The sequence below is a fragment of the Phascolarctos cinereus genome, unplaced genomic scaffold (assembly GCF_003287225.1).
Source record: "Phascolarctos cinereus isolate Bilbo 61053 unplaced genomic scaffold, phaCin_HiC Scaffold_22;HRSCAF=505, whole genome shotgun sequence".
Lineage (NCBI taxonomy): Eukaryota > Metazoa > Chordata > Mammalia > Diprotodontia > Phascolarctidae > Phascolarctos > Phascolarctos cinereus.
Window position 1 is genome coordinate 1 of NW_027555547.1, and position 120,609 is coordinate 120,609.

General features: G+C 37.5%; 4 pseudogenes and 1 gene segment (V, D, J or C); all 5 read left to right on the top strand.

Annotated features, from left to right (window-relative positions):
• The first annotated feature begins 10,899 nt into the window (after window positions 1-10,899).
• Window positions 10,900-11,532, top strand: LOC110203873 (immunoglobulin heavy variable 3-74-like; annotated as a pseudogene). The gene is made up of 2 exons (XR_013484060.1): window positions 10,900-11,032; window positions 11,116-11,532. The product of XR_013484060.1 is annotated as an immunoglobulin heavy variable 3-74-like (transcript).
• On the top strand, window positions 11,508-47,906 carry LOC144455345 (glycogenin-1-like; annotated as a pseudogene).
• An 8,555-nt stretch (window positions 47,907-56,461) lies between these two features.
• Window positions 56,462-57,513, top strand: LOC110203872 (immunoglobulin heavy variable 3-21-like; annotated as a pseudogene). The gene is made up of 2 exons (XR_013484062.1): window positions 56,462-56,590; window positions 56,674-57,513. The product of XR_013484062.1 is annotated as an immunoglobulin heavy variable 3-21-like (transcript).
• A 1,633-nt stretch (window positions 57,514-59,146) lies between these two features.
• Window positions 59,147-95,327, top strand: LOC110203871 (glycogenin-1 pseudogene; annotated as a pseudogene).
• Window positions 69,707-70,341, top strand: LOC110203869 (immunoglobulin heavy variable 3-74-like). The segment is given in 2 exon segments: window positions 69,707-69,830; window positions 69,914-70,341. Coding segments are annotated over 2 exon segments (417 nt in total).
• Window positions 95,328-120,609: the final 25,282 nt, after the last annotated feature.

Here is a 120,609-nt window from a genome sequence, read left to right on the forward strand (position 1 = left end):
GCTGATATAGTGCCTTGCTAAGAGCCCTGCAATCCTTTTTCATATGGCTGGGCTTTCTGCAATTAAAGCATTTTAATTTTCATGGGTCCTTCTGACTGTTAGGAAAGGTAGCCACTAGCACTTCTGCTTGGGCCGCTGCCATAGCTTGTACCTGAAATTGCGTGGTCCCTACATTCTCACATCTCTGAATCATTTCTCTAATATTCGTATTAGGCTTCCCACCTTGTAATGCTTTTTTACAATCAGCATTAGCATTTTCACTGGCCAATTTTTGAAGGAGTATTTTGGCTGCTTTTGAATCATAAATGTGCCTTTGTATGGCTTACATAAGTCAGGCTACAAAATCTGGGAAAGTTTCTTGGGGGCCTTGCTTTATCTGAGTATATGATGCTCACCTATCTTGCTTCCCGGGAACCTTTAACCATGCCGCCCATGCAGCCTTCATACTTTGTTCATATGCTATGAGCGGATAATTTAACTGTTGCTGCAGTGCAGTAAACATTCCTGTCTCTGTGAGCAGTTCGAAAGAAAGAGGGACGATTGTTCTTGTATTATGTCCCACCTGCTCTTCGCATTGCTCAGTAAATTCTGATTTCCATATGAGATAATCTCGGGGCTCCAGACATGTTTTTGCTAGTGAATACCAATCATATGGGGCCATGGTTGAATTAGCTATTGAATCTAATAATATTTGAACATAGGGACTATTTAGCCCATATTGCACTGAAGCTTGTTTTAATTCTTTTAAAACTTTGAATTCAAAAGTCCTATGTTCCCTAATCATCTGTCCTGGATTACTGGGATCCTCTCCTTCATATACTGGGAACATCAGGCCTTTTGGAATAGCTGATTTTAAGTCCATGGGCACTTCTTCCCCTCTGCTTTCTGCCCTTTGTATGGCCTCTTCTAACAAGCCCTTGCATTTTAATTTTCTCCCAGGCTGTTGTTTAACAGAAGGTGAATACACATTTTTCTGTTGTTTAGGAGAATGCACATCTTTCTGTTGCTCAGGGGAATGCACATCTCTTGCATCTTCCTCTTCCTCCTCTACAATGCTCAACTGTTCCTCAAAGACCTTATGGATTTCTTATTCCTCATCTGTTTCTGCCCCCTTGTCTACCCAAATCACTTTCTCAGCTACTAGTACTTTCTCCAGGGGAATAAGACATATTTTTAATACATTACAAATTTCAAAGGTAGCAATCGAGAATGCACCAGGGCCCTCTTCTCTGTAGTATTCACTCATTTGCTTGCCTACAATCTCCCATTTCTCTAAATCAATTGTTCCTTCTTGTGGAAACCATGGGCAGCATTTTTCTACATATTCTAAAAATTCCTGTAGCTGACTGTTTGGAATAACTAAACCTTTCTTTCACTATTTTCTTTAGTAATCTTAGGTAATAATCTCAATCTCTTTTCACACTTTGTACTTGACCCATACTTCTCATTCTAACGGTGCCTCTTCAAACCAAAAGTATGTATGCAGGCCGTTCTAAAGCAGCACTATTTCTTATGCTCTAGCTCCTTTTCCTTATTTTTCTTATGCTCTAATTACAAGCCTGCTTCTAATCTTTTCTTCTAATCTTTTTCTTCTAATTTATTTTTTAATCTCCCACTAAGCCTGGTGGTTTCCCCTTTTAACCTTGAAATGCTACATGAGAATTTGTGATGACCATCACTCCCTTTACTGTAAATCCACAGGGTCCTGCTGCCAAGGACCTTATTCCACAGCTTAATAGCTGCAAAGGGTTTTCTTTTCTCTGGAATACAAGGGAGGCACCTTCCTCGGACTTCCAATGTGGTCACTGTTCTGGGTGCCAAATGTTGCCAGCAAAGAAATAGTACACCAAACGGAGGTGGGAAATAAATGTGAGATGTGGGCCAGGCCGATCAGTAAAGACTGACTCAGTTTATTCATCTGACGGTACAGGATATATAGAGAAAATATAGCCCAGCTACAAAGAGTCATCCCCGTGAGACATTCCTCAAACATCTGCTGATAAGGGACAATACCTATTTTCTCATAATTAGAGTTCCTAGATTGGGATGTAAAACTCCAAGACTTTACCTGATGCCTAGACGCCACCTGCATAGAGGGGTGATATGTAAATATAAGATTCAGAGAATGAGACAGAATGTCTCTGGAACCTCCCTTGCAGGGAGAGATTTGGAGAGCCCTGCTTCCTAATGATTGAGTCCTGTGGGCTAAGCCTAGGCAAAGGTCAAGCTTTTTCTGGATCTTAAACCCAGATAGGACCCTTTAAGCTGGCCCTCTACAGGGAGCCAAGGGTCAGGGACAGAGATACTGAGAAAAAAGTAACCATGAGCAGATTCAGTTCAAAATCAATCAGACATAGAAGGAGATTGACTCAGAAAATATCAGAAACAGAGAAGCTTTATAAGCATTCTTTTGGTATGAAAACAATTGGAGTGACAGGTAATGTCAACCTGGCCAGAGCTGGTCTCTAATATGTGTATGACAGGCATCAAATAAAGCAGTTTAGAGATAGGAGAGTAAGAATCACAGAAGCTAATTTCAAAGTGAGGAAAAACGGCTTGCAACAAGAACACATGTACTGAGCTCCATCCTCTTGTAGGACTCGAGGCAATGTGGGGAGATCTCAATATTTATACCAATGGCTAAGTAGAAGTAACATTGACAAGGAAGGGTAAAAGCAATAATGTGACAAGTTTGATTCAAAGCAGGGCTTCATGACTGCAACATGGGTACTAAAGGTGCTTGTCCATACTCAGAGACCACCTGATGCTGGTGTGTAACAATTCTGGGATTTTGCTATGGCTGAGATCATCCCGAGGGTGAGCAGAAAAGGATTGTTTTCAAAGGAAGTCAGGGCACAGCCTGCTTTCTGGGCCTTAGTTCTGGAAAACAAGTGTCTCCTTGTATCTTGGCAGGAAGGACAACACTGTCTTCTCATCATCAATATTGTATATTATTATTTTCTTTTTTAATTATTATTTCATTTTGAATGATCAACAATCACTTCCACAAGCTTTTGAGTTTTAAATTTTTCTCCCCTTCCTTCCCACCTCTGTCCAAGAGTGCACAAAGTGATATAAGCTAATATTGTATATTCTTAGTGTCATAAAATGTTCTCCAGGGCTTTAAACAGTTCTAGAGGATCTTTCTCTTTGCATTTCAGAGGACAAACCAAGGATGTGGCAGCTGTTCTTTCTCTTGTTGAGGGAGGACAACATGCAGACTTCTTTCTCCCTTGGTATGAAAACCAGCCAGAATCTCAGCTCCAGGAGAGGAACTTCAGTCTTGTGTGGCTTCTCCTTTACCCTGAAGACTGACCCTGTGGAGCCTCCACACTGGGATTTGGGCTGAAATGGATTTTTTTTTGATGACACAGTTGGGGTTAAGTGACTTGCCCAGGGTCATACAGCAAGTTAAATGTCAAGTGTCTGAGGCCGGATTTGAACTGTGCTTTGTCCATTACCGCCTAGCTACCCTTGAATTGGATAAAAAAATTTTATTTTTAATTCATAGAACAAAATAAACATTTCTATAACACAGTACCATAAAAAAGATTATTGGACATGACCCTGCAAAGCTACCATGTACAACTTGCCATTCCTTCCAAATATACAACAATATTATCATGTAAATTTCTTTCCCCCCACCTACCAACCCCTAGAAATGGATGGCTACCATTAGATGCAAATATCTATATAGATGCATATATATAAAATTATTCTATACATACTTCTATTCATCAGTTCCTTCTCTGGATACAGTTAGTGTCTTTCTTCCTATGTCCTTTATTTTTAATTTGTGTATTCATAATAGTCAAAATTACTTAGTTGCTCAAAATTGTTCTTAAAACAATATTGCTTTTACTGTGTACAAACTCTTGGTTCTGCTCACTTTGCTCTTCATTATTTTATGCAAATCTTTCCTTGCCTTTCTGATTTGAAATTTATTCTGATCATTTTCCAAGGTAGAATTTTCGATATAGAGAGACACTGTTGTTTTGGACGTGACATGACTGTTGTATTTAAATGCAATCTCTCTGTCTTTGTAGGTATTCATGTGATGTTCACCTGGTGGTGTTTGGCAGAGATGTGAGAGAGCCAGGGGTGTCTCTTGCTCCTCTCCTGTAAAGCTGTAAAGATTCCTGTAAAGATTCACCCTCAGTGACTCCTGGATGCACTGGGTCTGCTGTGCTTCAGTGAAGGGGCTAGGGTGGTCTCAGTTATTAAGAACGATGGTGGTGAGAAATACTATGCAGTTACCATGCTGTGTTCTTTCATCCCCAAGTATTTCACTCTTGAAGCGTTAATTCAGGAAAATAATTCCACTTAGGCCTTACCAAAAAGTGAACGTCGTTTCTTCTTCTTTTTAAGTTCACCATTTCTCTGGCTGAGATGAGTGCCGGGAGCGCCTGCATCCCTAGCTGTGGTCTGATGCCGGCAGAGTGTGAAGAGAGAAAGAAACATGGGCCAGGTGAGAGCAGTGAAGAACAAACTCTGTTTATTGATCTGAGGGCTCAGGCTTATATAGTACTGGATTAAGCAATAGTAACATTGTTATTCATGAAAAGTACAAATCTAATTAGGTGATTTCCTTACTTCCTTGTACCTTGTCTGTTACATTCTTTCCTGCATCCTGTCCTGTACCCCATCCCTTTCCTCCCTTCCTGCATCCTGTTCTCAAGAGACAGAACATAGGGGCGGTGAGCCAACATCCTGAGTTTCACCACTGTCAGGCTTCGTACAAACTGCAGGTAAGACCCGGGCTGGCCTAAGCCCTCCAACTCCCCAAAGCCGGCCCTCTACAGATGAGAGGTATGTTTCATCTTCAATCCTCTGGATTCATGTTGTATGTATTGTATTGACCTAATTGTAAATTGTTTAAGAATTATTTTTCCATATAGTGGTGCCGTCATTGTATAAATTGTTCTAGTGCTACTCCTCTCTGAGCAGATCATAGATGTTTTCCCAGTTTTCTCTGAACCTTTCTATTTCATCAATTCTTGTGCAAGAAAAATATTCCAGTATATTAATATACCATGATTTATTTACTGAACCGGTCCATACTTTCCTATATAAATGTTAGTTAATGTAATAATAATAATTATAATTACATTATTCTTATATATGTATTATATATACTCCTTACACACATAATTTCTTATTTCATAGCAATATTCTATTATGTTCATGTTCCACAATTTCTTAAGCAATTGTCTAATTAATGGATATCTATTGTATTTCCAATTTTTTCAGTTTTAATCAGATAAGGAGTTTCTTCTTCAATGCTTGACATTTTGTAAATTTTTGGTTCTTTCAAGGTGGTATGATCTAAGGAGAGATGTTTACTACTCTCCTCTGGCCTATGCTTCGATCTGTGAGGGACCATAAGTACTTTTTACGTCCTGGAACTCCACTGTGACTGTAAGCTCTCATGTGCTAGTGCTCCTCCTTGCCCCAGGACTGCCACCCAGGACTGTGACCCTGATCTGAGTATGGGCAAAGCAACAGAGTCCTTCCTCAGGGCTTCCAAAGAGACCCTGTAATCTCCATTTTTTTCTGGCACTATTTCTTGCACCATTAGGAAACATTCTGCTGTGACTCCATACTGTCACTTCCTAAGAGACCTTGGGAATCCATAGAACCTTCTATTTGGTCATGTATAGATTAATTTTTCTTTGTATTGCAGTATTTATTCGTTGTTTGGAATTGTTTAGGTGTTCAAGGGGCTCTTTTCTTAAGTTATTAATATCTTCCTTATCTGTTTATTTAATTATCCTCAAGGTCTCTAACTGAATTTTCTTCTTCTTGAGACCTTTGGAAATGTCAATCTTTTTTCATTATATACACCTGTCCCATCCCTTCTGACTCCTTCCACTTTGATGTTAGATTCCCTGATGTCTGGATCTGAAATCTGTGTTGGCCTCTTTCTGTCATAGGTGGATTCACATTTCAGTGGCTTCAGTCTCTGCCCATGTGATTTTTGAAAGTAAAAAATGGCTTCAGGTGGATTCCAGGACCTTTTCCTTCAGATCTGGTGGAGTTGTACACATTCTGACTCTCCTCTGCAGTTCCTTCTGTTTCTTAGTTTTTCTAGCTAAGACCTGCTGTAGCACAGAATACTGCCGTACTGCCACTACAAGGAAAGCAAAAATCTGATTTTCTATACCTCCATCTCTGCTGCATAGTGTGGATTAGAAAGAATTTAGTTCTCTTGTAAGCCATGGGTGAAGTTGTGCCACCCCTGCAAGGGTTTAGGAGCTGGTATGAGAGGGAATTTTGAAAGAACATGTTAGGGATTAGGTATAATAAGACTTCTCTGCTGTTAATTCATCAGTATGCTGCCTTGTTAGAATTCTTGGTGCTTAGGTGGTGTTGCTAGCTGAAACTGCTTTTTCTTCTCATTCATTTTGGAAATATTTGAGAGGCTGTACAGGGTGCTTATGTTTGGGTGCTTGTACTTGCACCCCGATTTCTCCCTAGGCTCAGAAACATTATCCCTGACAGTTTCTTCCCAGCCCAGGGACACTGTGCCTAGCAATTACTCATGACCGGGTCCCAGCAAGACCCTTATCTCTCTCCTTGGTGCAGTTATAAACATCACCTGAAAGGATTATTAATTTAAAGTGGCTTTGCACTGGGTCATAAAGTCATTCTTACCCACTGGAGTACCTACACTACTGCCCTACCTCATTATCTACATCCTGGGCTCCTCAGTAACTGCATTCTAGACTTAAGCCAAGCATATACTCCCTACATCTCTCTTGTCAAACACGACATTGATTGGTGGCAGAGTGGACAACTCTCAGTTACCGCTGAACTCTAGTTAACTTAGTGAGGTAGCAGGCCTAACACCACAGCTCCATGTGTCCCCCCTTGTATGCTTTTCCTAGTGAACTCTGGGTTAAATGCCTGTACATTAGGTACAAGAAGTGCATGTTCTTTTAAGAACTGACCACTCCTTAACCACTCCCTACTCCCTCCCCGAATCACCTAGTCAACATATTTGGTGCATGTTTTACTGTATTTCATCCTATATAAACTTTAACTGTACTGCTTTAAGATCACAAGATCCTTAGGAATCCTTGCCCGCTGAGAAGCGTGGAATAAATCTTTGCCACCTTGACTTAAATAATGTTTGAGTCTGTGAATTCATTGCAGATGACCCATTGTGTACTCCAGTCTTTGAGGGGTTACAACTTCTCATACCGCAACATTTATGGAACCCAAACGTTGGGCTTGTGTGAAGTCTCAGGCCTTCTCCAAGTCAGGGGAAGCCTCCCCTGTCCTCTCACCCTCTCACCCTCAAGCACCTAGGAAGGCTTGCTGGGGCTGGGTTGAGTATACAACAGGCTGTAGCAGATTTCCCTCTTTGGAAGGGACACCTTGTTGGGAACTTCTGTGGGTTTTTTTTCTCCCTCACCAGGACACTGGTCAAGGAGAGTAGACTATAGGAGCCAGTCCTTCTTCTTTTTTTGTTTTTTAGGCTTACAGGCAAAGAGGATGGGCCAATCTCCCTCTACACCTTGAGATTGGCCCTTAGGTCATCTTTTACAGAACTGGAGAAAGTTGAGTCTCTAAGACTTTAAGGAAAGTTTTGCGTGGTCTCCATAAGATCTGGAGAACCACGATAAAATTGTTTGATTTGTGTAGGGGATTTCTGACAAGTCTCTCTGAGCTTTTGGATCCTCCTTATCATTATTATGTATCTGTTCTGTGTTTGTGTCTGTGTGTAATTTGACACTCTTTGCAACCAGGTAGTAAGAAGAGCATTCCAAGGGCTGCAGCTTGGCTCTGGAATGCCGCTTTCTTTCTCTCCCCCTCTTCCTCCCTGGTAACAGCAGCCTCAGAGGAGCAGGTGGATGAGAGAGAGAAAAATACTTCATTATTTAGGTTATCTGATTGGTGAAAGGCAAGTCGAGAAGGATCCTTTAAGTTTCAGGTCAGAATTAGAAAGAAATGAGATCAAAGTCTATCAGAGGGATAAATAGGTGGAAGGAAGACAAGAAAGTTTTGGGTATGGGTAGAAGTATGGGTAGAAAGAAAAGCATAAGCTATATGCATGAACAGTGTGAACAGGGGGTTTGAGAGTAAAAGGTTTTGAAATTTTTGGAGAACTGTTAGGGAAATAATTCTTTCTCCTTCTCTCTCTTTACATTCCAACTTTGGCCAAGTTGTTGTATGTAGAAGAGAGAAAGATAAGGAGGAAAGAAGGGTAAACCTTTTTCCCTGAGATCAAAGAGAGGCAGATTGAGTAGCACTTAATTTCTTCTACCACATATAAAGGAGAAAAGTTTTTGAGTACTGGAACACAACCAAAAGGTAATTCAATTCATTCTGGTAATATTTCAAATGAAATGTGATGCTCTTAATTGAATGCTTAAGTCAAAATTTATTATACTGTTTGGCACTAAGGTAAATTGGGGTCCAAGTACAAGCACCCAAACATAAACACCCAAGCACCAAATCAGAAAGGATTGGAGAGGAAAGAGATTTCTCCATTTTGTTAATCAGAAGACTAAGAATATATGATCAGATTTTGATACACATTTCTTTATATTCTTATTGAAGGACATTTAAAAAAATTTTCCCCAGGGGGTGTGATTTCTAATGTAGCATTCCCTTCTTGATCTACTCCTCTACATCATGTTTATAGGTTGGAAGATCAAGAGATCAAGTACCCCAGGTATTGGTGAGTCCATACTCAAGGACTCAAACCACTTGGCACAACTAGTTCAAAGCAAAGCAAACCATTAGAGCATTAAACTTTCCACTATAAATATGAGGCACACTTTTCCACAAACATACAAGTAGTCAACGGAAAGAGTGGGCCCATGCATAGTATGCTGGTTAAAAGATACACATAAGGAACACACGTGGCCAAGCCAATGCAACTCTCTGCCACTTCAACACCCTGACTTCCTTTCTCTTATTGTGAAATTTCCATAGTGCTCTTTAAAATGTTTAAAATTTATTTTATTTTTAATTTATGGGTGAAAACAACCATTTCCACAACATAGTATAATAAAAAGTCATTTCATATGAAACTGAAAATATATTATGCACAGCATGCTATTCCCTTTAAATAAGTTTGAATAAACTTTTGAAAAATTATCATTTAAAGATCTTTCTTTATTTCCGCTCACCTAGAGATTGCTAATATGTATATTTGTAAAATCATTCTGTAATCTATTTATTAGTTCTTTCTTTCTATGCAGATAGTGTCTTCTTTTACATGTCCGTTGTAGTTAAACTGGTTATTTATAACAGTAAAATGTTACTTTTTCTGGGAACAGAATCTTTGCCGCCCAGTTCTTAGTGTTGTATTACCTGGGGCTGCTTTTCTCCTTAGCTCAACATCTGAAAGCAGAGCTGATTATCCCTCTATTTAAAATAGAGCTGGTTAGATTGCTTTTTTTATATCATGGCAAGGGTCATGGCTAATTTAGATCTTGCTTGCATGGCATCAGTTGCCTTCGTCATATACCAAGCACCCTAAATACTCTCAGGTTGATCAAAAGTGTTCATGTTAACTAAGGGAATGAAAGATATAAAGCTTTATTTAAATTTGCTTTACAAAGAGTGAATGAGACATTCCCAAGTTTTGCAACCTTTACTATCTGTGAATACGACACATAGGGTGATCATTTTATGTCTGAAATGGGAAAACTTTAAAAATCTAAGACACTTATAACAGCATGTCTGAAAAAATGACTTATGGAGTCAGCACTTGAAGAGTACCAATCTATGCTTTTCTCTTGTATACTCATTGGGCTCTTTTCAGAGCTCTATTGTATTATAAATTATCCTTAATTTGGCAAACAACGGAGTAAGAAGGAGCCACTCAAAATGTAATAACAATAACAGGAGAAAGAAACCAAATAAACATGGCTCAGAGTCCTTGCTTTATGATGAAGACTCCATAGCTATAATGGTGATTAAGAGAGGGATTGTTGGCTTTTTACTTGTTTTTTTTTCCCCCACTGAGTTGAGTCCTTAAGAAAAAAAAAAGATGATATTGGAATGATTCTAGATATAGAACTCTAAAAGGATAAGGCCCCTGACATTATAAATATCCCTTCTTTAAAAAAAGAATGTGGAAGTCAGAATGGAAACATATTTCTGAGTAAACAATAAAATATTCAGCAGGTGGCAGCAGAGCTAGATCTTCTGGGTGATGAAAATGGAACTTGAAATATAAGGATCATCTCATGGAAATCTTATTCATACTTGCTCCATAATCACAAAGGATAACAGTTTCTCTCTCCCATTAAATACGCTTTGTCTGATTGAGGAACAAGGTGTTGTTGGTGGAGACTTGCAAATCTCTTTTTGTGAGCAGTGACTTTCATAACTCAATTTCTCCACCTAGAAGATTTGAAAAAGGTATATGAGGTATTCCTATCAACGCAATGACTGGGTGTAACTTAAAGTGTGGGTAAATAATTTAGGTGAAATGTAATCCTAGGTAAAAGGACATGAAAAGTTGAGGTGGAAGCAACAGAGTGCCAAGGATCAGGAAAAGAGACCCTGAGAAGAAACTGATACTCAGAAAAGATTCAGTCTGTTGGTGGTTGGAAATGGAAGATGTTTGAGGAAGTCTGTCATTCAGAAATGGGCCTAAGATCAATTAGAAATATATTAAGAGCGCAGAAAAGCCTAGAACATGTCATCCAACTGTTTAGAGTTATTTAAGCAATGTGGGGTCATTGACACTGAGTCAAAACCATCAGTTCTGAGAGTCTCAGTGTCAACAACATTCCCCAGTCCTTTGGCACTAGTTCTAAGAGAACTATCCGAAGTTCAGGAAAGGAACTTCTCCCTGGGAGGAAGAAGGTGTTCTTCCTCTTTTTGAATAGAGCAAGACATGCAAATTGGGTCCCTCCCCACTGGGATGAAAAGCAGCCCCAAACCTGTACCTGTACCTCCTGTGGGAGACAAACTCAAGTGCTCTGTGTCCTTCCCCACAGAGGACTAACCTGGAAACTCACCATGAAATTTAGGCTGAACTGGATTTTCCTTCTGACCATTTTCCAAGGTAGTTTTATGGAGAGGAAGGGACAATGTGAAGTGGTGACTTCATGTGACTATTGACTTTAATGTAATGTCTCTGTGTTGCAGGTGTCCAGTGTGATGTGGAGCTGGTGGAGTCTGGGGGAGATGTGATACAGCCTGGGGGATCTCTGAGTCTCTCCTGCAAAGTTCTGGATTTACTTTCAGCAGCTACTGGATGCACTGGGTCCGCCAGGCTTCAGGAAAGGGACTGGAATGGCTTGCAAGCATTGGTAGTAGTAGTACATACTATGCAGACTCTGTGAAAGGCCGATTCACCATCTCCAGAGATAATGGCAACAGCATGTTATATCTACAAATGACTTCCCTTGAGACTGAGGACACAGCTGTGTATTACTGTGCAAGAGACACAGTGAGGAAAAGGAATGTGAGACCTGATAAAAAACTTCCCCTGCCAGGAGGGGAAGTGTCAGTGAGGCAAGAAGTGGACTGAGCTCATGATGCAGAAAGTAAAAGATGCCTATATCCAGGAACAGGTATAGTGAAGTTCTATTTATGGCTTGTGGTGTTTTTCTTCTGTCCCAGGAGAAAGCAACTTTTCCAGTACCTAGCTATCATTCTTAATGCCTCACTCTCAGTCCCACCTCTACCCCATAATCAATTAGTAGTTACGTATTGTCCATTCTACTTTATCAGAATCTACTGTACTTACCTTCTCTCCTGAAGGTACTGCAACCACCCTGAGGTAGGCCTTTACCAACTCATACCTGGACTATTATGCTAGCTTGATATTTGTTCTCCCAGCCTTAGTACTCTCTTCACTCCAGTTCACAGGAAACTCAGCTATTAATATCACCTTCCTAAAATCATAGATATGACAGTTTTTCCCCTAAGTTCTGGTGAATCCAGAATAAAACATAAGTTCTGATTTGGCTTTTAAATCCTTTTGTAGCATGGCTCCTTCCTGTTATTCTACCTTAGTCTTTCCACATGCTCATCAATCCAATGACACTGATCTCCTTGCTGTTCCTTTCACAACAGATTCCATCTCTCTATTGTGTATTTTCACTGGCTGGAATTCTTCTCCTCCTCATCCCTGCCTCCTGGCCCCTTGACCTCCTTAAATCTTACCTAAAATACTCCCCACCTTCTACTTTCCCATCCTCTTTAATTCCACCTTTATGCTGCATATATACATACATCACACACACAGATGTAGATAAATAGACAGTGCATTATTATTTCAGTATTGTGTCTTTAAATAAGAGTGACCTCCTTAAAAAGAGGTACAATTTTTTGCCTTTCTTCATATCCCCAGTACTTAGCGCTGTGCTTGGCACATAGTTTACTATGCTCAATAAATAAATACTTGTTGCTGATTTGACCTTCTGTTCCTTTTTGAATTTGGCTCTCCAAATTGCTGAGCTTTGTTCTATTTCTGATTTCCATGTTATATACATAATGAGTAAATACTTCCACATTTTAACATATCCATATGAGGTATAATAAATTATTGAGTATTGTTATGAATTAAATTTAACAAAAAGGTAAATTAAGGCACCTTTCTCTAAGCAAGCATATATTCTATCATCAAGGTTCGTAACCTGAGAACAAGATGGGTCAAAAGTGCCTCAGTCTACAGACAAAGATCCCAAGCAAAAAACAGCTCTTTGTAAACTGGCTAGTACAGAACAAAGAACAGAACAGGATAGGTGACATCAAGGGCTTGAGGTCAACATGAGTTTTTTACATAGGTGAAGTGTGGGGAACAACATGATTGTTTGGAAATTTGGAGTGGGGCCTAACACCAACCCTCCTTCTTTCCCATTTATGACTAAGAAGTGGTTACTTTGAGTCTACTTTCATGTTAGAAGATAGTGGTCTAGACTTCTTTGGATAGCAAACCAGATATCCCTGGAGGATAGTTTGGTGGTGTAAAGATATTAGGCCCAATTCCCTTATGGCAAACCATATTCCCTCAGGGTTAGCAGAATTCCTTCAGACACAAGAATACACTGATTAGCAAGAGAACTGGATTTCAAACCTTAACCCCTCACAGGTCAGCTGAATTCTGAACTAAGTTCAGAGACATAGAACCGTAACTAAGTACTCAGTTACAAGGCATAATCAATTAATTGTAAATAAAATCAATAAGAAAATCTTAGAAGATCCATTTCAATATTCTCAGTATTCAATACTGAGCAATATCACATGTGTTATGCACAGATTAAAAATGCCTTTACATAGAGACTAAGCAATGTCCCATTCACAACTTGTAATCAAGTATAAAAAAAAGTGTTTATAGCTTTAGCTGATGTAAGTAATTTCATTAATCACCCTCAGAATATTTTTAGGCCTCGAAGTATGAAAGGAACTGAGTATGCATGAGGAAGTTCTAGGGACTGGCTGACCAATACAATCCCAAAAGTATTAATACAAGTGGGTAAACACTGCTAGAATGACTTATTTAACAGGATTTAAATTTATTTTTAAAAGTACGGAAATTCTAGTTACTCTTCTCAGGTGCCCTCTTACCCTGACACCTGAGCTTTTTGCCCTCAACAGCAATTATTCACTGCCTTCTCAGCAATGTTAACTCCACTGGCACCAGAGCGGAAATGTTTAGAAAAGATTTTTGATCCAGTAATCATCTTGGAAAGTGAGGATTCAGCTCATCTAAACTTAATAAAAAGAACTGTGCTTGGTGTCTTGTTTACCAAATTCCATTTCTGGTCACCAAATTAGTATTCAAAATGTCTGTTTATGGATGCAGATATCCTGGAAATGACAAACATTGATGAGCTTTAAAAATTTATTATTATTATTTTTGCACTTAACACTACTTAATTTTTTCCAATTACATGTAAAGATTGTTTTCAACATTCATTTTTATAAGATTGAGTCCCAAATTTTTCTCTCTCCCTCCTTTGTAACATGTGTAATCATGTTAAATATATTTTCACATTAGTCATATTATGAAAGATGAATCACAAAAGGGAAAAACCAGGACAAAGAAAAAATAGCAAATTACAGAAAATAATATGCTTTAATATGCATCCAGACTCCATAGTTCTTTCTCTGGAGTGGGATACTATTATTCATCTTGAGTCTTTTGGAAATATCTTGGATCATTGTGTTGCTGAGAAGAGCTAAGTCCATCATAGTTGATCATCACACAATATTGCTGTTATTGTGTGCAACTTTCTTTTGGTTCTGCTCACTTTGCATCAGTTCAAGTAAGTTTTTCAGGTTTTCTTGAAATCATCTTGCTTATTTCTTATAGCACAATAATATTCCATCATAAATCATATTACAGCTTATTTAGCCATTCCCCAATTCATACCCATCACCTCAACTTCCATTTCTTGGCCACAACATAAGGATACCCTTTAATCCAACAATACCAGTGCTAGGTCTATATCCAGTGAGAATGAAAAAAGGGGAAGGACCTACTTGTAAAATTTAACTATGTTCTATGTAATGTATGGAATTTTTACTTTTTTTCTAAAGATTATCAAGCCACAACTGAAAAATGAAAATACAAGTCCTGCGCCAGTGATGGAAAAAAAAAACATACAAAATTGACATAGTTCAGATTCTATGCATTATACAAGATTTCACAATCCTAATGGCTGATGTGAAAATAATTTGCTTTTTTGGAAAGGTCCTAATGGACCTCAAAACCCCTACGCTTACTTTCCCATCTTTACCCATTCTACCCCATGGAATAAGAGCACTGACCCACCTCCTTTCCTCCTTAGTAGAAAAGAAAAAAGAAAGTAAATAAGAACAGGGAAAGATACTTATTTCCTGAGGACATAGTGATGGCAGACTTGGAAGCTCTGAGTAAGGAGAATGGTGTCTTCATTTGGAAGTTCAGTCCAAAATGCTCTGACAATGTAGAAGATGAACTCATGCCCATAAGGGCATAACGTGTTCAAAGTAAGTTGAGGAGGAGGTTATTATAAACTACAAAGAGAATATAGCAGAAACTCTCTTTCTAAATGCTGTAGAAGAAGTGGGGGAGGTCAGTTTTGGGGTGGCTATGTCACTGTCACACCCTAAATGATGGACCTATATTAGAAACAGCATATACCTAGTGATACAATGGAAGCTTTCTTTCCACCTCCTGTCCATTTCATGTTTCATTTACTCTAGCTGGAAGAGAGATATGAGAGAATATGATTGGCAGTAGAGGTAAATAACAGGTGGATTCCAATTTTAAAAATAAGCAAAGGCACCAGAAGGAAACACAAGAGCCAAGGATAGGGGTAGAGATGTAGAGGGGGAAAGTACCCATGAGCATATTTAATTCAATCAGGAAATTGGAGTGGACTGCCTCAAAAAAATATCGGTGACAGAAAAAAGCCTAATAACATTTTCTTGGTATTGAGAATAATTGGAGTGATGGGGAAGGACAGACCCTGTCTTTTGCATCATCAATGTGCATATTTTAGTGTCATATAATGTTCTCCAGGGTTTTAGAACCAGTTCTGGAGAATCCTTCTCTGCAGATCAAGGAGAGGACTAACCCCAAGGAGGTGGCAGCTGTTTTTTCCTGTATTGAAGGGATGAGGGGGATATCTTTACTCATCCTGATTTATTTCTTGCCACTGGACCCAGGTGGCTCTGGAGAAGAAAGTGAGTCACTGGTGACTTTGGACAGCCCTCCATCACTTTAATCCAATTGACTTGCAAGTCATGACATCACCTTCCTGATGCCATGGTCCTCCTTGAGAATGAAGACAAACAACAAGAATGAAGGGAAGAGGACAAGCAAACTCCTTTCTCCCTTGGTGTGAAAACCAACACAAATCCTCTAGCTAGGACAGGAACTTCAGTCTTGTGTGATTTTTTTTTTATCCTGATGACTGACCATGTAGAGCCTCCTCACTGGTATTTGAGCTGAATTCGTTGTTTTTTAAAAAATATATTTCACATTCAATTCACAGACATAACAAGCATTTCCATAACACAGCACAATAAAAAAGATTTTGAGTTCCAAATTTTTATCTCTCCCTCCTCTGTAACATGTACAATCATGTAAAACATATTTTCACATTAGTCTTATTATCTCTCCTTTCCCCCCTTGCCTAGAGCAATCTATTCTAAAGCTTATTTCTGTTTCTTTAAAATTTATGTTTGTCCACTGATGCTCACATGCTTGTTACAAGCCATGAGGTAATAGCATTAAATGGCTGGTCCAGTTCTGGAGCTGAAAAACACCTCTGGGGGCACCTAGTCTAATCCTCACAAAGAGAAAACTGAAGGTAAGGGAATTTAAATGATTCTTTGTAGATCACAGTGCCAAAGCGTGAAAGGTAGAATTTGAACCCAAGCCATCTGACTCCAGACAGCTAGGTCAATTGGTCTGGATTGTGGTACAACAATAAGGTAAAGTTATGGTGAAGCCAAAAGAGTATTGGTCTAAATTTATTTAATTTGCTCAAAGGATGTTGGGAGGGAGGTTATGATAAACTACAAAAAGAATATAATAGAATCTCTCTTTCTAAATGGTGTGGAAGAAGAAATGGGGGGGTTAGTTTCTAAGAGAGAGCTGGTTTGACAAGAAGCAGAATCCTTTTATGGATAAAAAGTACAATAACTCTCTTAAATTACACCAAAAAAATTAGACTAGAGAAATTTAGACCATCATGAATTCACTGCGCTAAAAATGAATTAATTAGTGGTGTTAAGGGGAATAGAGTTAGCGTGTGGTATGCCTTTCCTTAAAGGGGAGTCTCCTTTCTATTATTTAATTTTGTACTGCATATACCAGGGGCCCATCCAGGCCAGAGGAAAACTCTGGAAAGCCAGACTCACTGGGCTGCCTGAAGGCAAGAAATGGAAAAAAAAAATGTGGTAGGATCACCTAAGACAGAGTAGTCAGCTTTCCTGTTACAGTTAAACCAAACTACTGATTGCTGACTGCTATAATATCTGCACAACTACTTGCTACCTTTCTTGTCTTTCCCCAAAACAAAATAGCTAAGAATTGATTAGCTTTTCTCAATTATTTGGAAGAAAGATGATTATTTTATAGCTGTACCTTTAGAAGTTTTGTGTTACCATAATAGGGTATAGATAGGCTTGAAATTTTTATCGGGACAATGTAAGATTTTCTTTCCCTAGGGAAATTCTACTTTTGCTCAACTTTATATAACTGTATCTTTTAAAAATGCACCAAGAATGTTCCAACTGTCCCCAAATCAACCTTTAATTCCTTCTGTCTTGTCACTCTGTACTACCCCAAGGGAGTGTGTCCTTGTCTCTTCTCTTCTTCTCACTGTTGGGGAGAATGTTATTATTCAAATTCTCATTTATTCAAATTTAGCCTTCCCCCTTAAATGACACAGTTTGGAAAAAATTCCCCTCTGCTCTCTCCTGAAATGACTTGTTGTATGCCATGACGTTGTTAGCTCCACTTCCATGATATCATTCACCTCTCTCCTGTGATAACACTTGTCAGTGGTTTCTTTTAGCATCTCATTTATGGTATCACATAAGAATTTTCCTCCTTTTCCCCCAGCTCATCACACCATGAGACCACTGAGTACTTCACTTTCAAAGGTTTATAAAGGAATTTTCTGGGGGAAAAAAATTCTTACCTGGACCTTGCCAAAAATGCATATCCTTTCTCTTTATTTTAAGTTCATCACTTCCCTGCCTGAGATGAGAGGTATGTTTCATCTTCAGTTCTCTGGATTCATGTGGTATTTACTTGAATTCTAAAATCTTTCAAAATCATTTTTCTTTATACTGGTGTTGTGATAGTATAAATTGTTCTCCCACTGCTACTCCTCTTTGCAGCAGCTCATTGATGTCTTCCCAGTTTTCTCCAAACCTGTCCATTTCATCAATTCTTGTGCAACAATAATATTGTATTATATTAATATCCCATGATTTATTTAGGAGAACAAGTCCTTACTTTCCTATATAAATGTTAGTTTAGATAATAATAATTATAATAACCACTATTATTATTATGTATACTTCTTATAAAAAGTTTCTTATTGTAATATTCTGTTATGGTCATGTACTCCAATTTGATAAGCGTTTGTTCAATTGATAGAAATCTACTCTGTTTACCATTCTTTGCAGTTGTTTTTTTCATTGATCAAATCATGATCTTCTTCTTACATACCTGATATTTTCCCCTCTATCAAATACTGGGTTTTTCCAAACACTAAGTTCCATTTTTTCTGATTCTCCCTTGTGTAGTCTGTTCCAGTATTTTCTCTCTTTTGTCAACAACATAAAGTTATTTGATAACCGTTGCTTTATTTGAGGTGAGGACATGCTATTCTTTCTTCTCTACTTCTTGTAATAATTTCCATTGATATTCTTGATCTTTTGCTTTTCCAAATGAATTTTGTTACTATTTTATCAAGATCTATAATGTATTCTTTTGGTCAGTTGATTGCATCAAAAGGGTATACTAATTTTGATACATTGTCATTTTATTATACTAACAGGGTCTATCCATGAGCATTTAATATTCTTCCATCTATTTACATTGTTTTTATTTCTTTAAGGGACATTTTGTAATTTGAATGTATATGGGTCTTTTGTGCAGTTTGGTAGCTTGATTCCAAGATATTTTATACATTTATAGTTATTTGGAATGCAATTTCTTTTTCCATTATTGCTTAATAGTTTTTGTTTTTATTTTCCCATTAGCCAGTTTTAGAATTTCTATTTTGCATTGAGGAAAAGGGTTTTACTTCAATCAGTTATCTAAGGGGAAAGAAACTTTGGACTATATTGTGTTAACTGAAAAGGAGCTCCAATTTTGCTTATGTTTATTATTTAATTGAAGATAAACACACATGTGGACCATGTCTCAAAGTATAGGCGTTTTATAGATCGCTTATCTCTAATCCTACTTAGGAGGGAATTAGAATTAATTGGAATTGCAGTTGAAAATTAATTGGAGTAAAATTCTTTTTTGAGAAAAGCAACAAGACTAGATAAATATATTGTGTGAAAAGGTTTTCAGAAGCCTACCTTCTATGATTTTTAAAATATGTAGTTTGAAATTCTCAATCGTTTGATTTTTTATTTTAATGTTTTATTCCATTTACATGTAAAAATTTTTTTGCATTCCTTTTTTAAAAATTTGACTTTCAAATTCCCTCTCTCCCTTCATTCACTCTTCAAACAAGAAGGCAAGCAAACATGCAAATCATATTTCCATATTAGAAATGTGAATAAAATAACCCAGATAAAAAACAAAAACCTGGAAGAAAAATAAAGTTTAAAGAAGTATGCTTTGATCTACATTCAGATTCCTTTAGTTCTTTCTTTTAGGTGAATAGCATTTCTCTCCTAAGTGCTTAGGAATTGTCTTGGATCATTGTATTGCTGAGAATAGCTAAGTCATTCATAGTTATCATCTTACAATACTGCAGTGTTGTTGCAGTTCTGCTCATTTCATTTTGCAACAGTTTATGTAAGTCTTCCAAACTGTGCATACCCTTTCATCCAGTTATACTAGTACTAAGTTAGTATCCCAAATAGAGAAAAAACAAAATGAAACCAAAAAAAGGAAATGGTCTTTTATGTACAATAATATTTATATCAGCCCTTTTTGTGGTGGCAAAGAATTGGAAATTGAGGTGATGCTCATCAACTAGCAAATGATTAGACAAGTTGTGGTGTATGACTTCGATGGAATACTATTGTGCAATGAGAAATGGAAAAAAAACCCTGTAACAAATTTCTCTCTAGAATATTTGAATTCATTGAAAACTGTACCAAAATTGCTTCAGTGTGACAATTTTCTCAGATCCCCTACAACATTTTCATTTTCCTTTATTTTTTATAATATTAGCCAATCTGACTGCCTGTTCATATCTTTATCCTTTTACCAATTGGGGAACAATTTGTCTTCTTACAAATGTGATCCAGTTCATTGTTTATTTGAGAAATGATGCCTTGATTACAAAGAGACTTCTTTAAATTTTTCACACTTCTTTCCCTTCATCAAGAATGATAAAGTTCAGAGTAACAAGTATCATTTTCCCATGTTGGAATGTGAACAGTTTAACCTTAATTGAATTCCTTATGATTCTTCTTCCATATTTACCTTTTAAGCTTCTCTCATATCATATTTGAAAATCAATTTTTTAATTCAACTCTGGTCTTTTGACCAGGAATGTTTGAAAGTCCTCTATTTCGTTAAATTCCATTTCCCCCGAAGTTATGCTGGATAGGTGATTCTTCCCTGCAATCCTAACTCATTTGCCCTCTAGAATATCATATCCCAACCCCTTTGAGTCTTCAATGTAGAAGCTGCTAAATCTGATGTGATCCCAACTGAGGCTCCACATTATTTGAATTGCCTTTTTTTCTGGCTGCTTCCAATATTTTCTCTTGACCTGGTACCTCTAGAATTTGGCTATAACAATCTTTGAAATTTTCATTTGTGATATCTTTGAGGAGGTGAATGTGGATTCTTTCAATTTCTATTTTACCTCTGGCTCTCGGATATCAAGGTAATTTTCCTTGATAGGTTCTAGAAATATAATGTCTAGGCTCTTCTTTTAATCATGTCTTTAATGCAGTACAATAAAGCTTAAGTTTTCTTTCCTCTATTTTAAAAGTCAGTTGTTTTTCAGATGAGATATTTCACATTATTTTCCTATTTTTTTATTACCCTGGTTGTGTTTTATTGTTTCTTGATGTTTCATGGTGGTATTACCTTCCACGTGCCCAATCCTAATTTTTTTTTGGAATTATTTTCTCCACTGAGCTCCTGTGCTGCCTCTTCCATATAACCAATTCTATTTTTTAAGGACCTATTTTTTCAGCAAATTCAGTACATTTTTTTTCCATTTGGCCAATTTAAAAAAAAAATCTTGTTTTCATTGAATGTATGTATGTATGTATGTATATATATATATATATATATATATATACATATTATATATATGTATACATATATAATATGTATACATATATATACACACACATATTATGTATATTACATATATATAATATGTATACATATATATACACACACACATTTTATGTATACACACACACACACACACACACATATATGTACACATATATATATATTTCTATTTGGTTAATTGGCTTTTTAAGGAGTTCTCTTCAGTGGAGTTTTGTGCCTCTTTTTTCATTCCAGGTTTTGGTGTTTTTCTTTCCAGGATTTTCCCCCGTCTGAAGAATACCAGATGCTGAATGAGGAACAATTGAAGGACCTCTGTTGTTTTTGGAAGCCAGGCCAAGAAGTGCTGACCAGACATGATTCTCTGGATAGAGTAAAAGCAGTGATTAGAGGAAAATATATCTTAAATGCCTATATCAACAAATAGAGAAAGAATAGACTAATTAATTTGGGATGCAATTTAAAAAAAACATAAAATTAAATATTGAATTGGAAATCCTAAAAATTAATGGTGAGTTAAATAAAACTGAGAGTAAAAAAAACCATACAATTAGTAAATAAAACTAGGTGTTGGTTTTGTGAAAAAAAAACACAGTAAATAAACAATTGGTCAATTTGATTCAAAAGGAGAAGAAAACCAAATCACTAGTATTAAAGATGAAAAGAGTGAATATACAACTAAACTGAACTTAAAACAATTGTAAGGAGTTATTTTGCCCAATTACATGCCAATAAATCTAACAATTTAAGTGAAATGGAAGAATATTTACAAAAATATAAATTGCCTCAATTAGCAGAAGAATGAGTAGAATATCTAAATAGACCTATTTTTGAAGAAGAAATTGAACAGGCCCTAAATAAGCTTCCTAAGAGAAAAGCACTGGGACTAGATGGATTTACAAGTGAATTTTATCAAACCTTTAAAGATCAACTAATTCCAATATTAAATCAATTCTTTAGAATAATATGTAAAGGACAGATCTTACCAAATTCCTTTTATGAAACAGACATGATACTGATACCTAAACCAAGAAGAGTAAAAACAGAGAAAGAAACTTTGTAGAGCAATTTCATTTATGAATATGGATGCGATAATCCTAAATAAAATACTAGTTAAAAGTTTACAATATTATATCACAAAGATTACATATTATGATCAAGTGGGATTTATACCAGGAATTCAGGGATTTTTTTTTTAATGTAAGGAACGCTATTAACATAATTGATTATGTTAATAATAAAAGTAAACAATTCATGACTTCATCAATAGATGCAGAAAAGTCTTTGATAAAGTTTAACACACATTTTTATTAAAAACAGTTGAAAGAATTGGTACAAATTGATTTTTCCTTAAATTGATAAATAAAATTCATCTTAAACTATCAGTAAGCAATTTTGTAAGAGTGATAAATGATAACCCTTCCTAGTAAGATCACTCTTGAAACAAGACTGCCCACTGTCGTCAATATTATTCAAGATTGTACTTGAAATCCTAGCAATAGCAATAAGAGAAGAAAAAGAAATTGAAGGAATCAGAATAGGTAATAAAGTAATAAAGTTATCTCTTTTTGCAGAAGATGTGGTGATGTAGTTAGAAAATCCCAAAGACTCAACTAAAAAGTTAGTTGAAACAATGAATAATTTTAGCAAATTAGTATGATATAAAGTAAATCCACAGAAATTATCAGCACTCCAATATGTAACAAATAAAACCCTGTAGGAAGAGATAGTAAAACTAACCCATTTAAAACAACTCTAGAGAGTATAAAACACCTGAGAATACAGCTGTCAAAACAGATTCATGAGTATATAAACAAAATAATAAAAACTTATTATACAAGTAAAATCTGTTTGAAATAATTGGAAAGATATTAATTTTCATGGGAAGGCATGGCCAATATAGTAAAAATAACACTTTTAACTGGACTAATTTATATATTCAATGCCATCCAAATTAAATTGCCAAAAATATTCTTACCGAATTAAAAAAAAAATTCATTTGGAAAAAGGAAAAGTGAAGAATATCAAAGAAAATAATGCAAAAAATGTAAAGGAAGGGAATTTAGCAGCATCAGATCTTAAACTATATTATAAGGCAGTAATTATAAAAACTATCTGGTACTGGTTAAGAAATTGAAAGTGGATCCATAGAATAGAATAAGCATCTATTTTACAGCAGGAAATAAGCATAATAACTTTGTATTTGACATGTATGAAGTCTTAAGATTTGGGGATAAGATTTTGGTAAAATTTTTGAGAAAACTAGAAAGCAGAATGGTAGAAACTGGGCATAGACAATATCTTACACCATTTACCAAAATAAGGTCAAAATGGATATATCACGTAGATATAAAAAGTTATTTTATGAGAAAATTAGAAAGACATGGAACCTTTACTTATCAGACTTATCGATAGGTGAACTTTTATGAATAAACAAGAGACAGAGAGCAAAGTTAGGCATAAAATTAATAATTTCATTTTACATGAAATTAAGAATGTTAATTTTTACATTACAATAACTTAATTTAACTTTAAGAAAACTATTCACTTTAAATACATTAAACTAAATTAAAAAGTGTTTTTAAAAATAGAACATATGCAGCCAAGATCAGAAGAAAAACAGAAAATTGGGGAAAATGTTTTATAGACAGTTTGTAAGATAAAGGTCTCACATTTAAAATATATGAAGAACTTTGTCTAATATTTCAGAATATGAGTCATTTCTTAATTGCAAAATGGTCAATGGATATGAACAGATAATTTTCTGAAGAAGAAATCAAAACAACTTACAATCATGGGAAAATTGCTCTAATCATCATTGATTAGAGAAATGAAAATTAAAACTATCTTGAGATATCATTTTACACCTATGAAACTGGCTAAAATGATAGAAGGGGAAAGCAACAAATGTTGGAGGGGATATAGAAAAATTGGGATGCTAATTCATTCTTGGTGCAATTGTGAACTGATCCAACCATTTTGGGGAGTAATCTGGATTTATGCCCAAAGAATTATTAAGCTACCTATATCCTTGACCCAGCAATACCTCTATTTGGTCTATTTCTGAAGATAATTAGGGAAAAGAAAAAGAATTTATGCATCTAAAATGTTTATAGTAGTTCTCTTTGTAGTTGCAAAGAACTGGAAATTGCAAGGATACACATCAATTGTGGAACTGCTGAAGAAGTTGTGGTATATGGTTGTGATGGAATAGTGTTGTGCTGGAAGACATTATTAGCTTGATGGTTTTAGAAAAAAGACGGAAACACTTGCATAAAATAATGAAGAGTGAAATGAACAGAAGGAAGAGAATGTTGTATACAGAAACACCAGTATTGTTTTATGAACAATTTTGAGGAAATAAGTTATTTTGTCTATTATAAATACCCAAAATAGCTATAAAGAATATATGAAGAAAGACGCCATCTGCATCTAGAGAAAGTACTGATGTATAGAATAATTTTATGTACGTACATTTATTTGCGTAAATGATAGCTATCTCTAGGGTGGGGAGGGAAGAAAAAAAGGAAAAGTAATTAAAAAAATCTACATGATAAAAAAGAACCAGAGGGCAAAATAGAATTAGAAAAAATACAGTGGTGATCTCTTGAAAGAAAACCCCAAATTAAAACTGCCAGGAATATTACAGCCAAAATCCAGAGCTTCCAAGTAAAAGGGAAAAAATCATACAAGTAACCAGAAAGAATTCAAGTACTGAGGAGTTCAAGTCAGGATCACAGATAATTTAACAGCCCCCTGTATAAAAAAGTGGAAAGCTTGGAATAAACTATTACTAAAATTTACAGCCAAGAACATCTTACTCATCAAAACTGAATAAACCCTAAATGGAAAAAATATGGATCTTTAATTAAATGGAGGTCTTTAAAGAATTTGTGATAAAAAGACCAGAGCCATGAAGAGACAATGAAGGTCAAATCACATGAAGAGAAACAAAAATGCAAACATGAATGCAAAATTTCATTTCTTTGAAACCATCTCCTAGAGACAGCTAGTGGTACAATGGGTAAGACTTTGGGCTTGAAATAAGGAAAATCTGAATTCAAAACTGGCCACAGACATCAGCTTTGTAACTCTGGGGTAATTGAGTTAATTTTAGTTTGCCTTGGTTTCCTTATTTGTTATAGGATTGTAGTTAGGATAAAAAGAGATTTTAAAAAGCAGTTAACACAATTCTGGGAATATAATACTCACTGTATGAATTCCTACTACCTTCTTTCCTCTCCCTCTCTCCCCTTCTCCTTTTGTCATAAACATAAACATAAAGACTAACCAGGGACAAACTTCTTACATTTAAATATGGGAAGGCTGTGTCCCTATGAAGGAAGTCTAATTAAAAGAAGGTGAGAGTGGTTCTGTTATGTCTTAATAATCCTAAGAGAAGAATGGAGAGGGGAAGAAGAACATTCACACAACAGAGAAAGGGAAAGAAAGATGAGAGAAAATTATGTCACATAATTAGGGTGTACAAGTAACTATTTATATAAAAAAAACCACCTGACCCTTGTCCCTTATTTTCATCTGAACTGTTTAAATAAAGGAAGAAAACTCAGACACACACACAGAGTTGAGTACAAAATTTTAGAAGACCTGAGTGAAAAGGTCAGAAAATAGATTACAGAGGGATGAGGAGTGCCTTAAAGGAAGGTAGTGAAAAGGAAAAGATTTGGAAAGATAGCTTGAAGATAACAGAGGGTGAGAGAGCCTTTTCAGGCTTAAGAGTCCAAGATATATTTTGTAGGAACAGAAATTTAACTATATTCTATAAGATGCTTTGAATTGTTCTTTTTCCTACCAAATATGTAGCAATGACAGGACAATTCAAATGTAAGGTCTGTAGTAAGGGAAGGAAAAAAACAGAAACAGAAATGAAAAGCCAGGTCATGCTTTACAATATACAAAATTCGACAATCTCAGATGCTGATTGGAGGATAACTTGTGTAAAAATACAAGCCAGCATTCTAATGGTCCCTGGTGAGACTTACTTTTTCTCCAGTAAGTAAAGAATTAATGCAAAATGGACATAAGACAGAAAAATGTTGTCTCGGCTGACATCACTGTATACAGTAGGTGGCAGCAGACTTGGTTGCTCTGGGATGGAGTTCTCTGTAATCTGAGGCTCAGGCTGTACCCTTTCCCCAGATACTATAGAAGACATATGTATTTCCTAGGGGATATGGTGTCACTGTGTAACCGCACACAATGAGTCCTGAGAAACAAAACATGGGACTTTTTCGAGCATCCTGGAGACTCAGGGGGCTTTCTCATGCCTGAGCATTTTGTGCTTCAATTCCTCCAGCTCAGAGGGACGTAAGCATGGTTGTCATGGTAAGTTTTTTAACCCTAACTCTCCAGGGAAGAAAAATGAATGCACTATGCACTTTTAAGTTTATTAACATTCTTCTTTATCCTTTTTTTGTCTAAACAATGTAAAAAATCAATTAAAGTCAAGCCCTGATTTGGAGTGTCTGCTGATTTCTGAAGTAAAAGTGCTCACATTGAAAACTTCACAATGACCTGTCTCATGCCAACAAAGCATGTCCTGCATACAAGGGATGGTGAATAGGTTTGGGGGTACATAGTCCACATGGAATCCAATTACAAAGGGAATGAACAAAAAGTAGCTCTATAAGCAAGCAGAATTGGCAGGAGTAGGCTCAGAAATCCCACAAAAAGCATCCCAAGGTAGATCCAATATCTGCTGAAGAAAAAAAATGCAAAAGCTTAGAGTGCTTTCCTAATTAGAAATGGCATTGAGATAAACTGGGAAAATAACAGCAACATAGAAAAGCCTAATGAGCAATCCCTTGGTATTGAAGGTAGATTGGAGTGATGGAGAAAGATAGACAGTGAGTCCTTACCAATGACATTTGAATTCTCAGTGTTACTAACCTCCTTCAGGGTTTTAGAACTAATTCTGGGGGAAACTTCTCTGTGCAGCTCTGGAGGGGACTCATCCCACTGGGAGGCAGTTGCTCTTCCTCACAGTAAACAGAGGAAGACATGAAAATCGGGCTCCTCCCTCTAAGGATGAAAACCAGCAAAAACCTGTGTCTGTAGCTCTGGGAGAGGAGCCATTGTCTCCTAAGGATTGACATTATAGAGCCTGAACAATGGGTTTTGGACTGAATGGAATTTTCATTCTGACTCTTTTACAAGGTAGTTTTGTCTTTTGTTTGTTTTTTGACCAAGGATACACTCTTTGAAGTGCTGTATTTGTGTGACTATTGTCTTCAATGACTTTGTTTGCAGGTGTCCATTGTGATGTTCAGCTGGGGAGTCTGGGGGTGATGTGAGACAGCTTGGAGGATCTCTTAGCCTTTCCTGAAAAGCTTCGGGATTAGTTTTTAGCAGCTATGGCATGCAGTGGGTCCACCAGGTTCCAGGGAAGGGGCTGGAGTGGCTTGCATATATTTATAGTAATGGAGGAACCACATACTATGCAGATTCTGTGAAAGGCCGATTCACCATCTCCAGGGACAACAGCAACAGTGTGCTGCACCTGCAAATGAATTCCCTTAAAGCTGAGGACACAGCCATGTATTACTGTGCAAGAGACACAGTGAGAAAAAGAAGTATGGGACCAGACATAAACCTCCTCATTCAGACAGGCCACGTGGAGAATGACTTAGAGGGGGAACTCAAGGGCACAGAGCACAGGGAGAGTACTTAGAATAACAGCTGAAGCATCCAAAGATAGGAATTCCAAGATGAAAAATGGACCTCTTATACTGCAACTTGGGATTGAGACCTTTGAGCTAGATATAATACTGAAAGGTTATTCTTTATTCTAATGTGATAGGTTAGTAAAAAGGATTCCAGGGGAGGGAGCATGTTTATTATAAAGCCTGGCATATGGCCAGAGATTATTACACACTTTTCTATATCCTTCTTTTCCGTTGCCTGGAGGAAGGGAAACTGATGTGGGGAAATTCAAGAAACAGAAGAGGGTTGAGGAGGAACACGTGGACAAGGGTGAGTAAATCCCCACCAAAAGAACCCCAATTTGAAAGAAAATCATCCCTAAAAAAAGAGACAAATAAAATTGGGGTGCATGTCTCCACAGTTTAATTTTGCAAGCTGGCTTGACATGCATTGAATGGGAATTCACTCTAAAACTGGGCCCCCTAAAGGAGGCAGTTTAGAACTGGCTCGAATCAGATTTTTGGGGTGCAGCCTTATGTGCCCTTTGAAGGGTAGATGTTCCCAAGGGATGCCAATCAACTCTGAGAGGTGGGCCATATTAAAATGAGGGTCTTTCAGTATGTGACAAAGATCACTCAGTTCTGGTCAAACAGGCATCAGTTTCCATATCACCTGTCTTGACAATAGGAGGAATCTGCATTCTCCCAAACCTTTGTAGGCAAGGTAATGAGCAGGAATAGACTCATTTAGATTACATTCTGTATTTTTTTAAGATTCATTAATTTATTTATTTTTAGTTTTCAACATTCATTTCCACATAACTTTGAGTTCCAAATTTTCTCCCCTTCTCATCCCTCCCCCAGGTCCAAGACAGTGTGCATTCTGAATGCCCTTCCTCTAATCTGCCCTCCCTTTTATATACCCCCCTTCTATTATCCCCTTCTTCTTGTATTTTCCTGTAGGGCAGAATAGATTTCTATACCCCATTGCCTGTACATTTCCCAGTGCATGGAAAGAAAATCTTTTTAAATTTGTTTTTAAAACTTTGGGTTCCAAATTTTCTTCCTTCCCTCCTCCCCACCTATCCTCATTGAGAGGGCAAGCAACTCGATATAGGTTTTACTTATGCAGTCATGCAAAACACTTCCATAGTAGTCATACTGTGGAAAACTAACTACATTTTCCTTAATCCTAAAAGGTTTGGCCCAGGCAGAGATGATGAATTTGAATCAGTGCTGTCAGGGTGTCATCATTTCCCCCAGGCAGAATAGTACAGAGAAACATTTTAAGATTTAATGTAATTACAAATCACACCAACAAATATCTTTACCATAGTCAATATTTCTGTAAGGTTAGATGTAATAAGATCTTCCTACAGGTTAATCCTGAAAGGCAACTTTCTCTCTTGGTTTTCAAATCAATCTAAAAATGTTCATTTTCCATCCTTTTACTTAAAACAAAATCAAATTTCCTATCCCCCTTCAACATGATTAAACCATAAGAAGCTGACACAAAGGTACCCAGAACAACTATCCAAGGATGGGGGAGCTTAAGGAACATGGACTTGCTGTGGACAACCCCACCCCTATCTGTTCCCAAACTAATAGTTTTTCCTACCTGCCATAATCTTTCTAATCTTTCCTAATCTTTCAAACCCATTACTCACTCTACCTCCACTGTCCTTTACATTCCAAATTCATATATATATATGTATAACATATATATTATATAACACGTATATAGTATGTGTAATGTATATTATATATGTGCAACATATATAATATATATGTAATATATATATGTGTGTATATAGTATATATATATAATACATATGTAATATTATACACACACATATATATATATATATATCACTTTTTGTCCTGCTTCTCCTCACTCTGTTAGAATCTGGAGGAAGTTCATGCCTAACAATTTACACTTCAAGAGAATTGTATTTCTTCCAGACGCCCTTCACAAACAGCTTTATAATGTTAATGCTTAAAAAACACAAAAAAAACCCCCTTATTTTTGCAGTTCTAAACACATTGCGAAGACAGGTCTTATCAGTCTAAAAGCTACCTATTAACTGATACTGTCTTCAACTAACTTTTGGGAGAATCTCTCCCTGCTTTTTGATTAAATTACTCGTTTTCTAACTTTATTCTGGTATCCCAACTTGGCCAGGGTTGGGACTCGTCAAAAAGAGTCTTCATCTCCCAGTGAAAGGCTAAGGGGGGAGCTCTTTCCCAATGTTCTTTCTCTAATGGCACACCTTAGAAGGTCCTTAGTTTTTCTGGGTGCATTTTAAATCTTTAACCACAATCATGAAACATTTTACAAACACACACAGAGACAGAAACAGCTTGACAAGACAAAGTGCACATGAATCTAATATTCTTAATTTTTTTTTTTAGGATTAATTTGTTTTTAAGATCCTTCAACCAATTCAGATCATAATACAATTTACCTGTCAAAAATCTCAGTTATCATGTGCCAATTGACTCTGCCTTGACTAGCTAGTTATAGAGGATAACCTTCAGAGAAGTCCTTCATATGTGGCCTTGACCTCCAGAGTTAGCTTAGAGAGAAAAATGGACTGCAACCTAAAAACAGGAAGTCCAATAGATAAGGAACAGGGATTTGGGGGACAAGATTCATGTGCTCTTCAGGGTTGGGACTTCAGGAGGAAAGTCTGCGGGTGCTCAGACCCAGTGCTGTTGAATGACAACTTCAAATCCCAGTCCAAAATCTGAGTAAACAGCACCATTTGTTGTGAAACCCCCAAAATGAACCCCAATTTGAAACAGAATCATCTCTAATAAAGAGACAAGTTAAGATTTGTTTTTGCTTTTCCTTTGTCTGATAAAAGAATTGCTAGCCCTGCTTTTTAAATTTAGCTGAAGCATAATATATTCTACTCCAGTCTTTTACTGGCTTGAATTGCATTTTTGGGGTACAGCCTTATATGCCCTTTGAAGAGTAGGTGCTGTCTATGGATGCCAATAAATTCTGGGAGGTGGGCATTATTAAAATGAAGGTCTTTCAGTATGTGACACAAATCACTTAATCCTGGTCAAAGACATAAATTTCTGTATCACCTGTCTTGACAATGGGAAAAAAACATCAATATTCCCCCAGACCTGTCTAGGCAACATAATGAACAGAAATAGACCCAGTTAGATGACATCTTAATGTCCTTCTGAAAAAGGACTGAACTTTGAAAGAAAGGGGCATAGGGACCTCTGCATTTCCAAGATAGTGATTACTAAGAAATATCATTTTTTCACAGCTGAAATAAAGGTAAAATAGAAGCAGGGATAAAAAGATTTTTAAGGTAACAGTCTCCTAGATTTTTTTCAGTTTTTTGCTCAATTACTACAATCTGTTATCTTTGAAATGTAAATCATACAAGCATACCTTTTTTAAATTTTTTTTCCTCCAATTACATGTGAAAGCAATCTTTAACTTTGTTTTTTAAAGGTTTGCGTTCCAGTTCTGCTTCTGGGAGCCAAAATGATGGAGTAAGAAGTAAGTGGCTCTTATCCTCCCTCAATGACCTGTGAAAGCCTAGAAAATATTGACCCAGGAAAAAACCTGAGCCAGCAAAAACACAGGGCACAGAACCTTGTACCCCAGGAAGCTTGGCTGATTAATTGGAAAGGCCCCTTTTGCTCTGGAGGAGGTAGAACAGTACAGTTCTGGAGGCTTCCCAGCAAGCCAGTGGCAAGCCCCACCTCAGCATACCAGGGGGAGATCCTGAGACCGAGATTGTTGGAGCAGCCAAGTAACAACACCAGGAGACCCCAAGAGCCTGAGTACAGTCAGGGGAACTAGTAGACACCAGCTTGGAAGACCATCATGGGTGATGGAGTTCTCCAGCAGCAAAATCAACTAGCAACTCAACACAACTTTGGGAAGCAGAACTCCAGAAGGCAAAGCTCCGGGCTGACAGACATCTATCAGCATGAAAACATCCCTATGCAAGGCCTGGACCAGCAAGAGCCAGACATTCAAGGTGAAGGCTTGGGTGAGCAGGGAAAGAACCTTGAGTAACTGACCCCTGTCACTCCAGCAAGAGAGCTCACCACTTTTCTTTCTTATTTTTTTTCATTGTGATTTATCAAGAATCACTTACATATGCTTTTGAGTTGATAATTTTTCTCCCCCTTCTTCCCCCCACCCTCCCCAAGATGGCACACAATCTGATATAAGCTTTATATTTACATACCCATTAAACATATTTTCACAATAGTGAAGTTGTAAGTAAAAATTAAAACCAATAGGAGGAAGCATTAGAAATATGAAAGAAAACTCAACAGAAGGTAAAAATAAGTGATAGCGATTCGACTTCCATAGTTTCTAGTTCTTTTAGTTGTATGCCTAATTCATTGATCTCTTCTTTTTCTATTTTATTTATGTAAGCATTTAGAGACATCAAACTTCCCCTAAGAACTGCTTTCACTGCAGTCCGTAAGTTTTGGTATGTTGTCTCATTGTTGTCATTCTCTTGAATGAAATTATTGATTCTTTCTATGATTTTAATAATCAAATGAGGGAGTTAAAAGAGTCCTTCAAAAATACAATTGGCCAATTGGAAAAAAAATACACTGAAGAAAACAAGTCCCTAAAAAAATTGGCAATTGAAGCAAACTAGCATGATGAAGAAAACAAGTCCTAAAAAACAATTGGCCTGTTTGTTAGGGATCTATAAGGATATAGAGGGCCATAGGCTGTTCAACAGGTCTCACTGATGGGTGAAGGCCCCTCTTGTGCTGATCTTTGAGAAAAGGTCGCCTTGTTCGGTGCTGTATTGTATGGATCTGTAACAATCTTTAACTCCCCTACTTATTGTATAGTCATTAGCAGTCTATTCTGGGATTGGAGTCAGATAAATGCACAGGAAGTGCATGCACTGTCCTTGAGTTCGACATGGGCTATACGTCATTGTAACTTGAGAAAGAGTTCCTCTTATAGTACTACATAAGTAAGTGCTCTGCTAAAAATAAATGGAGTTGCTTCCATCTTGTCTTCCCCCTCATCAATGCGCATTTGAGATAAAAAATCAAGCTGGTCTTGATTCATCAGGTGATTGGGAAATCCTAGGCCCTAGGTAGGCTCTATAGCCAAGTGAACTAGTTGTGCACAACACCTGTTGAAGAAGGAAGTACAAAAACTAACAGAGGAGTATACTGAACAAAACAAGTCCTTAAAAAACACAATTGGCCACTTGAAGAAGGAAGTACAAAAACTAACAGAAGAAAATCTGTTAAAAACTAGAATTGAACAAATGGAAACTAATGTCTCTATGAGAGAGCAAGAGTCAGTGAAACAGAAACAAAAAAATGAAAAAATAGATGAAAATGTAAAATACCTCATCAGTAAAACAACCGACCTGGAAAATCGACTCAGGAGAGACAATTTAAAAATTATTGGACTACCTGAAAATCATGATGAAGGAAAGAGCCTGGACAGTATCTTTCAGGAAATCATAAAGGAAAACTGCACCGGAAGTCCTAGAACCAGAAGGGAAAATAACCATAGAAAGAATCCACTGATCACCACCTGAAAGAGATTCCAAATTGACAATGCCAAGAAATATAATAGCAGCATTCCAAAATTACCACATGAAAGAGAAGGTGCTGCAAGCAGCCAGAAAGAAACAATTTAAACATCATGGAACCACAGTCAGGATTACACAGGACCTTGCAGCTTCTACATTAGAAGACCGCAGGGCATGGAACATGCTATTCCGTAAGTCAAAGGAGCTTGGAATGCAGCCAAGGATCAATTACCCAGCAAAAATGAGCACCATTTTTCAAGGGAGGAGGTGGATATTCAACAAAATAGGAGACTTCCAAACTTTCCTGATAAAAAGACTAGAGCTCAACCAAAAATTTGTTCTTCAAGTACAGGACTCAAGAAGGACTTAAAAAGGTAAATGGGACAGAAGGATACAATATGTTGTTAATGGGGGGTGACTGTTTAAACCCCTACAAGGGAATATGAGACTTGCAATCCTTGAGAACTGTATTGTTATTACACCTTGTTAAAGGAGTATACATTAAGAGGGTGGCTATTAGTTGACTTTGATGTAATGATAAAAAAAATCTAATCAGATGGGTTGAATGGATCCAAATAAGTGGATCAATCTGATCTTAGAAAAGGTACTGAGAAAGGAGGAGGCAAACAAGGGTAAATTACATTACAGGAAAAGACACAAAATCCTATTACAGCAGAGGGAAAGAAGTGGGGGGGGAGCATTATTTGAACCTTACTCTCATCAGATTTGGCTCAAGAAGGGCATAATATAATCAGTTAGGTATAGAAATCTAACTTGCCCTATAGGCAGTGGGAGGGAAAAGGGGAAAAAAAGGGAGGGGGAAAGAAAAGGGAGGCAGGAAGGAAGGGAGGGAAGCAGCAGTAAGACTAAAGGGGAAGAAAAGGGAAAGGGATAATAAAAGGGGGAAGGGACTGAAGGAGGCCATGGTTAAAAGCAAAACACTAGTGAAGGGAGAAAGGAAAAAGGAGAAAGAAAAGCATAAATGGGGGGAAAAGGATGGAGAAAAAGACACAGATAGTAGTCATAACTGTGAATGTGAATGGGATGAACTCTCCCATGAAACAGAAACAGATTGTAGAATTGATTAAAGACCATAGTCCTGCAATATGTTGTTTACAGGAAACGCATTTGAAAAAGAGTGACTCCTACAGGGTAAAGGTAAAAGGCTGGAGCAGAATCATTTGATTATTAAAATCATAGAAAGAATCAATAATTTCATTCAAGAGAATGACAACAATGAGACAACATACCAAAACCTATGGACTGCAGTGAAAGTAGTTCTTAGGGGAAGTTTTATATCTCTAAATGCGTACATAAATAAAATAGAAAAAGAGATTAATGAATTGGGTATACAACTAAAAAAACTAGAAAAAGAACAAATTAAAAATCCTCAACTAAACACCAAATTAGAATTATTGAAAATCAATTTTTTTTTAAAGTCAGGAAATAGGCGCACACCCTGAACCAGGAAATAGGCAGAAATGGAAAATGACCATAGGTTCTTATTTTGGGGAAAGAGAAGATCAAGGCACAAATTCAGAAGAGGACAACATTGTCAAAATACCCACATCTGAAACCTCAAAGGGGAATATGAACTGGTCTCAAGCCCAAAAAGCCATCCTGGAAGGGCTCAAGAAGGATTTTAAAAGTCAAAAATGAGAGGTGGAAGAAAAATTGGGAAAAGAATTCAAAGGTATGCAAGAGAGACTCAATAGCTTAGAAAAAGGACAAAAATTAACTATAGAAAATAAGTCCTTAAAATTTTTTTTATACTGATTTTTTTCTCTCTCTTTTAAATCAAAGTTAACTAATGATTTATCTATTTTTGTTTTTTTCATGAAATCAACTCTTTGTTTCATTTATTAATTCAATGATTGTTTTTACCTTCAACTTTATTAATCTCACCTTCAGTTTTAGGATTTCCAATTTAGTATTTAATTGGGGATTTTTATTTTCATTCTTCTTATAATTCTTTTTAATTGCATAGCCAATTCATTAGTCTGCTCTTTCTCTATTTCGTTGATGTAAGCATTGGCAGATATAAAATTTCCTCTGATCACTGAGTTAGCTGTATCCCACAGATTTTAAATTTTAAAATACCTATTCTTAAAAAAAGCTCATTATTTTAACATGATATGAAGAGGAGGAGGAGGAACAGAAGGAGAACAACGAGTGCATGACTAAATCACAGTGAGTCTTTTGTTCATCTCACTTCACCATAGAGAAAAAGACAGAAAGATCTTTTGGTCTTGGGACTGCATTTGGCCTTGAGCACCATTTGTAGAGCCCTCTAATCCACAGAAATAGGCCATGCTGCAGGCAACCTAAGGTCTCAAATTCATATCAGGACAACTCAAAAGAGACTGGTGGTGTGTGGGACAGAAACTACTTACAAAAATAAAAACAAAGACTTAGATACCTTGAAAGCAGAAAGGTGTTTATTGCTTTCTCATGAGAAAGGACACACCCAATGTTGCTTAAGATGGTGCCAGCAAGGGAGTATGTGTGCTGGCTATGAGAAGCAAAGTTTTATAGCCCTAACGTGTGCCCCCTCCCACTCTCTTACCTTTCCCCCGTTGGCTGGGTACTCAAAGCTTACAATCTAAACGAGGCAGCTAATACACAATAGAAGTAAACATACCCAGTTTTGGGAACTACACTTATGCATATGCCAGGACGCTGGAACAACTGGGAACTGCCTGTGCTGACATGTATTTTTTGAGAAAGGTGTGATAATCCTTTAAGATCAATTGAGCCCCAATAAGGGCCAAAAACCTCAATTAATCCTTTTCTCTCTGAGTGAACTAAAAACACCCCTTCCTGTGTCAGCAAATTCCAGGACCAGATAGAACTGATCAACATTCTTCCTGTTCATTATCACTAAGCCCAGGATGTCTGGGACCAGATTATCTCTTGAATAATGGGACTTTTCTCATCTTGAGTTTCTATTGACAGTTTGACATTTTCCTGGTTTATTATATTTACAACCTATTCAATTAGGGAAATTCCTTTCCCATGCTATATGTTAAAAAAAAAGTATGGAGGCTGTATTTTTTGTAACACAGACATCCTGAGTCTGATCACTCTAAACTATATAAAACCTTTCTCATTTTGCTTAATCTCAGAGTCTGAATCACGTTCTGGCTTCCATGTCGACATGATTCTCTAGCTAAAAGGGAATAAACTATATAATCATGTATCACCTAACTTTTTTGCCTTCTTTAACCAAACTTTCAGGTCGACAGTAATGGTGCTGTGACATTGGATTGAAACTGAAGGAGTGGGAGAAAGCTCCAGCCCACCCTGGCAATGTGTTAGTGTCTCAGGCACCTCAGGATCCATTTTTCCTGGAGTCGTAACCTTGACGGGGTTGGGTAAATCTCTCCTATTTCTAGCTTCCATGGACCTCCCACTAGTTTGGTTGAAAGACAATTCCATTTAAGGTAGCTCTGGGGTCGGGGATCCAGTTGAGGTTCAGAAAGTCGGCAAATTGGCTATAGGTCACTCAGAACTAAAACTAAAAATCTGGCTAACAAGACCACTGCCTCTTATATGTCAAGGTATTGCCAATCTGGTGATCACTAGTACTGCTAGCGCTGATATCAGTTAACTAAAGGTAATCCCAAATTATGTTGGTCACAATATGAGGTTTTTATGACTGGTCAAAGTTACTTTATCTTAAAACCAAATTAAGTTTAAAGGCCAACAAAACATCTAGCCAGGCATGGAAATATTTTCATCATTGGGATGCTGAGATGGCTAAGGGAGAAGGAAAGGCAGAAGCCTCTTCCCTTAAGGCTCACAAAGCTGCTTCAGCACTCTTTCCCAGGCTCTGAATAATCCCCCTTCCCTCCCCTTTTCCCTTAAAGGCTATGGTCCTGACAGGGACTCAGATCCTCAAACTTAACTTTATTGGGACTTGCCCCTTTAAATCTGCAATCTCAGGAGCACTCTGAGGAAGGCTAGCAAGATCCAGTTACACTACCAGGTCTTGAATCCTTGCAAATTCCCCAGCCCCCTTTCCTCAGAAGAATAATAATAATAGATAATTCGTGTTAGGGGTTCTCTAACAAGCCTCTAATTCCCTCTCTCTCTGCCAGTAAGTGTGCACTGTGTCACTATGTCACTGTATTGTATTTGTCCCAGTTTGTCTGTCGGTGTTTATCTCTGTATCTGTACCTTATAAGATTTTAAATGCAGCCAGAGACTTCTAAGGGCTGCAGCTAGGGAAACAACAAACTGTAAAACTCCTTTCCTTGAAGGTGTAGGCCTGACCAGCCTAGATTTACAGTGAAAAGTTAGATACATCTTAGCAGATTCTGGAGGTTTTGAGAAATTGGGAAGCTGTTCATTTTGGGACTGTTGGAGAAAACTTCTGAGACTGGGGGTAATTCCAGGAGCTCACCCTCTGCTAAAACACCTCCTTCCAATCCTGATTCATCAGCATTCCCCACTCCCTCTGAATCATGTCTGGCTTCCATGTGGACATGATTCGCTAGCTAAAAGGGAATAAACTATGTAATCATGTATGACCTAACTTATTTCCTTCTTTTACCAAACTTTCAGGTCTACAGGTGAAACTCAACTCAGGGCTTAGGCCTAAGGAAACTGCACTTTAGGCCATTTCTCACAGTGGCAACTGGCAAATTTGTCACCCACTAACCGGTTCCAGGTCACAAATCCTAGCTAAACTGAACAGTGGAACTGGCCTCCCTAACTACTCCACATTTACCATTCCTCATCTTCCTCTTCCCCTGAAGGTCCTGGACTGTACCAAGGAGGAGCAGATTCCGAAGTGATCAGCAGCTGTCTGGCTACGAGGTTTGTGGGGAAAATCTAGGACAGAAATTCCATAGCAAATGGGTGATGATTTCCTACCTGACTGAATGCTGCTGAGTCCAGCAGATGTCTTCTGTTGTTCAGACCCCAAGCTAGGTCAGAAACTTACAGAGAGCTCAGAAAAAAAGGTGTAGGGCAGCAATCACACTTTACCCTGCATCAGACTATTTGGGCAGCACTGAAAGCTTGCAATCTTAGTCTCTGGAATAAGACAACACTTAATTTCCTCAAATACCCAAAAAGTCCAGCCAGATCATATCATCAAGTGCAAAATCATAAGATAAGCTTGAAGAAAGAGCAAACAAAAAACAGTCTCACAAAAAAAGTCATTATGTTCAAGACTTATTCAAGATACAAATCCAGAAGAAAATGATTCAAATTCACTGTTTGAGGTAAAGCCTCAAAGATTCAAAGAGAAACATATCTCAGGCCAAAAATTCAACTAGACTTCTTGGAAGAAAGTATGAGTTTTTTAAAAATAGTTTAACATTGTTTTAATCAATGACAGGAGAGTGCTAAAGGAAAACATGGAAAAGAGATGAAAAGTATGGATAAAGAATTAGGAAGAGAATGAACAGTTTGGAGAAAGAGTTAGAAAACCTGGCATAATAATTAAACACCTTTAAAATTAGAATGGAACACATAGAAGCCAACAGCTCCATGACACAACAACAAATATTATAGTCAAAATGTTGGAAATTAAACAATTTTTAAAAAAAATCCGACCTGGAAAACAGGTCTCTGCAGTCTGAGGCTCAGTTTATACCTGTTTCCAGATACTCACACATTTTTCAGAGGATCTGGTGTCACTGTCTCAACAAACACAGAGAGTCCTTCTAAGACACAAAACATGGGGAATATTGGAGGATCCAAGAAATTCAGTGGGCTTTATTATGCCCTGTCTGTTTTGTGCCTCCATTCCTCCAGTTCAAACAGGGATATGAGTCCGAGTGTGTTGTTAAGTTTTAAACAACCAGTTCTCTAAGGGAAAAATGTAAACATAATGCACTTTTAAATTTAATTTACATTATTAACATTTTCTCTCTTCCTTTCTTAAGTCTAAACAATCAAGAAAGAAATTAAAGTGAAGCCCTGATTTTCAGTGTCTGCTGATTTCTGAAGTATTAAAGTTCACACTGAAAACTTAACAATCACCTCCCTCATGCCAATAGAGCATACTGAATGTAAGGGACAATGAATGGGATTGGGGCTATATAATCCACATGAAATCCAGTTCCAGAAAGAATAAGCAGGCAGAAGTGCTTAGGAGTAGACTCTGAAATCCTCCCCCCTCCTCCCTCTGCCAAAAACCTCCCAAAAGATTCCTAAGGTAGATTCAATCTCTGCTGAAGAATGACAAATGCTTGGGGTGCCTTCTTATTCTGAAATGGCACTGAGATAAACTGGGAAAATATCAGACACATAGAAAAGCCTAATGAGCATTCCCTTGGAATTGAGAGTACATTGGATTCTCAGTGTCACCAACCTCCCTCGGGGTTTTAGAACCAATTCTGAGAGAAACTTCTCTGCAGCTCAGGAAGGGGACTCATCCCACTGGGATGGCAGTTGCTCTTCCTCACACTAAACAGAGAAAGACATGCAAATTGGGCTCCTCACTCTAGGGATGAAAACCAGCAAAAACCTGTGTCTGCAGCTTTGGGGGAGGAGCTTTTCATCTCTGTGGCCTTTCTGTCCTAAGGACTGACAATTTAGAGCCTGAACAATGGGTTTGGGACTGAATGGAATTTTCATTCTGACTATTTTACAAGGCAGTTTTGTGTTTTGACTAAGGAAACATTCTTTGAACTGTTGTATTTGTGTTACTGTTTTCTTCAATGACTCTTTCTTTGCAGGTGTTCATTGTGATGTTCGGCTGGTAGAGTCTGGGGGTGATGTGAGACAGCCTGGAGGATCTCTTATCCTTTCCTGCAAAGCTTCTGGATTCACTTTTAGCAGCTATGGCACGCACTGGGACCGCCAGGCTCCAGGGAAGGGGCTGGAGTGGGTGGCAGATATTTATGGTAATGGAGGAGCCACACACTATGCAGCCTCTGTGAAAGGGCGATTCACCATCTCTAGAGACCACAGCAACAGCATGCTGCACTTGCAAATGAATTCCCTTAAAGCTGAGGACACAGCCCTGTGTTACTGTGCAAGAGACCCAGTGAGAAAAAGGAGTGTGAGACAAGACATAAACCTCATTCAGACAGGCCATGTGGAGAATGAGTTAGACAGGGAACTCAACAACACCCAGCACAAGGAGACCAGTTACAATAACAGATGAAGAACTATGCTCACAAAGTTTTCAAGGTCCTTGGTTTCTTCCCATTCCCAGTGAACATCTATCTATCTATCTATGTATCTATGTATCTATGTATCTATCTATCTATCTGTCTATCTATCTATCTATCTATCCCCTTCTAACTTCTTCTGCTTTGATGGTAAATTCCCTGATGTCTAGATATCAGAACTCTGCCTCTTCCTGTACTACAGGGATTCACATTTCAGTGGCCTCAGGCTTTGCCCATGTGACTTGTGAAGGGAGAAAATGAATGGTATCGACTGGATGTCAGGACCTTTTGCTTTAAACCTGATGGAGTCCTATACATTTGGCTTCCTATTCAAGTTCTCTCTGTTCCCTAGCTTTCTAGTAGCACAGCATGCTGCCATACTCTTTGAAAGAGAGAAAAAATTCCATTTTCGGTATCTCCACCTCTGCTGCACACCTTGGAGTGGGAAGAAATTAGTGATGTTGTAAGCCTATGGGTCACGTTCTGCCACCCCTCCAAGGATTTAGGAGCTGGTATGAGCGGGAATTCTGAGGGAACATGTTGAGGATTAGGAATTATAAACCTTTTCTGCTGTTAGTTCATCAATTTGCTGCCTTGTTAGAGTGCTTAGCCTTTAGATGATGTTGATAGCTGAAATTGCTTTTACTTCTCATGCGTTATTGTTATATTGCAAACATTTGAGAGGTTATGAGGACTGGAGAAGATAGAGATTCCTTCATCTTGTTGGTCACATGACTAAGAATGTCTGATCAGATTTTGATGCAAATTTCTTTATCTTCTTGTTGAAGGAAATGTAAGGACTTTTGTCCCTGATATCAGGAATAAATTTGTGATTTCCAATGTAGCATCCCTGTCTTAGCCTACTCCTCCTAGTCACTTTCACAAGTCAGATATTCATGAGGTACCCCAAGTAGTTTGTAAGTCCACTCTCATGGGCCCAAACCAGTTGACACAATTAGTTCAAAGAAAAGACAAAAGTTATAGTATGAATTTTGTAACTATAAACATGAGGGACACTTTTCCACAAACACACACAGTCAGGGTGAAGAATGTGTACATGCATAGAACATGCGAGTTGAAAGATACACTTGAAGAATACACATGGTGAAGCCAGCTCAAGTCTCCACCACTTTAAGACTTTGATTTCCTTTTTCTTATTTTGAAACTTCCACATTTCTCTTTCTGGAACAGTATCTTTGCTGGACTGGTCTTACAATTGTATCCCCTGGCCAACATTTTTCCTTAGCTCAGCTTTGGGCAGCAGAGCTGACTCTCCCTCTGGTTACAGCTGGCTAGATTGCTTTTTTATATCAACCCAAGGGACATGGCTAATCTAGACCTTGCCCATGTAGTATCAGTTGCATTCATCATATGACCAAGTACTGTATTCTCAGGCTGATTAAAATTGTTCATCTCAACTGAGGGAGTAAAAATAAAATAAACATTTCTTTAAATTTCCTTACAAACAGTGAATGGGACACTCTCAAGTTTTGCAACCTTTGCTATCTGTGAATAGGACACATAGGGTGATCATCTTATGTCTGAAATGGGAAAAGTCTAAAATCTGAGACCCTTATACTAGCATGTGTGAAACAATGATTTATGAACTCAGCACTTGAAGAGGACTATTCTGAACTTTTCTCTTCTATAGCCATTGAACTCCATTCACAACTTAGAGTTATATTATAAATCATCCTTAATTTAGTAAACAATGGAATAAGAAGGAATCACTTCAAATGTGATCATAATAGCAGGTGAGAGAAAACAAAAGGCATGGCTGAGACCCCTCCTGCTTTGTGACAAAGATTCCATGCTATAATGGTGACCAAGAGAGGAATTAGTGGCTTTTTTCCCCCATGGAATTGAATCCTTCAAAATACTGATGATCTCTACAATATCTCTGAAATTACAAATCCTTCTTCTAAAAAAAAAGTGAAAGTGGAAGTGAAAATGAAAAAATGCGGCTGAGTATACAATTAAATTTGCAGTAGGTGGCAGTGTAATTCGATATTCTGGGTAATGAGAATGGTAGTTGAAACATGAAAATCATCTCCTAGATATCTGAACCATAGTGGCACCCTAAATCAGACTATTAGGATGATGTCACAGGGGAAAAAAGTTTCTGTCTCCTATTAAACAGGGTATGTCCTTCTGCTGCCAAGGTGTTTCTTGGAGGAGACTTGCAATTTTCTTAATGTACACTGTTACTTTAGATGAGTGAAATAAAAATCTAAGCTGCCTCTAGCAAGGTAATGGGGGAATATAACTGGGATTGTGGATAAATAATTTAAATGAAATGTAATTTTAGGTAAGGAGAAAGAAAAAGAAGACTCAGAAAACAGCATAGATGCCAAGAATCTAGACAAGAGACCCTGAGAAGAAAGTGATTCATAGAACGGATTCAATCTGTTGATCATTGGAAAAGTAAGATGGTTGAGAAGCTTTGACAATCAAAAATGAGACTGAGATTGACAAGTTTATCAGGAACACATAAAGGCCTAGTACTACTACTACTAGTCTCAGCCCAACTGTTTAGAGTTACTGAGGTGAAGTGGTGTGATTGATACTAAGTCAAAACCATCAGCTCTGGGAGCCTCAGAGTCACCAACATTCCCCAGTGCTTTGGAAGCAGCTCTAAGAGAACTTTCTCTTTGAAGTTCAGGAAAGAGACTTCTCCCTGGGAGTAAGAAGATGTTCTTCTTCTCTTTGAATAAAGCAAGACATGCAAATGGGGTCAAACCCTACTGGGATGAAAAGCAGTCCCAAACCTGTGCCTGTATCTCTGGGAGACAAGATGAAGCTCTGTGTGTCCTTCCACACAGAGGACTAACCTAGAAACTCACCATGAAATTTAAGCTGAACTGGATTGTCCTGTTGATTGTTTTCCAGGGTATTTTTATGGAGAGGGAGGGACAATGTGAAGGGGTGACTTAATGTGATTATTGACTTTAATACAATGTCTGTGTATTGCAGATGTCCAGTGTGATGTGCGGCTGGTGGAGTCTAGAAGTGATGTGAGACAGCCTGGGGGTTCTTTGCATCTCTCCTGCAATGTTTCTGTATTTACCTTCAGTAGCTACTAGATGAACTGGGTCTTCCAGGCTCCAGGGATGGGGTTGCAATGGGTTGCAAGAATTAGCACTGGTGGAAGTAGGACATGTTATGCAGACTCTGTGAAAGGTCCAATCAGCATCCCCAGAGATGATGGCAACAGCATGTTATATCTACAGATGAATTCCGTTAATACTGAGGATACTGCTGTGTATTACAGTGCAACAGACACAGTGAGGAGAAGGAATGCCAGACTATACAGAAATTTCCCTTGAGGTGCCATTGAGTCCAGAAAGGGGTTGAGCTCATGATGCACATAATACAAGATCCCTAGATCCAGCAACAGGTGTAGAGAGAATCTGAATCATTTCTATTTATGGCCTGTGTTGTTTTTTCTTCTATTCCAGCAGAAAGCAACGTTTCCGGTAGCTAGCTATCAATCTTAATGCCTGACTCTGACTCCCACTGCTGCCCCATATTTAATTGCTAGTTATGTCTTGTAAATTGTACTTTCATCACACATCTAGAATACTCTTCCTTCTCTCCTCAAGGTACCACCAGCACCAAGGTAGGCCCTTATCAGCTCAACCTGGACTATTATACTAGTCTGCTGGTTGTTCTCCCAGCCTCAGTACTCTCTTCACTCTAGTCCATACTAAATTTAACTATCAAAATATCTTCCTAAAGCACAGATAAGATGATTTCCCCCAAGTTCCAGTGACTCTGTATTACCTCTGAGAGAAAATATGAAATGCTATTTGCTTTTACAACCTTTCATAACACAGCCTCTTCCTATCTTTCCTGTCTTATTCTACCTTGCTTCCTCCCTTATGCTTGGCAATTCAGTGATGCTGACCTCCTTGCTGTTGCTTTCACAAGAGATTTCATTTACCTACTCCATGTGTTCTCATTGGTTGGAATTCTTCTCCTGGGGCAGCTAGGTGGTGTAGTGGATACAGCACCAGCCTTAGAGTCAGAATGACCTGAGTTCAAGTCTGGTCTGGGATACTTGACATTTATTAGCTGTGTGACCCTGGGCAAGTCACTTCACTCTGACTGCTTCCCTGCTTGCCCCCTCTTCCTATCCCCTCCCCCCAAAAAAGAAAAAAGGAATTCTTCTCTTTCTCATCCCTGCCTCTTCTCCCTTTTGGCTTTTTTCAAATCTCACCTGAAATTCTGCCCCCCTCTTCCTTCTCCAATACTAATTCCAGTGTCTTTAGGCTGGATGAGACTAACCTCCTTAAAAACAGGGACTGTTTTTTGCTTTTGTATCTCCAGTTCTTGGCACCCTTCCTGGCACATGGTAAGTGCTTAATAAAAGCTTGTTGCTGATTTGACCTTCTGTTTCTTCATGAATGAGACTCTCCAACATTGCTGAGATGTGTTCTGTCCATAATTTCCAAGGTAGGTAGGTAATAAGTAATTTCTCTAACATTTTAACACATTAAGAAAAAAAAACTCATTAGTATTAAATATTGTTGAAAGTTACATTTAAGAAAAATGTAAACTAAGGCACATTTCACTAAGCAAGATAACATTCTATTACCAAGAATAATAACCTGAGAGTAATATGGTTCAATGGCTGCCTCATTCTAAAGTCAAAGATGCCAAGGAAAAGGACAGCTTCCCTTTTGGAGGTTTTTGGCAACTACAGCAGAAAAAAATTTACAGGATAGGTGACATCATGTGCTTAAGGGCAACATAATCAGTTATATATCTGAAGTGCGGCTAACACCATAATTGGTTGGAAATTGGGGGGCTAGGAACAACCCTCCTTTTCTCCTTTTGGTGATTAAGAAGGTTATTGATTGAGTCCAGTTGTAAGGCCCAAGATAATGGCCCAGAGTTACTTGGACAGCAAACCAGCCATCAATGAAGGATTGAAGGTGTTATAAATATATTAGGGCCAACTCCCCTGTGGCAGACCACATCTTCCAAGGTTACCAGAATTCCTTGAGGCAGGAATAGAACAGTAGTTAGCAAAAAAACTGGATTTCTGAATTTAACCCATCACAAGTCATGGAATTCTGAACTAAGTTTATAGACAGAGACTAAGAAGTCAGTTACAGGACAAAAGCAATAGGCTGTAAATAGGATCAATAAGAAAATGATACAGGATCTGGTGAGATGGGATCTGAACTCCTAAAAGATAAAGATTATGTCTTTGGGATATGGATTCCAAAAAGGAAAATTCCTGGATTTTCCCACATGTTCAAATCTCTAGTTCTTCTGAGGCTATAATCTTACAACTGGCCTTTCATTATCTCCTATGCGCAATCTCCCAATTCTCTGTTACCCTTAACCTAGCCTCCCCTCCATTGCCTTACCTCCCTATGGCACTTCCCACTACCCCCAGCCACTTCCCACCTTTAATCCTATTTGGACTCCATTCTCCCTTGGTCACATGGTCCAGGTCCCTGGCATTCTGTTACCTCACAGGAACCCCAACTTAATGGCCACTCTCATCTTGATCCTTCTCAGACCCCCTCCTCCAGGTACCCTAGACTGTTTGGGCAATCCTAGATCCCTTCCACAGTCTTTCTATATATAATATCTATCTGTCCTTTTTAAGGGACTCAGATTCTTAACATCTGGACCAGTTATATTAGCAATACACATGATTAGATTGCTTAAGAGTCTGTCCAATCTGGCAGATTCTGTAAATCTCACTCACCCCAATGTTCTAATATACCATGACATTGGCTGAAATTGAATTCATTTGAACAGGACCCCGGTGTTTTGATTTTGGGGTCCCAGCTCTCCACCTCTAAACCTCAACAGATCCATTTTAATTTTCATTTTCTCAGTATTATACTCATTCATAAATCTCACATACATTATGTGCAATATATAAAAAGTTTGGGAAGCACAGTTTCTCAGTAATTAATCATTTTATTAATAATGCTAGCATGTTATTAATAAAAGAATGGCCATTTGGCCATCTCTCTTTGAAAAAAAAAACATATCATGGAACCCATTCAATACCCATGTAGAAATGTGTGCTCCTGAGAGTTTGAATCAGCTCTGATTGGTCAACAATGAAGGAATGAATATTATACTGAGACAGGGACCTATTCTACTGAGGATGTGGGGATGTGATTCTAATCACTTGGTTTTGGTCAAAGAGAATTATTTGGATTCATATCCTTGTGTGATAAAAGGGAGAACCCACATTTTCCCAGACTTGTCTGAGTAAAACACAATGGGTTTCAATCCATCAATTCACCTAACTTTACCTTTCGAACAGATCTGAGTTCTCCCTCTCAGTATCAGCCTTCAAAGGCTGCCTGAGTAACCCACAGGGAGTGACTTGTAAATGAGGAAGTAGAAGGGCAAAATCTTGGCCCTATTTAAAGAAATAGTAATTAAATGTAAGTGAGAAATAATTATTTCTCTCAAATGAATAATCATGATTTCAACCAGAAACTAAAGAGTGTACCATTCATAACTCGTAAGGAAATGTAAATAAATGTTTATATTTTTCTCCTTTGACTGATGTAAGAATTTAATCAATCATTGTGAGGAGATTTTAGGACCTTCAATCATGAATGAAACTGACATTACATAAGGAACTTCTAGTGATTGACTGACCAATATAGCAAAAAGTATTAAGGCAAATGGGTAAATGTTGATAGAATAACTTATTAAAAATATTTAAATTCTTTTTTGAAAGTAAGGAAGATCTAGATGTTCCTCTCAGGTGCCCCTTCATCGAGGTGCTTTGGGTTCCTGCACTCACCAGTGAGCAGTGACTGCCTCCCCAGCTCCATAACAGGAAAGTTTAGAAAAGATTTTCAATGTAATCATCATGATCAACACCTTGGACAGCGAATATCCAGCTCATTCAACCTCAATGAAAAGACAGAAACTCTACTTCTGGTCACTAAACAGTATTCATAATGTGTGTTCATGGAGGCAGATACTCTGTTACTGGCAAATGTTGATGAGTTTTTGAGAAAGAGAGAGAGAAGCTATTGGCAGCACCATACGCAGATTGGTCTGAGTGTTTCAATTCTGGAGTCTTTGTTGATCTTCCACTGAAATACACTATCAGCTGTTACATATGGCTTCTGAACAGGGCAGCTTTGGTGGTGGGGGTCAGGGTTTGATGAACATCTTCTTTAGCTGTTGGGCAACAAGAAATATCAGAAAACACCTGGCATTTATTTATAACCTAAGCAGCATTATTATATAATTCTGCCCTCCAAAACTTAAGGTCCATTGGGCAAAGGCAGAATTCATGCATCTCCTGAGATGAATCAAATTATGGAATTATACCTAACCCCCAAATGAAAAGTTGCAGGAATGACGTTCATGACCCCATTATGACTCACAATTCCTCACTATTTGTTGGGATATCTTCAACACCAACATTTTACCTTTCTCTAGCAGTTTGGTGTTGGCAATGATACCTTCACAGAGAAAGTCCCAGATGCAATCTCACACATGTCCATTGGGAACCTCAACCCTACCTCAAACCATTTTTTCCTTGGGTGAACACAAGGAGTGGTGGGAGCAAGGCCAGGCTGATTCCATGGGAGCAAATTCCTTCAACAATATCAAGGAGAAACTGGACATTTAACTCCACTAGAAACACCACAATTTTCTCTGTGCAAACATTGGTAACACAGGACTGGTTCTAGATAATTTCGCAACTACAAGAGTGTTGCATATCGTTCATTATAGTTGCTAGGAGCTTTGACTAAAGCTCCTCATTTGTAGGTTTATAGTACTAAAGTTGAAAATCGGACAGAAGTCAAGAAGTAAAAAGCTCATTTTTGGTCAATTAATTGCTGAGTGATTCCTCACATGATCATTCAGAGAAAATTTAAGAAATTTTTATTTAATGTGAATCACAAATAAATTTGATGAGTGGGAATGAAATTATTAAACTATGGATCTCAGCTCCTGAAACCTGAAGAACTGGGATTTGCTCAGTTCTCTTCATAAAAATAAATGGGAAATGCACTAATATTTACCTTCCTAATTTTCTGTAGTAGATAAATATTTTAGGATTCAGCAGAGACTGCCCTAGTGTTCCCAATTTTTCTTTTATACAAGAGTAAAGTATACTGTCAAATTGAGACACAACATTAATTACTGTTACCAGAAATGATGGTACCCTTTTAATCTCTCTTTATAAAAAAAGATTTTTTTAAAAACCAGTTTTCTGTATGTACTATGGTAGCATGCAGTTGTATGCATTTTGGGGATGAGTGAGTTTTCTGAATGTTTACCTCTGGTAGCACTATGCATAACAATGAACACTGAGTAGTGAAAAGAAAAAGTTAGACAGCAAATATGTTTTTAAAATTCTTGGGACATGTATGCATGGTTTGTGGAATTGTGAACTGATCCATTCATTTTGGAGAGCAATCTTGAATTATGCTCAATGAGTTATTAAACTGCCTATACCCTTTGACCCAGCAATACCACTACTAGGCCTATTACAAAGATGATTAGGGAAAAAGGAAAATAACCTAGATGTTCTAAAATATTTATAGCAGCTATTTTTGTGGTGGCAAAGAACTGGTAATTGTGGGAATGTCAGTCAGTTGGGGAAATGGCTGAACCACATGCTGTGTGATTGTGATGGAATACTATTGTACTATAAGAAATATTGAGCAGGATACTCTTAGAAATGCACAGAAAGAATTACATGAACTGATCGGTTGAACAGAGCAGACATGCATCATACAGTAGCAAATGATTTTAGTAAACCTGTATTTGATAAATGTGAAAATTTAAGGTTTTGGGATAAGAATTTCTTATTGGTCAAAATTGTTGGGAAAGGTGAAGAGCAGTCTGACAGAAACTGGGCAATTTAATAAGACCAATATCATACCATTTACCAAGATTGGATGGTTGTTGTTCTTCCTTTTGAAAGAGGACCAAAATGATGTCACTATGTTAGAGTCAAGTTACAGTGCATCTGACTGTGGTTGATCAGACCAATACAAGCTCAGAATACTCTACCACGAGTTGGGCATAAGATTCCACATGCGAACATTGGGGTTGGATTCTCTAAATTTGCACATCTTGCATTTCTTTTGAGCTTCTTCAATTTAGTTTTGATCCTTGGGCACAGCACCTTCTCTGATGAGAACATGCCACTGTCCTGTGCCAGTGTCACATAATCAATTCCAAAATTTTAATTTTTTTATTATTTTCAGGCAGTTTGGATAAAGTGAGTTACCCAGGGTCACACAGCTAGTAAATGTCATGTTTGGTCTGAGGCCTGATTTGAACTCAGGTCCTCCTGACTCCAGGGCCAGTGCTCTATCCTTGTGCTACCTAGCTGCCCCATTTCCAAAATTCTTTAGAGAGATGTTCATCCTTTTTTCTGACCCCATGTGAGCACTTGCCCTGTGTGAGTTCCCCATATGGCAGTCTTTTTGGCAAGCATATGTTTGGTGTTTGAACAATGTGGCCAGTCCATTGAAGCTGTGCTCTCTGCAGTAGAGTTTGAATGCCTCACCTTAGCTCAAAAAAGTACCTGAGTGTGTGGTATCTTATCTTACCAGGTGATCTTCAGAATCTTCCTAAGACAGTTCAAATGGAAGCAATTCATTTATCTGACATGGTGCTGGTATATTGTCTAGGTTTCACAGGCATACGAGAATGAGCTCAGCAAAATAGCTCTGTAGACCTTCTGCTTGGTAGTAAGTCTAATATCTCTTGTCTCCCACTCTGTCCTTCAAAGGCTCCCAAATACTGAACTAGCTTTGACAATGCATACATCACCTCATTATCAATGCGTACATCCCTGGAAAGCATACTGCCAAGGGAAGTGAACTTATCCACCTCATGCAAAACTCCATTTGCTGTGACCAGTGGTTCCATGTATGGATGGCATGGGGGTGATTGCTGGAACATTTGTGTTTTGTTCATTTTGTTAGACCAAAATGAGTAAGCATACTATCATGAAATTGACATACTGATGATGATCTTCTCTTGGGATCTATATTTTGACATAAGTTCAAAATTTATGTGTGACCTAGATAGATAGGTTGATATTATATCAAAATTAGAAGAATATGGCCCATTTTACCTATCAGATTTACGGGGTGGAGGGCAACTGATGAACCAACAAGAAGTAGAGAGTATTGTGTGGTGTAAAATGAATATCACTCATATTAAATTAAAAAATATAACCAATGTGGCCAAGATCAAAAGGAAAACAAAATTGGGGGGAAATGTTTAATGATGCTTTCTCAGATAAATGTTTCATATATGCTATGTAAAACCTTTGTCCAATTTATAAGAATGTGAATCATCTCCCAATAGATAAATTGTCAAAGGATATGAACAGGCAGTTTTTCAATGAAGAAATCAAAACTATAGTCATATGGAAAATTCTTTAAATCACCACTGGTTAGAGAAATGCAAATTAAAGCAACTTTAAGATATCACCTTAAACCTATCAGATTGGATAAAATGATAGAAAGGGCAAGCAACAAATTTTGGAGGGGTAGTGGAAAAATTGGAACACATTCACTGTTGGTGGAACTGTGAGCTGATCCAACCACTTTATAGAGCAACCTGGAATTATGCCCAAAGAGTTACAAAAGTGTTTATAACCTTTGTCCCAGGAATACTACTATTAGATCTGTTTCCCAAGCTGATTTAAGGGAAAAAGGAAAAGAATCTATGTGTTCTACAATAATTATAGCAGCTCTCATGGAACTGGAAATTGAGTGGATGCTCACCAATTGGGGAATGGCCAAACAAGCTGTGATATATGATTATGATAGAATACTACTGTGCCATAAGAAATGATAAGCTGATAGATTTTAGATAAAACATGGAAATGCTAAAATAATGAAGAAATAATGAAGAGTGAAATAAGCAGAACCAGAAGAACATTGTACACAGCAACAGCAAAAGTATTCTAACAACAACTTTGAATGACTAAATCATTAGGAGTTTATAAATACTCAAATGAACTACAAGGAACCTATGAAAGAATATGCTATCCCTACCCACAGAAAGAACTGATAAATAGAAGAGTGTTTAGTATGGTTTTACATACATATACATAAATACATGTACATATATACACACACATGTGTAAACAGACACACAAACATATTTGTGTGTAATGGTAGCCATCTATAAGGTGAGATGGGAAGGGAGGGAGAAAAAAGTGCACAGCAGAGAACAAAATAAAATTTAGAAGGAAATACAGAAAATCAGGGTAGCTATGAAAATGATATGTAGTATTACATAGTTTTTTTTAAAGTAAAGAGTGAAATGGAAATTCATTGTTTTATACTGAATCCTCTTTTTCGTTGTGCTGTGTACAGAAAGCTCTTCTTTGTTTTTTGTGTATTTAAGTTTAAAATGAATAAAAATTTAAAAAAATTAAAAAAAATAAATTGGAAAAGCATGCAAAAAAGAAAAGGTTGAAGAACAGGGGGCAAGATTTTGAGTATTCTCTAATTATAGAAGAAATAGGAGGGGTACTGAATGAAATGCACCTTAACAGGGTTTAGCCTTTTCGAGAATTTTTGCCTTTTCTTCAGAAACTACGGTAAAGTTAGAATGATTGAAATGGTTGAAAAATAATCCCAAGAGATTTTTGAGATTTATAAAAGGAGGGAAAAAGGGTCTTACAGTGAATGTCCATTGCATGCATTTCTCACCCTGGAAAATCCTTGAAGATATTTCTCACACCGAATAGAATAATAATAATAACATTTATCTCCCAGAGTTATTAGGATAAGAAGTGATAGTATTTCTAAAACTCTTTGCAAACCTTAAAGAGCAATATGAAAGGTAATTATTATTATTGTTACCATCATGATGATGGATGAAGAAGTAGATATATAGTCTCTAACTTTCTATGAGACAGCTGAGTGTGTTGATTTTACTAAAGAGAATTATGCAGGCTTTAGGTTTTCAAACAAACAACAATCAAGAGAGTGAGCTAGGCAGTCCTGGTGACTTAGAAGGAGAACAGACCCATGTCCAGAACAACTCTGATCATTTATTGACATAAATTTAATTATGCAATTTATACAACTCTCAGTTACCCCTGAACTTAGTTTACTTAGTGAGGTAGCAGGCCTAAAACCACACCTCCAGTGGCCCCCCTTGTGGGCTTTTCCTAGTGAACTCTGGGTAAAACGCCTGCACAGTAGGTACAAGAAATGCCTGGTCTTTTAAACTGACCACTCCTTACCACCCTAATCCCACCCCAATCACCTAGTTAACATATTTGGCACATGATTTATTGTATTTTATCCTATATAAAGTTTAACTGTACCACTTTAAGACAGCAGGATCCTTAAGAATCCTTACACACTGAAAAGTATAACAATAAATCTTTTGTCACCTTGACTTAAAGAATGCTTGAGTCTGGGAATTCATTCCAGATGACCCATCGAGTACTCCAGTCTTTGAGGGGTCACAGCCTCTCATACCTCAACATTTATGGCACCCAGTGTGGGCCTTGTCTGAAGTCTCAGGCCTTCCGAGTTGAGGTAAGCCTTCCCTCTCCTCTCCCCCTATAGTCGGGCTTCGCCTGAAGCACCTAGGAAGGCTTGGTGGGAATGGGTCGAGGTTGCAACAGGCTCTAGCAGATTTCCTTCTTGACAAGGGAAGCCTTGTTGGGAACTTTTGGGGTTTTTTTGTCCCTCACCAGGACGCTGGTGGAGGCAAGTAGACTACAGGAGCCAGCCTTTTTTTTTTTTTTTGCTCATAGGCAAAGAGGATGGGCCAATCTCCCTCTTCACCTCCTGATTTGCCTTAGGTTATCTTTTACAGAACTGGAGAAAGCTCAGTTTCCAGGACCTTAAGGAAAGTTTTGCCTGGACTCCATAAGGTCTGGAGAACAACAAAAAAATATTGTCTGATTTGTGTAGGGGATTTCTGACAAGTCTCTCTGAGCTTTTGGATTCTCCCTGTCATTATTATGTACCTATTCCGTGTTTGTGTGTGCGTGTAATTTGACACCCTTTGCAGCCAGGTAGCAAGAAGAGCATTCCAAGGGCTGCAGCTTGACTCTGGAATGCCACTTTCTTTCTCTTCCCCTCTTCCTCCCTGGTAACAGCAGCCTCAGAGGAGCAGGTGGATGGCAGAGAGAAGAATACTTTATTATTTAGGTTATATGATTGGTAAAAGGCAAGTTGAGAAGGATCCTCGAAGTGTCAGGTCATAATTAGAAAGAAGTTAGATATGTGCAGTTTTAAAGGCACTTTAATCAAAGTCCATCAGAGGGATAAGTAAGTAGAAGGAAGGCAAGAAAGTTTAAGCATGTAGGAATGAGAGAATATGGGTAGAAAGAAAAGCATAAGCTATTTGCATGAACAGTGTGAAGAGAGGGTTTGAGTAAAAGTTTTGAAACTTTTGGAGAATTGTTAGGGAAAAAATTCTTTTCCCTCTCTCTCTTTACATTCTAACTTTGGCCAAGTTGTTGAATATAGAGAGAGAAAGATAAGGAGGAAAGAAGGGTGAATCCTTTCCCCTCAGATCAAAGAGAGGCAGATTGAGTAGCACTTAATTTTTTCTGCCTCACATAAAAGAGACAAGTTTTTGTGCACCGGAACACAACCAAAAGGTAATTTAATTCATTCTGGTAATATTTCAAATGAAATGTGATGCCCGTAATTGAATGCTTAAGTCAGAAATTATTATACTGTTTGGGACTAAGGTAAACTGGGGTCCAAGTACAAGCACCTAACATAAGCACCCAAGCACTGCATCAGTGAGGATTGGAAAGGAAAGAGATTTCTCCATTTTATTTGTCACATAAGTAAGAATATATAATCAGATTTTGGTACAAATTTCTTTAATTCTTATTGAAGAAAATCTAAAAAAATTTTCCTCAGAGGTGTGATTTCTAATGGAGCATTCCCCTCTTGGTCTACTCCTCTACATCATGTTTATAAGTTGGAAGATCAAGAGGTCAGTGACCCCAGGTATTTGTGAGTCCACACTCAAAGACTCAAACCACTTGGCACAACTAGTTCAAAGAAGGAAACAATTACAGACATGAACCTTTCCACTGTAAATATGAGGCACACTATTCTCAAATACGCACAGAGTCAATGGGAAGAGTGGGCCCATGTATAGTATGCTGGTTAAAAGATACATATAAGAAACAAAGCTGGCCAAGCCAGTGCAAGTCTCTGCCACTTCAACACCCTGACTTCCTTTCTCTTATTGTGAAATTTGACTGTGCTCTTTAAAAATGCTTTAAAATTTGTGTTATTTTTAATTTACTGAATAAAGGAAACATTTCCATAATATATATATAAAAATGATTGATGAAATTGAAAATCTATTATGCACACCATGCTATTGCCTTTAAGTAAGCTTAAATGAACTTTTAAAAAGTTATCATGTAAATATTTTTTTTCTTTCCCCCCACCCTACAGATGGGTATTAGACAGAAATATGTTTATTTGCAAAATCATTTTATAAGCTATTTATCCATGCCTTTTGCAGTTAATCTGGGTATTTGTAATAGTGAAAACGTTACTTTTTCTGGGAACAGTACTTTGCTGGCCAGTTCTTACTGTTGGATTCCCTGGGGCTGCTTTTCTCCTTAGCTCAACTTCTGACAGCAGAGCTGATTCTCACTCTATTTCAAATAGAGCATGTTGGCTGTTTTTTTTTTTATATCAAGGCAAGGGGCTTGGCTAATCTAGACTTAGCTTGCATGGCATCAGTTGCCTTCATCATATAAGCAAGAACCCTAAATATTCTCAGGTTGATCAAAAGTGTACATGTTAGCTAAGGGAGTTAAAAATATTAAGCTTTATTTAAATTTGCTTTACAAAGAGTGAATGAGACACTCCCAAGTTTTGCAACCTTTACTATCTGTGAATAGGACACATAGGGTGATCATTTTATGTCACAAATGGGAAAAGTTTAAAAATCTAAGACCCTTATACTAGCATGTCTTAAACGCTGACTTACAGACTCAGAAGTTGAAGAGTACCAATCTATGCTTTTCTCTTCTATACTCATTGAACTCTGTCCACAGGTCTGTTGTATTATAAAGTACTCTTAATTTGTTAAATAACAGAGTAAGAAGGATCCACCTAAAATGTAATAACAGTAACAGGGGAAAGAAACCAAATAAACATGGCTCAGACTACATGCTTTGTGATGAAGACTCCATAGATATAATGGTGATTAAGAGAGGGATTGTTGACTTTTTATTCGTTTTCTCCCCCCCACTGAGTTGAGTCCTTTAGAAAAAAAAAAAGATGATCTTGGAAATATTCTAGATATAGAACTCTAAAAGTATAAGGGTCCTGAAGTTATAAATATTCCTTCTTTAAAAAAAAAGAATGTGGAAGTGAAAGTGGAAACCTGTTTCTGTGTATACAATTAAACATTCAGCAGGTGGCAGCAGAGCTATATCTTCTGGGTGAATGAGAATGGTACTTGAACTTTGAGGATCATCTCACAGAAATATTAGCCATACTTGCTCCATAAATCAGAATATTAGGTCAATGTCACAGAGAATAACAGTTTCTCTCTCCCATAAAATAGGCTATGACTCTCTGAGGAACAAGGTGTTTGTTGGAGGCGACTTGCAAATCTCTTACTGTGCATTGTGAGTTTCATAACTCAATTTCTAAACTTAAAAGATTTGAAAAAGGTATATGAGCTATTCCTATCAAGGCAGTCTTTGAGTATAACTGAAACTATGGGTAAACAATTTCGGTGAAATGCACTCCTAGGAAAAGGGAGATGAAAATTTGAGTTAAGAAGCAGTAGAGTGCCAAGTACCAGGAAAAGAGAACCTGAGAATAAACTGATTCACAAAAGAGATTCAGTGTGTTGGTCATTGGAAATAGAAGATGTCTGAGGAAGTTTGACATTCAGAAATGGGCCTATGATCAATTAGAAATGTATTAGGAGCACAGTAAAGCCTACAACATGTAATCCAACTCTTTACAGTTCTCTAAGTGATGTGGGGTCATTGACACTGAGTCAAAACCATCAGTTCTGAGAGTCTCAGTGTCAACAACATTCCCCAGTCCTTTGGAACTAGTTCTCAGAGAACTATCCGAAGTTTAGGAAAGAAACTTCTCCCTGGGAAGAAGAGGTGTTCTTCCTCTTTTTGAATAGAGCAAGACATGCAAATTGGGTCCCTCCCCCTGGATGAAAAGCAGCCCCAAACCTGTACCTGTACCTCCTGTGGGAGACAAACTCAAGTGCTCTGTGTCCTTCCCCACAGAGGACTAACCTGGAAACTCACCATGAAATTTAGGCTGAACTGGATTTTCCTTCTGACCATTTTCCAAGGTAGTTTTATGGAGAGGAAGGGACAATGTGAAGTGGTGACTTCATGTGACTATTGACTTTAATGTAATGTCTCTGTGTTGCAGGTGTCCAGTGTGATGTGGAGCTGGTGGAGTCTGGGGGAGATGTGATACAGCCTGGGGGATCTCTGAGTCTCTCCTGCAAAGCTTCTGGATTTACTTTCAGCAGCTATGGGATGAGCTGGGTCCGCCAGGCTTCAGGAAAGGGACTGGAATGGGTTGCATCCATTAGTAGTGGTAGTAGTATACTTACTATGCAGACTCTGTGAAAGGCCGATTCACCATCTCCAGAGATAATGGCAACAGCATGTTATATCTACAAATGACTTCCCTTGAGACTGAGGACACAGCTGTGTATTACTGTGCAAGAGACACAGTGAGGAAAAGGAATGTGAGACCTGATAAAAAACTTCCCCTGCCAGGAGGTGAAGTGTCAGTGAGGCAAGAAGTGGACTGAGCTCATGATGCAGAAAGTAAAAGATGCCTATATCCAGGAACAGGTATAGTGAATTTCTCTTTGTGGCTTGTGGTGTTTTTTCTCCTGTCCCAGGAGAAAGCAACTTTTCCAGTACCTAGCTATCATTCTTAATGCCTCACTCTCAGTCCCACCTCAACCCCATAATTAATTAGTAGTTATGTATCATCCATTCTACTTTTATCAGAAATGTACTGTACTCTACCTTCTCTCCTGAAGGTACTGAACCCACCCTGAGGTAGGACTTTCCCAACTCATACCTGGACTATTATGCTAGCTTGATATTTGTTCTCCCAGCCTTAGTACTCTCTTCACTCCAGTTCACAGGAAACTCAGCTATTAATATCACCTTCCTGAAACATAGATCTGACAGTTTTTCCCAAGTTCTGGTGAATCCAGAATAAAACATAAGTTCTGATTTGGCTTTTAAATCCTTTTGTAGCATGGCTCCTTCCTGTCTTATTCTACCTTATTCTTTCCACATGCTCATCAATCCAATGACACTGATCTCCTTGCTGTTCCTTTCACAACAGATTCCATCACTCTACTGTGCATTTTCACTGGCTGGAATGCTTCTCCTCCTCATCCCTGCCTCCTGGCCCCCTTGACCTCCTTAAATCTTACCTAAAATATTCCCCACCTTCTACTTTACCCATCCTCTTTCATTCTACCTTTCTGCTGCATATATACAGATACACACACACACAGAGATATAGACAAATAGATAGTGCATTATTATTTCAATGTTGTCTCTCTGAATAAGAGTGACCTCCTTAAAAAGAGGTACAATGTTTTGCCTTTCTTCATATCCCAGTACTTAGCCCTGTGCTTGGCACATAGTTTACTATGCTCAATAAATAAATACTTGTTGCTGATCTGACCTTCTGTTCCTTTTTGAATTTGGCTCTCCTAAATTGCTGAGCTTTGTTCTATTTCTGATTTCCATGTTATATACATAATGAGTAAATACTTTGACATTTTAAGATATCCATATGAGGTATAATAAATTATTGAGTATTGTTATTAATTAAATTTAACAAAAGGTAAATTAAGGCACCTTTCTCTAAGCAAGAATATATTCTATTTTCAAGGCTGGTAACATGAGAACTAGATGGGTCAAAACTGCCTCAGTCTCCAGCCAAAGATCCCAAGCAAAAACAGCTCTCCTTGTATAGAGTTTGGCTAGTACAGAACAAAGAAAAGAACAGGATAGGTGACATCAAGGGCTTCAGCTCAACATGATTTTTTTACATAGGTGGAGTGTGGGGAACAACATGAGTGTTTGGAAATTTGGAGTGGGGCCTAACACCAACCCTCCTTCTTTCCCATTTATGTCTGAGAAGTGGTTATTGTGAGTCTACTTTCATGTCAGAAGATAGTGGTCTAGACTTCTTCGGATAGCAAACCAGATAGCCCTGAAGGATAGTTTGGTAGTGTAAAGATATTAGACCCAATTCCCTTATGGCAAACCATATTCCCTCAGGGTTAGCAGAATTCCTTCAGAGAAGAATACACACTGATTAGCAAGAGAACTGGATTTCAAAACTAAACAGGTCAGCTGAATTGTGAACTAAGTTTAGAAGCGTAACTAAGTACTCAGTTGTAGGGCATAATCAATTAATTGTAAGTAAGATAAATGAGAAAGTGATACAGAATCCATTTTATTCTTCCCAGTATTATATGCATACAGCCACATCACATGCATTACTCATAGATTAAAAATGCCTTTACAAAGAGACTAAAGAGTGTCCCACTCACAACTTGTAATCCAGTATTAAAAAAAAAGTGTTTATAGCTTTAGCTGATGTAAGTAATTTCATTAATCAACCTGAGAGGATTTTTAGGCTTGAAGTATGAAAGGAAATGTCTCTACATGAGGAAGCTGTAGGGACTGGCTGACAAATCTCTTAAAGCAAATGGGCAAACCCTGCTCAAATGAGTTATTAAAAAGGATTTAATTCATTTTTAAAAGTAAGGAAATTCTAGTTGCTCCTCTCAGGTGCCTTCTTACCCTGACACCTGAGCTTTTTGTACTCAGTAGCAATTGTCACTGCCTCCTCAGCAATGTTGACTCCATTGGCACCAGAACAGAAACGTTTAGAAAAGATTTTCAATGCAGTCATCATTGCCTGACATCTTGGAAAGTGAGGATTCAGCTCATCGAAACTTAATGAAAAAAACTGTGCTTGGTGTCTTGTTTACCAAACTCCATTTCTGATCACCCATTCAGTATTCAAAATGTCTGTTCATGGATGTAGATATTCTGGTACTGACAAACATTGATGAGCTTTAAAATTGAACATTATTATTTTTGCACTTAATAGTATTTTATGTTTTCCAATTGCATGTAAAGATTGTTTCCAACATTCATTTTACAAGATTATGAATTCTGAATTTTTCTCCCTCCCTCCTTTGTAACATATACACTCATTTTAAATATATTTTCATATTAGTCATATTAGGAAAGAAGAATCAGAACACAAGGGAAAAACAAGGACAAAGAAAAAAAATAGTTAAAATAGTATGATTTGATCTGCATTCAGACTCCATAGTTCTTTCTCTGGAGTTGGATACCATGATTCATCTTGAGTCCTTTGGAAACATTTTGGATCATTGTGTTGCTGACAAAGCTAAGTCCATCGTCGCTGTCATCAAACAATATAGCTGTTACTGTGTACAACTTTCTTCTGGTTCTTCTCACTTTACTTTGTATCAGTTCAAGTAATGTTTCAGGTTTTCCTGAAATCATTTGCTTCATTTCTTACAGCACAATAATATTCTCACAATCATATCACAGCTTATTTAGCCATTCCCCAGTTCATACATCACCTCAATTTCCATTTCTTGGCCACAACATAAGGATACCCTTTGATCCAACAATACCACTGCTAGGTCTATATCCATGAGAATGAAAAAAGGGAAAGGACCTACTTGTAAAATTTAACCATGTTCTACATAATGTATGGAATTTTTTTTCTTTTCTAAAGATTGTGAAGCAGCAACTGAAAAATGAAAATACAAGTCCTGTGCCAGTGAAGAAAAAAAAAAACACAAAATTGACATAGTTCAGATTCTATGCATTATACAAGATTTCACAATCCCAATGGCTGATGAGAAAATAATTTGTTTTTATGGAAAACTCCGAATGGACCTTGCAAACCCTTACTTTTACTTTCCCATCTTCACCCCTCTCTCCCCATGGAATAAGAGCACTGACCCACCCTTTCCTACTCAGTACAAAAAAAGGCAAGGTAAATAAGAGCAGGGAAAAGATACTCTATTTCCTGAGACATAGTGATGGCAGACTTGGGAGCTCTAAGTTAGGAGAGTGGTGTCTTATTTGGAAGTTCAGTCCAAAATGTTCTGACAGTGCAGAAGACAAACTCATGCCCCATAAGGGCATAATGTGCTCAAAGTAAGTTGAGGGGGAAGTTATTTTAAACTGCAAAGAGAATATAGTAGAAACTCTCTTTCTAAATGCTGTAGAAGAAGAAATGGGGAGTTGGTTTGTTGGGGTGCCTATGTCACTGTCCCACACTACATTATGGGCCTATAATAGAAGCAGTATATGCCTCGAGATACAATGGAAGGTTTCTTTGCATCTCTTGTCCATTTCATGCTTCATTTACTCTAGGTGGAAGAGAGATATGAGAGAACATGATTGGCAGTAGAGGTAAATAACAGGTGGATTCCAATTATAAAAATGAGCAAAGGCACCAGAAGGAAACACAAGAGCCAAAGGACAGGGGCAGAGATATAGAGGGAAAAAGTACCCATGAGCAGATTCAATTCAAAATCAGGGATGAAAGAGACTTAGGGTGCTTCCTTAATCAGAAATTGGAAGAGACTGCCTCAGAAAATGTGAGTGATAGAAAGAAGCCTAATAAGCATTTTCTTGATATTGAGAATAATTGGGATGATGAGAAAGGACAGACCCTGTCTTTTGCATCATCAATGTTGCATATTATTAATGTCATAAAATGCTCTCCAGGCTGTTACAACCAGTTCTGGAGGATCCTTCTTTTTGTAGATCAGGGAGAGGACTAACCCCAGGAGGTGGCAGCTGTTCTTCCTTTTATTGAAGGAATGTGGCAGATATCTCTACTTCTCCTGATTTACTTCTTGCCACTGGACCCAAATGGCTCTGGAGAAGAAAGTGAGTCTGGTGACTGCACAGTCCTCCATCACTTTAATGGAATAAACTTGCAAGTCATGACATCACCTTCCTGATGCCATGGTCCTTTTTGAGAATGAAGGGTAAGGAAGAAGAATGAAGGGAAGAGGACATGCAAAGTTCTTTTCCCTTAGTATGAAAACCAGCCCAAATCCTCTAGCTTTGGGAGAGGAACTTCAGTCTTGTGTGAATTCTGTTTTATCCTGATGACTGACCCTGTAGAGCCTCCACACTGGGATTTGAGCTGAATTGGATGTTTTAAAAATCTATATTTCACACTCAATTCACAGAGCAAAACCAGCATTTCCATAACACAGCACAAGAAAAAAGATGATTGCATACTGAACTGCACATCTACCATGTACAACATGCTATTCCCCCCAAATATAGAATAACATTATCCTGTAAATCATGTAAAATTATAATGTAAATGTAATCATGCAAAAAAAAATCTTCCCTGGCTATCATCTTGTAGTCATCCTCATTTTCTGAGCATAATTACTTCCTGTACCATCTCTCTCCTTTCCCCCTTTGCCTAGAGCAAGGTACTCTAAAGCTTATTTCTGTTTCTTTAAAATTTATGTTGTCCTCTGATGCTCAAATGCTTGCTACAAGCTCTGAGGTAATAATAGCATTAAATGGCTTGTCCAGTTCTGGAGCTGAAAAAGACCTCTGTGGCACCTAGTCAATCTCACACAAAGAGAAAACTGAAGGTAAGGAATTTAACGATTCTTTAGATCACAGTGTCAAAGTGTCAAAGGTAGAATTTGAAACCAAGTCATCTGACTCCAGACACTAGGTCAGTTGGTTGAGATTATGGCACAATAATAAGATAAACTTATGGTTAACCCAAAAGAGTATTGGTGTAAATTTATTTACTTTGCTCAAAGGAAGTTATGAGGGAGGTTATGTTAAACTACAAAGAGAACATAATAGAATCTCTCTTTCTAAATGCCGAGTAAGAAGAAATGGGGGAGGTCAGTTTCTAGGAGAGGGCTGGTTTGACATGAAGCAGATTCCTTTTATTGATAAATAGTACAATAACTCCCTTAAATTACAGGAAAAATGTTAAACCACAGCAATTTAGGCCATCATGAATTCACTGGGCTAAAAATAAATTCACTAGTGGTGTTAAGGTGAGTTGAGTTAGTGTAAGTAGAGATCTGGCATATCTTTCCTTCGTGGGATATCTCCTTCCTATAATTTAATTTTGCACTGCATATACCAGGGGCTCATCCAGGCCAGAGGAAATCTCTGGAGAGTCAGACCCACTGGGCTTCCTGAAGGCAGGAAATGGAAAAATAAATGTGGTGGGATCATCTAAGACAGAATACTCAGTTTTCCTGTTACAGTTAAACCAAACTACTGACTGTTGACTACCATAATATGTGGAAACTATTTGCTACCTTCCTTGTCTATGCCCATAATAAAATAGCTAAGGAACGGTTAAGTTTATCAATATTAGTCATCACACAACATGGCTGCTATTGTGCACAAAGTTCTCTTGATTCTGCTCATTTCTCTGAGCATCAGACCATACAAGCCTTTCCAGGTTTCTCTCAGAAAACTGGGAAAAATGTTGTATAGACAATTTATAAGATAATGGCCTCATATTTAAAATATATAAAGAACTTTGTCCAATATATAAGAATATGAGTCATTTCTTAATTGTTAAATGGTGAAAGAATGTGAACAGACAATTTTCTGAAGAAGAAATAAAAAAACTTATAATCATATGAACAAAATGATCTAATCATCATTGATTAGAGAACTGTAAATTAAAACTCTCTTGAGATATCATTTTACACCTACTAAACTGGATAAAATGATAGAAGAGGAAAGCAACAAACATTGGAGGGCATACAGAAAAATTGGGACACTAATTCATTCTCGGTGGAAGTGTGAACTGATGGAACCATTTGGGGAGCAATCTGGATTTATGCCCAAAGAGTTATGAAGCTACCTATATCTTTTGGCCTAGCAATACCTTTATTTGGTCTATTTCTGAAGATAATTAAGGAAAAGAAAAAGAATCTATGCATCTCAAATGTTTATAGTACCTCTCTTTGTGGTCCCAAAGACTGGAAATTGCAAGGGTGCACATCACTTGGGGAACTGCTGAACAAGTTGTGATATATGATTGTGATGGAATACATTTCTGCTAGAAGAAATGATAAGCCTGATGGTTTTAGAAAAAAGATGGAAAGACTTGCATAAAATAAAATAAAAAAAAGAGTGAAATGAGCAGAAGCAAGAGAATGTTGTATACAGTAACACCAGTATTGTTTTAAGAACAACTTTGAGCAAATTAGTTATCTTGTCTGTTATAAGTACCTAAAATAACTGTAAAGGATATGCAGCAATATGACACCTGCATTTAGAGAAAGAACTGATGTACAAAATAATTTTAGGAATGTATACTTTTTTGTGTCTAAGGATAGCTATCTGTAGGGTGGGGAGGGAAGAAGAAAAAGAAAAGAAATTTTGAAAAAAAGAAATCTACATGATAAAAATAACCAGAGGGCTAAATAAAAGTAGAAAAAATACAGTGGTGATCTCTTGAAAGAAAACACCAAATTAAAACTTTCAGGAATATTGTAGCCAAAATCCAGAGCTTCCAGGTAAAGTAAGAAAACTGTACAAGTAACCAGAAAGAATTCAAGTACTGTGGAGTCCAAGTCAGGATCACAAATAATTTAATAGCCACCACTATAAAAAAGTGGAAAGCTTGGAATAAACTCTTCCTAAAAGTTTACAGCCAAGAACACCTTACTCATCAAAAGTGAATAAAACTCTAAATGTAAAAATAATATGGAACTTTAATTAAATAGAGGACTTTAAAGAGTTTCTGATAAAAAGAACAGAGTCATGAAGAAACATCGAAGGTCAAATACAGAACTAAGAGAAAGAAAAATGCAAACATGAGTGAAAAATCTTGTTTCTCTGAAACCACCTCCTAGAGATGGCCGTGGTACAATTGATAAAGCTTTGGGCCTGGAATAAGGAAAACCCAAATTCAAAACTGGCCTCAGATATCAGCTTTGTAACTCTGGGGTGAATCAGTTAATTTTATTTTGCCTTAGTTTCCTTAACTACAAAATGGGGATAATAATGCCACCTTTATCATAGGATTGTTGTTAGGATAAAAAGAGACATTTTAAAAAGTAGTTAACATAATTCTGGGAATATAATAGGCACTGTAGGAATACCTACTACCTTCTCCCCTCTCCCTGTCTTCCTTTCTCCTTTTGTTGTAAACATAAACATAAAGACTTATCAAGGAGTCACCCTCAGTGACTACTGGATGCACTGGGTCTGCTGTGCTTCAGTGAATGGGCTAGGGTGGCTCTCAGTTATTAAGAATGATGGCAGTGAGAAATACTATGCAGTTACCATGATGTGTTCTTTGATCCTCAAGTATTTCACTCTTGAGCGTTTAATTTCAGGAAAAAAAATGCCACTTAGGCCTTACCAGAAAGTGAATGTCCATTCTTTTTCTTTTTAAGTTCATCATTTCCCTGGCTTAGATGAGAGGTGTGTTTCATCTTCAATCCTCTGGATTCATGTTGTATGTATTGTATTGACCCAATTCTAAATTTTTTCAAAATTATTTTTCTCTATTGTAGTGCTGTCATTGTATAAATTGTTCTCCTAGTGCTATTCCTCTCTGAGCAGTTCATAAATGTTTTCCCAGTTTTCTTTGAACCTGTCCATTTCCTCAATTCTTGTGCAACAATAACATTCCAGTATATTAATATACCATGATTTATTTAGTGTAACAGGTCCTTACTTTCATATATAAATGTTAGCTAATGTAATAATAATAATAATTATAATTATCACTATTATTATATATATTCCTTATACAGTTAATTTCTTATTGCACAGTAATATTCTATTATGTCCATGTTCCACAACTTATTAAGCAGTGGATATCTATTTTATTTCTAATTTTTTTTCACTTTTTATCAAATACGGAGCTTCTTCTTAAATGCTTGATATTTTGTAAATGTTTGGTTCTTCCAAGTAGGTATGATCTAAGGAGAGATGTAAATGACTCTCCTGGCCTGTGCTCTAGTCTGTGCGTGACCACAGGCACTCTTTTTTTCCCTGGAACTCCATGTGACTGTAAGGTCTGGTGTGCTAGTGCTCCTCCTTGCCCCAGGTCTGCTACCAATGAACGTGACCCAGATTTGAATATGGGCAAAGCAACAGATTCCTTCCTCAGGGTTGCAAAGAGACCCTGTAATCTCCTTTTGACCAGTTGTTCGACCCCCTTCCTGTCTTTGGGTTGAGAACTCTGGGAGCAGCTGCTACCATTGCTGATTCAGTTGCCCTCAGTCCTGCTCCTGGTTGCTGAGGCCAGGTCTGCACTGGTATGGCCTGTACTGGACTGTGCTCCTCTTTCACCCTGGTGCCCAGACCTCTCTTGCTGACCTTCTCAGTTTTCTTGGGCTGTAAAATGGTTTCACTCTGTCTTTTGGTGGATTCTGCTGGTCTAGAATTTGTTTAGAATCATAATTTGAAGGGATTTGGAGGGATTTGGGGGAGAGTTCAGGTGAGTCCCTGCCTTTACTCTGCCAACTTGACTCCATGTCTCAATTTTTAAGCTTTTGGACTTGTGTTTTTACAGGTGACCTGTAATTCTTAAGTTGTCTTTTTTGTATCCTTAGAGAGCAATATATTTCACTTATACACAGATGGTATTTTTTTTTACGTAACTGATCTTTACTCTTCTCCTTCCAGACTGTTCTTGTCTTTTGTATACTTATATTCCCAATCACTTATTCTTCCTTTTTATCTTTGGTGAGGTTTTCCACCATTTATTTAATTTTTTCGATGCTGCCAATTATGTCTGTTATGCAGGAGATAAATTGAACTTTTACAACTCACTATCTCTCTCTCTGTCTCTCTGTCTCTGTCTCTCTCTCTCTCTCTCTCTCTCTCTCTCTCTCTCTCTCTGTCTCTCTCTCACTTTCAGCAATGAAGTTAAGTGACTTACCCAGCAACACACAGCTTTTAAATGTCAAGTGTTTAAGGCCTGGTTTGAATGCAGGTCCTCCTGACGCCAGGTTCTGTGCTCTATCCACTGAGCCACCTAGCTGCCCCCAACTTTCACAGCTCTCATTTCTTTCCGGCACTATTTCTTGCACCATGAGGAAACATTCTGCTGTGACTCCATGCTGTCACTTCCCAAGAGACCTTGGGAATCCACAGAGCCTTCTCTTGGTTTATGTATTGATTTATTTTTCTTTGTATTACAATATTTATTCTTTCTTTGGAATTATTTAGTTGTTCAAGAGGCTCTTTTCTTATGTTATTAATATCTTCCTTATTAGTTTATTTGATTTTCTTCATGGTTTCTAACTGGATTTTCTTCTTATTGAGATCTTTGGAAATGCCAGTCTTTTTTCGTTATATTCACCTGTCCCATACCTTCTAAATCCTTCCACTTCGATGTAGATTCCCTGATGTCTAGACCTCAAATCTACCCAGAGTCTTCCCATAGTAGGTCGATTCCTATTTGAGTGACCTCAGTGTCAGCCCAGGTGACTTCTGAAAGGACAAAATGGCTTCAGGTGGATGCCAGGACCTTTTCCTTCAGATCTGCTGGAGTCGTACACATTCTGACTTCCCCCTCCAGTTCCCTCTGTTTCTTAGTTTCTGTAACTAAGAACTGCTGCAAGACAGCATACTGCCATACTGCCGCCCCAAGGAGAGCAAAAATCTGATTTTCTGTACCTCCACCTCTGCTACACAGTATGGGTTGGGAAGAATTTAGTTCTCTTGTGAGCCATGGGTCAAGGAGTGCCACCAGTCCAAGGGTTTAGGAGCTGGTATGAGAGGGAATTTTGAGTGAAGTGTTAAGGTTTAGGGATAATAAGCCTTCTCTGCTGTTAATTCATCAGCTTGCTGCCTTGTTAGAATTCTTGGTGCTTAGGTGGTGTTGCTAGCTGAACCTGCTTTTTCTTTTTATGCATTACTGTTATTTTGGAAACATTTGAGAGGCTGTGAGTTTTGGAGAGGAAAGAGATTTCTCCAGTTTGTTAGTCACATGACTAAGAATATATGATCAGATTTTGATACAAATTTTTTCATATTGTATTGAAGGAAATAAAAAAAAATTCCCCCAGAAAGTGTGTTTTCTAATGTAACATTCCCCTGTTGGTCTACTCCTCTACATCATGTTTACAGGTTGGATGATGAAAAGGTCAATGACCCCAGGTATTTGTGACTCCACATTCAAGGACTCAAACCACTTGACACAACTAGTTCAAAGCAAAGAAAACAATTAGAGTGTGAACCTTTCAACTACAAATATGAAGCACACTTTCCCACAAATACGCACAGAATCAATGGGAAGAGTGGGCCCATGCATCGTATGCTAGTTAAAAGATACACATAAGGAACACATGTGGCCAAGCCAACTCAAGTTTCTGCCACTTCAGCACCCTGGCTTCCTTTCTCTTATTGTGAAATTTCATAGTGCTCTTTAAAAATGTTTTAAAATATATTTCCTTTTCAATTTATGGAATAAAAGAACCATCTGCATAATATAGCATGATAAAAAGTGATTGCATCTGAAACTGAAAATATATTATGCACAGCATGCTATTCCCTTTAAATAAGTTTAAATAAACTTTTAAAAAGTTATCATGTAAATAACTTTTTTTATTCCCTCCCACCCTATTAGACACAAATTGGCATATTTGTAAAATCATTCTATAATCTATTTATCAGTTCCTTATGCAGATAGTGTCTTCTTTTACGCCTTTTGTAGTTAATCTGGCTATTTATAACAGCGAAAATGTTACTTTTTCTCGAAACAGTATCCTTGCTGGCCAGTTCTTACTGTTGGATTCCCTGGGGCTGCTTTTCTCCTTAGCTCAACTTCTGACAGCAGAGCTGATTCTCACTCTATTTAAAATAGAGCCTGCTAGATTGTTTCTTTTTTTATATCAAGGCAAGGAGCTTGGCTAATCTAGCCTTTGTTTCCATGTCATCAGTTGCCTTCATCATATGAGCAAGCACCCTAAATACTCTCAGGTTGATCAAAAGTGTTCATATTAACTAAGGGAGTTAAAAATGTAAGCTTTATTTAAATTTGCTTTACAAAGAGTGAATGAGACACTCCCAAGTTTTGCAACCTTTACTATATGTGAATAGGACACATGGGGTGATCATTTTATGTCTGAAATGGGAAAACTTTAAAAATCTAAGACACTTATAACAGCATGTCTGAAAAAATGACTTATGGAGTCAGCACTTGAACAGTACCAATCTATGCTTTTCTCTTCCATACTCATTGAGCTCTGTTCAGAGCTCTATTGTATTATAAATTATCCTTAATTTGGTAAACAACAGAGTAAGAAGGAGCCACTCAAAATGTAATAACAATAACAGGAGAAAGAAACCAAATAAACATGGCTCAGAGTCCTTGCTTTATGATGAAGACTCCATAGCTATAATGGTGATTAAGAGAGGGATTGTTGGCTTTTTACTTGTTTTTTTTTCCCCACTGAGTTGAGTCCTTGAGAAAAAAAAAAGATGATATTGGAACCATTCTAGACATAGAACTCTAAAAGGATAAGGCCCCTGACATTATAAATATCCCTTCTTTAAAAAAAGAATGTGGAAGTGAGAATGGAAACATATTTCTGTGTATGCAATAAAATATTCTGCAGGTGGCAGCAGAACTAGATCTTCTGGGCGATGAAAATGGAACTTGAAATATAAGGATCATCTCATGGACATCTTATCCATACTTGCTCCATAATCACAAAGGATAACAGTTTCTGTCTCCCATTAAATATGCTTTGTCTGATTGAGGAACAAGGTGTTGTTGAAGGAGACTTGCAAATCTCTTTTTGTGAACAGTGACTTTCATAACTCAATTTCTCCACCTAGAAGATTTAACAAAGGTATATGAGGTATTCCTATCAAGGCAATGAGTGGGTGTAACTTAAATTGTGGGTAAATAATTTAGGTGAAATGTAATCCTAGGTAAAAGGAGATGAAAAGTTGAGTTGGAAGCAATAGAGTGCCAAGGATCAGGAAAAGAGACCCTGAGAAGAAACTGATTCTCAAAGAGATTCAGTCTGTTGGTCATTGGAAGTGGAAGATGTTTGAGGAGGTTTGACATTCAGAAATGGGCCTAAGATCAATTAGAAATGTATTAAGAGCACAGAAACACCTGCTACATGTGATCCAACTGTTTAGTGTTATTGAAGTGTTGTGATGTGGTTGACAGTGAGTAAAAATCATCAGTTCTGAGATACTCACTTTCAACAAAATTGCCCAGTCCTTTGCAACTAGTTCTAAGAGAACTTTCTGAAGTTCAGGGAAGAAACTTCTCCCTAGGAGGAAGAAGTTGTTCTTCCTCTTTTTGAATAGAGCAAGAGATGCAAATTGGGTCCCTCCCTACTGGGGATGAAAAGCAGCCCCAAACCTGTACCTGTACCTCCTGTGGCAGACAAACTCAAACTCTCTGTGTCCTTCTCCACAGAGGACTAACCTGGAAACTCACCATGAAATTTAGGCTGAACTGGATTTTCCTTCTGACCATTTTCCAAGGTAGTTTTATGGAGAGGAAGGGACAATGTGAAGTGGTGACTTCATGTGACCATTGACTTTAATGTAATGTCTCTGTTTTGCAGGTGTTCAGTGTGATGTGGAGCTGGTGGAGTCTGGGGGAGATGTGATACAGCCTGGGGGATCTCTGACTCTCTCCTGCAAAGGTTCTGGATTTACTTTCAGCAGTTACAATATGCATTGGGTCCGCCAGGCTTCAGGAAAGGGACTGGAATGGGTTGCAAGAATTAGCACTAGTGGAAGTACATCTTATGCAGACTCTGTGAAAGGCCGATTCACCATCTCCAGAGATAATGGCAACAGCATGTCATACCTACAAATGACTTCCGTTGAGACTGAGGACACAGCTGTGTATTACTGTGCAAGACACACAGTGAGGAAAAGGAATGTGAGACCTGATAAAAACTTCCCTTGGGAGGAGGTGAAGTGTGAGTGAGGCAAGAAATGGACTGAGCTCATGATGAACAAAGTAAAAGATGCCCATATTCAGAAATAGGTGTAGTGAATTTCTCTTTGTGGCTTGTGGTGTTTTTTCTTCTATCACAGGAGAAAGCAACTTTTCCAGTAGCTAGCTATCATTCTTAATGCGTCACTGTCAGTCCCCACCTCTACCTGAATATCAATTGGTAGTTATGTATCGTCCTTTCAGCTTTAATCACAAATGTAGTATACTCTCCCTTTTCTCCTGCAGGTACTGCAACCACCCTGAGGTAGGCCTTTACCAACTCACACCTGGAGTATTATGCTAGCTCGACAGTTGTTCTCCTAGCCTTAGTACTGTCTTCACTCCAGTCCACACTAAACACAGCTATCAATATCACCTCCCTAAACATAAGTCTGAACATTTTCTGCAAGTTCTGGTGACTCCAGGATAAAATACATGTTCTGCTTTGGCTTTTAAATCCTTTTGTGGCATGGCTCCTTCCTGTCTTGTTCTACCTTAGTCCTTTCCCATACTCATCAATCCAATGACACTGATCTCCTTGCTGTTCCCTTCACAACAGATTCAGTCTCTCTACTGTGCATTTTCACTGGCTGAAATTCTTCTCCTCCTCATCCCTATTTCCTAGCCCCCTTGACCTCCTTAAATCTTACCTAAAATACTCCCCACCTTCTAATTTCCCCATCCTCTTTAATTCCACCATTATGCTGTGTACACACACACACACACACACACACACACACACACACACACACACATATAGACAGATTTAAAGTGTGTTATTATTTTAATGTTGTCTCTCTGAGTGAGACTGACCTCCTTAAAAACAAGAAGAATCTTTTGCCTTTCTTTATATCCCCAGTACTTAGCACTGTGCCTGGCACATAGTAAATGCCCAATGAATAAATACTTGCTGCTGATTTGACCTTCTGTTCCTTTCTGAATTTGACTCTCCCATACTGCTGAGATTTGCTTTATCTGTGATTTCCATGTTATCTACATAATGAGTAAGTTCTCTGACATTTTAACATGCCCTTTTGAGGTATAACAAAGTATTGAATATTGTTGTGAGTTAAATTTAACAAAAAGGTAAATTAAGGCACCTTTCTCTAAGCAAGAATACATTCTTTTCTCAAGGCTTCATGACCTGAGAGAAAGATGGGTCAACAACTGCCTCAGTGTCTAGCCAAAGATCCCAAGCAAAAAACAGTACCCCTTGTATAGATTCTGGCAAGTACAGAACAAAGAACGGAACAGGATAGATGACATCAAGGGGAGAGGTCAACATGAGTTTTTACATAGTGAAGTGTGGGGAACAACATGATTGTTTGGAAACTGGGAGTGGGTCCTAACACCAACCCTCCTCCTTTCCCCTCTATGAGTAAGAAGTGGTTATTTTGAGTCTACTTTCATTGTCCAAGATAATGGTCTAGATTTCTTTGGACAGCAAAGCAGATATCCCTGAAGGATAGTTTGGGGGTGTAAAGATATTAGGCCCAATTCCCTTATGGCAAGCCCCGTTCCCTTAAGGTTTTCAGAATTCCTTAAGAAAAGAATAGCACAGTGATTAACAAGAGAACTGGATTTCAAACCTTAACCCCTTACAGGTCAGCTGAATTCTGAACTGCGTTTAGAGACATAGAACCATAACTAAGTATTCAGTTATAAGGCATAATCAATTAATTGTAAATAAGATCAATAAGAAAGTGATATAGGATCCATTTTAATCTTCTCAGTACTACATGCATACAGCGATATCACATGCATTTGCATACATTAAATATGCTTTTACATAGAGACTAAAAGTGATTACAAGTTCACAACTTGTAATCAAGTATAAAAAAAGGTGTTTATATCTTGAGCTGATGTAAGTAGTTTCATGAATCAACCTGAAAGGATTTTTGGGCCTTGAGGTATGAAAGGAACTGACTCTACTTCAGGAAGTTCTAGGGACTGGCTGACCAATACAATACCAAAACTATTAAAGCAAATGGTTATGAATTCTTCTGCTCTCCATAGATGTGATAGGTAAATTATTCCTTGCTCTCCCAGTTTGCTTGTAGTGTCAGCCTTTATATCTAAGTCATGCACCCATTTTGACTTTATTTTGGTAGATGGTGTGAGATTTTTGTTTATGCCTAGTTTCTGCCATACTCTTCTCCAGTTTTTCCAGCAGATTTTTTTTTCAAAGAGTGGGTTCTTATCCCAGAAGCTGGCGTCTTTGGGTTTCTCAAATAATAGATTACTATAGACATTGATTACTGTGCCTTGTATATTTAACTTATTCCACTGATCCACCACTCAATTTCTTAGCCAGTACCAAGAAGTTTTGATGATTGCTGCTTTATAATACAATTTAAGATGTGGAATTGGTAGGCCACTTCCCTGCGTTATGGGTGATATTTTCTGGGTTTTCAGAGATTGATAAGTGGGGTGAGAGGAACTACCTTTTTCATCTGCCACCTTGGCTCCCAGAAGCAGAAGAAGTAGCCATATCTTTTAAACATGCACTTAGAGTGTTCCAACTGTCCCCAAATCAACCTTTAATTCCTTCTGCCTTTTCACTCTGTATTATTCAAAGAATGTTTGCCCTAATACTGTCTCTTCTCTCTTTAATTCCTTCTGTCTTCTCACTCTGTACTGCCCCAAGGGAGTGTGCCCTTGTCTCTTCTCTCTCTCTCACTGTTGGGGAGAATGCTATTATGCAAATTCCTATTCAAATTTAGCGTTCCCCTTAAATGACATAGTTTGGAAAAAATTCTTGCTCTGCTGCCTCCTGAAATGACTTGTTCTATGGTATGACATAGCTAGCCTCACTTCCATGATATCATTCACCTCTCTCCTGTCATAACACTTGTCAATGGTTTCTTTTAGCATTCCATTTATGGTATTACATAAGAATTTTCCTCCTTTTCTCCCAGCATATGATCCCATGACACCCCTGAGTACTTCACTTTCAAAGGTATACAAAGCAATTTCAGGGGGGAAAAATTCTCACTTAGATTTTGCCGATAATACATATGCTTTCTCTTTATTTTAATTTCATCACATCCCTGTCTGAGATGAGAGGTATATTTCATCTTCAGTTCTCTTGAGTCATGTGGTATTTACTTGAATCCTAAAATCTTTGTAAATTATTTTTCTGTATTGGTGTTGTCATTCTATAAATTGTTCTCCTAGTGCTACTCTCTCTGCAGCAGTTCCTAGATGTCTTCCCAGTTTTCCCTGAACCTGTCCATTTCATCAATTCTTGTGCAACAGTAATGTTCCATTATATAATATCCCATGATTTATTTAGGATAACAAGTCCTTACTTTCCTATATAAATGTTAATTAATGTGATAATAACAGTAATTATAATTACCACTTTTATTATTTTGTGCATGCTTGATACACATGATTTCTTGTTGTACAGTAATATTCTGTTGTGTTCATGTTCCACAATTCATTAAGCATTTGTTGAATTAATGGACAGCTACTTTGTTTCCCATTCTTAGCAGTTTTCTTTTCTTTGGTCGAATCAGGAGCTTCTTCTTAGACACCTATTATTTCCCCTCTATCAAATGCTGGGTTTTTCAAACACTAAATTCCATTGCTGCTGATTCTCCCTTGTGTAGTCTGCTCCATTATTTTCTCTGTTTTTTAAACAATATGACGTTATTTGATGACTGTTGCTTTATTTGAGGTGAAGATGTGCTATTCTTTCTTCTCTACTTCTTTTAATAATTTCCATTGATATTCTTGATCTTTTGCTTTTCCAAATAAATTTTGCTATTTTATAAAGATCTATAATGCATCATTTTGGTCATTTGATTGCATCAAAGGGGTATACTAATTTTGATACATTGTCATTTTTATTATAATAACAGAACATTTGATATTATTCCATCTATTTACATTGTTATTTATTTCTTTAGGGGACATTTTGTAATTTGAATCTATATGGGTCTTTTGTGCAGTTTGGTAGGTTGCTTCCAAGATATTTTATGTATTTTGTAGTTATTTGGAATGGAATTTCTTTTTCCATTGTTGCTTATAAATTTTGTTTTTTTTTACATTTACCTTTAAAGCTTCACTCAAATCTCGTATTTGAAAATCAATTTTTTTCTCACTTATTTTTACCCTCAGTTGAGTTTTGTTTCACCTTTCTGATGGTTCCTCCTATTGGTTTTAATTTTTACTTACAACTTCACTAATGTGAAAATATGTTTAATGGGTATGTAAATGTAAACCTATGACAGATTGTGCACCGTCCTGGGGAGGGTGGGGGGGGAGAAAAAGGGAGAAAAAATTTTCAACTCAAAAGCATATGGAAAAAAAATAAATAAAATAAATAAATAAAAAAAAGAAAATCAATTTTTTTAATTCAGGTCTGGTCTTTTGATCAGGAATGTTTGAAAGTCCTCTATTTCATCAAATTCTATTTTCCCGAAGTTATTCTGGTTAGGTGATTCTTCACTGTAATCCTAACTCATTTGCCCTCTAGAATATCATATCCCAAGCCCTCGGATACTTTAATGTAGAAGCTGCTAAATCTTATGGGATCCCAACTGAGGCTTCCCATTATTTGAATTGCCTATTTTTCTGGCTACTTACAATATTTTCCTTTGACCTGGGACCTCTAGAATTTGGCTGTAACAATCTTCGGAGTTCTCATTTGTGATATCTTTGAGAAGGTGAATGGCAGTTTCTTTCAATTTCTATTTTATTTCTGATTCTAGGACATCAAGGCAATCTTCCTTGACAGGTTCTAGGCTCTTTTTTAAATCAAGTCGTTAAAGTCATCCAAAGAAAATTGTTTTCTTTCCTCTATTTTAAAAGTCAATTGTTTCTCAGATGAGATATTTCACATTTCCCCTATTTTTCCATTCATTTGATTTTGTTTTAGTGTTTCTTGATGTTTCATGGAGTCATTATCTTCCACGTGCCCAATCTAATTTTTTTAGGAATTATTTTCTTTACTGAACTCTTGTGCTGCCTTTTCCATTTAGCCAATTCTACTTTTTAAGAATCTATTTTCTCAGCAATTCAGTCCATTTTTTCCCATTTGGTCAATTGTTTTAAAAATTCTTGTTTTCATTGAAGATATACATGTATATATAAATATATATGTATGTATGTTGTGTATATATATATATATTTATGTGTGTGTGTGTGTGTGTGTGTGTGTGTATTTCCTTTTGGTTAATTTGCTTTTTAAGGAGTTCTCTTCAGTGGATTTTTGTGCCTCTTTTATTCATACTGGTTTTTAGCATGTTTTTCCCCCCATGATTTTCCCCCGCCTGAAGAATACCAGATGCAGAGTGAGGAAAGATTGAAGGACCCTCTGTTGTTTTGGGAAGCCAAGCCTAGAAGTGCTGACCAGACATGGTTCTCCGGATAGAGGAAAAGCAATGATTAGAGGAAAACATATCTTAAATGCTTATATGAACAAATAGAGAAAGAATAGACTAATTAATTTGGGATGTAATCAAAAGCTAGAAAAAGAATGACATAAAAATCTCTAATTAAAAATGGAATTGGAAATCCTAAAAATTAATGGTGAGTTTAATAAAATTGAGGGTCAAAAACATACAATTAATAAATAAAACTAGGAGTTGGTTTATGAAAATAAAGAGTAGACAAGGAATTGGTTAATTGATTGAAAAAGAGAAGAAAACCAAATCACTAGTATCAAAAATGAAAAGGGTGAATATATAACTGATGAAGATGAACTTAATTGTAAGGAGTTATTTTGCCCAATTATACGCAAATAAATCTAACAATTTAAGTGAAATGGAAGAATATTTACAAAAATGTAAATTGCCTCAATTAGCAGAAGAACAAATAGAATATCTAAATATGCCTATTTTTGAAGAAGAAATTGAACAGGCCATAAATGAGCTTTCTAAGAGAAAAGCACCAGGACAATATGGATTTACAAGTGAATACTATCAAATCTTTAAAGATCAACTAATTCCAATATTAAATCAATTATTTAGAATAATATGTAAAGATCTTACCAAATTTTTTTATAAAACAAATATGATATTGATACCTAAACCCAGAAGAGTAAAAGAGAGAAAGAAATTAAAGACAAATTTCATCAATGAATATGGATGCGATCATCCTAAATAAAAACGCTAAAAGATTGCAATAATATATTATAAAGATTACACATTTTGACGAAGTTGGATTTATACCAGTAATTCAAGGATATTTTTTAACATAAGGAAACTATTAGCATAATAGAGTGTATCAATAATAAAAGTAAAAAAAAATATGATTGTATCAATAGATGCAGAAAAGTCTTTGATAAAGTTTAATACCCATTTTTATTAAAAACACTTGAAAGTATCAGTATAAATTGATTTTTTCCTTAAATTGATAGATAGCATTCATCTAAGACTATCAGTACGCATTATCTGTAAGAGGGATAAAGTAGAACCCTTGCTAGTAAGATCGGTCTTGAAACAAGACTGCCCATTGTAATCAATAATATTCAAGATTGTATTGGAAATGTTAGCAATAGTAATGAGAGAAAAAGAAATTGAAGAAATCAGAATATGTATTGAGGTAATAAAGTTATTTCTTTTTTGCAGAAGGTGTGATGTTATACTTGGAAAATTGCAAAGACTCAACTAAAAAGTTAGTTGAAACAATGAATAATTTTAGCAAATTAGGAGGATATAAAGTTAATCCATAGAAATCATCAGCACTCCTCTATGTAACAAATAAAACCATGAAGGAAGAGATAGTAAAAATAACCAATTTAAAATAACTCTAGACAGTATAAAATACCTAAGTGTACAGCTGTCAAAACAGACTCATGAGCTATACAAACAAAATTATGAGAACTTTTTAGATAAATAAAATATGATTGAAATAATTTGAAAAATATTAATTGTTCATGGCAAGGCAGGGCCAATATAGTTAAAATGACAATTTTACCCAAACTAATTTATATATTCAATGCCATCCAAATTAAGTTGCCAAAAATATTCTTATTGAATTAAAAAAAAATTATAAGTGGATTTGGAAAAAGAAAAAGTCAAGAATATCGATGGTAATAATGGAAAAAAATTTAAAGGAAAGAAATTTAGCAGCACCAGATCTTAAACTATAATATAAGGCAGCAATTATCAAAATATCTGGTGCTGGCCAAGAAAGGCAAAGCAGATCCATAGAATTGAATAAGCATCCCTTTACAGCAGCAAATAAGCACAATAACTTTGTATTGGACAAGTAGGAAGTCTTAAAATTTGGGATAAGATTTTTGGGAAAAATTTTGAGAAAAGTAGAAAAGCAGAATGGCAGAAACTGGGCATAGATAATATCTTACACCATTTACCAAAATAAGGTCAAAATGGATATATACCTAGATACAAAAATTGCTTTTATGAGAAAATTGGAAGGACATGGAACACATTATTATCAGACTTATTGATAAGTGAATAACTTGTGAATAAAATAAAGATAGAGAGCAAAGTTTGGTATAAAATTAATCATTTCACTTTACATGAAGTGAAAATGTTAATTTTTATATTACACTAAATTAATTTAACATAAAGAAAACTATTCACTTTAATACATGAAATTAAAAAGTATTTTTACAAATAAAACAAATGTAGCCAAGATCAGAAGGAAAATAGAAAATTAGAAAAATATTTTATAGACGTTTACATTATAAAGGTCTCACATTTAAAATATATAAAGAACTTTTTCCAATATGTAAGAAACCAGCCATTTCTTAATTGTTAGATGGTGAAAGAATATGAACAGTTTTCTGAAGAAATCAAAACAGCTTATAATCTTATAAAAATGCTCTAATAACCATTGATTAGAGAAATATAAATTAAAACTATCTTGCGAGATCATTTTACACCCACCAAACTGGCTAAAGTGATAGAAGGGGAAAGCAACAATATTGGAGGGGATATAGAAAAATTGGGCCACTAACTCATTCTTGGCGAATTGCTAAATGATACATCCATTCTGGGAGCAATCTGGATTTATGCCCAAAGAGTTATTAAACTACCTATATCCTTGGAGCCAGTAATAACTCTGCTTGGTCTATTTCTGAAGATAATTAGGGAATAGGAACAGAATCTATGCATCTCAAACGTTTACAGCAGCTCTCTTTGTGGTCGCAAACCTGGAAATTGCAATTGTCAAGTGTTTCGTCAAGGCAATATCTCTTTTGTTTGTTTTGTTTTTTGGCAATTGGAGTTAAGTGACTTGCCCAGGGTCACACAGCTAGCAAGTGTCAAGTGTTTGGTCTGAGGCCCGATTTGAACTCAGGTCCTCATGACTTCAAGACCTGTGCTCTATCCACTGAGCCACTAGGTGCCCCTCTACCAATATTGTCTTAAGAACAACTTTGAGCAATTAAGTTATTTTGTCTATCATAAATACCCAAAATAACTACAAAGGACATGTGTAGAAAGATGCCATCTGCATCTAGAGAAAGAATTGATGTATAGAATAATTTTACATATGTATACTTATTTGTGTCCAATGATAGCTATCTCTAGGGTGGAGAGGGAAGAAAAAAAATAAAAGAAATATAAAAAAAAGAAATCTATATCATAAAAAAGAACCAGAGGGCAAAATAGAATTAGAAAAAATACAGTGGTCATCTCTTCAAAGAAAACCCCAAATTCAAACTTCCAGGAATATTACAGTCAAAATCCAGAGCTTCCAGGTAGTTAAGGGGAAAAAAGAAATCATACAGGTAACCAGAAAGAATTCAAGTACTGAGGAGTGCAAGTCAGGATCACAAATAATTTAACAGACACCACTATAAAGAAGTGGAAAGCTTGAAATAAACTCTTCCTAAAAGTTTACAGCCAACAACACCTTACTCATCAAAACTGAATAAAACACTAAATGGAAAAAATATGAATCTTCAATCACATAGAGGACTTTAAAGAATTTCTGATAAAAAGAACAGAGTCATGAAGAAACATTGAAGGTGAAATACAGGAGTTAAGAGAAAGAAAAATGCAAACAGGAATGAAAAATCTTGTTTCTCTGAAACCATCTCCTACAGACAGCCAGTGGCACAATGGATAAAACTTTGGGCCTGGAATAAGGAAAACCTGAATTCAAAACTGGCCACAGATATCAGCTTTGTAACTCTGGGGTGAATCAGTTCATTTTATTTTGCCTTGGTTTACCTAACTATAAAATGGGCATAATTAATGGCAGCTTTATCATAGGATTATCATTAGGATAAAAAGAGACATTTGTAAAAAGCAGTTAGTACAATTCTGGGACTATAATAGGTACTGTATGGATGCCTTCTATGTTCTCCCCTCTCCCTGTCCTCCCTTCTCCTTTTGTCATAAGCATAAACATAAAGACTAATCAGGGACAAACTTCTTATGTTTAAATATGGGGAGGTTGTGTCCCTATGGAGGAAGTTTAATTAAAAGAAGGTGAGAGTGGTTCTGTTATGTCGTAATGATCCCGAGAAGAATGGAGAGAGAAAGAAGAATATTCACCCAAGGGAGAAAGGAAAAGAAAGATTAGAGAAAATCATGTCACACAATTAAGGTGTACAAGTAACTATTTATAAAACAAAACCAGCTGACACTTGTCGCTTATTTTCATCTGAAGTGTCTAAATAAAGGAAGAAAACTGAGACACACATCGAGAGTCGAGTACAGAATTTTAGATGATCTGAGTGAGAAGGTCAGAAAACAGATTACAGAGGGTTGAGAAGTACCTTAAAGGAAGGTATCAGGTATATACTTTTCCAAGAAGTTAGTGAAAAGGAAAAGATTTGAAAAGACAGCTTGAAGATAATAGAGGGTGAGAGAGACTTTTCAGGCTTGAGAGGCCAAGATATATTTTGTAGGAACAAAAATTTAACTATATTCTATAAGCTGCTTTAAATTGTTCCTTTTCCTACAAGATATGTAGCAATCACAGGAGAATTCAAATGTAAGGTCTCTACTAGGGGAAGAAAATAAAACAGAAAGAAACAGAGAAAAGTCAGGTCATGCTTTACAACATATAAAACTTGACAGTCTCAAAGCCTGACTGGAGGATAACTTAGGTAAAAATACAAACCAGTATTCTAATGGTCCCTGATGAGAATTACTTCTTCCCAGTAAGTAAAGTATGAATGTAAATTGGACACAAGACAAAAAAATGTCTCGGCTGACATCACTGTATAGAGTAGGTTGCAGCAGATTCGGTGTCTCTGCTATGGAGGTCTCTGCAATCTGAGGCTCAGGCTATACCTTTCCCCAGATACTATAGAAGACATAATATTCCCCAGGGGATGTGGTGTCACTGTGTCACCACACACAGTGAGTCTTGAGAAACAAAACATGGGACTTCTTGGAGTATCCTTGAGACGCAGGGGCTTTCTCATTCCTGACCATTTCGTGCCTCAATTCCTCCAGCTCAGAGGGATGTGAGCTTGGGTGTGCTGTTAAGATTTTTAACACCAGCTCTCCAGGGGAGAAAAATGAATGCACTATGAACTTTTAAGTTTAATCTACATTATTAACTTTTTTCTCTATCCTATTGTTGTCTAAACAATGCAAAAATCAATTAAAGACAATCCCTGATTTTGAGTGTCTGCTGATTTCTGAAGTATAAGTGCTCAGTTGAAAACTTCACAATGACCCCTCTCATGCCAACACAGCATAACCTGGATATAAGGGACCTTGAATGGGTTTGGTGGTATATAGTGCACGTAGAATCTAATTACAAAGAGAATGAACAAAAAGTAGCTCTGTCAGCATGCGGAAGTGGCAAGAGTAAGCTCAGAAATTCCACAATAACCATCTTAAGGTAGATACAACATCTGCTGAAGATAAAAAACGACAAAAAGCTGAGAGTGCTTTCCTAATTAGAAATGGCATTGAGAAGCTGGGAAAATAACAGCAACATAGAAAAGCCTAATGAGCAATCTCTTGGTACTGAAGGTAGATTGGAGTGATGCAGAAGGATAGACACTGAGTCCTTACCAATAATATTTGGATTCTCAGTGTCACTAACCTTTCCCTGGATTTTAGAACTAATTTTGAGGGAAACCTCCCTGCAGCTCAGTGATGGGGACTCATCCCACTGCGAGGCAGTTGCTCTTCCTCACACTAAACAGAGGAAGACATGCAAATTGGGCTCCTTCCTCTAGGGATGAAAACCAGAAAAAACCTGTGTCTGCAGATCTGGGAGAGGAGCTTTTCTTCTGTGTGGACTTTCTGTCCTAAGAACTGACACTGTGGGGCCCGAACAATGAGTTTTGGACAGAATGGAATTTTCATTCTGACTCTTTTACGAGGTAGTTTTTTCTTTTGTTTGTTTTTTGACCAAGGATACACTCTTTGAAGTAGTGTATTTGTGTGACTATTGTCTTCAATGACTCTTTGTTTGCAGGTGTCCATTGTGAGGTTCACCTGGTAGAGTCTGAGGGTGGTGTGAGACAGCCTGGAGGATCTCTTCCCCTCTCCTGCAAACCTTCTGGATTCACCTTCAGCATCTATTACATTAGCTGGGTCCGCCAGGCTCCAGGGAAGGGACTCGAGTGGCACGCATCTATTTATAGTAACGTAGGAAAAACATTCTATGCAGACTGTGTGAAAGGCAGATTCACCATCTCCTGAACTACAGCAACGACGTGCTGCATCTGCAAATGAATTCCCTTAAAGCTGAGGACACAGCCATGTATTACTGTGCAAGAGACACAGTGAGAAAAAGGAGTACGAGAGCACACATAAAACTCCTCATTCAGACAGGCCACATGGAGAGTGACTTAGAGAGAGAACTCAAGAACACGGAGTACAAGGAGACCACTTAGAATAACAGATGAAGCATGAGGCTGCAAAATTTGAAGAATCAGGCTGACAAAGTTTTCAAGGTCTGTGGATTCTTCCTAATTCACAGTGAACATCTAACCCTTTCTATCTATCTATCTATCTATCTATCTATCTATCTATCTATCTATCTATCTATCTATCTATCTACCTATCTATCTGTCTACCTATCTATCTATCTATCTATCTAATTCCTGAGAATCTTTCCTATTTCTGTTGCTTGCAGCTATAGAGGGAAGATGTATCCCTTTAATGGTTTATATGTTTTGTCCACGGTGACTAATTTCTTTGTAGTTGTGAAACATGACACAGATCAGGTATTATTGAACATTTATTATGTATCCCATAGCATTTTCATACACGTGCATGTGGAAAACATACCTACCTGCATGTACATTCAATATATAAGTATATGTGTTTATACACTAACATATCTGTTATGTAGATGATCCTCCCAATGTGTATGTATGCAGATCAGCATGTGTGTGTGTGTATTTATATATATCCCATGTATATTCATACATATAACAGAAGATCATGACGCTTTAATTGGAGGGAATCAGCAGTTTCTTTTCAATCAGACCTCACATAATATCAACATTGTATTCCTTTATATTTTTCTTTAATCATGGATTTTAGGTAGTCCAATAATTCTTAAATTATCTCCCCTCAATCTCTTTTCCACATCAGTTGCTTTTCTGATTAACTATTTCACATTTTCTTCTATTTTTTTTACACTTTTCATTCTGTTCTATTTTTTTCTTCATGTTTCATGAGTCTCATGCACTTTTGAGAGTCCCTTGAATAGGAAGGCGGCCAAATGAATCAATATTTAAAATATTAGTTCAGGCTTTTACCTATAAGGTGAAATACAAAAACTAATGCTTAAATACTTTGGCCACATGATGTAGATGATATTCATTGGAAAAGATTTTGATCTTGGGAAAGACTGAGAGCAAATGGAATAGGGGATGACAGAGAATGAGATGAATAGATATTGTCATGTAAAAAATGAGCAACAACTTGGAGAGAGTTTGAAAGATAGCAGAGAAGGATCTGGTGTGCTTTGCCCATGGAGCATGAAGAGTTGGACATGACTGAATAGCTGAACAATGGTTAAATTGGTGAGAATTTATGAGATGACCAAATAACGTATGATGGACAAAGAAAAGAAGAGAGCATAGGGCAGAACCCCATGCAATTCCCGTGATGAGATGACATGATCTGTATGATGATCCAACAAAGGAGGGAGGAGAAGAGAACTCAGATAAACAGGGTAAGAACCAAGAGTGTGGTGTCCCAAAAACCTAAAAAGAAGAAAGTAACAAGGAGAAAAGAGTGCTCGTGTCAAAGCAACAGAGAGGTCAAACAGAATGAGGATTGAGAAAAAAGTGACCTCATCGCATGAGACAGGAATAAAGGAGATAATTGTTGATGGCATATTAGTGATATGAAATGAAAGAGAGAGGAGAAGAGGGAATTAGCAGAGAATGGCCTCAGTTTTTATTTATTTTGCTGTTGATTTTCTGCACTAAAGAAAGTAATGCAAAAAATATTAGTAATGCACATCAAATTTAAAACTTTTCTAAGTGCATAATTTTGGGGGCAGAAGGATGCTTGTTAAACATTTTCTAGCATATAATTGGTTCAAAATGTCTTTAATTTTCGAATTCTGTCTTCAGAACCTCAAGGTTTCAATCTGAATCTGAGGCAACTAGGTACACAGTGGATAGAGTGCTCAGCCTGGAGTTAAGAAGACCTGAATTCAGATCTGGGCTCAGTCACTTACTACCTGTTAATAGTCATTTAGTTTACTACCCTTGACAAGTCATTTATCTTTCATTTACCTCAGTTTCCACATGTGTATAAGAGGGATAATAACAGCACCAACCTTCCAGGTTTGTTGTGACGATTAAATCAAATAGTTGTAAATTACTTTGTATAGTGCCTGGTACACAGTAAGTTTATATAAATGTTAAGTATTATTGTTATTATCTGTATTTTTCCTCTGGTATGAAGTATCAACTCTGAAAACAAATGACTGAAGAATTATAAAGGTTTTGCAACTGCTGTTAATTATAAAAATACTAAAGGGCTCACTCAGGTGATTACAAGCACAGTTAACTCTGAAAAATGAAATGAAATAAAAGCAAAACCAGTGGTCATAAGCAAAAAGCTTTCTATATTCCACTGGAGGATGGAAACTAGCCCCATGAGCTGAGGTTTCCTCTAGGAGGAGATCCAAGGAAGTGATGCTAAACCTTGATATATGTAGTTGTAGTTAGACAAAGAATAGAACAATGCGGTCAGCAACAGTAGAGAGGCAAGGTTGTCTAGTGACAAAAAGTCCATTCTTAGCAGGGCTTCATGCCTGGGCCTGTTGGTGCTTGCCTGAACTTATGAATTGTCAGTTCTGAGATTTAGTTGCAGCATAGTTCATGCAGAGGGTGAGCACAAAGGACTGTTGTTATGGTATTCTCAAGACAGAGCTTTCTTGTTGGTCCTTAGCTCTGGAAAACAGGGTGTCTCCTAATAGTGAAAAAAGAGGGGAGTAACAAAAAAAGAAGGGTGTTTTTGGCATGGGGATACTGACAGAAGGAGGAAAACCAATAATTCTGGTTCCTTTGAGTCTTTCGGAGTGTGCTAGTGAAAGTGACACAGTACATACTATACCGTCTGATTTGTTGGTGTTTTTTTTTTCATTTCCTTTTATAACACAAGGATATGTTTACTGTGAAGAATTTTCCTATGCTATCTTTCGTTTTAAACGTAAAAGAATTCATGATCTTTATTACAGAATGTTTGAGTGTATATCCTATAGTATATAGGGAGGAATCAGCATTTTTCTAGACTTGTCTAGGCAACATAATGAGCAGGAAGAGACCCATTGAGATTACATCTTAATGTCCTTTTGAAAAAATACTGAACTTTGAAAGAAAAGGGGACAGGGAAGCTCCGAGTTTCTAAGATAATGATTACTAAGAAAAATCATTTGTCACATTCCCCCATCTGGTTCTAATGAGAGGTGTAGCCTTCTCAATGAATCACTAACTGAAATGGTCAACACTTCATCAAGGGGTTTTGGGGACTTATAACAATATGGGACAGGGGAAAGAGAACAGCATTGACAATTCAAAAGCGTAAGTATCCCTTAGTAAATACAGATACAGAGGCCCCAAGGGAAAAGGTAAAAATAAATTGTGTGTTTAAGGCTTCAGAAATCTCTTCTCGTACAGCTTTCTGGTGTTCAGGACATCATCTGATGAAGTTTCCTGGTTGGAATATTGCCAAGTGATCTCCACCAGACTGTCTTCTTGAAACATCTTGTGGAGAGAGATCCTCTTTCTTTGATAAAAGTTTCCTACAAAACTGATCTTAACACAATTTAAATAATCTTGCTAATAACCAGGTCAAGTAATGCAAGTTAACTCACCTTTATATCTCTAATATTATAAAATCAAAATTGGAATGTTGACCAACTGTCATGTTGAAAAACTCAAATAAAAAGAGGAAAATTAGAACCCAGTTTTTATACTTCACAACTTCACTTTCATTCCACCATCAGGAGGATAAAATTCCATTAAGAAATTAATAACAGAACGCTGTTCATAAAAAGATGGACTCTAATGCATGCATCATACATTGAGTGATCAATTTTAAAACAGTACATATCAATGAAAAATTCCAACTTCTGGTCACTTTCAAATAAATAACCCCTATTAAGTAGATTTCCTTGAAGGCATGTGCAGGAATACTTGATTTAACCAAATAATTTTAGCTGAAATTTCCATTTATGGCAAAACTTCAAAGCTCATGGGAAATGGTTCATGAAAGAATATGTTTTACTTAAATATACATATGTATAACAAGGGTTCTTATAAGATAGATTTTCATTAATTGGAAAAAAAAGAAGAAAAATGGATGAAATGTAAGCTCTTCTATCCATCATTTGAAGCCTTTTACAACTACCTTTCTACCACTTCTGTATGTTTACAAAATACTCACTATATCGTATTGCTGTTCCATACACAAAACACCTTGTCTCCTAACTCTGCATTTACAATTCTTTTCCCCCTTGATGGGAATGTACTACTCCTAACCTTCATTTCTTGGAATCCCCAGTTTCCTTCAAGACCAAGTTAAAAGGTTAGCTTTATATAAAGCCTTTTTGATCCCCTTTGATACTCGTGCCCACATTGTCACACTGCTATTTTGCATATATAGATGTTGTCTACATCATTAAAATGTAAGATGAGATGCTTGAGGGCAGAAATGATTTCATTTTTGTCTCTGTATCTCCCCTACTTAAAAAAATTCTGGCGTATAAGAGTTCCTTAATAAATGTTTGATGATTGCCTCTGTTTTTTTTTTTTTATCCTGTCACTGGCAAATATGGTTAACTACTATTATTGTAGATATTTATTGTGTCTCAGTAGGGATGACAAGTGCTAGTAAAAAAAATAGAGAGAAAGTGTGTATTCCCCATATTTTTCCATTCTCTCTACTCTGTCTCTAACATTGAGCCCCAAAGTTAAAATTTACAAAGTCTAGAGAGAAGTCACATCTCCTCTGATCCTTCAAATCAGCATCAAAACATCCAGTTTTCACCCCTACTCCCCAATCCTATAGTTACAGAGAGAAATGGAAGTGATGGTGGCAGTGTTAATTCTTTCAATGGAAGTGTTATGCACTGTGAAGAGCACTGGATTGTTGAGTCATTCCTGAAAGGAAGCAGTGATTACAAAGATTCTGTATGGCTTCATACAGAGTAGCTGACATCAGACTTATATAATTTCTATTTTGACAGAATCAATGAACTAGTATAGAGGGAGTGCTGTGGATATTGCTTTTGTATATATTAACAAAGTATCTCATACTATTTTTGTGAGGAAGCTGGAGAGATATGAATTAGATGATAACACTATGGATTCAGAGCTGGTTGGTTGACCTGATTCAAAGAGCAGTTGTCAAGGGTTCAGTGTCAATGTGGCCAGAGATTCTAGTGAAGTGCCCAAAGAGTCTTTGTTTTACCCTGTATTTAGCATATCCATGAATGACCTGATAATACAAAACTGGCAGGAGTAGCTAACATAGTAGATGACCGAGTAAGCATCGAAAACATCCTTAAGTTGACTTTTTTCATCCTAACTTACAGAGAAATATATTTTACTTATATAGGGATCATGTTTCCCTTTCCTGTAATTGATTTTTGCTCCTCTCCTTCCAAACCGTTTTTGTCTTTTTACATACTTATATTCCCAACCACTTATTCTTTCTTGTTATTTTGGTGTGATTTACCACCTGGAATTAAGTTTCTCTGTGCTGCCAATTTTGTCTGTTATGCAGGAGATAAATCCAACATTTACCTCTCATTTCTTTCTTGCACCATTAGGAAATATTTTGCTGTGACTCTATGCTGTCACTTCCCAAGAGATCTTGAGAATTCATAGAGACTTCTGCTGCATCATGTATTGATTAATTTTCTTTTGCACTTCAATATTTATTCATTGTTTGAAATAGTTTAGTATCCTAGTGGCTATCTTTTCTTATCTTACTAATATATTCCTTACTGGGTTTATTTGTGAGTTTTCTTGTTATTGAGATCTTTGATAATTTCAATGTTCTTTTCATAATCTTTGTCTTTCTGTCTGTCTATCTATCTATCTATCTATCTATCTATCTATCTATCTATCTATCTATCTACCTATCACCTTCTAATGCCTTCTGCTTTGGGGGTAAATTCCCTTATATCTAGATATCAGAGCTCTGCTTCTTCCTGCACTAGAGCGATTCACATTTCATTGGCCTCAGGCTTTGCCCATGTGACTTCTGAAGGGAGAAAATGAATGGCATCAACTGGATGTCAGGACCTTTTGCTTTAGACCTGATGGAGTCCTATACATTTGGCTTCCTATTCAAGTTCCCTCTGTCCTTAGTTTTCTAGTAGCACATCATGCTGCCATAGTATTCGAAAGAGAGAAAAAAATTTAATTTTCGGTATCTCCACCTCTGCTGCACAGTTTGGAGTGGGAAGAATTAGTTCTGTTGTAAGCCTTTGGGTCAGGTTGTGCCACTCCTCCAAGGATTTAGGAGCTGGTATGAGAGGGAATTCTTGGGGAGCATGTTAAGTATTAGGAATTATAAACCTTTTCTGCTGTTAGTTCATCAATTTGCTGCCTTGTTAGAGTGCTTAGCATTTAGAAGGTGTGGATAGCTGAAATTGCTTTTACTTCTCATGCATTATTGTTATATTGAAAACATTTGAGAAGTTGTGAGGACTGGAGAAGATAAAGAGTCCTTCATCTTGTTGGTCACATGACTAAGAATGTCTGATTAGATTTTGATGCAAATTTCTTTATATTCTTTTTGAGGGAAATGTAAGGACTTTTTCCACCGATGTCAGGAATAAATTTGTGATTTCCAATGTAGCATCCCTGTCTTAGCCTACTCCTCCTAGTCACTTTTATAAGTGAGATATTCATGAGGTACCCCAAGTAGTTTGTACATCCACGCTCAAGGGCCCAAATCAATTGACGCAATTAGTTCAAAGTAAAGACAAAAGGTATAGTATGAACTTTCTAACTATAAACATGAGGCACACTTTCCCACAAACACACTCAGTTAGGGTGAAGAATGGGTGCATGCATAGAACATGCTAGTTGAAAGATACATGTGAAGAATACACATGGTGAAGCCAGCTCAAGTCTCCTCCACTTTAAGACCTTGACTTCCTTCTTCTTATTTTGAAACTTCCACATTTCTCTTTGTGGAACAGTATCTTTGCTGGACTAGTCTTACAATTGTATCCTGGCCAACTTTTTCCTTAGCTCAACTTTTGGCAGCAGAGCTGACTCTCCCTTTGTTTACAGCTGGCTAGATTACTTTTTTATATCAATCCAAGGGATATGGCTAATCTAGACCTTGCCCATGTAGCATCAGTTGCCTTCATCATATGACCAAGGACCCTACTCTCAGGCTGATTAAAATTGTTCATGTCAACTAAGGGAGTAAAAATAAAATAAACATTTCTTTAAATTTCCTTACAACAGTGAATGGGACACTCTCAAGTTTTGCAACCTTTGCTATCTGTGAATAGGACACATAGGGTGATCTGAAATGGGAAAAGTCTAAAATCTGAGACCCTTATACTAGCATGTGTGAAACAGTGATTTATGGACTCAGCACTTGAAGAGGACTATTCTGAACTTTTCTCTTCTATAGCCATTGAACTCCATTCACAACTTAGAGTTGTATTATAAATTATACTTAATTTAGTAAGCAATGGAATAAGAAGGAATCACCTCAAATGTAATCAAAATAGCAGGTGAGAAAAAACAAAAAGACATGGCTGAGAACCCTCCTGCTTTGTGACAGAGATTCCATGCTATAATGGTGACCAAGAGAGGAATTAGTGGCTTTTTTCCCCCAGGGAATTGAATCCTTCAAAATAATGATGATCTCTAAAAGTTCTCTGGATCTAGCTCTCTAAAAGCATAAGGACTCTGAAATTACAAATCCCTCTTCTGGAAAAAAAAAAGGGAAAGTGGAAGTGAGAATGAAAAAATGTGGCTGAGTATACAATTAAATTTAATGTAGGCGGCAGTGGAACTCCATATTCTGGGTAATGAGAATGGCAGTTGAAATAGGAAGATCATCTCCTAGACATATGAACCATACTGGCTCCCTAAATCAGAAGATTAGGTCAATGTCACAGAGAATAAAAGTTTCTGTCTCTTATTAAGCAGGATATGTCCTCCTGCTGCCAAGGTGTTTCTTGGAGGAGACTTGCAATTTTCTTAATGAACACTGTTACTTTAGTGAGTGAAATAAAAATATAAGCTGCCTCTAGCAAAGTAATGGGGAATATAACTGGGATTGTGGATGAATAATTTAAATGAAATGTAATTTTAGGTAAAGAGAAACAAAAGAAGACTCAGAAAAGAGCATAGGTGCCAAGAATCCAGACAAGAGACCCTGAGAAAAAAGTGATTCATAGAACGGATTCAATCTGTTGAGCACTGGAAATGTAAGACGGTTGAGAAGCTTTGACAATCGGAAATGAGACCAATATTGAGAACTTTATTAGGAAAACAAAAAGGCCCACTAGTACTACTACTAGTCTTAGACCCAACTGTTTAGAGTTATTGAGGTGAAGTGGTGTGATTGATACTGAGTCAAAACCATCCACTCTGGGAGCCTCAGAGTCACCAACTTTTCCCAGTGCTTTGGAAGCAGCTCTAAGAGAACTTTCTCTCTGAAGTTCAGGAAAGAGACTTCTCCCTGGGAGGAAGAAGATGTTCTTTTTCTCTTTCAGTAGAGCAAGGCATGCAAATTGGGTTCAATCCTACTGGGATGAAAAGCAGCCACAAACCTGTACCTGTATCTCTGGGAGAGAAGACCAAGCTCTGTGTGTCCTTCCACACAGAGGACTAACCTAGAAACTCACCATGAAATTTAAGCTGGACTGGAATTTCCTCTTCAATATTTTCCAAGGTATATTTATGGAGAGAGAGGGACAATGTGAAGTGGTGACTTAATGTGATTATTGACTTTAATACAATGTCTCTGTATTGCAGGTGTCCAGGTGGAGTCTGGAAGTGATGTGAGACAGCCTGGGGGTTCTATGCATCTCTCCTGCAACGTTTCTGGATTTACCTTCAGTAGCTACTGGATGAACTGGGTCTGCCAGGCTTCAGGGAAGGGATTAGAATGGGTTGCAAGAATTAGCACTGGTGGAAGTAGGACATGCTATGTAGACCCTGTGAAACGTTGATTCACCATCCCCAGAGATGATGGCAACAGCATGTTATATCTACAGAAGAATTCAGTTAATACTGAGGATACTGCTGTGTATTACTGTGCAACAGACACAGTGAGGAAATGGAATGTGAGACCATACAGAAACTTCCCCTGAGGTGCCATTGAGTCCAGAAAGGGGTTGAGCTCATGATGCACATAATACAAGATGCCTAGATCCAGCAACAGGTGTAGAGAGAATCTGAATCATTTCTATTTCTGGCCTGTGTTGTTTTTTCTTCTATTCCAGCAGAAAGCAAGTTTTCCAGTAGCTAGCCATGAATCTTAATGCCTGACTCTGACTCCCATTGTACCCATATTTAATTGGTAGTTATCTCTTGTAAATTGTACTTTCATCACATATCTAGAATACTCTTCCTTCTCTCCTCAAAGTACCCCAACCACGGAGGTAGGCCCTTATCAGCTCAAACTGGACTATTAAGCTAGTCTGCTGGTTGTTCTCCCAGCCTCAGTACTCTCTTCACTCTAGTCCATACTAAATTTAACTATCAAAATTATCTTCCTAAGCACAGATATGATGATTTCCCCCAAATTCCAGTGACTCTGTATTACCTCGAGAGAAAATATAAAATGCTATTTGGCTTTTACAACCTTTCATAACACAGCCCCTTCCTATCTTTCCTCTCTTATTCTACCTTGCTTCCTTCCTTGTGCTTGGCAATTCAGTGATGCTGACCTCCTCACTGTTACTTTCACAAGAGATTTCATTTCTGAACTCCATGTGTTCTCACTGGTTGGAATTCTTCTTCTAGGGGCAGCTAGGTGGTGTAGTGGATACAGCACCAGACTTAGACTCAGGAGGACCTGAGTTCAAGTCTGGTCTGGGATACTTGACATTTACTAGCTATGTGACCCTGGGCAAGTCACTTCACTCTGACTGCTTCCCTGCCCGCCCCCTCTTCCTATCCCCTCCCCCAAAAAAAGAAAAAAGGAATTCTTCTCTTCCTCATCCCTGCCTTTTCTCCCTTTTGGCTTTTTTCCAATCTCACCTGAAATTCTGCCCCCCTCTTCCTTCTCCAATCCTCATTCCAGTGTCTTTTTGCTGGATATATCCTGTATATACATACATACAAACAGACACACACATGCACACAAATACACACACATATATACCATATAAATTTTGAGCATAATTATTTTCATGTTGTCTCCCTGAATGAGACTAACCTCCTTAAAAACAGGGACTGTTTTTCGCTTTTGTATCCCCAGCTTTTGGCACTCTTCCTGGCACATGGTAAGTGCTTAATAAAAGCTTGTTGCTGATTTGACCTAGTGTTTCTTCATGAATGAGACTCTCCAACATTGCTGAGATGTGTTCTATCCATGATTTCCATGTTAGGTAGATAATAAGTAATTTCTCTGACATTTTAACACATTAAGAAAATAATACTCATTACTATTAAATATTGTTGAAAGTTAAATTTAAGAAAAATGTAAACTAAGGCACATTTCTCTAAGCAAGATAACATTGTATTATCAAGAAAAATAATCTGAGAATAAGATGGTTCAACGGCTGCCTCATTCTCCAGTCAAAGATGCCAAGGAAAAGGACAGCTTCCCTTTTAAAGGTTTTTGGCAACTACAGAAGAAAAAACATAACAGGATAGGTGACATCATGTGCTTAAGGGCAACATAATTGGTTATATAGCTGAAGTTTGGATAACACCATATTGGATGGAAATTGGAGGGCTAGCAACAACCCTCCTTCTCTCCTTTTCATGACTAAGAAGGGGTTATAGATTGAGTCCAGTTGTAAGGCCCAAGAAAATGGCCCAGAGTTACTTGGACAGCAAACCAGACATCAGTGAAGGATTGAAGGTGTTGTAAATATAATAGGGCCAACTTCCCTGTGGCAGACCATATCTTCCAAAGTTACCAGAATTCCTTGAGGCAAGAATAGAACAGTAGTTAGCAAGAGAACTGGATTTCTAAACTTAACCCATCACAGGTCAGCGGAATTCTGAACTAAGTTTAGAGACAGAGACTAAGAAGTCAGTTACTGGACAAAAGCAATAAGTTGTAGATAGGATCAATAAGAAAATGATAGAGGAGCTGATGAGATGGGATCTGAACTCCTAAAAGATAAAAAATTATGTCTTTGGGATCTGGATTCCAAAAAGGAAAATTCCTGGACTTTCCCACATGTTCAAATCTCTAGTTCTTCTGAGGCTTTAATCTTACCAACTGGCCTTTCATTATCTTTTATGCCCAATCTCCCAATTCTCTGTTACCCTTAAGCTAGCCTAGCCCTCCATTGCCTTACCTCCCTATGGCACTTCCCTCTACCTCCATCCACTTTCCACTTTTAATCCTATTTGGACCCCTTCCTCCAGGTTCCCCAGACTATTTGGGCACTCCTAGATCCCTTCCACAGTCTTTCTATATATAAGATCCATCTGTCCTACTTAAGGGACTCAGATTCTTAACACCTGGCCCATTTATATTAGCAATACACATGTGTAGATTGCTTAAGAGTCTGTCCAATATGGCCGATCCTTTAAATCTCACTCACCCCAATGTTCTAATATACCATGACATTGGCTGAAATTGAATTCATTTGAATAGGACCCTGGTGTTCTGTTTTTGGGGTCCCAGCTCTCCACCTCTAAACCTCAGCAGATCCATTTTAATTTTCATTTTCTCAGTATTATACGCATACAGAAATCTCACATACATTATGTGCAACATATAAAAAGTTTGAAAGGCACATTTCTCAGTAATTAATCATTTTATTAATAATGCTAGCATGTTATTAATAAAAAATGGCCATTTGGCCATCTCGCTTTGAAAAAAAACCCATCATGGAACCCATTCAATGCCCATCTAAAAATGTGTATTTCTGAGAGTTTGAATCAACTCTGATTGGTCAATGAAGAATGAATATTATACTAAGACAGGGACCTATTCTACTGAAGATGTGGGGATGTGATTCTAATCACTTGGTTTTGGTCAAAGAAATTATTTGGATTCATATCCTCGTGTGATAAAAGGGAGAACCCACATTTTCCCAGACTTGTCTGACTAAAACACAATGGGTTTCAATCCATCAATTCACCTAACTTTACTTTCGAACAGATCTTAGTTCTCCCTCTCAGTATTAGCCCTTCAAAGGCTGCCTGAATAACCCACAGGAAGTGACTTGTCAGTGAGGAGAAGAAGGGCAAAATCTTGGCCCTATTTAAAGAAATAGTAATTAAATGTAAGTGAGAAATAATTATTTCTCTCAAATGCATAATCATGACTGTACACAGAGACTAAAGAGTGTCCCATTCATCACTTGTAAGGAAATGTCAATAAATGTTTCTATTTTTCTCCTTTGACTGATGTAACAAATTTAATCAATCATTGTGAGGAGATTTTTGGACCTTCAATCATGAATGAAACCGACATTACATAAGGAACTTCTAGTGATTGACTGACCAATATAGCCAAAAAAGTATTAAGGCAAATGGGTAAATGTTGATAGAATAACTTATTAAAAAATATTTAAATTCTTTTTTGAAAGTAAGGAAGATCTAGATGTTCCTCTCAGGTGCCCCTTCATCGAGGTGCTTTGGGTTCCTGCACTCACCAGTGAGCAGTGACTGCCTCCCCAGCTCCATAACAGGAAAGTTTAGAAAAGATTTTCAATGTAATCATCATGATCAACACCTTGGACAGCGAATATCCAGCTCATTCAACCTCAAGGAAAAGACAGAAACTCTACTTCTGGTCACTAAACAGTATTCATAATGTGTGTTCATGGAGGCAGATACTCTGTTACTGGCAAATGTTGATGAGTATTTTGAGAAAGAGAGAGAGAAGCTATTGGCAGCACCATAGGCACATTGGTCTGAGTGTTTCAATTCTGGAGTCTTTGTTGATCTTCCACTGAAATACTATCAGCTGTTACATATGGCTTCTGAAAGGGCAGCTTTGGTGGTGGGGTCAGGGTTTGATGAACATCTTCTTTAGCTGTTGGGCAACAAGAAATATCAGAAAACACCTGGCATTTATTTATAACCTAAGCAGCATTATTATATACTTCTACCATCCAGCACTTAAGGTCCTTGGGGCAAAGGCAGAATTCATGCATCTCCTGAGATGAATCAAATTATGGAATTATACCTAACCCCCAAATGAAAAGTTGCAGGAATGACGTTCATGACCCCATTATGACTCACAATTCCTCACTATTTGTTGGGATATCTTCAACACCAACATTTTACCTTTCTCTAGCAGTTTGGTGTTGGCAATGATACCTTCACAGAGAAAGTCCCAGATGCAATCTCACATATGTCCATTGGGAACCTCAACCCTCCCTCACAACCATTTTTATCCTTGGGTGAACACAAGGAGTGGTGGGAGCAAGGCCAGGCTGATTCCATGGGAGCAAATTCCTTCAATATCAAGGAGAAACTGGACATTTAACTCCACTAAGAACACCACAATTTTCTCTGTGCAAACATTGGTAACACAGGACTGGTTCTAGATAATTTAGCATCTAGAAAAAGTGTTGCATATGGTTCATTATAGTTGCTAGTGGCTTTGACTAAAGCTTCTCATTTGTAGGTTTATAGTACTAAAGTTGAAAATCGGACAGAAGTCAAGAAGTAAAAAGCTCATTTTCTGGTCAATTAATTGCTGAGTGACTCCTCACATGATCATTCAGAGAAAATTTAAGAAATTTTTTATTTAATGTGAATCACAAATAAATTTGATGAGTGGGAATGAAGTTATTAAACTATGGACCTCGGCTCCTGAAACCTGAAGAACTGGGCTTTGCTCAGTTCTCTTCATAAAAATAAATGGGAAATGCACTAATATTTGCCTTCCTAATTTTCTGTAGTAGATAGATATTTTAGGATTGATCAGACACTGCCCTAGTGGTCCCAATTCTTCTTTTATTGAATAGCAAAGTAATACTGTCAAATTGAGTCACAACTTTAATAATTGTTACCAGAAATGATGGTACCCTTTTAATCTCTCTTTATAAAAAAAGATTTTTTTAAAAACCAGTTTTCTGTATGTACTATGGTAGCATGCAGTTGTATGCATTTTGGGGATGAGTGAGTTTTCTGAATGTTTACCTCTGGTAGCACTATGCATAACAATGAACACTGAGTAGTGAAAATAAAAAGTTAGACAGCAAATATGTTTTTAAAATTCTTGGGACATGTATGCATGGTTTGTGGAATTGTGAACTGATCCATCATTTTGGAGAGCAATCTTGAATTATGCTCAATGAGTTATTCAACTGCCTATACCCTTTGACCCAGCAATACCACTACTAGGCCTCTTACAAAGATGATTAGGGAAAAAGGAAAATAACCTAGATGTTCTAAAATATTTATAGCAGCTATTTTTGTGGTGGCAAAGAACTGGTAATTGTGGGAATGTCAGTCAGTTGGGGAAATGGCTGAACCAGACATGCTGTGTGATTGTGATGGAATACTATTGTACTATAAGAAATATTGAGCAGGATACTCTTAGAAATGCACAGAAAGAATTACATGAACTGATCGGTTGAACAGAGCAGACATGCATCATACAGTAGCAAATGATTTTAGTAAACCTGTATTTGATAAATGTGAAAATTTAAGGTTTTGGGATAAGAATTTCTTATTGGTCAAAATTTTTGGGAAAGGTGAAGAGCAGTCTGACAGAAACTGGGCCAATTTAATAAGACCAATATCATACCATTTACCAAGATTGGATGGTTGTTGTTCTTCCTTTTGAAAGAGGACCAAAATGATGTCACTATGTTAGAGTCAAGTTATAGTGCATCTGACTGTGGTTGATCAGACCAATACAAACTCAGAATACTCTACCACGAGTTGGGCATAAAGATTCCACGTGTGAACATTTGGGGTGGATTCTCTAAATTTGCACATCTTGCATTTCTTTTGAGCTTCTTCAATTTAGTTTTCATCCTTGGACACAGCACCTTCTCTGATGAGAACATGCCTCTGTCCTGTGCCAGTGTCACATAATCAATTCCAAAATTTTAATTTTTTTTATTATTTTCAGGCAGTTTGGATAAAGTGAGTTACCCTGGGTCACACAGCTAGTAAATGTCATGTTTGGTCTGAGGCCTGATTTGAACTCAGGTCCTCCTGACTCCAGGGCCAGTGCTCTATCCTTGTGCTACCTAGCTGCCCCATTTCCAAAATTCTTTAGAGAGATGTTCATCCTTTTTTCTGACCCCCATGTGAGCACTTGCCCCTGTGTGAGTTCCCCATATGGCAGTTTTTTTGGCAAGCATATGTTTGGTGTTAGAACAATGTGGCCAGTCCGTTGAAGTTGTGCTCTCTGCAGTAGAGTTTCAATGCCTCGCAGCTTACCTCAAAAAAGTACCTGAGTGTATGGTATCTTATCTTACCAGGTGATCTTCAGAATCTTTCTAAGATGGTTCAAATGGAAGCAAATCATTTATCTGACATGGTGCTGGTATAGTGTCTAGGTTTCACAAGCATATGACAATGAGGTTGGCACCAAAGCTCTGTAGACCTTCTGCTTGGTAGTAAGTCTAATATCTCTTGTCTCCCACTCTTTCCTTCAAAGGCTCCCAAATACTGAACTAGCTCTGGCAATGCATACATCAACCTCATTTTCAATGCGTACATCCCTGGAAAGCATACTGCCAAGGAAGTGAACTTATCCACCTCATGCAAAACTCCATTTGCTGTGACCAATGGTTCCATGTATGGATGGCATGGGGTGATTGCTGGAACATTTGTGTTTTGTTGGTTTTGTTAGACCAAAATGAGTAAGCATACTATCATGAAATTGACATACTGATGATGATCTTCTGTTGGGATGTATATTTTACATAAGTTCAAAATTTATGTGTGACCTAGATAGATAGGTTGATATTATATCAAAATTAGAAGAATATGGCCCATTTTACCTATCAGATTTATGGGGTGGAGGGCAACTTATGAACAAACAAGAAGTAGAGAGTATTGTGTGGTGTAAAATGAATATCACTTATATTAAATTAAAAAGGTTTTGTACAAATATAACCAATGTGGCCAAGATCAGAAGGAAAACAAAATTGGGGAAAATTTTTAAAGATGCTTTCTCAGATAAATGTTTCATATATGCTATGTAAAACCTTTGTCCAATTTATAAGAATGTGAATCATCTCCCAATAGATAAATTGTCAAAGGATATGAACAGGCAGTTTTTCAACGAAGAAATCAAAACTATAGTCATATGGAAAATTCTTTAAATCACCACTGGTTAGAGAAATGCAAATTAAAGCAACTTTAAGATATCACCTTAAACCTATCAGATTGGATAAAGTGATAGAAAGGGCAAGCAACAAATTTTGGAGGGGTAGTGGAAAAATTGGAACACATTCACTGTTGGTGGAACTGTGAGCTGATCCAACCACTTTTACAGCAACCTGGAATTATGCCCAAAGAGTTACAAAAGTGTTTATAACCTTTGTACCAGGAATAATACTACTAGATCTGTTTCCCAAGCTGATTTAAGATAAAAAGGAAAAGAATCTATGTGTTCTAAAATAATTATAGCAGCTCTCATGGAAGTGGAAATTGAGTGGATGCTCACCAATTGGGGAATGGCCAAACAAGCTGTGATATATGATTATGATAGAATACTACTGTGCCGTAAGAAATGATAAGCTGACAGATTTTAGATAAAACATGGAAAGGCTAAAATAATGAAGAAATAATGAAGAGTGAAATAAGCAGAACCTGAAGAACATTGTACACAGCAACTGCAAAAGTATTCTAACAACAACTTTGAATGACTAAATCATTAGGAGTTTATAAATACTCAAATGAACTACAAAGAACCTATGAAAGAATATACTATCCCTACCCACAGAAAGAACTGATAAATAGAAGAGTGTTTAGTATGGTTTTACATACATATACATAAATACATGTACATATATACACACACATGTATAAACACACACACAAACATATTTGTGTGTAATGGTAGCTATCTATAAGTTGAGATGGGAAGGGAGGGAGAAAAAACAGCAGAGAACAAATAAAATTTAGAAGGAAATACAGAAAATCAGGGTAGCTATGAAAATGATATGTAGTATTACATAGGTTTTTTTTAGAAGTAAACATTAAAATGGATATTCATTGTTTTATATTGAATCTGCTTTTTCGTTGTGCTGTGTACATAAAGCTCTTCTTTTGTTTTTTGTATTTAAGTTTAAAATGAAAAAAAATTTAAAAAAATAAAGAAAATAAATTGCAAAAGCATGCAAAAAAGAAAAGGTTTAAGAACAGGGGGTAATATTTTGAGTATTCTCTAATTATAGAAGAAATAGGAGGGGTACTGAATGAAATGCACCTTAACAGGATTTAGCCTTCTCGAGAATTTTTGCCTTTTCTTCAGAAACTACGGTAAAGTTAGAATGATTGAAATGGTTGAAAAATAATCCCAAGGGATTTTTGAGATTCAAAAAAGGAGGAAAGATGGGTCTTACAGTGAATGTCCATTGCATGCATTTCTCACCCTGGAAAATCCTTGAAGATATTTCTCACACTGAATAGAATAATAATAATAATAATAATAATAATAATAATAATAATAATATAATAATAATAATATATAATATTTATCTCCCAGAGTTATTAGGATAAGAAGTGATAGTATTTCTAAAACTCTTTGCAAACCTTAAAGAGCAATATGAAAGGCCATTATTATTATTGTTACCATCATGATGATGGATGCAGAAGTAGATATATAGTCTCTAACTTTCTATGAGACAGCTGAGTGTGTTGATTTTACTAAAGAGAATTATGCAGGCTTTAGGTTTTCAAACAAACAACAATCAAGAGAGTGAGCTAGGCAGTCCTGGTGACTTAGAAGGAGAACAGACCCATGTCCAGAACAACTCTGATCATTTGTTGACATAAATTTATTTATGCAATTTATACAACTCTCAGTTACCCCTGAACTTCAGTTTACTTAGTGAGGTAGCAGGCCTAAAACCACACCTCCATGTGGCCCCCTTGTGGGCTTTTCCTAGTGAACTCTGGGTAAAACGCCTGCACAGTAGATACAAGAAATGCATGGTCTTTGAAGAACTGACCACTCCTTAACCACTCCCTAATCCCACCCCAATCACCTAGTTAACATATTTGGCACATGATTTATTGTATTTTATCCTATATAAAGTTTAACTGTACCATTTTAAGACAGCAGGATCCTTAAGAATCCTTGCACACTGAAAAGTATAACAATAAATCTTTGTCACCTTGACTTAAAGAATGCTTGAGTCTGGGAATTCATTCCAGATGACCCATCGAGTACTCCAGTCTTTGAGGGGTCACAGCCTCTCATACCTCAACATTTATGGCACCCAGTGTGGGCCTTGTCTGAAGTCTCAGGCCTTCTCCAGTTGAGGTAAGCCTCCCTCTCCTCTCGCCTATAGTTGGGCTGCCCTCAAGCAGCTAGGAAGGCTTGGTGGGGATGGGTCGAGGTTGCAACAGGCTCTAGCAGATTTCCTTCTTGACAAGGGAAGCCTTGTTGGGAACTTTTGCGGGTTTTTTTGTCCCTCAGCAGGACGCTGGTGGAGGCAAGTAGACTACAGGAGCCAGTTTTTTTTTTTTTTTTTTGCTCATAGGCAAGGAGGATGGGCCAATCTCCCTCTTCACCTCCTGATTTGCTTAGGTTATCTTTTACAGAACTGGAGAAAGCTCAGTCTCCAGGACTTAAGGAAAGTTTTGCCTGGACTCCATAAGATCTGGAGAGCAACAAAAAAATATTGTCTGATTTGTGTAGGGGATTTCTGACAAGTCTCTGAGCTTTTGGATTCTCCCTGTCATTATTTGTATCTATTCCGTGTTTGTGTCTGTGTGTAATTTGACACCCTTTGCAGCAGGTAGCAAGAAGAGCATTCCAAGGGCTGCAGCTTGACTCTGGAATGCCCTTTCTTTCTCTTCCCTCTTCCTCCCTGGTAACAGCAGCCTCAGAGGAGCAGGTGGATGGCAGAGAGAAGAATACTTTATTATTTAGGTTATATGATTGGTAAAAGGCAAGTTGAGAAGGATCCTCGAAGTGTCAGGTCATAATTAGAAAGAAGTCAGATATGTGCAGTTTTAAAGGCACTTTAATCAAAGCCCATCAGAGGAATAAGTAAGTAGAAGGAAGGCAAGAAAGTTTAAGCATGTAGGAATGAGAGAAGTATGGGTAGAAAGAAAAGCATAAGCTATTTGCATGAACAGTGTGAAGAGAGGGTTTGAGAGTAAAAGGTTTTGAAACTTTTGGAGAATTGTTAGGGAAAAAATTCTTTCTCCCTCTCTGTCTTTACATTCTAACTTTGGCCAAGTTGTTGAATATAGAAGAGAGAGAGATAAGGAGGAAAGAAGGGTGAATCCTTTCCTCTCAGATCAAAGAGAGGCAGATTGAGTAGCACTTAATCTTTTCTGCCTCACATAAGAGACAAGTTTTGTGCACCGGAACACAACCAAAAGGTAATTTAATTCATTCTGGTAATATTTCAAATGAAATGTGATGCTCTTGATTAAATGCTTAAGTCACAAGTTGTTATACTGTTTGGGACCAAGGTAAACTGGGGTCCAAGTACAAGCACCTAACATAAGCACCCAAGCACTGCCTCAGTGAGAATTGGAAAGGAAAGAGATTTCTCCATTTTGTTTGTCACAAAACTAAGAATATATGATCACATTTTGGTGCAAATTTCTTTATATTATTGAAGAAAATCTAAAAAAAATTTTCCTCAGAGGGTGTGATTTCTAATGTAGCATTGCCCTCTTGGTCTATTCCTCTATATCATGTTTATAAGTTGTAAGATCAAGAGGTCAGTGACCCCAGGTATTTTTGAGTCCACACTCAAAGACTCAAACCACTTGGCACAACTAGTTCAAAGAAAGGAAACAATTACAGCATGAACCTTTCCACTGGAAATATGAGGCACACTCTTCCACAAATATACACAGAGTCAATGGGAAGAGTGGGCCCATGCATAGTATGCTAGCTAAAAGATACATATAAGAAACAAAGCTGGCCAAGCCAGTGCAAGTCTCTGCCCCTTCAAGACTCTGACTTCGTTTCTCTTATTGTGAAATTTGATAGTGCTCTTTAAAAATGTTTTAAAATTTATGTTATTTAATTTATGGAATAAAAGAAATTTTCCTAATATATATTAAAAAGTGATTGCATACGAAATGAAAATCTATTATGCACACCATGCTATTCCCTTTAAGTAAGCTTAAATGAACTTTTAAAAAGTTATCAAAATAATTTTTTTTTTCTTTCCCCCCACTCTAGAGATGGGTATTAGACAGAAATATGTTTATTTGTAAAATCATTTTATAATCTATTTATCAGTTCATTCTCTTTATGCAGATAGTGTCTTCATTTACATGCCTTTTGTAGTTAATCTGGGCATTTGTAATAGCGAAAATGTTACTTTTTCTGGGAACAGTATGTTTGCTGGCCAGTTCTTACTGTTGGATTCCCTGGGGCTGCTTTTCTATTTAGCTCAACTTCTGAGAGCAGAGCTGATTCTCACTCTATTTAAAATAGAGTGTGTTGGTTTTTTTTTTATATCAAGGCAAGGGGCTTGGCTAATCTAGACTTAGCTTGCATGGCATCAGTTGCCTTCATCATATAAGCAAGAACCCTAAATACTCTCAGGTTGATCGAAAGTGGTCATGTTAACTAAGGGAGTTAAAAATATTAAGCTTAATTTAAATTTGCTTTACAGACAGTAAATGAGACACTCCCAAGTTTTGCAACCTTTACTATTTGTGAATAGGACACATAGGGTGATCATTTTATGTCTGAAATGGGAAAAGTTTAAAAATCTAACACTTATACTAGCATGTCTTAAACACTGACTTATGGCCTCAGCAGTTGAAGATTACCAATCTATGCTTTTCTCTTCTATAGTCATTGAACTCTGTTCACAGCTCTATTGTATTGTAAATTATCCTTCATTTGGTAAATAACAGAGTAAGAAGAAGCCACCTAAAATGTAATCACAGTAACAGGGCAAAGAAACCAAATAAACATGGCTCAGACTCCATGCTTTATGATGAAGACTCCATAGCTATAATGGTGATTAAGAGAGGGATTGTTGGCTTTTATTCTTTCCCCCCCCCAGAGTTGAATCCTTGAGAAAAAAAGAAAGATGATCTTGAAAATATTTTAGATATACAACTCGAAAAGTATAAGGGCCCTGAAATTATAAATATTCCTTCTTTTAAAAAAAGAACGTGGAAGTGAGAATGGAAATATGTTTCTGTGTATACAATTAAACATTCAGCAGGTGGCAGCAGAGCTATATCTTCTGGGTGATGAGAACGGTACCTGAACTTTGAGGATCATTTCATTGAAATCTTAGCCACACTTGCTCCATAAATCAGAATATTAGGTCAATGACACAGAGAATAACACTTTCTCTCTCCCATTGAATAAGCTTCGACTCTCTGAGGAACAAGGTATTTGTTGGAGGTGACTTGCAAATCTCTTATTGTGAATTGTGACATTCATAACTGAATTTCTCCACCTAAAACATTGGAAAAAAGGTATATGACCTATTCCTATCAAGGCAATGAGTGAGTATAACTGAAACTATGGGTAAATAATTTACTTGAAATGTAATCCTGGGAAAAAGGAGATGAAAAGTTGAGTTAGGAAGCAGTAGAGTGCCAAGGACCAGCAAAAGAGACACTGAGAATAAACTGATTCACAAAAGAGACTCAGTGTGTTGGTCATTAGAAGTGGAAGATGTTTGAGGAGGTTTGACATTCAGAAATGGGCCTAAGATCAGTTAGAAATGTATTAGGAGCACAGAAAAGCCTACAACATGTCATCCAACATGTTTAGAGTTATCTAAGTAATGTGGGGTCATTGACACTGCGTCAAAACCATCACTTCTGAGATATCAATAATAGAAAAAGCCTAATAAGCATTTTCTTGGTATTGAGAATAATTGGAGTGATTGGAAATGACAGACCCTGTCTTTTGCATCATCAGTGTTGCATATTCTTGGTGTCATAAAATGTTCTCCAGGGTTTTAGAACCAGTTCTAGAGGATCCTTCTCTTTGCAGATCAGGAAGAGGACTAACCCCCTGGAGGTGGCAGCTGTTCTTCCTTTTATTGAAGGGATGTGGGAGATATCTTTACTTCTCCTGATTTATTTCTTGCCACTGGACCCAGATGGCTCTGGAGAAGAAAGTGAGTCTAGTGACTTTGCACACTCCTCCACCACTTTAATCCAATGCACTTGCAAAATATGACTTCACTTTCCTGATGCCATGTTCCTCTTGGACAATGAAGGAGAAACAAGAAGAGTGAAGGGAGGAGAACATGCAAACTTCTTTTTCCCTTGGTATGTAAACCAGCCCAAATCCTGTAGTTCTAGGAGAAGAAATTCAGTGTTGTGTGACTTCTCTTTTATCCTGATGACTGAGACTGTAGACACTCCACACTGGGATTTGAGCTGAATTGGAAGTCCTTAAAAAAATGTATTTCACATTCAGTTCACAAAGTACACAAGCATTTCCATAACACACAGCACAAGAAAAAAGATGATTGCATGTTAAACTGCAAATCTACCATGTACAACATGCTATTCCCTCCAAATATAGAATAACATTATCCTGTAACTCATGTGAAATTATCATGTAAATATAATCATGTAAAAAAAATCTTCCGTGGGGATCATCTTGTAGTCATCCTTGTTTTATGGGAATAATTACTTCTGTACCATTTCTCTTCTTTCCCTCTTTGCCTAGAGCAATCTATTCCAAAGCTTATTTCTGTTTCTTTATAATTTTTTCCCTTTTTCTCCCCCCCCCAAGACGTCGCACAATCTGCCATAGGCTTTACATTTACATGCCCATTGAACATCTTTCACATTAGTGAAGTTGTAAGTAAAAATTAAAACCAATAGGAGGAACCATCAGAAAGATGAAACAAAACTCAACTGAAGGTAAAAATAAGTGACTACGATTCGACTTCCATAGTTCTTTCTTTGGATGTGGACAGCAATTTCCATCCCGAGGCCTCTAGATATATCTTAGATCCTTGTAATGCTGAGAAGGGTTCAGTTTAAGTTTCTTAGTCATTGCATAACATGGCTGCTATTGTATACAAAGTCCTCTTTGTTCTGCTCACTTTACTCAGCATCAGACCATATAAGTCTTCCCAGGTTTTTCTGAAGTCAGCCTGTTCATCATTTCTTATAGAACAATAGTATTCCATTACATTCATATACCACAACTTGCTCAGCCATTCCCCAGTTCATGGGCATCCTCTCAATTTCCAATTCTTTGCCACCACAAAAAGAGCTGCTATGAATATTTTTGTACATGTGGATCCTTTTCCCATTTGTTTGATCTCTTTGGGATATAGCCCTATAAGTCCTATTGCTGGATCAAAGGGTATGCACATTTTTGTAGCCCTTTGGGCATAGTTGCTAATTGTTCTCCAAAATGGTTGGACCATTTCACAACTCCACCAACAATGTATTAGCATTCCAATTTTCCCACATCCTCTCCAACATTTATCATTTTCTTGTTTTGTCATGTTAGCCAATCTGATAGGTGTGATGTGGTACCTCAGAGTTGTTTTGATTTGCATTTCTCTAATCTGTTTGGTCTATTTCTGATGAGAATTAAGGAAAAGGAAAAGAATCTACGCATCTCAAATGTTTATAGTAGCTTTCTTCCTGGTGGCAAAGAACTGGAAATTGCCAAGGATACCAATCAATTGGGGAACTGCTGAACAAGTTGTGGTATATGATTGTGATGGAATACTATTCTGCTAGAAGAAATGATAAGCCTGACAGTTTTTAGAAAAAAAGATGGAAAGACTTGCATAAAATAATGAAGAGTCAAATGAGCAGAAGCAAGAGAATGTTGTATACAGTAACAACAATATTTTTTTAAGAACAACTTTGAGCAAATAAGTTATTTTGTCTATTATAAATACATAAAATTACTCTAAAGGACATATGTAGAAATATGCCATCTTAATCCAGAGAAAGAACTGATGTATAGAATAATTTTACATATGTTTACTTTTTTGTGTCTAATGAGAGCTACCTCTAGGGTGGAGAGGGAAGAAGAAAAGGAAAAGAAAATACAAAAAGAAATCTACATGATAAAAAAGAAGTAGAGGGCTAAATAAAATTAGAAAAAATAGAGTGGTCATCTCTTGAAAGAAAACCCCAAATTAAAACTTCCAGGAATATTATAGCCAAAATCCAGAGCTTCCAGGTAAAGGGGAAAAAAATTGTACAAGTAACCAGAAAGAATTCAAGCACTGAGGAGTCCAAGTCAGGATCACAAATGATTTAATAGCCACCAGTATAAAGAAGTAGAAAGCTTGGAATAAACTAATCGCAAAAGATTACATCCAAGAACACCTTACCTATCAAAATGGAATAAAACCCTAAATGAAAAATAAATACAGTTCTTTAATTAAACAGAGGACTTTAAAGAATTCCTGATAGAAATAATAGAGTCATGAAGAAACATTGAAAGTGAAATACAGGAGTTGAGAAACAAAAATGCAAACATGAATGAAAAATCTTGTTTCTCTGAAACCACCTCCTAGAGACAGCCAGTGGTACAATGGATAAAGATTTGGGCCTGGAATAAGGAAAAACTGAATTCAAAACTGTCCGCAGACATCAGCTTTGTAAGTCTGGGGTAAATCAGCTATTTTTTTTTTTACCTTGGTTTCTTCAACTATAAAGTTGGGTTAATAACAGCACCTTTATCATAAGATTGTTGTTAGGATAAAAAGAGACATTTGTAAAAATCGGTTAACATAATTCTGGGAATATAATAGGCACTGTATGAATGCCTGCTACCTTCTCCCCTCTCCCTATCTTCCCTTCTCCTTTTATCATAAACATACCAAGGACAAACTCCTTACATTTAAATATGGGGAGGTTGTGTCCCTACGGAGGAAGTCTAACTAGACAAAAGGTGAGAGTGGTTCTGTTATGTCTTAATGATCCTGAGAGCAGAATGGAAAGGGGAAGAAGAATATTCACACAAGGGAGAAAGGGAAAGAAAGGTTAGGGAAAATTGTGTCACATAATTAGGCTGCACAAGTATGTATGTATATAAACAAAAGCACGTGACCCTTGTCCCTTATTTTCATTTGATGTGTCTAAATAAAGGAAGAAAACTGAGATACACACACAGAGTTGAGTACAAAATGTTAGATGATGTGAGTGAAAAGTTCAGAAAACAGATTACAGAGGGTTGAGAAGTACCTTAAAGGATGGTATCAGGTATTACTTTTCCTAGAAGTTAGTGAAAGGGAAAACATTTGGAAAGATAGCTTGAAGGTAATAGAGGGTGAGAGAGCCTTTTCAGGCTTCAGAGGTGAAGATATATTTTGTGAGAACAGAAATTTAACTATATTTTATAAGCTGCTTTAAATTGTTGTGTTTCCTATAAGATATGTAGCAATGATGGGGGAATTCAAATGTAGGAAGAAAAAAAAAACAGAAACAGAGAAAAGAAAAGCCAGGTCTTGCTTTACAACATAGTAAATTTGACAGTCTCCAAGGCTGATTGGAGGATAACTTGTGTAAAAATACAAACCAGAATTCTGATGGTCCCTGATGAGAATTACTTTTTCCTCAGTAAGTAAAGTACGAGTGTAAAATGGACAGAAGACAGAAAAATGTTGTCTCAGCTGATGTCACTGTGTACAGTAGGTGGCAGCAGACTTGGTTACTCTGGGATGGAGGTCTCTGCAATCTGAGGCTCAGGCTTTGCCTTTCTCCACATTCTATAGAAGATATACATATTCCCCAGGGGATATGGTGTCACTGTGTCATCACACACAATGAGTTCTGAGAAACAAAACATGGGAGTTTTTGGAGCATCCTGGAGACTCAGGGGGCTTTCTCTTGGCTGACCATTTTGTGCCTCAATTCCTCCAGCTCAGAGGCATGTGTGCTGGGATGTGCTGGTAAGTTTTTTAACTACAGCACTCCAGGGGACAAAAATGAATGCACTATGCACTTTTAAGTTTAATCTACATTATTAACATTCTTTTGTAACCTTTTTTTGGTCTAAAAAATGTAAAAAATCAAATAAAGTCAAGCTGATTTTGGGTGTCTGCTGCTGAAGTAAAAGTGCTCACATCGAAAACTTCACAATGACCTCTCTCATGCCAACATGTCCTGCATACAAGGGATGGTGAATGGGTTTGGGGGTACATAAGTCCACATGGAATCCAATTACAAAGGGAATGAACAAAAAGCAGCAGAATTGGCAGGAGTAGGCTCAGAAATCCCACAAAAAGCATCCTAAGGCACACCCAATATGTACTGAAGATAAAAAATGACAACACCTTAGAATGCTTTCCTAATTAGAAATGGCATTGACATAGGCTGGGGAAATAACAGCAACATAGAAAAGCCTAATGAGCAATCTCTTGGTATTGAAGGTAGATTAGAGTGATGGAGAAGGATAGACACTGAGTCCCTACCAATAATATTTGGATACTCAGTGTCACTAACCTTCCCCAGGATTTTAGAACTAATTTTGGGGGAAACTTCTCTGAATTTCAGGGAGGGGACTCACCACAGTGGGAGGCAGGTGCTCTTCCTCACACTAACCAGAGGAACACATGCAAATTGGGCTCCTCCCTCGAGGGCTGAAAACCAGCAAAAACCTGAGTCTGCAGCTCTGGGAGAGGAACATTTCTTCTATGTGGCCTTTCTCTACTAAGGATTGACCTTGTGAGGCCGGAACAATGAGTTTTGGACTGAATGGAATGTTCATTCTGACTCTTTTACAAGGTAGTTTTGTATATTGTTTGTTTTTTGACCAAGGGTACACTCTTTGATGTGGTGCATTTGTGTGACTATTGTCTTAAATGACTGTGTTTGCAGGTGTCCATAATGATGTGCAGCTGGTAGAGTCTGGGGGTGATGTGAGACAGCGTGGAGGATCTCTTTGCCTCTCCTGCAAACCGTTTGGATTCACCTTCAGCATCTGTTAATGTAGCTGGGTCCACCAGGCTCCAGGGAAGGGGTGGGAGTGGCTCGCATCTATTCATAGTAATGTAGGAAAAACATTCTATGCAGACTCTGTGAAAGGCAGATTCACCATCTCCCCAGACTACAGCAACGACTTGCTGCATCTGCAAATGAATTCCCTTAAAGCTGAGGACACAGCCTCATACTATTGTGTAAGAGACACAGTGAGAAAAAGGAGTATGAGACCAGACATAAAACTCCTTATTCATACAGCTCGTATTGAGAGTGACTTAGAGAGGGAAGTCAACAACACAGAGCACAAGGAGACCACTTAGAATAACAGCTGGAGCATGAGGCTGAAAAATTTGAAGAATCAGGCTGACAAAGTTTTCAAGGGCTGTAGTTTCTTCCTAAGTCATAGTGAACATCTATCCCTTTCTGTCTGTCTCTATGTCTGTCTCTCTGTCTATCTATCTATTTGTCTATCTATCTATCTATCTATCTATCTATCTATCTATCTATCTATATATCTATCTATCTAATCTCCCTCTTGTGAGATTAGACCTAACTGTCCATAGGGACTGAGTAACATGAGGATTTCAATGTTCCTCACACAAGGAGAGGAAAACAAATAGAGGCATGAAGGTGGTAGACAATTCAGATGCACTTGGAGTGGATTTGGACCTGGTATGGCTTCCCATTTTTCTTGTCCTGCAGATGGAGCCATCGCCTTCAATCTTGAGTATCTAAGACAGACACAGATGGAGTCCAGCTTTTTGGCTTGTTGGAGTGGTCAGGATCACTTAGGTTCCATGCCAGAGGAAGTGTACTTCTTGACCAGGACTGAGTCTCCCAGGCTGAAAGCATGTGCAGGGTCAGAAGTAGGGAAGGGTAGGGCCTCTCAGATTTCAGGAGAATCCTCTGTGTCTCCTGGAGCACCTGCAGGAACTTAATTAGGGACAAATTAGTGACATCCATCCAGAGCTCTTCCCTTATCAAGGGAAGAATTGCCTGAGGTCTGCTGAGCAGGTTTTCAAAGGGTGTGAACACTGGTCTATTGAGGGTACACTGGCTATGGAGCAAAGCCAGTGGAAGGAGAGTAACCCTATTTTCCTGAGTTTCTAGGACCAATTTAGTGAGGAATTCCTTGAGCATTCGGTTGGCTCTTTCTACCTGACCTGAGCTCTTGGTCGGCAGGCACAATGCAATTTCCATTCCACTCCCAGGGCTTTTGTTATTCCCTGAGATATCTTTGCAATGAAGGCTGTGCCACTGTCAGAACCTAGGCCAATTGGGAGAGGGAAGCATGGGATGAGGTCGTTCAGGATCTTTTTTTACTACTACTGTGGCTGTTTCATGTTTTACAGGGAAAGCCTCCACCCACCCTGAAAAAGTATCCACAAAACCAAAAGATATCTATGGCCTGCTGCTGGGGGCTTCACTTCTGTGAAATCAACTTCCCAATATTCTGCTGGCTGCAAACCTTGTAGCCTGATTCCCATTGGTGTAATTTTTCCCTGTTTTGTGTTAACTTGTGCACATGTCCAACACCGTGCAGTTGCAATGGTCAGGAGATTGTCCAAGTGTGGGAAAAAATACCTATCTCTCAGTAGTAGGCCCATTTTACGTGCCGCTAGGTGGGTAATCTGATGTAACCGTGTGACCCATTCTCTTCCCAGTGCTTCTGGGACAAAGACTTGTCCTTCAGGGAGGACACACCCTCCAAGGTCATCTTACTGCCCCCTTTCAGCTTTGTGAACGAATCATCCCAGGACGAGTAGGAGGGTGGGAGTGCCTCGACAACAAGACATAAGTGGGTAACACAAGAGTCAGGTAGAATTTCCAGGGCCGCCTGTCTTGTGGCTGCATTGGCCGTGCAATTACCCACAGCTGCTAGAGAGTCCCCAGATTGATGACCAGGTCAATGAATGATGGACAGTTTAGGGGTTAGGCAGACAGTTTCTAATAAGGCCAGAATTTCCTCCTTGTTTTTAATAGCTTTTCCCGCCAAGGTCAGGAGACCAAGTTCACGGTATAAGGCAGCGTGAACATGGGCTGTGGCAAAGGCATAACGGCTATCAGTATAAATACTTGCTGATTTCCCAGTATCTAGTCATAAGGGTTGAGTCAGTGCAATGAGTTCAGGTTTTTGTGGAGAAGTGCCATTGGGCAGAGGAGAAGAGCACAGAACTGAAAGGCAAGGGGAAGAAACTACAGCTGCCCCCGCCTATGCAAAACCTGAATCAATGAAGCTACTCCCATCTGTGTAAAGGCTCATTTGGGGTCCAAATACAAGCACCCAAACATAAGCACCCAAGCACCTCATCATTCCCCCCTTAAACAGGTGGTACCAAAGTCTTTTGGGGTTAGGGATGATGGTCTCAGCTTCTGAAAGTGCTTCCTGCTGGGTTTGGGCATAGAGCTATCCCGCCTCCTGGGGTCCCTCTGGTCAAGGAGTCAGTTCTCTAGCCAGTGTATGGAAATTGGTCAATGCCAGGTCCAAGAGGTGGTGGGTTGTGGTCTCAAACAGATGTTTGTACCCAGTCTGAGCAATCATCTGGAAGTGGAGGGCACTGAGCCCAGAGGGGACAAATCTGGCAAGGAGATTAAGCAGAAAATGGCCAAAAAGAAGTAAAAGGAATATAATCATGAGTGGGACAAGAATAGTAGTTAACATAGAAAGAAGCCAGGATGCCCAAGAAGAGGATGTACTGGTGTACTAAGGGTTGTTATGGATGTCTCACATCCAGGTGACTTTCTCTAGTCATATGCAGCTCCACCTATTGAGAGTTGTTAATATACACACAGCAGGAGGTGTTGGCCAGGGCACAGACACCTCCACTAAGCAAGCAGATAATCCAAAGCTATCTGATTATCCAGGACCGTATTTGCCAGGGAATACAGAGGTTGCTGAATATTCCAGAGGCTATAAGCTGTGTCATTTGCCAATTGGTGAATGGTCCCTGTCACATTTGAAAGAATGAACTCATGTTGTAAATATCCATACCAAGGCATGAGATACTCTGCTCCCTTTTAAGGTACCAGAGAATGTTGTCCAAGAACACACACTTCACTCTTGTTAGAGTGTTAGACTGGGTGTAGTAATATTGAAAATGGTCAGAGGTGGTGCCAAAAATCCAAGGGAGCACACACCAAAATCCTTATAAGGTGTTAAACACCAGGTGGCCAGAACAAGAGTCCTGGGGTCCTGCAGGTAGTGGCATTTTGCTTTACTTCTTCCCCAGAATCCCCAGCACCTGGCCCACCCAACACATAAAGGAAGGAATATCCTTACGAGTACAGATGGGATGTGTTTATAAAAGATACTGAGCATGGATGCCTCCATGGATCAGTATGATTACATTCCAATATTACAGGTCGAATAGAAACTTTCAAAAGATCAATAAGAGTCTTACAGCTAGAAGAGGGCAGTAACATTGTGTGTCAACTAGGAAGGGAAGGTAAAATGAGAAATACCTACCAGGAGGAATTTGGTCATAGGTGCAAGTAGGGAGTGTTCCCTCAGAACAGGTGATACAGCTGTCAGAGGTAAAGTGGCTTCATTACAGGTGGTGCAAGTCAAAAGACCAGCAGAGACATTTACAATCCCTTCCCCGGAAAGGGTCTTTACGTATATAGTGGCCATAGTACTTGTCTCCCAAGGAGGTTGAAATAGAAAAATTTTCCTGTAAAGGAGTGGCCAGTAGAAAAGGGGTGGCAAAGACCTCTGAGGTGGTTACATTGGAGAGGGGGGTTCTTGTAAAGAACTGCCTTCAACGAAAGAAGTTCTGAACTTTAACCTCACAACTGAATGGATACACAATCTTGTTCTACAAGCTTGTTTATCCTTCTCTAATTATACTTCAGAAATTAAATCTTTTACATATGATAAATTCAAAAACTAATTTTATACTTAGGCCATGGGATGACTCCAAATTCAGATCAAAACAGCCAGATCTCACTTATACTTATACTGTGCTGATGTCTTTTAGTGACCACTTCCTATTTTTCTTTTTAAATATAAAAGAATTTATGATCTTTATTAGAGAATGTATATGCATTTACACTAGTATATATCTCATAGTATATAGGGGAGAATCAGCATTTTTCCAGACTTGTGTAGGTAACATAATGAGCAGGAATAGACCCATTTAGATTACATCTTAATGTCCTTTTGAAGGAGGACTGAACTTTGAAAGAAAAGGGGATAGGAAAGCTCTGAGTTTCCAAGATAATGATTACTAAGAAAAATCATTTGTCGCATTCCCCCATCTGATTCTAATGACAGGTGTAGCCTTCTCCATGCATCACTAACTGGTATCATCAGTAATTCACCAAGGGGTTTTGGTGACTTATAAAAATATGGCACAGGGGAAAGAGCACAGCATTGACAGTTCAAAAGGTAAGTATCCCTTAGTAAATACAGATACAGAGGCCCCAAAGGACAAGGTAAAAATAAATTGTGTTTAAGGCTTCAGAAGTCTCTTCTCATACAGCTGTCTGGTGTTCAGGACATCATCTGATGAAGTTTCCTGGTTGGAGTATTGCCAAGTGATCTCCAACAGACTGTCTTCTTAAAACATCTTGTGGAGAGATCCTCTTTCTTTGTTGAAAGTTTCCTGCAAAATTGATCTTAACAGAATTTTAAATAATCTTGCTAATAACCAGGTCAAGTAATGCAAGTTGACTCAACCTTTATATCTCTAATATTATAAAATCAAAATTGGAATGATGACCAACTGTCCTGTTCAAAAAACTCAAATAAAAAGAGGAAAATTAGAACCCAGTTTTTATACTTCACAACTTGACTTTCATTCCACCATCAGGAGGATAATTCCATTAAGAAATTAATAACAGAACTGTTCATAAAAAGATGGACCTAATATGCATCATACATTGAGTGATCAATTTTAAAACAGTACATATCAATGAAAAATTTCCAACTTCTGGTCATGTTCAAATAAATAACCCCTAGTTAATGTACATATTTCCTTGAAGGCATGTACAGGAATACTTGATTTAACCAAATAATTTTAGCTGAAATTTCCATTTATGGCAAAACTTCAAAGCTCATGGGACATGGTTCATGAAAGAATTTGTTTTACTTAAATATACATATGTATAACAAGGGTTCTTATAAGATAGATTTTCATTAATTGGAAAAAAAATAGAAGAAAAATGGGTCAAATGTAAGCTCTTCTATCGTCATTTGAAGCCTTTTACAACTACCTTTCTACCACTTCTGTATTTTTACAAAATACTCACTATATCGTATTGCTGTTCCATACACAAAACACCTTGTCCTAACTCTGCATTTACATTTCTTTCCCCCTGACTGGAATGTACTACTCCTAACCTTCATTTCTTGGAATCCCCAGTTTCCTTCAAGACCACGTTAAAAGGTTAGTCTTTATATAAAGCCTTTTGTGATCCCCTTTGATATTCGTGCCCACATTTGTCACACTGGTATTTTGCATATATAGATGTTGTCTACATCATTAAAATGTAAGATGAGATGCTTGAGGGCAGAAATGATTTCATTTTTGTCTCTGTATCTCCCCTACTTAAAAAGTACTGGCATAAGAGTTCCTTAATAAATGTTTGATGATTGCCTCTGTTTTTTTTTTATCCTGTCACTGGCAAATATGGTTAACTACTTATTATTGTAGATATTTATTGTGTCTCAGTAGGGATGACAAGTGCTAGTAAAAAAAAATAGAGAGAAAGTGTGTATTCCCCATATTTTTCCATTCTCTCTACTCTGTCTCTAACATTGAGCCCCAAAGTTAAAATTTACAAAGTCTAGAGAGAAGTCACATCTCCTCTGATCCTTCAAATCAGCATCAAAACATCCAGTTTTCACCCCTACTCCCCAATCCTATAGTTACAGAGAGAAATGGAAGTGATGGTGGCAGTGTTAATTCTTTCAATGGAAGTGTTATGCACTGTGAAGAGCACTGGATTTTGAGTCATTCCTGGAAAGGAAGCAGTGATTACAAAGATTCTGTATGGCTTCATACACAGTAACTGACATCAGACTAATTAATTTCTATTTTGACAGAATCAATGAACTAGTATAGAGGGAGTGCTGTGGATATTGCTTTTGTATATATTAACAAAGTATCTCATACTTTTTGTGAGGAAGCTGGAAAGATATGAATTAGATGATAACACTATGGATTCAGAGCTGGTTGGTTGACCTGATTCAAAGAGCAGTTGCAAGGGTTCAGTGTCAATGTGGCCAGAGATTCTAGTGAAGTGCCCAAAGAGTCTTTGTTTTACCCTGTATATTTAGCATATCCATGAATGACTGATAATACAAAACTGGCAGGAGTAGCTAACATAGTAGATGATGGAGTAAGCATCTAAAACATCCTTAAGTTGATTTTTTCATCCTAACTTACAGAGAAAATATATTTTACTTATATAGGGATCATGTTTCCCTTTCATGTAATTGATTTTTGCTCCTCTCCTTCCAACCGTTTTCTCTTTTTACATACTTATATTCCCAACCACTTATTCTTTCTTTTTATTTTGGTGAGATTTACCTGGAATTAAGTTTTCTGTGCTGCCAATTTTGTCTGTTATGCAGGAGATAAATCCAACATTTACCCTCATTTCTTTCTTGCACCATTAGGAAATATTTTGCTGTGACTCTATGCTGTCACTTCCCAAGAGATCTTGAGAATTCATAGAGACTTCTGCTGCATCATGTATTGATTAATTTTTTTGTACTTCAATATTTATTCATTGTTTGAAATAGTTTAGGTATCCTAGTGGCTATCTTTTCTTATCTTACTAATATATTCCTTACTGGGTTTATTTAGTTTTCTTCTTATTGAGATCTTTGATAATTTCAATCTTTTCATAATCTTTGTCTTCTCTCTGTCATCTATCTATCTATTATGTATCTATCTATCTATCTATCTATCTATCTATCTATCTATCTATCCATCTATCACCTTCTAACTCCTTCTGCTTTGATGGTAAATTCCCTCCTATCTAGATATCAGACCTCTGCTTCTTCCTGCACTAGAGCAATTCACATTTCAGTGGCCTCAGGCTTTGCCCATGTAACTTCTGAAGGGAGAAAATGAATGGCATCAACTGGATGTCAGGACCTTTTGCTTTAGACCTGATGGAGTCCTATACATTTGGCTTCCTATTCAAGTTCCCTCTGTTCCTTAGTTTTCTAGTAGCACAGCATGCTGCCATATATTCGAAAGAGAGAAAAAATTAATTTTCGTATCTCCACCACTGCTGCACAGTTTGGAGTGGGAAGAAATTAGTTCTGTTGTAAGCCTTTGGGTCAGGTTGTGCCATCCTCCAAGGATTTAGGAGCTGGTATGAGAGAGAATTCTGAGGGAACATGTTAAGGATTAGGAATTATAAACCTTTTCTGCTGTTAGTTCATCAATTTGCTGCCTTGTTAGAGTGCTTAGCATTTAGATGTGTAGCTGAAATTGCTTTTACTTCTCATGCATTATTGTTATATTGAAAACATTTGAGAAGTTGTGAGGACTGGAGAAGATAGAGATTCCTTCTTGTTGGTCATGACTAAGAATGTCTGATCAGATTTTGATGCAAATTTCTTTATATTCTTGTTGAAGGAAATGTAAGGACTTTTTCCTGATATCAGGAAAAATTTGTGATTTCCAATGTAGCATCCCTGTCTTAGCCTACTCCTCCTAGTCACTTTTATAAGTAGATATTCATGAGGTACCCCAAGTAGTTTGTAATCCACACTCATGGCCCAAACCAATTGACACAATTAGTTCAAAGTAAAGACAAATGTTGTAGTATGAACTTTCTAATTATAAACATGAGGCACACTTTCCCGCAATCACACAGAGTGAGGGTGAAGAATGGGTACATGCATAGAACATGCTAGTTGAAAGATACACATGAAGAATACACATGGTGAAGCCAGCTCAAGTCTCCCACTTTAAGACCTTGACTTCCTTTTCTTATTTTGAAACTTCCACATTTCTCTTTGTGGAACAGTATCTTTGCTGGACTGGTCTTACAATTGTATCCCCTGGCCAACTTTTTTCCTTAGCTCAACTTTGGGCAGCAGAGCTGACTCTCCCTTTGTTTACAGCTGGCTAGATTGCTTTTTTATATCAATCCAAGGGATATGGCTAATCTAGACCTTGCCCATGTAGCATCAGTTGCCTTCATCATATGACCAAGGACTTACTCTCAGGCTGATTAAAATTGTTCATGTCAACTAAGGGAGTAAAAATAAAATAAACATTTCTTTAAATTTCCTTACAAACAGTGAATGGGACACTCTCAAGTTTTGCAACCTTTGCTATCTGTGAATAGGACACATAGGGTGATCTGAAATGGGAAAAGTCTAAAATCTGAGACCCTTATACTAGCATGTGTGAAACAGTGATTTATGGACTCAGCACCTGAAGAGGACTATTCTGAACTTTTCTCTTCTATAGCCATTGAACTCCATTCACAACTTAGAGTTGTATTATAAATTATCTTAATTTAGTAAGCAATGGAATAAGAAGGAATCACCTCAAATGTAATCAAAAGCAGGTGAGAAAAACAAAAAGACATGGCTGAGACCCTCCTGCTTTGTGACAGAATTCCATGCTATAATGGTGACCAAGAGAGGAATTAGTGGCTTTTTTCCCCCATTGAATCCTTCAAAATAATAGTGATCTATCTCTAAAAGCATCTCTGAAATTACAAATCCCTCTTCTGGAAAAAAAAAGGGAAAGTGGAAGTGAGAATGAAAAAATGTGGCTGAGTATACAATTAAATTTAGTAGGTGGCAGTGGAACTCCATATTCTGGGTAATGAGAATGGTAGTTGAAATAGAAGATCATCTCCTAGATATGAACCATACTGGCTCCCTAAATCAGAATTAGGTCAATGTCACAGAGAAAAAGTTTCTGTCTCTTATTAAGGATATGTCCTTCTGTGCCAAGGTGTTTCTTGGAGGAGACTTGCAATTTTCTTAATGACACTGTTACTTTAGATGAGTGAAATAAAAATAAGCTGCCTCTAGCAAAGTAATGGGGAATATAACTGGGATTGTGGATGAATAATTTAAATGAAATGTAATTTTAGGTAAAGAGAAACAAAAGAAGACTCAGAAAAGAGCATAGGTGCCAAGAATCCAGACAAGAGACCCTGAGAAAAAAGTGATTCATAGAACGGATTCAATCTGTTGAGCACTGGAAATGTAAGATGGTTGAGAAGCTTTGACAATCAGAAATGAGACCAAGATTGAGAATTTATTAGGAAACAAAAGGCCTAGTCTACTACTACTAGTCTTAGACCCAACTGTTTAGAGTTATTGAGGTGAAGTGGTTTGATTGATACTGAGTCAAAACCATCCACTCTGGGAGCCTCAGAGTCACCAACATTCCCAGTGCTTTGGAAGCAGCTCTAAGAGAACTTTCTCTCTGAAGTTCAGGAAAGAGACTTCTCCCTGGGAGTAAGAAGATGTTCTTCTTCTCTTTGAATAGAGCAAGACATGCAAATTGGGTCCAACCCTACTGGGATGAAAAGCAGCCCCAAACCTGTACCTGTATCTCTGGGAGACAAGATCAAGCTCTGTGTGTCCTTCCACACAGAGGACTAACCTAGAAACTCACCATGAAATTTAAGCTGACTGGAATTTTCTTGATTGTTTTCCAAGGTATTTTTATGGAGAGGGAGGGACAATGTGAAGTGGTGACTTAATGTGATTATTGACTTTAATACAATGTCTCTGTATTGCAGTGTCCAGTGATGTCAGCTGGTGGAGTGTGGAAGTGATGTGAGACAGCCTGGGGTTCTATGCATCTCTCCTGCAAAAGTTTCTGGATTTACCTTCAGTAGCTACTGGATGAACTGGGTCTGCCAGGCTCCAGGGAAGGGTTGAATGGGTTGCAAGAATTAGCACTGGTGGAAGTACATGCTATGTAGACCTGTGAAACGTTGATTCACCATCCCAGAGATGATGGCAACAGCATGTTATATCTACAGATGAATTCAGTTAATACTGAGGATACTGCTGTGTATTACTGTGCAACAGACACAGTGAGGAAAGGAATGTGAGACTATACAGAAACTTCCCCTGAGGTGCCATTGAGTCCAGAAAGGGGTTGAGCTCATGATGCACATAATACAAATGCCTAGATCCAGCAACAGGTGTAGAGAGAATCTGAATCATTTCTATTTGGCCTGTGTTGTTTTTTCTTCTATTCCAGCAGAAAGCAACTTTTCCAGTAGCTAGCCATGAATCTTAATGCCTGACTCTGACTCCCATTGCTACCCATATTTAATTGGTAGTTATGTCTTGTAAATTGTACTTTCATCACATATGTAGAATACTCTTCCTTCTCTCCTCAAAGTACCCCAACCATGGAGGTAGGCCCTTATCAGCTCAAACTGGACTATTATGCTAGTCTGCTGGTTGTTCTCCCAGCCTCAGTACTCTCTTCACTCTAGTCCATACTAAATTTAACTATCAAAATTATCTTCCTAAGCACATATATGATTTCCCCCAAATTCCAGTGACTCTGTATTACCTCGAGAGAAAATATAAAATGCTATTTGGCTTTTACAACCTTTCATAACACAGCCCCTTCCTATCTTTCCTCTCTTATTCTACCTTGCTTCCTTCCTTGTGCTTGGCAATTCAGTGATGCTGACCTCCTCACTGTTCCTTTCACAAGAGATTTCATTTCTAACTCCATGTGTTCTCACTGGTTGGAATTCTTCTCCTAGGGGCAGCTAGGTGGTGTAGTGGATACAGCACCAGACTTAGACTCAGGAGGACCTGAGTTCAAGTCTGGTCTGGGATACTTGACATTTATTAGCTATGTGACCCTGGGCAAGTCACTTCACTCTGACTGCTTCCCTGACCGCCCCCTCTTCCTATCCCCTCCCCCAAAAAAGAAAAAAGGAATTCTTCTCTTCCTCATCCCTGCCTTTCTCCCTTTTGGCTTTTTTCAAATCTCACCTGAAATTCTGCCCCCCTCTTCCTTCTCCAATCCTCATTCCAGTGTCTTTGTGCTGGATATATCCTGTATATACATACATACAAACAGACACACACATGCACACAAATACACACACATATATACTATATAAATTTTGAGCATAATTATTTTCATGTTGTCTCCCTGAATGAGACTAACCTCCTTAAAAACAGGGACTGTTTTTGCTTTTGTATCCCAGTTCTTGGCACCCTTCCTGGCACATGGTAAGTGCTTAATAAAAGCTTGTTGCTGATTTGACCTTCTGTTTCTTCATGAACGAGACTCTCCAACATTGCTGAGATGTGTTCTATCCATGATTTCCATGTTAGGTAGGTAATAAGTAATTTCCCTTACATTTTAACACATTAAGAAAAAAATACTCATTACTATTAAATATTGTTGAAAGTTAAATTTAAGAAAAAGGCAAACTAAGGCACATTTCTCTAAGCAAGATAACATTGTATTATCAAGAATAATAATCTGAGAATAAGATGGTTCAATGACTGCCTCATTCTCCAGTCAAAGACGCCAAGGAAAAGGACAGCTTCCCTTTTAAAGGTTTTTGGCAACTACAGAAGAAAAAACATAACAGGATAGGTGACATCATGTGCTTAAGGGCAACATAATTGGTTATATAGCTGAAGTTTGGATAACACCATATTGGTTGGAAATTGGAGGGCTAGCAACAACCCTCCTTCTCTCCTTTTGGTGACTAAGAAGGGTTATAGATTGAGTTCCAGT